The sequence below is a fragment of the Rattus norvegicus genome, chromosome X, assembly GCF_021556685.1.
Source record: "Rattus norvegicus strain SHRSP/BbbUtx chromosome X, alternate assembly SHRSP_T2T, whole genome shotgun sequence".
Taxonomy (NCBI): Eukaryota; Metazoa; Chordata; class Mammalia; order Rodentia; family Muridae; genus Rattus; species Rattus norvegicus.
In genome coordinates this window covers 112,123,513-112,267,691 of record NC_141554.1, presented here as the reverse complement: position 1 = coordinate 112,267,691, position 144,179 = coordinate 112,123,513, and the positions used below count along the sequence as shown (strand labels likewise).

At 41.1% G+C, this 144,179-nt stretch overlaps 2 protein-coding genes and 2 pseudogenes across 7 annotated transcripts; 2 read left to right on the top strand and 2 right to left on the bottom strand.

Moving 5' to 3' along the window:
- The first annotated feature begins 6,565 nt into the window (after window positions 1–6,565).
- Window positions 6,566–8,008, top strand: Pacsin2-ps1 (protein kinase C and casein kinase substrate in neurons 2, pseudogene 1; annotated as a pseudogene).
- Window positions 8,009–49,458: 41,450 nt separating this feature from the next.
- On the bottom strand, window positions 49,459–50,693 carry Nmd3-ps1 (NMD3 ribosome export adaptor, pseudogene 1; annotated as a pseudogene).
- A 20,365-nt stretch (window positions 50,694–71,058) lies between these two features.
- On the top strand, window positions 71,059–121,249 carry Morc4 (MORC family CW-type zinc finger 4). Of its 3 annotated transcripts, none has more exons than XM_087601006.1 (17): window positions 71,059–71,409; window positions 71,537–71,609; window positions 77,721–77,853; window positions 83,188–83,405; window positions 84,298–84,445; window positions 86,071–86,203; window positions 86,495–86,623; window positions 88,889–89,008; window positions 90,739–90,839; window positions 99,217–99,306; window positions 101,982–102,110; window positions 103,394–103,462; window positions 103,954–104,005; window positions 105,329–105,501; window positions 116,712–117,390; window positions 117,935–118,218; window positions 118,521–121,249. In XM_087601006.1, exons 1-17 carry the CDS (start codon window positions 71,308–71,310, stop codon window positions 118,672–118,674), a joined length of 2,787 nt encoding a protein of 928 aa, XP_087457132.1. In that variant the 5' UTR covers window positions 71,059–71,307; the 3' UTR covers window positions 118,675–121,249. The 3 variants fall into 3 exon arrangements, with proteins under 3 accessions (XP_087457132.1, XP_087457133.1, XP_087457134.1); XM_087601007.1 differs by having other exon boundaries at window positions 117,935–118,162; window positions 118,521–119,424; XM_087601008.1 differs by having other exon boundaries at window positions 117,935–118,247; window positions 118,521–119,424.
- Window positions 121,250–125,691: 4,442 nt separating this feature from the next.
- Window positions 125,692–140,227, bottom strand: Cldn2 (claudin 2). Of its 4 annotated transcripts, none has more exons than XM_087599351.1 (3): window positions 139,924–140,227; window positions 131,774–132,638; window positions 125,692–127,174 (listed from the first exon to the last, which is right to left on the bottom strand). In XM_087599351.1, exons 2-3 carry the CDS (start codon window positions 132,454–132,456, stop codon window positions 127,171–127,173), a joined length of 687 nt encoding a protein of 228 aa, XP_087455477.1. In that variant the 5' UTR covers window positions 132,457–132,638; window positions 139,924–140,227; the 3' UTR covers window positions 125,692–127,170. The 4 variants fall into 4 exon arrangements, with proteins under 4 accessions (XP_087455477.1, XP_087455476.1, NP_001100316.1 ...); XM_087599350.1 differs by having other exon boundaries at window positions 125,692–126,656; NM_001106846.2 differs by lacking the exon at window positions 125,692–127,174 and having other exon boundaries at window positions 129,770–132,638; window positions 139,939–140,104.
- Between the last annotated feature and the right edge of the window lie 3,952 nt (window positions 140,228–144,179).

Genomic DNA, 144,179 nt, shown 5'->3' with positions numbered 1-144,179 from the left:
TAGGATTAGATATCTTAGGATATTAGAGGCCTAATATCTAATATATACAAAGAACTCAAGAAGTTACACTCCAAATAACACTATTTTAAAATGGGGTACAGAGCTAAACAAAGAATTCTCAGCTGAAGAATATCAAATGGCTGAGAAGCACCTAGAGAAATACTCAAATGCTTAGTCATCACGGAAATGCAAATCAAAACAACCCTGAGATTCACCTCACACCAGTGAGAATGGCTAAGATCAAAAACTCCAGCGACAGCAGATGCTGGCGAGGATGTGAAGAAAGAGGAACACTCCTCCATTGTTGGTGGGATTGCAAACTGGTACAAACACTCTGGAAATCAGTCTGGAGGTTCCTCAGAAAATTGGATATAGTACTACCTGAGGACCCAGCTATACCACTCCTGGGCATATACCCAAATGATGCTCCAACATACAAATAGCCAGAAGCTGGAAAGAACCCAGATGCCCTTCAACAGAGAAATGGATACAGAAAATGTGGTACATCTACACAATGGAATATTACTCAGCTATCAAAAACAATGACTTTATGAAATTCATAGACAAATGAGTGGAATTAGAAAATATCATCCTGAGTGAGGTAACCCAGTCACAAAACAGCACATATGGTATGCACTCACTGATAAGTGGATATTAGCCCAAAAGCTCAGAATACCCAAGATACAATTCACAGATCACATGAACCTCAGTAAGAAGGAAAACCAAAGTGTGGATGTTTCAGTCCTTCTTAGAAGGTGAAACAAAATACTCAAGGGAGGAAATACAGGGACAAAGAGTGGAGCAGAGACTGAAGGAAAGAAAGACCATCCAGAGACTGCCCCACCTGGGGATCCATCCCATATAACAGACACCAAACCCAGACACTATTGTGGATGCCAAGAAGTGCTTGTTGACAGGAGCCTGATATAGCAGTCTCCTGAGAAGCTCTCCCAGAGTTTGACAGAGGCAGATGCTCACAGCCAACCATTGGACTGGGCATGGGGTCCCCAATGGAGGAGTTAGAGAAAGGACTGAAGGAGCTGAAGGGATTTGCAATCCATAAGAAGAACAACACTATCAACCAACCAGACCCCATCAGAGCTCCCAGGGACTAAATTACCAACCAACGAGTACACATGAAACAACCCCATGACTTTAGCTGTGTATGTAGCAGAGGATGGTATTGTTGGATATCAATAGGAGGAAAGGCCCTTGGTCCTGGCAAGGCTCAACCCCCCCCCCACTTCAGGAAAATGCCAGGGTGGGGAGGCAGGACTGGGTGGGTGGGTGGGGGTGCACCCTCATAGAAGCAGGGGGTAGGGAGATGGGATAGGGGGTTTCCAGAGGGGAAACCAGGAATGGGAATAACCTTTGAAATATAAATAAATGAAATATCCAATTAAAAAAACCCTAAATTTGTATGGCTCCAAACTACCTTCTGAATATCTATGTTTATGCCCATAAGACAAACACTACTTCAGCCTTAATCAGAGAAGCTTCTCTGCATTGAACAGTGGGAGGTAAATGTAGAGACTCTTGTCTGTGTTCTCAGGGTGCCGGAATGGGGGAAGCGTGCTCAGCACTAAACGTAGTATTTTTACCCTTCTGTCTTAGCATAGGCTCAGAAAACAAGGAGGAATAATGGACAGCAATGATGTAAGAGCCAGAGGAAAGGAAGAATGGCTGTGAAACGTTGTCCCAGTGGGCATGGCATTGCCATTTCAGCCACGAATTCACAGAAGCTATTGTTTGCTGCACTGGGCTTAAACAAGACTGAGCCTGTTAACGGTCAATTGTGGATGAAGGAGGGACTTAGAAGGTTCAGTCCTTCCCTGATGAACCATTGATTTCTGATAGATTCTGGGAGAGGAGACATCATTGTATTCAATTGTGTGCCCACTGATGAGCCCAGTAGGCCCCATTCGATAGTTTCAAATGGTCCTGTAGACAGCCCTGGTTAAACTCAGTGGGCCAGGAAACAATGCCACAGGCGTGAACATGGGAAAGAAAGCCGTACGGAATGGGGGTTTTACAGAGGTATCGTGTAGCAATTTCCCAAGATAAGGGAATCTCGTTAAGATCTGGAATGAAAGGTGAAACAACAGAATATTCTAAGGGGCGGTGAAACCCAAGAACGTTCTGTGGAAAGATGAAACATTTCATATTGTAGAGAAGCTCATTGCCTTATGGAAGTAAATAATAACTTCAGGAAGTCACTGGAACTGACCAGTGAATCTCTGCATCCCCAAGCATGCATGCATATATATATATATATATATATATATATATATATATATATATATATATATATATATATATATAGAGAGAGAGAGAGAGAGAGAGCTGTACAGACTGCTGAGAGATACTTTGAGACAAGCTCAGACATCTGGAAGTTTCAGACCAGCCAGACTTCCTGGAAGAGGCTCAGGCCAACTGAGCTACCTGAAAAGGACATTTGCTAGCCTGTTCAGATGAGCCAATTGTGCACTACATTCCAGGTAGCTAGCTTTCAAGAGTCGTCGTTCATGCCGGGGTGGGCTTTTGGTGATAAAGACAACTGTGAGTCATTCGGACTCCTGTAAGTAACCTCTCTCCCCACATTCCTGTAAGGAGCCACACTAGAACTCATTGGTTCACCAAGCTGGACTCCAGTCGTATCCTTCCTTAGGTTTCTAGATGTTTGTTCATGTCACCCCAGGAATAGTGTCTCACAAAAGGAAATGTGCATAAGGTGAAAGGAGATGAGGATAATCAGAATGAATTATGTACTATATATGAACTGTCGAGCAAATATAATTAAGAAAAAGTAACATAAACTAAACACTCAGCTAAAGATTAAGGAAAGCCTCTCTACAAGCCCTCAAGATTTGAATCTTGCCCCTCTCCTTTCCCCTCCCTCACTCTCTTTCTTTCTCCTTTCCTCCTTCCCTCTTCACTCCTTCCCCATCTCCCTCTGTGCCTTCAGCCTCTTGTTTTCTTTCTCTTTACCCACTTGCTCTTCCTCTTTCTCCTTTCTCCTCCTCCTTTTCCTCCTCCTTCTCTTCCTCCTCTGCCCTTTTTCCTCTCTACCGACTACCTCCATCTCACCTCATTGACTTTTTGCTTCTCTCCTTTCCAGTACTGTGTCTTTCAAATTCTAAGCATCTTGATAGCCTTTAATCTCACATATCTCCAATTCAGGAATATATCAGGCAGGCAGTTTGGAAAAATAGCAAGAGCTCACTTCTTTGTTATTTTCTTCCTATTGGAGATAATATCCCTGGACTGCCCATTCAATAAAGAAAACCAATATTGTATATATTTTGTCTCGTTTATAATTGTTTTACATGGATAGAAAAATCGGACTAGCATCTCACCATGTGATCTTTTTGTCTGTTTCTCTTTTGTTTTTATACACATTCCGCTTATTATTGTCCGTTTACTCTTATCCATTAAATTATGAGAGGATTTTTGTTTTGTTTTACTGGGAGGAGGAAACAAGAGATGAAGCAGGGAAATGGGGTCATGATGAGGTGTCCACAGCGCTGTGGACTGAGTGACCTCTTGTGGTCAGTGAATGGCAAGAGAGCCAGAAATTGCAAGAAGCATTTATGAAATGCTCTGATATTGAGCTTCAGCAGTTAGGCTTACATCCCAGGAAGCACTGTTGAGCACACAGTCCATAGACCCCCTTCCTTTTCTTTTTTCCTGCACCCCCAAATAAGCTTGATACCCGAAGTATTGAGCATTTCAAAGCATCCAAAAATTGTCTGTTTAGTACTGCAGGTAATGTCAATGCTAATGCTGTTCAGAGCAGTTTGGCAGGCAGCAGAAGGCAAATGGGAGCTAGAAAACAAATAAGGGTGAGAGTAAATGCTAAAAACTGCAGCTAATTAAATAAAGTGTAGTCATGCACGAGGTACCTTTGTGCTATGTTTTCCCTACAGACATTTTTAAAAAATCACATTCATACGCATTTATACACAACGGCATAGAAAAATACACAGTAGTTTCCTTTATCTCAGGCCAACTGTGATCTGAAAGTATTACATGGAAAATTCCAGAAGTAAACAATTCATTAAGTTATAAACTACATGTCATTCTGTGTAGCAGAATCTTGGATAGTCCTGATCCATCCTGCTTGTGATGTGAGCCCAGTGCATCCTGTGTATTTGTCACCTACTCTTAGTCATTGAGTAGCTATATTAGTTATCAGATAGACTGTCATTGACCTAATATTAATTGAATTAACCAATGTTTTAATTAATAGTGGCCCCAAGCACAAGAGCAGTGACCTTGTCACATCAAATGTAACAAAATTAGCTGCAAAATTATTTCTTCAAGTTAAAAGGCAAAAACTGTGACTAGAGAGATAGCTTAGCAGATAGCTGGCTGTGTACACACAAGAAGGACTTGAGGTGAGATTTCACCACCCAGACAAAAAATGCCAGCACTCAGAGTAGGAGGTAGATCCAAGAGAATTGCTAGATTCATTGAGATACCTTGTCATAAAATAATGAACCCTCCAGAAGGTACCAGAGATCTAGGAAGTAAGAGACTATCAGGACTCAAGGGTGGGGGGGACCTTAGATGAAATATCCTATAGTGGGGAGAGGGAACTTGTAGAACCCACCTCCAGTAGAAAGACTGGGCATCAAGTGAGGGATGGGGTTGCTATTCCACAGCCAAAACTCTGACCCATAATTGTTCCTGTCTGAAAGAACTGCAGGGATGGAAATGGAGAAGAGCCTGAGGAAAAGAAGGTTCAGTGACAGGCCCAAAGTGGGATCTAGCTCAAGGGGAGGCCCCAAGACATTGCTGAGGCTATGGGGTGCTCACAAAAAAGGACCTATCATGACTGCCCTCCAAAAGACCCAACAAGCAGCTGAAAGTGTCAGATGCAGATATGTGTACCCAACCAATGGACAGAAGCTGCTGACCCCTCTGGTTGAATTAGGGAAAAGCTGGAGGAAGCTGAGGAGGAGGGCAACCCTGTAGGAGGACCAGCAGTCTCAATTAACCTGGACCCCTGAGATCTGTCAGACACTGGATCACCAACCAGGCAGCACACACCAGCTGAGATGAGGCCTCCAACACATATACAGCACAGGACTGCAGGGTCTGTGTTCATTCAGAGAAGATGCACCTAACCCTCAAGAGACTGGAGGCCCCAGGAAGTTTAGAGGTCAGGTTGGGGCTGGTGGGGTGGGGACAGGTGACAGGGGTTTGGGAAGGCCAGGAGGAAGTATGAGATATGTAACAGTTGGAGGGTGGAACAGGAGGGGAATAAAGTCTGGAGTGTAAAAGTAAATAAAAATTAAAAAACTGAAGTGTCTGGTGCACATATATACTCACATATACAAACACGCACAGTGATGAAAGCTTAAGGAAGCAAATCATATACCTAATCTATAGATTTTGAAGGAGGAAAACATTTATATCACTTTTATTATAAGATAGTATTCTAAATTGGGCATAGCAGTGCACACCTTTACTCTCAGCACTTGGGAGAAAGAGGCAAGCAGATCTCTGTGAGTTCAAACCCAGACTTGTCTACACAGTGAGTTCCACGACAGCCAGAGCTACACAGTGTGACCCTGTCTTAAACAAACAACAGCAACAAAAAAGACAGTATTGTAAGTACTCTATTTTACTAGTTGTTATTGTTGCCAATCTTTTAATATGTGTAATTATGCTAACCTTAACTATGGATATGTATATATCTATAGGCAAATACCTTAACACATACAAAATTTAGTTCTTTTAACAGTTTTAGACAACTAATGGAGTCTTGGAACATCCCTAGACTATTAGACTATATAATATATTTAGAAATATTCACTTGCAGTTATATATTAGAATTGACAAGTTAAAACAAAAATTTTACTGGATAAAAAAGTATTAGAATCAGTTTAATAAACTAAAGAAAATAATTATGAATGAAAAATAAAGATCATTTAAAATATCATTAGGAATTACCTTGAAACACCCCTCTGCATAAGAAACTATAGATGAAAAAGGAGGGATGGTGAGATGGTCAAGTAGGCGAAGACACTTGCCATCAGCCCAATGGCCTGAGTCTCATCCCCAGGACCCACATAGAAGAAGGAGAGAACTTATTCCTGTAAAAGGTCCTTTGACATCCTTACAGGCACAACGACATGTGTGTGCATGCACACACACACACACACACACACACATACACACACACACACACCACAAATAAATAAATAAATAAATAAATAAATAAATGTTAAAATTTAAAAAGAAACTACAAAGTATTAATAGGAAAAGTAGAAACAAATAGAAAAATTAAGCTCATGGATATAGAGCTCATGGACACAGTGAAGCTCTCAGTTCTACTTAGTTGATTAGTATATGTAATACAACTCAATGAAAATCTCGGGGCAGGGCTGGGGAGTACGACCGACCGGAGCAGAATGCAAAACGGTCGGAGTCGCAATCCGCCCCGGTTGGCGTGCTCAGTGGGACCCAAGGCGATCGGTGGCCAAGGTCTGTCTGCAGGTTTTGAGCATCTGATCCCTGAACTGGAGTGTCTGCTGCCGTCCCTTCACCCTCTGCAGAAATGTCTGTCACCTACGATGATTCTGTGGGAGTGGAAGTGTCCAGCGACAGTTTCTGGGAGGTTGGGAACTACAAACGGACTGATGAAGCGGATTGATGATGGCCACCGCCTGTGGGGTGACCTCATGACCTGTTTGCACGAGTGGGCATGCATCGAGAAGGCATGTGCACAGCAGCTCACTGAGTGGGCCCGACGCTGGAAGTAGCTTGTAGAGAAGGGACCACAGTATGGGACCGTGGAGAAAGCCTGAATGGCTGTCATGTGTGAAGCAGAGAGGGTGAGCGAGCCACACCTGGAAGTGAAGGCATCACTGATGAATGAAGACTTTGAGAAGATCCAGAACTGGCAGAAGGAAGCCTTTTACAAGCAGATGATGGGAGGCTTCAAGGAGACAACGCAAGCAGAGAAGGACTTTCGGAAGACCCAGAAGCCCTGGGCCAAGAAGCTGAAAGAGATGGAAGCCGCAAAGAAAGCACACAGCACAGCATGCAAAGAGGAGAAGCTGGCCATCTCTCGGGAAGCCCATAGTGAAGCACATCCATCCCTCAACCCTGAGCCGCTGAAAAAACTGCAAGACAAGATAGAAAAATGCAAGCAGGATGTTCTAAAGACCAAGGACAAGTATGAGAAGGCCCTGAAGGAGCTTGACCAGACTACAGCGCAGTACATGGAGAACATGGAGCAGGAGGTGTTCGAGCAGTGCTAGCAGTTTGAAGAGAAGCACCCGCACTTCTTCCGGGAGGTTCAGCGGCACTTGGACCTGTCCAGTGTGGCTAGCTACAAAACCATTTACTGCGAGCTGGAGCAGCTGATGCTGTAGAGGACATGAGGTGGTTCTGAGCTAACCATGGGCCAGGCATGGCTATGAACTGGCCACAGTTTGAGGAGTGGTCTGCAGATCTGAACCCAACTTTCAGCCAGAGAGACAAGAAGAAGGCTGCTGACAGTGTCACCCTAACAGGAATCAACCAGACAAGTGACCAGTCTGGATAGAACAAGCCTGGCAGCAACCTTAGTGTCCCAAGCAACCCTGCCCAGTCCACGCAGTGATAGTCCAACTATAACCCCTTCGAGCATGAGGACGACACAGGCGGCAGCAACATCAGTGAGAAGGAGGACATGAAGGCCAAAAATGTCAGCAGCTATGAGAAGACTCAGAATTATCCCCACTGACTGGTCTGATGATGAGTCTAACAACCCTTTTTCCTCCACAGATGCCAACGGGGACTCTAACCCATTTGCTGAGGGCACGACCTCAGGAACAGAAGTGTGAGTTCAGGCCCTCTATGACTATAAGGGACAGGAACACTATGAGCTGAGCTTCAAGGCTAGGATTTGCTGACCAAGATAGAGGATGAAGATGGACAGGGTTGGTGCAAGGGACGTTTAGACAGCGGCCAGGTTGGCCTATACCCAGCCAACTGTGTCAAAGCTATCCAGTGACAGTCCATGGGCAGGCTGGTGGAGGGAGAGACAGACACGGGCAGCTCAGGAGCTCCGTTAGCCTTGGCTTGGACAGTGACACCTCTACTGCCCCAGCAGCCATATAGGCATCCACTCCCCCTGCAAAAGACGATGGCTCTGCTGTCCTTGGCTTCCTGGTGTGCTGTGAAGGCAGATGAGCTGCTGATCTCATTGGACACTTGGCCCCTTTCCAAGCACATCTGGGCAGATCTAGGCACAGGAAGATATTGGCTAACACAGAAGCTGGAAAGAACCCAGATGCCCTTCAACAGAAGAATGGATACAGAAAATGTGGTACATCTACACAATGGAATATTACTCAGCTATCAAAAACAATGACTTTATGAAATTCGTAGGCAAATGGTCAGAACTGGAAAATATCATCCTGAGTGAGGTAACCCAATCACAGAAAGACATACATGGTATGCACTCATTGATAAGTGGCTATTAGCCCAAATGCTTGAATTACCCTAGATGCACAGAACACATGAAACTCAAGAAGGATGACCAAAATTCGAATGCTTCACTCCTTCTTTAAAAGGGGAACAAGAATACCCTTGGCAGGGAATAGAGAGGCAAAGATTAAAACAGACACAGAAGGAACACCCATTCAGAGCCTGCCCCACATGTGGCCCATACATATACAGCCACCCAGTTAGACAAGATGGATGAAGCAAAGAAGTGCAGGGCGACAGGAGCTGGATATAGATCTCTCCTGAGAGACACAGCCAGAATACAGCAAATACAGAGGCGAATGCCAGCAGCAAACCACTGAACTGAGAATAGGTCCCCTATTGAAGGAATCAGAGAAAGAACTGGAAGAGCTTGAAGGGGTCGAGACCCCATATGAACAACAATGCCAAGCAACTAGAGCTTCCAGGGACTAAGCCACTACCCAAAGACTATACATGGACTGACCCTGGGCTCCAACCTCATAGGTAGCAATGAATAGCCTAGTAAGAGCACCAGTGGAAGGGGAAGCCCTTGGTCCTGCTAAGCCTGAACCCCCAGTGAACTAGATTGTTGGGGGGAGGGCGGCAATGGGGGGAGGATGGGGAGGGGAACACCCATAAAGAAGGGGAGGGGGAGGGATTAGGGGGATGATTGCCTGGAAACCAGGAAAGGGAATAACACTCAAAATGTAAATAAGAAATACTCAAGTTAATAAAAAAAAAAAAGATATGGGCTAACAGCGAGCCAGGCCCCTCCCACCCTCCAGCTCTCTATCATGGACCTGCACCATCTTGCCCTTGTCTCTCCTGAGTCAATGACGGTTCATACTGATTCTTGTCCCATTGATTATTTTCTCACTGAGGCCCTACCTGCAAGTTCAGTGAACAGACTTATGTGCCATTTCTGAGGAAAGAGTTTGAGGTTTTTTAGTTTAAAGGCAATGTACAGTTATACTATTTTTTATATGCCCTTCCAGTCAGTCAAATTATGGCCTACACTGAAAAAGAAAAAAGAAAAAAGAAAGAAAATCTCAATGCATTTTCTTATTTTAGTCCACATTTTCAAGATGACTCCAGAGTGGAGAGAAAGTAGAGCAAGGACTCAAGTGTCTTGATTAGATTTTTATCAGCTAGAGTCTCTGGGAAGAGGAACGGCAACTGAGAAAATACTTCCAATCAAATTCTTGATTAATGATTGATGCAGAAGTGCCAGTACATTGGATATGGTGTCACTCCCCAGCTGGTGGTCCTAGGTTCTCTAAAAGAGCAGGCTGAGCAAGCCATGGAGACCAAGCCAGTAAGCGGCAATCTTCCATGATGTCCAATTCAGTTTCTTCCTCTAGGTTCCTGCCCTTCTAGAATTCCTGCCTCGGCTTGTCTCAATGATGGACTGTAGTCAAGATATGAAAGCAAAATAAAACATTTCCTGCCCAAGTTAATTTGGTCACAATGTCTTTATCACAACAGAAACAAATTAAGACACCAAGGATAGCCAAGGTAATTATAAAGTAGAAGAACAAAAGGAAAATTAATATCATCAGGTTAAAACTTTTTTTTATAAAAGTTACATTAACAACAGTAAAGCGATACCTTGTAAAATCCCAGATGAACTATAATAAAGTCTAGGAATACATCCAGTGCTCACAGATATTGATTTATGACAATGACAACACTGCAGAGAAGAAAGGGATTTATTGTGCTGGATCAATAGAAGGAATTAAAAAAGGAAATGAATCTTGGCCCCAAGTTCACACCTGTATGAAACACTTCAGAGTGCATTGTAGACAAAAGTTTGGACAGTAAAACAAAAATGACAAAAAAGGCTAATTAGGTTATGAAGAACACTTAGGCGCTGCTGGTAAGGAGGCAAACTGGTTGGCCACTCTGAAAATCAGCACAGAGATTTCTCCAAAAGGATCCTAAAACTGTGACTATTATATGATCCACCTACCCATACCACTCCAGATTATATACCTGAAGGACTCTGTCAACACACCTCAGAGATACTTGCATATTCATGTTTTTATGGTATTGTTCACAATAGGCAAGATATGTTTGATTGTTAATCTTCATTGTCAACATGACTAGATTTGAAATCATCTGGAAGGTATACCTCAGGCCGTGTCTGTGAAGGCATTTCCTGAGAGTTTAAACTCCAACCTCAATGCAAAAAGCAATAACCCATTGGCTGGGGTCCAAGAATGAATAAAAGGGGGAGGAAGGAAGCTACTTGATCAGCAGTGTCCATCTCTGTCTGCCTCCCACAGACGCAATGGAACTGCGTGTCTTGGGCATTGTTCTATTGCTGTGAAGAGAAACAACGAGCACAGTAACTCTTATAAAAAGAAGCATTTAATCGGGACTTGCTTATAGTTTCATGGGTTTTAGTCCATTATCATCGTGGCAGGGAGCGTGGCAGCAGGCAGGCAGACATGGTGCTAGAGAAATAGCTGAGAGTTCTACATCCAGATCCTCTGACCTGATTTGGGCTTTTTAAACCCCAAAGCCTAACCTCAGTGACCCACTTCCTCCAGCAAGGCCACACTTAGTCTAACAAGGTCACACTTCCTAAATCTTCTTAAGAAGTGCCACTCATCTAAGCATTGTGTAAGCCTAAGGGAGCCCTTCCTTTTCAAGCCCCACACTACATCATATTCCCACTACCATCTTCCCTCTGTGATGAATTCTATCCCTTCTTAAATATAAGCCAAAATAAATCTTTCTTTCCTTACGTTGCTTCTTTCCTATCAGATACTTTGTTGTGGCAATAAAACAGGCAACATGGAACCAGTGCACGTGCTTCTTGTCCTAGCTTCTCTTCTTATTGCTTTGATAAAATACTTTGGCAAAAACAACTTTAAAAAGAAAAGGTTCGCTCCGGCTCACAATAACATGTATATTCTGTCATGAGGAAGAAGTCACAATGGCAGGAACTTATGGGAGCTGCTCACGTTGCATCCACAGTCAAGAAGCAGAGAGCAAGAAATCCATACACACTGCTGGGTTTCTTTGCTCCATTTATGAAGTCCAGGATCCCAGCCATGGAACAGTGCCACCCACAGTGGGCAAGTCTCTGAACCTCAATTAATTTAATCTAGATAATTTCCTCACATACATGTTCAGAGCAATATATCCCCGGTGGCTATAGATGTTATCAAGTTGAAAATTAGTACTATCACATTCACCAATAGGTGACTGAGGAAAAAACATGTAATTCATGTAACTAATAACCTTTTACTTAGTTGTAAAGAAGAAAGAAATTATGGCAATTTCAGAAAAATTGAGGGCACTCAAAATCAAGTTAAGCAAAATAAACCAACAAAGATAAATATGACAGATTTTCTCTTACATGCAGAATATGGGTTTAAGTTTATATGTAAGAATCATTTGATGCTTACATGTATTAAAATGTCACAACGAAACCCATTATTTTGTATGTTGTATAAAATTAATTTTAAAAGTTTGAGGGCATTAGGTAGGAACCAATACTTGTAAATGTATATAACTGAGAAGTGACTCACCTATGAAAGAAAGAATTCTCATCATAAAAAAAAAGACAGAAAGATCCATGCAAAAGAGACAAGAGACTTGAAGAGTCACTCAACAAAAGAAGATATCAAAATGACTGAGAAATGCATTACAAAGCAGGCATCATTATTAGTTATCAGAGAAATTTGTATTACAGTTACAATGATACATCACCAATGTCACAATTAGCATAGCGCTAGCCAAGCTGAGGAACTGGAATAGGAGCTCTCTGACTCTGTGAGCAAAACAGAAACTGTTCCAAACAGCTTTGGAGAATCTAGTCGTAATCTCTACCTAAACTGGACATGCATATCAATGTATGAAACGGGATTAATATAGTAACTGTCTTAATTTATTTCGCTGTTACCGTGACAAAATACTGTGACCAAAACAACTTAAGGGTTAAACTGGCTCATCATTTTCGGTGATAGTCCATCATTGTGGGACAGTCAAGGAATTGGGGACTTGAAGCAACTAGTCATACTTTATCCACAGTCAAGAGAAGAACAATGATTTAGTGTATCCATGTTAGTGTCTGACTCTTATTTTCTTTCTACCCTTACACAGTACGGAATCCCTGAACAGGAAATGATGCTCCCAATAGTGGGTGGGTCTTCCCACCTCAATAAAAGTAATCAAGACAATCTCACACAGGACAACCTGATCTAGTCAACCTCTTACCAAAACTCTTTCCCCAACTGTGATGGTTTGTACATGCTAGGCCCAGGGAGGGCCACTATTTGGAAGTGTGGTCTTGTTGGACTAGGTGTGGCCTTGTTGGAGTAGGTGTGTCACTGTGGGTGTGGGCTTAAGACCCTCACCCTAGCTGCCTGAAAGTCAGTCTTCCTGTAGCAGCCTTCAGATGAAGAGGTAGGACTCTCAGCTCCTCCTGCACCATGCCTGCCTGGATGCTGCCATGCTCCTGCCCTGATGATACTAGACTGAACCTCTGAACCTGCAAGCCAGCTCCAATTAAATGTTGTCTTTTATAAGACTTGCCTTGGTCATGGTGTCTCTTCACAGCAGTAAAACCCACAGACACCAAGCCTAGATTGTATCAAGTTGACAAAAGTAACCATGCTAGTAATTGTTCAGTAAAATGATGTTTGAACCATATAGGAATAATATTTCTTTGATAAAATATTTTTAAAGCCAGGAAGGTGAGAGAAATATTCTCTTGAAACATGGCTTTTAAGTGTAGATAGTTGCTTCTTGAATTACTTGCAGGCCTTTCTTTTGACAAATGTGATTCCAAGTAGGAAGTGACAGATATTTGAATAATTAGTATAATTGCTTCCATGAAGAAGGGGAGAAATCATTGCTAATGAATGAGAAGAACTCGCCACTGAAAATAAGAGTTACTTGGTAACTATCTATTTCATTATATGGAACTTCTTGTAGTGCTGAGGATTGAATCCAGGCCTTGCGTAAAATAATGGGTGGGCATTCTACCACTAATCCATGACCTTGTCCTTGATCTTTTTAACTAAATTGTATTAGTGTATATTTTTATGTGTGATGGGTATCATAATTTCTCTCAGTTGTATTGTACATAATTAAATTTTTATAAAGATGAATAATATAAATGCTTTCTCAGACGTGCATTTATTTAAGGCACACACCAGTGTGCCTACAGCAAGAGCTGCCTATGAGGATTATGTCACAGTATTGCTATTATTATTATGCCTGGAATGTTTTAACAATGACCATAACCCCCTTGAAATCCATTTTGAAAAACAAAATGAACCTACCCCTTGGAAATGACCCTTTTCCTCTTAAAGGGTCCAACCTTGAAGGTGTCTTGGGAAGCTATCATACACTCGCACTCCCAGCTCCAAGCTTGTGGCCCTGAAAGCAGTTTTGGAGGATCAAGAAGGTTCTTGTTAATACAAGATTAACAGCTTTAAGGGAATAAATTTCAGAACATCAGAAAGAATGTGATGCTTGCTGAGGTGTAGATGCTATAAATTCAACCAACGAATGTTTTGATTACAAGATTAATGACGCAAAATAATTGGCATTAAACACAGAACAAATGGAAGGGAGAAAAAAGAAAGCGAGACAGCTCGACAACAGCATCTCACTCCGTACTTGAAATCCAGGGAAAAAGGAACTCACAGAGAGCGTGACGAACGAGAGTTCAGGGTTGCTATAAGGTGTTAGCATCACATGATGTGTGGTTGCAAAAAGCTCAGAAGGCAATTACAAAGTATAACAATGAAGTGGAGGACAGGGAGAGTCTGAAAGGGAGGACATTGAGAAGGAAGAGATACTTGCCAACTTAATGTCTCATAATAATTTCAAAAGTCATATACCTACAAGAATGGAAGTGTATATATTCATTTTTTTGGATAAGTCAAGTTAGTTCACATATATGGTGTCATTTTAAAATGCTCATAAATAAAAACCATTGTGGTGCTAGAGATGCAAATTGGAAGTAGAGATACTGTCTGAATACTCACACACATACACATACACACACACACACACACACACACACACACACACACACACACACACACTGAGAAAACTGGCCACACACCAAAATGAATGCATAATAAATAAATAACACTTGTAGCCATTAAGAAATAATGAACAAGATAAAGATTATTGCAATTGTTATTGTGGAAAATAACAAGATGATAACACAGATTCCGAAGAAAATATGAGTGACTGAATTGTTTATTTTGTTTATGATTACTTTTTTAATGATGTGTACTTGTGGAGGGGAGGGTCTGTGCAGGTGAGTGATTCCACAAAGAGCTGGAGTTCCAGGTGGCTGTGAACCGCCGAATAGGAATTATGGGAACTGAACTAGAGTTCTGTGGAGAGCAGTGTATGCTCTTAAGCACTGAATCACCTGTATGCAGTGCCTCAGGACTGAATTTGTTTTTATTTGTGCGTATTATATATCTTCTTGTCTGCATATGCGCCATGTGTGGACAGCGTCCATAGATGCCAGAAAAGGGGATCAGGACCCCTCGAACTGGAGTTACAGGTAGTTTTGAGCCACTTGATATGGGTGCCAGGAACCAGTTCTAAGAACAGCACGTGTTCTCCAATCACTGTCTCTCCTGCCCCTTCGGATTGAACTTAGATAGTAAAATAAAATATGCTGAAATAACATTGTGAGTGAGATACTAAACTGCATAGTGGACACTTAGTACCTTCCACTTCAACAGTTAACGCCTAACATACAAAATCGGGCCCCACATTGATAAGAAATAACATATTTTCTCTTGTTTGGGATTTCTACATTTTGTATGGACATATAAAAGTCACAAATGTATGCATGGCATAGAATTAAAACTATCTAGAGGAACAAGGGAAGTTAGTAGGAGGAGAAGAAGCAAGAAAATGGAGGGTGTTGGGGAATTATACTCAATATAAGCATATAAATGTGCAAAAACTTAAAAATTAAATGGATAAGTAAAGAATTAAAAATAAGCAGCAATAAAATTAATTTTCCAAGAGAATCAAATAATAAGCACTGACTCAGTTTGTATTTTTCTAAAACAGATGAGTCTTCAGAAGATTTAGTAGACAATGTTCTAGAGTCAGCAGACAGAGTCAGATGTTTAGTAAGTTTTTATTACTCACTACTAGGATTTTGCCCATGAATATCTCGCTGTTCTAGCACCATTTGCTGTAAATACCATTTTTTCCCATTGAATTCACTTGGTGCTCTTGTCAGAATCAATTGTAACTATTTATTGATCCATGGCTTAGAAAGGACAAGATTGATTTTGTTACCAAAGCCCTGGCTTTGATTCCCAGTGCAGCAAAAGGGTAACAAAATAAGCTTCTATTGAATATAAAAAATATGTCATTTCTTTTGAACTTGAAATTTGATTAAATTAACTTCATTGTTTTTGGATCACTTTGGTTGGAGGGCCTTTGCCATACTGGGGATCAAAACTAGGGCTTTTGAGCATTCCAGGAAAGCAGTGTCACCTGAGCTATAGTCCCAGCTCTTGCTCTGTTACTTTTAACTTGGCATTTGTCCTCACTAAATGCAATTGTAAATTTATACTTAATTTTTTCTTAAAAGAGACCAAAAGTCTGTCTCAATAAAGTAGGTCAGACTTTGCTAATCACTTTGCAAATGAAGTATTTCTTCAAGGTGGATCTTAATATTCACCCATTCATGTTACCTGTTGAATAATTCCATGATACCCTTCATTGAGACTGATTAGAGTCCAAGTGTTACTGTTAGTCCATTCTCTCTTTCACCGGTAGGCTGACATCTATTTGGGTAGTCTAAGATTTATAAGAGGATCAGGAGAAAAACCTATGGCTATCAAAACTGTGCACAGATAAAGGGGCTCCTTTCCTGGATTATGTCATAATTGTATTTTGGATTACTTTTTACCCAGAAGGAAAAAATATGCCATCTTTGTTTAACAATGACAGAAAAATCACTCAAAATCATGATGTTTGCTAGGGCTGGATATGGTGGCCCATGTCTTTAATCCCATCACTTTGAGGCAGAGGTAGGTGAGTCCCTGTGAGTTTGAAGCCATCTTGAGGTCTACATAGGAGTTCTAGGCCAGCCAGGGCTACACAGTAAGAAATTGTCTCAAAAAATAAAATACCATGATCCTGCACTAACAGAAATTGTTCCTCTGGCTTTCTAATTTCATTAACAAGCAAATAGAATGTCAACAGCATGCTTCAAAAACATTGAGAAAAATTAAAAAATTTAGTTGATTCATGAGATTTTGTTGCACTAAATAGTCCATGTTTAAAAGTATTATCTTTAAGCTGTCAGAAATTAGGCTTAAAGTTGATAAGACTAGCCAAATTATTTCAATGAAAGTTCCAATAGGAATATTTTCCAATCTTCATTGATTGTGGCTGAAAGAACAATGGAGTGTTAATATGCATACACAAAAATTAAGGAGTCAAAGAGAAGTGAGTCTCCACCCTGATAACCTCAAGCAGTTCTGCCAGCTTTGCTATTTTTTCATTGATTTCTTAGAGACAATGCGTTCTTTTAAAGGCTCAGATGTGAACAATGTATATAAAATGAGGAGGATCTGCTAGGTGGGTTGTTCAAGTCTAATCTTGAAGGAAACTCTTTTCCTTCAAAGAAGCTGAAGTATTCAAAACTTGGTTAGGCAGTTGAGATACAAAGATCAATGAAACAGATTGCCAGTCCTCAAAGTCATCCGTCGTTGTTATAGAGACAAACTTAAAAAGCAATTTTAACATGGCATTATCATTATAAAAATAAAGGGACAGTAAATGGGACCAAAAATCTTCTTCTCCATGTCGATTGGAAACGAGCTATCTGCATCTCTTTTACCTTTCTAAAATGACTGCATATTATCACCCCTTCCGGTCTTTAGACACTGAGATTCCAGTGCTACTAGCAACTCTCAGGAAATTGGCACCAAGTTTGTATTCTTCACTATCAGAATGAAGGCTCCTTTTTGTTTGTCTGTTTGTTGTTCTTGGTTTGGTTTGGTTTGGTTTGGTTTTCTTGGAGACAGAGTTTCTCCGTGTCCTAGGCTCTAGGTGTCCTGGAACTCTTTATGTAGACCAGGCTGCCTCAAACTCACAGAGATCTGCCTGCCTCTGCCTCCCAAATGCTGAGATTAAAAGTATATGCCATCACGCCTGGCTAAACTGTTAACACATTTTCTCTTCTGATAAAGCTACGATCACTTCTTCTTAAAGAGAGCACGATGGATGCAGCTGCCTCCCTCTTCTCAAGCCCAAGTGTCCAGTTGCACCTGGGCCATATAGAGTTTTCCCATGTTTTTCTACGTCTGATTTCCATTCAATGGCTATGGATAATATTTAAGGATGCTACAGAAGCTCATAAAGGAATGTAAATAAAAAGGCCTGTTAGGATCACAGAGTGCTTCTTAGAGCTGGTGATCTGAAGGCTAACACTTCAGGCTATCGAGAAATGTATTAAGTGGGGAGATGAGAATACTCCATTCAGAGGTACACCAGATTTGGAAGCCTGAAAATGAGTTAGGATAACTTATTAGGAAATTGACCCTAATTTGGAATGGCTGAAGCATCCTACAAAGAGGAAAACTGGGAAAGATGAGGCCTAAGAGATGAGTGACATTGTTATAAAGACCATGAAAATTTGAAGTATACTTGAAGTATTTTAAGAAAAGGATAGTCTTGATCAAAGTTATACTCTTGGGCCACTCATATGTCAGAAAAACAATTTATTGAAAAGTGCTATTTTATTGAAAACAATCTTCAGTGCAATCTCCATCAATGTTCCAATGCCATTCTTCACAGAAACAGTAAAAACAGTTTCAAAATTCATTTGGAAGCATGAAGTCCTTGGATGACCAAAACAATCCTAAGCAAATGAGTAAGACTGGACATATGTACATATTTATGTACACATTCATACACATGATACAAACAGAATATTTATGGGAAAGAGTTAGATATCTAGATACAAACCCATACAGCTACAAATATGTCAAAAATATACATTGAAGAAATTTACTTCTTCAGCAAATAGTACTAAGAAAATGGGAAATCTACATGTAAAAAAAGTGGAACCTGATTTTTTTTTTTTTAATTAACTTGAGTATTTCTTATATACATTTCGAGTGTTATTCCCTTTCCCGGTTTCCGGGCAAACATCCCCCTCCCCCCTCCCCTTCCTTATGGGTGTTCCCCTCCCAACCCTCCCCCCATTGCCGCCCTCCCCCCATAGACTAGTTCACTGTGGGTTCAGTCTTAGCAGGACCCAGGGCTTCCCCTTCCACTGGTGCTCTTACTAGGATATTCATTGCTACCTATGGGGTCAGAGTCCAGGGTCAGTCCATGTATAGTCTTTAGGTAGTGGCTTAGTCCCTGGAAGCTCTGGTTGCTTGGCATTGTTGTACTTTTGGGGTCTCGAGCCCCTTCAAGCTCTTCCAGGAACCTGATTTTTATCTCTCACCATCTACAACTATCAATTCCATATGGATCAAAGAAAACAGTTTTAGCTCTGAAACATTGAAAGCATCACATTATAAAGTAGGGTTTACACTTATAAGATAGGTATGCATATGGACTTTCTGAATAAGACTTTTTTTTTTAGGAAATACAGCCAACAATTCACAAGTGGGACCTCAGGAAATAAAAAAAAACCTTCTGCTGTCCAAAGGAATCTGTTACCTGTGTAAAGAAACAGCTTACACATCTTTGTTACCCACAAAGTATCTATATAGAGCTAGTGGTTGCTGAGAGAGGTGCATTTTTTTCTTCAGTGGAGTAGCCACTTGTATGGTGCCCATGATCCTGTAAATAACCCCTAACCCATCCATCATCCAATAAGCAATCCCAATGAAACTCATTGAATGAAGGCATGGACCAGTTGGGAAAAAGAAGAGGAGCAGTAGGAATAGGAAAGGGAAAAGAAGAGTGGTAAACATGATTAAGAAACTTTCTATATCTGTATGAAAATGTCATAATAAAACTAATTTCTAATTAACACATTCTAATAAAAACCTAAATAAAATAAAATCAAATTCTTGATATACCATTCTGACTCCAATATGGAGACTGGATGGAGAAACTTTGATAGGAGTTCTGAGTGTTCATATTATTAGTGTTTTTCATATAAGATATGAATATAAGATAAGATATCAATTATAAGATAAGAAGCAACTTGAGACAGACTCTATTTATTTTAGTTCATAGTTTGAGGATACGACCTAGCATGTTGGGAAAGGCCAAGCAGCAGAAGTCCCATAGGCCACCAAATACTACTAACCATTGCCGTTGCTCTTGTTTCCCTCCCAACTTGACAGTATGACCCTATGGCTGAAGGCAACACATTCTCGAGTCATAGGCCATGGAGAAATGAAGCTGGTCTTGGCTAGTTGTTATAGGGCTGGAAGGTGCTATGCATGCTACCAGAAGAAAAGTAACCAGCAATCTTAGCCATCGGTGAGCCCTGTGACCTACAATAACAGCTCGCCCGGAAAGATATTCCCACTAATGCAACCATGGCACAAAGGTCATGGAAGGAACCAGCTATTTTCTACTCGGGTTTAAGGCTCACTCCATAAGCGAAACCCATACCCGATACCAATTCTGGGGCCAAGAACATGAGACTAGAGAAGTCAACAGGGCCTTAGACCAGGACTTACTACTGTTACTCTGCTAAATAAACATAATATTAAATCACTTCTTAACATTTTTAGTGAATCCCTCATACCTTTTGAGAAAAGCCTCTTTCTCATTAAGTGGAAATTCACACTGAAACCCACAACTGGCCAATGTGCAGAGAATAAGTTATTGTTGAGTGTTTGGTTCTAAATGGGACATTTGTATCACATTGCTCTCTGTCTAAAGTCTCAGGGATCATCTCCATATGGAAGAAGACCAGGAAGGACTATAAGAGCCAGAGGTAGTGAAAAGAAAACAGTGTTTCCCAGACACATTAGAGCAGTTACACATAAGAACTCCCAAAAATTCTAACAGTATGCATAATACCTGCAACAAGCACAAAGCAAACAAAGTCCCAGCATGGAGGTAGGAAGTAGATATAAAGTCCCATCCCTAGCTAAGGGGCTATTGGCAATTGGGGCTGCTGGGAGAAGAGTTAGTTTGCTTGCTTGCTTGTTTTTTTTTTTTTTTTGTTGGTTTGAGTGGGGCCCCGGGTAGGTCTACCACAATCCAGTGGATGGCCACACACCTAAGAGTATATAGGCAGCAATAATGGGACTCCATGAGTTCAGATAAAATGAGGACAGAAGGTTGGGTGGGTTTAGAAAGAAGAGGGGATCTGGGAGGAGATAGAAGAGTGGGGCGAAAATGTTCAAAAACACAATGTATGAAATTCTCAAAAAATTTACTAAAAATAACTTTAAAAATAAAAAAGCCAAACAGCCAAATGTCCAAATTTAAAAATGAAAGCAAGGCTCCATTAACTTCCTGGCCCTCTCTCAGAGCAAGACTCTCCCTATACCTGATCTTACCTACCCACGGTTTCCCTCCCCACCCTCTCTTCCATCCAGTTCCCTCCCTCCATCTGCCTCCTATGACTATTTCCCCTTCTCAGTGAGATTCAAGCATCCTCCCTTGGGGCCTCCTTGTTATTTAGCTTCTTTGGGTCTGGGGATTGTGGCATGGGTATCCTGTATTTTAAGGCTAATATCACTTATGTGTGAGTGCATACCATGCTTGTCCTTTTGGGTCTGAGTTACCTCATTCAGGATGATTTTTTCTAATTCCATCCACTTGCCTGCAAATCTCATGATGTCCTTGTTTTTAATAGCTGCGTAGTAAGTATTACATGGTGTAAGTGAACCACATTGTCTTTATCCATTCTTTGTTTGTGGGACATCTGGGTTGTTTCCAGTTTCTGGCTGTTATGAATAAAGTTGCTATGAACACAGTGGTATGGTGGAGCATCTTTTGGGTATATGCCCAGAAGTGGTATAGCTGGATTTTGAAATAGAACTAGTCTCGATTTTCTGAGAAACTGCTAAATTGACTTCAAGAGTGGTTGTACAAGTTTGCATTTCCACCAGGAAAGGAAGAATGTTACCCTCGCTCCACATCCTAGCTAGCACTTACTGTTCTGTGAGTTTTTATCTTAGTCATTCTGATTGGTGTAAGGTAGTCTGAGTCAGTTTGATTTGCATTTCCCTGATGACTAAGTACAGAGCAGAGACTTGCTTGGGGGTAGCTCCAGGGCTTTTATGAAGGTGACTCCAGCTGAGACTCCTAACAGTAGGAAATATAGAGCCTGAAGTGGTCGCCTTCTGTAGCCAGGCAAGACTTCCAGTAAAGCGATAAGGCCTTTGACCCAATATTTGTCTCACCTACAAGAAATGCAGGGACAAAGATAGAGCAAGGATTGAGGGAAGGGCCAACAAATGACTGACCCAATTTGAGATTCATCCTATGGGCAAGCATCAATCCCTGACACTATTAATGAGTCTCTGTTATGCTTGCTGACAAGATCCCAGCATAGCTGTCCTCTGAGGGGCTCCACCCAACAGCTGACTGAAACAGATGCAGAGACCCACAGCCAAACATTAGAAGGAGCTCTGGAAGTCTTGTGGGTGAGTTGGGGGAAGGATTGAGGAATCCAGAGAGGATAGACTCCACAAGAAGACCAACAGAGTCAACTAACCTGGACCCTTGGAGACTCTTGAAGACTCAACCACCAACCAAAGAGCAAGCACAGGCACAAGATGTAGCAGATATGCAGCTTGGTCTTCATGCAGCTCCCTCAATAACTGAAGTGGGGTCTTATCCTGACTCTGTTGCCTTGGCTGTTGTTCCTTTTTCCCTAACTGTGCTGTCTTGTCTGGCCTCAGTGAGAGAGGATATGCCTAGTCTTGTCATGACTTGAGGTGCCAAGGTGGATTGGTACTCAGGGGGAACATCCTCCTTTTCAGAGGTGAAAGGGAGGGAGTGTGTGGGAGGGGCCCTGTGAGAGGGGACTGGGAGAGAGAGAGGGACTGTGATCAGGATGTAAAGTTAATAAATCAATCTAATTAAATTAATTATATTGAATTAATTGAATTAATAATAAATTAAAGTCAATTAATTAATGGAGAAAAATAAAAATGAAACAGGGAACCAAAAAAATGTTGATATAGTTGTGGGGAAAGGGAAACACTTGTTTTCTGAAAGTGGACATATAAACCAGGGCAGTCCCTGAGGAAACCAGTGTGAAGTAGATTCACCTCAGGATCTAGCTATAGAATCTGGAGATATATTCAAAGGACTCTATATTCTCCTATAAGGAAACCTTCTTCTCCTCCTCTCTATTCACAAAAGACAAGACATAAAAATGCCCAGATAAATGATAAAATGGCCAGCCAATGAATGGATAATGAAAGTGTGTTGTATTTGCACAATGGAAAATTATTCAGTTGTTAAGAGACGTGAAGTTTGCTAGGATTCTTGGAGCCTGAACCAGTGGCAATTTTGTGTAACCAGCAAGACTTCCAATGAGGGAATAGTGACACCAACCCAGCCACAAAACCTTAGCCCCACTATTTGTCCTGCCTACAAAATGTGAAGGGTAAAAGATGGAACAGAATTTGAGCGAAAGTCCAACCAATGACTGGTCCAGCTTGAGACCCATGCTATCCATGAGAGTGAGCCCACACCTGACACTATTAATGGTGTTCTGCTATATTTGCAGATGGGAGCCTAACATAACTATCATTAGAAAGGCTTCAATCAGCATCATATGGAAACATATCCAAAGACCCACAGCCTAAACACTGGGCAGAGGTTGTAGAATCCTATGGAGGAGGAGGAAGAAGGATTGAAGGAACCAGAAGGGTTAAGGGCACCACTAGAAAACATATAGAATCAACTAACCTGGACTCATAGGGGCTCATTAGAGACTGAATTATCAACCAGAGAGCATGCAAGTGCTGGACCTAGGCCTAGGCCTAGGCCGTCTGCACACATGTAATTATTATGTGGCCAATCTTCATGTGGAAACCCTAGCAGCAGAAACAGGGGCTGTCTCTGACTCTGTTGCCTGCCTTTGGTTCCCTTTCCTCTAACTGGGCTGCCTTGTTTAGCCTCAATAGGAGAAGATGTACCTAGTCCTACTGCAACTTGATATGACAAGGTGAGCTGATATCCATAGGAGGCCTCCCTTTCTCTGAGGAGAAAGGGAAGATAGGAGGGTGTGTGGAAAGGTGAGGAGAGGAGGAACTTAGAGTAGAAGGGGGGGGAGCTGTAGTCGGGATATAAAGTAAATAAGTAACTTAATTTTTTAAAAAGAAAACCCAAAGAAAAAGAAGTATGAAATTTATAGGTAAATATGTGCAGCTAGAAACAATCATTCCGAGGTATTCTTTCCTTTGTGGGTATTAGTTTGGAATCTGTAGATATATTTGTTTCACTTGGAATACACAGAGTTCTGAAAGCTATCTCATTGCTTTTAACATTACGTCTTTATTTCCACTCTGTGAAATGAAAATATTTTCATGTAGGTTTTTCCTTGATGCAATTCCCTACCTACTGTACTGAAAATTAGTAAATGTCTTAGGGTTACTATTGCTGTGATGAACACCAGGACCAAAAAGCAACTTGGGGAAGAAAGCGTTTGTTTGACTTACACTTCCACAGCACCGTTCATCATCAAAGAAAATTATGATGGGAACTCAAACAGGAGAGTTACTGGTGCAGAGGTTATGGAAGGGTACTATTTATTGGCTTTCTTGTTATGACTTGCTCAGTGTGATTTCTTCCGGGACCACCAACAGGGATGGCTCCACCTACAATGGGCTGGCCCTTCTGCATCAACCACTACTATAAAAATGCCATAGAGGCTTGCCTACAGCCTGATCTTTTTTTTTTTTTTAACTTGAGTATTTCTTATATACATTTCGAGGGTTATTCCCTTTCCCGGTATCCGGGCAAACATCCCCCTCCCCCCTCCCCTTCCTTATGGGTGTTCCCCTCCCGACCCTCCCCCCATTGCCGCCCTCCCCCCATAGTCTAGTTCACTGGGGGTTCAGTCTTAGCAGGACCCAGGGCTTCCCCTTCCACTGGTAACAGCCTGATCTTATAGAGTCATTTTCTTAACTGCCCTCCTCTCTGAAGACTTTAGTTTATGTCACATTGATGTAACAATAACATTAGCGTCTATTTCATGATTAAGTAAAATTTTAAATTTTGTTTTGGAGACAGAGTGTGGGATGATGTCACAGGTGAGGCAGGTACAAGATAGAATGAGGCCTGTCATTGGACAAGAAGGAAGGATGGGCAGTAGAAAAGTTTGAAGGAAGAGGAGGCGACCGGAGAGTAGCCGCAAGAGAACATGGAAGCTGATGTTAAGATTCCACGCTGTACCTTTGCAGGTTGTTATAAATGCTCTTAAGGGACAGACATGTATGTGTATGACTTTGCATGTTTAGCTGGGCAATTATATGTTATCAATTGGATCAAAGGTTACTGTGTTGTGTGTTCTTTCATGTAGCAATTTAAGGATAAGAAAGTATGTGGTGGCTAGAGACGCTGGGCCACTGCGGAATTGGGATGTGTGTTTCTGGCATGGAAACCTGCCTTGGGAACTGGATAGGTAGAGAGATCGCTGCCAGGCTCAGAGAGAGGCCTTTGGTAGTGTGATATGGGATGGAGCAAAGCGGGTGAAAGGCTTTGATGACTGAGACTTAAGATATTTGGCATTGGGCTGGAGAGATGGCTTAGACATTAAAAGCTAGGCTCACAACCAAAAATATAAGATATCTAGCAGATATCTTGGGGCACTGCAGTGCTGGACCTAGGGGGGGATAAAAGACAACATTTTATTTTTTTATATTTCTACAACAGCAACAGAGTCTTACTATTTTGCCCTGGCTTGCCTGGATTATGTAGGCCAGGCTAGCCCCAAACTCAGCGATTTGCCTGTCTCTGCCTTCCAAGTGCTGGGATTAAAGATGTGCATCAAAATCTGTGTCCTTGGAACAAAATATGAATTTGATTGTTTTGACTTGTTCCCTAATCAAATCTTTCCTAGGTAAGTTGAAGACTCTTCATGTTAACATTCTATGAAAGCTGTTCACAGAACTTATAGTTGGAAATTTTGCGCCTCTGTTTAAGAAGGTGGCAAAATATTGTTAGAATTAATATTCTCAGAAGGCTGGAGACCAGTCAAAGATGTTCAGCAATATGAGAAAGATTTATTCAAGAAAAGCAGCTGAGTCTGAGTAAGAACAGCAAGCTTTGTGGTATTTTCCTCCAGTCCCATCTTATACCCTCGAGCTGAGGCTATCCTTGAAAACAGCCCATATTTTTGGTACCAGAGGGAGCTGAATGGATTGCATACACAAAGAATTGTCCTTATTTGATCTGTCTGGTGGCTGTCTGGAAGACCCACTGAAAAATCTTGTCTTTATTTTGCTGCTTGGATTTTACCCAGTGCTAAAATTCCTGAGAGAAATTAGTCCAAAGCATTTGTGCTCTCAGTTACTGCTGCTGGAGGCAACAGGCAACAGTTGAGAAGACAATAGACTAATCAAGAATCTTGGGAGGAAAGGCTTAGAAAGAAGATGCACATAAGGGTTTGTTTGCTTCCAAGAAAACTTAATAAATCTAGAGGAAGGGGCAGATCTACTTAGGGATGTGCATATTCGCAGTACCCAAGTCCTAGGTACTGAAGTTGGCATTGAGGTTGGACAAAAATCAGAGTAGAAACTACCATGCTGATTAAAGGCATATCATGGCAGACACTAAGAAGCCCTATGCAAATATTAGAAGTTCGTTGGGAATTTTGTTTCTTTTTCGTTCCAATTATTGAATGAAATTTCTGTGTATTTATTAATTGAGCATTAAGTTAATATAATAAGAAACTTTAGTGGCCACACATGACAACAAGACATTGAGAAAAAATACTAGTAAAAATAAACAAGAAACAGAAGGAAAAAATCCACACGTAAATATTTAATGTATTTAGTTGTTGCCAAAAATGTATGAGGCGCGAAAAGAAAAATAAATAAAAACCTATATGTGTGAACAACAACAAAATCAATAGAAATTTTCCCATAGGAAAAGGTTAGAACTTTCTGGAGAATGAGTTTATAACAATTATTTTAAATATTTTCAAATAGAAAAAAACAATTTCTTTTTTTAAGTACTAATATTTTTTCTCCATCTTTATTAACTTGGATATTTCTTATTTACATTTCAATTGTTATTGCCCTTCCAGGTTTCTGGGCCAACATCACCTAAGCCCCGTCTTCCCCCCCCATTACCGCCCTCCTCCCAACAATCACGTTCACTGGGGGTTCAGTCTTGGCAGGACCAAGGGCTTCCCCTTCCACTGGTGCTCTTACTAGGATATTCATTGCTACCTATGCAGTTGGAGCCCAGGGTCAGTCCATGCATAGTCTTTGGGTAGTGGCTTAGTCCCTGGAAGCTCTGGTTGCTTGGCATTGTTGTTCATATGGGGTCTTGAGCCCCTTCAAGCACTTCTAGTCCTTTCTCTGATTCCTTCAACGGGGGTCCTTTCTCAGTTCAGTGGTTTGCTGCTGTATTCTGTATTTGCTGTATTCTGGCTGTGTCTCTCAGGAAAGATCTACATCCGGTTCCTGTCAGCCTGCACTTCTTTGCTTCATCCATCTTATCTACTTTGGTGGCTGTACATGTATGGGCCACACTTGGGGCAGGCTCTGAATGGGTGTTTCTTCAGCCTCTGTTCTAAACTTTGCATCCCTATTCCCCCCCAAGGGTATTCTAATTCCCATTTTAAAGAAGGAGTGAAGCATTCACATTTTCATTATCCTTCTTGAGTTTCATGTGTTCTGTGCATTTACGGTAATTCAAGCATTTGGGCTAATATCCACTTATCAATGAGTACATACGATGTGTGTTTTTCTGTGATTGGGTTACCTCGCTCAAGATGATATTTTCTAGTTCCATCCATTTGCCTATGAATTTCGTGAAGTCATTGTTTTTGATTGCTGAGTAATATTCCACTGTGTAGATGCACCACATTCTCTGTATCCATTCCTCTGTTGAAGGGCATCTGGGTTATTTTGAGCTTGTGACTATTATAAATAAGGCTGCTATGAATATAGTGGAGCATGTGTCTTTGTTATATGTTGGGGCATCTTTTGGGTATATGCCCAAGAGAGGTACAACTGGGTCCTCAGGTAGTTCAATGTCCAATTTTCTGAGGAACCTCCAGACTGATTTCCAGAATGGTTGTACCAGTCTGCAATCCCACCAACAATGGAGGAGTGTTCCTCTTTCTCCACATCCTCGCCAGCATCTATTGTCACTTGAGTTTTTGATCTTAGCTATTCTGATTTGTGTGAGGTGGAATCTCAGGGTTGTTTTGATTTGCATTTCCCTTATGACTAAAGGTGTTGAACATTTCTTTAGGTGTTTCTCAGCCATTCAGCATTCCTCAGCTGTGAATGCTTTCTTTAGCTCTGAACCCCATTTTTTAATAGGGTTATTTGTCTCCCTGCGGTCTAACTTCTTGAGTTCTTTGTATATTTTGGATATAAGCCCTCTATCAGTTGTAGGATTGGTAAAGATCTTTTCCCAATCTGTTGGTTGCCATTATGTCCTAACAACAGTGTCCTTTGCCTTACAGAAGCTTTGCAGTTTTATGAGATCCCATTTGTCGATTCTTGATCTTAGAGCATAAGCCATTGGTGTCTTTTTCAGGAAATTTTCTCCAGTGCCCATGTGTTCGAGATTCTTCCCCACTTTTTCTTCTATTAGTTTGAGTGTTCTTTTTATAGGCCTGTGTGGCAGGAGTGCTGTAGACCTGTTTTCCTGTTCTCTTTCAGTCAGTTATGGGAACAGAGTGTTCTGCTTTCAGGTGTGTAGTCATTCCTGTCTACTGGTCTTCAGGTGTTCCTGTGGGCATGTGTCCTGAGTCCACCAGGCATGTCACTTGGAGCAGAAAAGTTGGTCCTACCCCTCATCTCCAGCTTGGAGTCACTTCTCAGATCCGAGTTTCACCTGTCCGTGAGTGCAGCAACCAGAAGGGCCTGAGCCACCTTTGCTCAGGACCCTGTGCACAGCGGGCCCAGATGGCGCTAGGCATTTTCCTCTAGAGTCAAAAATATGGGCAGAGAGTAGTCTCCTCTGGTTTCCCAGGCGTGTCTGTCCCTCTGAAGGTCTAGCTCTCCCTCCCACAGGATTTGGGTTCAGGGAGCTGTTTGACCGGGTCCTTTTAGATCCAGGCAGTGTCTGGACCTCAGCATTGAGTGCCCCTATCTTCCTGTTCCTAGAGGCCCTATAGAGTTTCCTCTTGGGCCAGGGATGTGGGCAGGGGTGGGCAGTACTGGAGGTCTCTCCTGCCCTGCAGTCTCAGGAGTGCCCACCTGTCCGTTTGGTGAGCTCTCTCTCTCCCCCGGGGTTTGGGAGCAGGGAGCAGTGGGCCGGGATCAGCGAGGTTCAGAAGAAACAATTTCTAAAGGAAATGTGGAGCTATGAATATAGGAAAAATAAGAGGTCACTAAAGATACTATCAGGCATAAATCATTTAAAAGAACCAAAGAAACTGTGAATTAAAAAAATAAACATAAAAAATCACTATGGAGCTTAATATGAGATAGAATGATGTAAAGGGAACAATCAACACATTTGAAAATAGATGAACTGGCATCCAATTTAGGGAAAAATAAATAAATAAGTCTCAGAAAAATATGGAACACCATTAAATGTGCCAAGATATTGCACAATAGAAATCTCAGAAAGAGAAGAGAGTAGGAATAAGAAAAAGTATTTGAAGAAATAATGACAAATTTCCTCAAAGAGAGTGGGAAAAAATGCTTAAACCATATACTCAAGGAGCTCCCTGAGCCCCAATTAGAACAGATTCAAGAGCCCAACATGATCCTCATTAAAACCAAGCTGTCCCAAGTGTGAAACAGAAAGAGATTTTGAACTCAGCCAGAGAAATGTGACTTTTCAAATAGAAATGATCTTCATTATAATCCACAGTTGATTTTCATCTGAAACTAAAGAAGCTAGAAAGCAGTAGGCTAAGACAGGCAGCAGTGAAAAAGCCAAAATGATCTCACAAGCACTCTACATACCCAAAGGTATTACTCAATACTACATTAATGAAAACCCACATTGTATTTCATAAACATTTCACAAAAATTAAGTTGATTAATTTAAATATTTAAGGGTAAGAAAGACAAGAAGTTGCCAGTAGGAATATCTTGGGATGGAATGAAAGGATACCAGAGGGGGTTGGGGATTTAGCTCAGTGGTAGAGCGCTTGCCTAGGAAGCGCAAGGCCCTGGGTTCAATCCCCAGCTCCGAAAAAAAAAAAGAAGCAAAAAAAAAAAAAAGAAAGGATACCAGAGGGTGACTAAAATCCACACAACAAATAAAGAACACAAGGATAGATAGTCATGTAGGTGAATATTAAAAACTGTACAAATATAGTTCATATTCATTTGTAAATATATCCTAAAGTACAACTTTACAAAACAATAATTATAAAGCAAGAGCAATAGATGCAAACTACATAAATATGTAATTCATGATAATAATGGCGATGAAAGGAGAAACAGCATTATAAAGGCAAATTTTCATATGATATTGAAAATAAGTTAATATTGTCATCTACTTTTATAAACTAAGACTTGAATTGTAATACACAAATCATCTATTGGGAAAATGACTAAAAGTATATACTTGAAAATTAAAAATAGTGGAGCAGATTATGGTGGCACACACCTTTAATCCCAGAACTGGGAGGCAGTGGTAAGTGGATCTTTGTAAGTTCGAGGTCAGTCTGGTCTACATAGCAAATTCTAGGACAGCCACAGCTACATAGTGAATACAAAAACAAACAAATAAAATAAAATAAAATAAAATGATAAAATTACAGTGATCCAGGCTAAAGAGTGAATTCAGATTTCTACTTCTCACGATATTTAAAATTAAGCTAAAATGCATCAGACTTATGGGTAAGATCTGAAATTATAATCTGCTGGAAGGAAAATAAATAATCTCTAAAGCTTTATGATATGCAGTAGATTGATATAAATATTTATGGCCTTGTATTAGCAAATGTTTTTTTTCTTTTTCATTTGTTTATTCATTTGTTCACTTTATATTCCAATCGCGTCCCCCCTCCCTCCTCTCCTACCAGTCCCATTCTTACAAACTCCTCCTCCTCCATTACCCCCTTCTCTTCTTCTCAGAGAAGCCCACTTGGGTATCACCCTGTACTGGGATATCAAGTTGCAGCAGGACTAAGCACATCTTCTCCCACTGAAGCCCAACCAGGCAGTTCAGTTAGGAGTAGGGGATCCAATGACAGGGAACAGAGTCAGAGACAGTCCCCCTTCCACTTGTTAGGGGACCCACATGAAGACCAAGCTTCACATCTGCTAGAAATGTGTAGGTGGCCTAGGTCCAGCCCCTGCATGCCCTTTGGTTGATGGTTCAGTCTCTGTGAATCTTCAGGGACCCAGGTTAGATGGTCTCCTTGTGGAGTCCCTATCTCCTCCTGCTCCCTCAATCCTATCCCCCACTCTTCCACAAGACTCTGCAGGCTCTGCCTGATGTTCAGCTCTGGATCTCTGCATCTGTTTCTATCAGCTGATGAAGAAGTCTCTCAGGAGACAGTTATGCTAGGTACCTGTCTGCAAGCATAGCTGAGTATCATTAATAGTGTCAGGGGTTAGCTCTCTCCTATGAGATGCTCTCAAGTTGGAGCAGTTGTTAGTTGGCCATTCCCTCAGTCTGTGCTCCATCTTTATCCACGTACATCTTGTAAGTTGGGTCAAAAGTTTTATGGGTGGGTTGGTGCTCCTCTCCCTTCACTGAAGTCCTGCCTGGCTACAGGAGGTGGCCACTTCAGCAAATGGTTTTGTACAAAAAGGAAACTGACATAGGGAAAAAGATAGCTTTAATCTGATTTTATTTATGTATTTATTCATTTATCTATGTATTTATTTTGTGCTTCAAAGCATACCATTAAGAAACTTAAAGTTTGGGGGCTGGAGAGATGGCTCAGCGGTTAAGAGCACTGACTGCTCTTCCAGAGGTCCTGAGTTCAATTCCCAGCAACCACATGGTGGCTCACAACCATCCATAATGGGATCCGATGTCCCCTTCAGGTGTGTCTGAAGACAGCAACGTGTACATACATGGAATAAATAAAATAAATCTTAAAAAAAAGAAAAACACTTGGATTGTTTAAAAAAAAAGAAACTTAATGTTTAAAAAGAAGAAAAAAATTGCTGAATGGTGGCGGCACAGAGGCAGGAAGATCTCTGAGTTTGAGGTCAGCCTGGTCTACAGAGGGAGTTTCAGGACAGCTGCACCGAGAAACCTTGTCTTGAAAAACCAAAAAAGAAAGGAAGGAAGGATGAAAGGAAGGAAGGAAGGAAGGAAGGAAGGAAGGGAGGAGGAAAGAAAGGAAGGAAGGAGGGAAGGAGGGAGGGAGGAAGGAAGGAAGGAAGGAAGGCAGGCGGGCAGGCTGAAAGAAAGTCTTAAAGGAAAGATTGAAAGTAGGCTGCCAGTTGTGGTCCATGTGGTGGTATTTGCCTTCAATCCCAGCATTCATGAAGCTTAGGTATGAGTATGTATGAGTTTGAAGCCAGTCTGGTCTATAGGCCAATCTGGCTGTAGGCCAGCCAAACTACATAGTGTGACCTGTGATCCTGTCTCAATTAAACACACAAGAAGAAAATAAGAATGAAATTCATGTAATAGAAGAAACTACTTATATATTTTATATCTGGCAACGTATGGTACTCAAAGTGTAACTAACTTTTAAAAACTAAAAATGAAAACGACAAAACTCTAAACAAGTCAGAGGATTTGAATAGATGCTTATTTATGCTATAACTCTTCACTGATATGGTATAACTCTTTCTTCTAGGATGCAAGTCTTTAAGAATATCTTACAACGGATCTGACCATATTTCCTCCTCCCTCTAACTCCTCTAACTCCCCACTTCTTGACTCCCTTCTTAATTTTGTGTCTTTTGTTTTCAAAAGAACCCACTGTATCTAGTTTGTGTTTCCCATGCGCTTACAGTGTGGGGTCATCCAGTGCAGCATGGTGGATTCACCAGGGGCCACATCCTTAAAGCAAACTCTCTCTCTCTCTCTCTCTCTCTCTCTCTCTCTCTCTCTCTCTCTCTCTCTCTCTCTCTCTCAGAAACCATCAGCTGTCAGTAACTCCTCAGTGTGTCTCCATGGGGAAATTGAAGCTGCCCAAACCGGAAACAGAGCTTCAGGCACTTCCCAGCCACCAGCCACTTCTGACCCTGTGGGAACACAGCAACCCAGCAACACAGTTGGGTGGAATTTGCCAAAAATGCCCACAGCCCACAAAACAGAGTCAAGAAAAACTCCACACACAAGCAAAGCTACGAGTCTACAGGAGAATAATGGACCAGGAAAACTGCATGCAGCCCATACCAGGACCAGGGAGACAAAACAGCAAACATGTCAAGGAGATGAAATTGACATTTTTCTAAAACAGATGTACAACAGCTTACTTGCCCTGTTTTTTTCATAAACTTTAATAAACTGATTCACAAGGGGGGGATGTCCTAATGTTGTGAAAATATGGCTAACACCATCTATCATTAAAGAAATGCAAATGAAATTTGCAATGGCAGGCTGCTTTACACCCTACTGCATTGTTGTAAAATACAATCAAAGTCCAAGAGTAGTAACGGGTTTGGGGAAGGACAAAGAGAAATTGAGAACCTCATCCATTCCTGGTAAGGATTAAAAATAGTGTAGTCACTGTGTGAAAACAGCTTGGTAGCTCTCTTAAAACTAAATGTAGACTTCCTTTGTGATCCAGCAAATCGAGAACACTGAAAGCATGTGTTTGTACAAAAGCCTGTACATGGCCAGATGTGGTGGCTCATGTCTTTAATCTCAGCACGCAGGAGGTAGAGGTGGGCAGAGGATCTCTGTGAGTTCAAGGGCAGCTTGGTCTACATAGTGAGTTCTAGGACAACTAGGGCTACATAGTAAGAACCTGTCTCAAAAGACCAAATAACAAACAAACAAATCAATTAATTGATTAAAATAAATATTATAATATAATAATAATATGAAAGAAGCCACATAAATCATGTATACAACATGGATATAGGGATAGAAAGTAGGTAAGTGGTTTTCAGAGTGTGAGGTCACAAAGCATGACAAATGCACAAAAACTAGACAGTTTTTTTTCATATTTTTGTACATGTCCATATAAAGTTTAAGGGGATGTCACAGTCTCCCTAGGCTCTTATAACCACATTTAGCTTTAGAGATATGATCTGCTTCAGAATACCCACTAAAGTTGTAGTGATAAAGGATATTGGGGTCAGAATGTTACCTATGATGCTGGCATGTAGAAGAGAGGATTCCATGGCCTATGATGACTGATTTGGACTGACTATGGATAAGCTGAAACACTTATCTCTTGTCATGGGACCTAAAGACAAGTTGATGTGTTGGCCAGTCTTTGAATGTGTGTGTCAAAAAAAAAAAAAATAAGGAAAAGGCCAACCAGTTTTGTGTTTTGTTAAAGAAGAAAATTCATCTTGAATTTCTTAAAACCACAAGACCCACATAAAGTCCTCTTGGTTTGTGTCTGTAGTTGAGCAGAAGCATAAAATGGTACACTGAACTGATTCTTTTTTTTTTTTTTTTTTTTTTTGGTCAACTTGACACAGATCAGAGTTACATTGGAAGGTGGAAACCCCCGTTGAAAAACTGCCTTCACTAGATTGGCCTGTGGGCATGTCTGTGGGGACATTTTCCTGATTAATGACTGATGTGGAAGAGCCCAGACCACCATGGGTGATGCCACCCCCGAGTGGGTGGTCCTGAGGTATGTAAGAAAGCAAACTGAGCAAGCCATGGGGAACAAGCCAGTAATAAGCATTCCTCCATGGTTCCTGCCTCTGCTCCCTCTTGAGTTCCTGCCCTAGCTTCCCTCAATCATGGACTATAAATGGGATGTGTAAGCCAAACAAACCCTTTCCTTCCCAAGTTGCTTTTGGTCATGGCGTTTATCACAACAGGAGAAAGCAAATTCGGACACACCAACGATTCTGGAATTTTTTTACATGTTGGACCCCCGGGAGTGTGTTCTGACTTTTGGTATATATGAGAAAATATTGTGATTGTTTTTATAATATGCTGAGAGTCAGTCTAAAAGAGAGATCAAGAAGAACCAAAATTGGACAAGAGAAATGTCCCTAAGCTTTTCCCCAAACCATTGCCATGGGTTCCTGCCTGTTGGCCTATTCAGTCAGCCTCTCCTGAGCATTGCATTGGATTGCTAGTATTTGTTGGAATTTGGACACCGAAGGAAGACATTCCCTTTGGGAACCTGGCTCTGTTCCTTTCAGTAGTACTGCACAGCTGCACCGAGAACACAGCCAACTTCTATGTAAAGGTCAGTTCCTCTGGTGAGCAGAAAGCAAGCAACGGCAGAGGCCTGCAAAAGGGGGTGGGGGCAAGCGATCGATAAAAGTCTGCCATGGGGTGGTGGAGATCCAGGCATAATGGATGCCATAAACAAACAGCAGGTTTGGATGTGAGATAATTACATGAAACTCCAGAACAAAATTTCCAGATTCTGTGCCTCAGGCTTACCCCCCGCTCTGAAGATTTGGTTGGAATCCCATGGTCCCATACATGCCAAGAGCTGCTCACTTTTTTTTCCACCACTAGTTTCAACCTTGGTCTTTAGGTTTCAAACCAACGATATTTGCATACACAATGTAACTTCATAGTTCAAGCATTGAGTCTGCTGACTAAACACCTGAAGGAGTCCATAACTCTCTCAGTCTCTACCTCTAAAGATACTCATGACAAAACTAACGCCAATAAATAGAACTGAAAATGATGCCCATATGAATTATCAGTTCCAGAAAGGAAACAATCAAATTTTAGTTCCTGTTTACCTGAAACCATAGATACTACTGTGTCATGGATCAACTACCCTCGGTGACCTCCCCTAAATCTCTACCACAGAACACTTAGGTGTAATGGCAGTACTCCCCATGGCAGAAGAGATGGAGTCCTGTCTGGCTGTATCCTTTAAGTCAATTAAAGTTTGAGGACAGATTTCAGTAATACAGCACCCATAGGAAGTCCATGTATTAAATTTACAGGGAAAAAAAAGGCACACAGCAAAGAAGACATAACTGCAATTAATGAACTCATCATCCATGTGCTTTTTATTCATATTTTTAAAATTGGCATTCAAAGGATTGTTTTTCATTGTTCTTATTCATCCACCCCCTGTCTTTCCTTCACAAAAGAGAAATAAAGGAAGAAATGAGGAGGAAAAACTTACAAAATAACCCAAACTGTCCACATCAATGTGAAGAGAATCATACAGTCACAGAAATGTGTCATAAATGATACCTGAACAATAAATTTTAAAATGATTTGGTAATTGCCAGTGCCTTCTAATTGATCAACAAGGTTAAACTACCTTCAGGGGCTACTCAGAGTGGACTGGTATTTGTCTACCATGTGACTCCCTACACTGTATGTTTTGTTGGAAAATGTAATCCCTCAATATAGGAAGTTCCATTGTTCCCTGAGGAACTCCCTGTCAGCTCCCAGAAGTGAAAGTCAACTATATTTCCTGTAATCTCTACCATAGGGATGATACTTCCGAAATGAAATAGTTATTTAATAAAAATGTGAAACCTCTCAGACTAAAAGTTGTTATAAAACACCAGCACACTTAGACTTGAATGATTAATCTAGGAAAACAGTAAGATTATAAATAGGTTTATTTCAAGAATTAAGGGTCCTGGTTAATGGGTATCAATATGCCTGCTGTTTAAGTACATGGGACAGTGTAGGAAACAAAATGTAAGCAGAATCACTTTGTCCCAACTACTGTCACCTTGCTCTTGAATTTCAGTTTTTCTATCTGTAAAATGGATTTAGCTTTCTCTTTCGGAAATGGCCAATAGAGCTTGTGCTCCCTTTGTCTTGACATTGCTCTCACTTTCTGTTGAATGAATTAGTCATGGTCCTCCCTAATCAATGACTACACAACTGTGACATTTTTCACAGTGCCATCTTTAGCATTAGCAGAGTGCTTGCCATTTTGTAAAGATTAAATAGATATCTAGCTTTGATTCAGTGACCTATAAAATACACCACATTCAGGAAAAAGACATTTTGGGGTACTGGAGAGATAGAGTTTTGATGATTAGGAACACACCCCGCTCTCTCAGAAAACCCAAGTTCAGGTTCCAGCAATGGCACTGGGTGGCCCACAAGTTCCTATAACTTCAGCTCCAAGGGATCTGTGTACTCTTCTGACTTCCAAGGCACCCGCACTCAGTGCACAAACCCCCACACACATGCACATAGTTATTTTTTTTAGAAAAAATTTAAATTTACTAAAAAAGAAGATACATGAGTTGGGGGGAAGTGTGAATAATATGAAGATATACTGTATGAAATTCTCAAAGAACTAATAAAAAAGGAAGTATATTGGGTAAAAGTGATGTAAATCTATATATTGAGTAACTCTGAAGTACAGAAATGAAGGGGAATTTACCTTGTACATTCAATGGAGGTAAGAGGATGAGGGGATAGAGTGAAGGAAATACAGAACATATTAAAGGCAGAAAATACAGGATGTGAAAGCAGTGAAAGGCCAAACAAGGTCAGTACAATGGGAAGTTGAATCTTAATTCATTTGCTATAATATCATAATTAAAAGAAACATTGTATTTGAATTAGAAATTATCCTAATTGTATAACACATAAAATAGAAGGATGACAAGAGGATAAACACTGTGGGGAAGGGTTAAACTGTTTGCAACACAAGCATGAAGTCCTCAGTGATATCCTGGGAACAGCATTTTTAAAAAGCTGGGCATTTTGGTGTGCTATTGTAAAAGCCATGACCTTGTGATTGGTATCAATTTTCCCTTTGTACCCAATATAATGCTTGTGGTATTCATTCATTCATTATGATGTATTTTAATTATGGTGTGACTAGATAGAAAACAAATTATTGGTAACTGATAGCTATTGAAAGAAGAAGACTTTGTTCCATGGACTCTTATTTGTAGTTGTGGGGTTTGCCCATTTTTTACTAATAAAATGTGCTTCAATGAACATCCTCAAGCGGAGTCTCTGTGAATTTCAGAACAATTTGCCTTATGAATATCGACACAAAAATACTCAATAAAATTCTTGCAAACTGAATGCAAGAATACATCAAAACAATCATCCATCATGATCAAGTAGGCTTCATCCCAGGGATGCAGGGATGGTTTAATATACAGAAAACCATCAACATAATCCACTATATAAACAAACTGAAAGATAAAAACCACATGATGATTTCATTAGATTCTAAGAAAGCATTTGACAAAATTCAACACCCCTTCATGATAAAAGTCCTGGAAAGAACAGGAATTAAAGGCCCACACCTAAACATAGTAAAAGCCATATACAGCAAACCAGTAGTTAATATTAAACTAAATGGAGAGAAACTTGAAGCAATCCCAGTAAAGTCAGGGACTAAACGAGGTTGCCCACTCTCTCCCTACTTATTCAATATAGTTCTTGAAGTCCTAGCCAGAGCAATCAGACAACAAAAGGAGATCAAAGAGATACAGTTTGGAAGGGAAGAAGTCAAAATATCACTATTTGCAGATGATATGATAGTATATTTAAGTGATCCCAAAAGTTCCACCAGAGAACTACTAAACCTGATAGACACCTTCAGCAAAGTGGCTGGGTATAAAATTAATTCGAATAAATCAGTAGCCTTCCTCTACACAAAAGAGAAACAAGCCGAGAAAGAAATTAGGGAAATGACACCATTCATAATAGTCCCAAATAATGTAAAAATACCTCGGTGTGACTTTAACCAAGCAAATGAAAGATCTGTATGATAAGAACTTCAAACCTCTGAAGAAAGAAATTGAAGAAGATCTCAGAAGATGGAAAGATCTCCCATGCTCATGGATTGGCAGGATTAATATAGTAAAAATGGCCATTTTACCAAAAGTGATCTACAGATTCAATGCAATACCCATCAAAATTCCAATCCAATTCTTCAGAGAGTTAGACAGAACAATTTGCAAATTCATCTGGAATAACAAAAAAAAAAAAACAGGATAGCTAAAACTATCCTCAACAATAAAAAGACTTCAGGGGGACTCACTATCCCTGAACTCAAGCAGTATTACAGAGCAATAGTGATAAAAACTGTATGGTATTGGTACAGAGACAGGCAGATGGACCAGTGGAATAGAATTGAAGACCCGGAAGTGAATCCACACACCTATGGTCACTTGATTTTTGACAAAGGAGCCAAAACCATCAAGTAGAAAAAAGATAACATTTTTAACAAATGGTGCTGGTTCAACTGAAGGTCAGCATGTAGAAGAATGCAGATTGATCAATTCTTATCACCCTGTACAAAGCTTAAGTCCAAGTGGATCAAGGACCTCTACATCAAACCAGATACACTCAAACTAATAGAAGAAAAATTCAGGAAGAATTTCGAACACATGGGCCCTGGAGAAAATTTCCTGAACAAGACACCAATGGCTTATGCTCTAAGATCAAGAGTCGACAAATGGGATCTCATAAAACTGCAAAGCTTCTGTAAGGCAAAGGATATTGTGGTTAGGACAAAACGGCAACCAACAGATTGGGAAAAGATCTTTACCAATCCTACAACAGATAGAGGGCTTATATCCAAAATATACACAGAACTCAAGAAGTTAGACCGCAGGGAGACAAATAACCCTATTAAAAATGGGGTTCAGCGCTAAACAAAGAATTCACAGCTGAGGAATATTGAATGGCTGAGAAGTACCTAAAGAAATGTTCAACATCTTTAGTCATAAGGGAAATGCAAATCAAAACAACCCTGAAATTCCACCTTGCACCAGTCAGAATGGCTAAGATCAAAAACTCCAGCGACAGCAGATGCTGGCGAGGATATGGAGAAAGAGGAACACTCCTCCATTGTTGGGGGGATTGCAGATTGGTACAACCATTCTGGAAATCAGTCTGGAGGTTCCTCAAAAAATTGGACATTGCACTACCTGAGGACCCAGCTATACCTCTCTTGGGCATATACCCAAAAGATGCTCCAACATATAACAAAGACATATGCTCCACTATGTTCATAGCAGCCTTATTTATAATAGCCAGAAGCTGGAAAGAACCCAGATGCCCTTCCTCAGAGGAATGGATACAGAAAATGTGTACACAATGGAATACTACTCAGCTATCAAAAACAATGACTTTATGAAATTCATAGGCAAATGGATGTAACTGGAAAATATCCTGAGTGAGGTAACCCAATCACAGAAAAACACACATGGTATGCACTCATTGATAAGTGGATATTAGCCCAAATGTTCGAATTACCCAAGATGCACAGAACATATGAAACTCAAGAAGGATGACCAAAATGGGGATGCTTCACTCCTTCTTTAAAATGGGAACAAGAATACCCTTGGGAGGGGATAGGGAGGCAAAGTTTAGAACAGAGACTGAAGGAACACCCATTCCAAGCCTGCCACACATGTGGCCCATACATATACAGTCACCAAACTAGATAAAATGGATGAAGCAAAGAAGTGCGGGCTGACAGGAACTGGATGTAGATCTCTCCTGAGAGACACAGCCAAAATACAGCAAATACATAGGCGAATGCCATCATTAAACCACTGAACTGAGAACGGGGCCCCTGTTGAAGGAATAAGAGAAAAGACTGAAAGAGATTGAAGGGGCTTGAGACCCCATATGAACAACAATGCCAAGCAACCAGAGCTTCCAGGGACTAAGCCACTACCCAAAGACTATACATGGACTGACCCTGGGCTCCAACCTCATAGGTAGCAATGAATAGCCTAGTAAGAGTACCAGTGGAAGGGGAAACCCTTGGCCCTGCCAAGACTAAACCCCCAGTGAACCTGATTCTTGTGGGGAGGGCGGTAATTGGGGGAGGATGGGGAGGGGAACACCCATATAGAAGGGGAGAGGGGGTTAGGGGGATGTTGGCCCAGAAACCCGGAAAGGGAATAACAATTGAAACGTAAATAAGAAATACCCAATTTAATAGAGATGGAAAAAAAGGAGGAGTCTCTGTCTAGATTATATAAGCCAGAGATTTTTCTCTAGGGTACATACTTAGTAGTGTAATTACTAAGCCACAGGGAGTGCTTACCTGTACAAGTGGAATTGTTGAGTCTTAGGGAATGCTTATCAGGTGTTTCCAAAGTGATTGAACCCACTGTAGTATGTGATGTTCTACTTCTCAACATTGGTTCAACACTTGATGTAATCAGGCATTGATTTCTTTAAAAGAAATATATAGGTGACTGTAAAATGAGCAATCATTCTGATACACATTTACCTGATTACTGGTGAGGTTGAGTATTTTTCACTGATTCTTGTCCAGCTGGGTGCCTTCCTCCATGAAGTACCATTAACATCCTTGGCTCATTTTTTATCTCAATGGCTGCCTGCCATGCTGATTTGTTTTCATTCTTTATATAGCCCATGTATAAACCTAGTCATGGTTTTATACATCTTTAGTCTCTCTGCATATGTTGCCTCTCTTTTTTATATTATATTTTGAATCATTCATGTGAATTATTTACATATCAATATTGTTTCATTGAGTATTGATCCACAAAGCATTTAAAAGCAATAAAAGAAAGGAGTTTTAATGTGCTTTATAAGACATGAAGGAAAGGTTCAGGATACTAGTAAAGTGTGTGTGTGTGTGTGTGTGTGTGTGTGTGTGTGTTTCTGAGCATTATATCCAGAACATCGCACATACTAAGCACATGCTATTACCACAAATCTATACTCAAGGTACATGCTTATCTTATCATCCTGGAAGACAAAGTAAACATGGAATGGAATAGAATAGGAACCTTCAAAATAAACCTACAGTTATATGATCAGTTGGTTTATGAGAAAGATTATAAGAATATGCAACATGTGGTATTGGGAGAACTGAATATCTGTATGCAGAAGAAAAGTAGTCCTGCATTTTAGTTAAAAATCAATTAAAAATGAACTACAGACTTAATGTTACACCCTGAAATTATGAAACAAGTAGAAGAAAATATAAGGGACATGCTTCGTGACATTGAAGTGAGTGAGACATTTTTGTGGGGTAGGAACTCCAAAATACAGGAAACAAAAGCAAAAAATGATGTAGGGTTACATCAAACTGAAAAACTTCCACAGGGTGAAAAGAAAAAGTGAAAAGACGGGTGCCAAAAAGTAAAATATTTTCAACCTGTATATGTGGCATATTCAGAACACATAGGGAACTCAAAACACAAAACATTCCTTAGCAAACTAATATATGACCAACCTACATGCTACCTATTGTGCTAGTGAGGCTCCAGGAACACATCCCACAGAATCAACTAAGCAAGGCTCACAGAGACTGAAGTGGCAATCACGGAGTCTGCATGGATCTGTGCTAGGTGTGTTATGACTGTGTAGCTTGGTGTTCTGGTAGGACTCTTTAGAGTTGGAGTAGGGGCTGTCTCTGACTTTTGCTTGCTCTTGTGATCCCTTTCTGCCTACTGGGTTGCCTCATCCAGCCTTGACATGAGGGGAGGTGCTTAGCATTATTGTAACTCTTTATGGCATATTTGGTTGATATCCCTGGGAGGTCTGCTCTTTTCTGAAGGGAAACAGAGGAGTGGAAAATGAGGAGACGTTGATCTGGGGGAGAGGGGAAGAGAAATTGTGAGGATGGAGGGAGGATAAACCATGGTTGTGATAAATTTGTATGAGGGAAGAATAAATATACATAAATAAAAGAGAAATAGCAAAATAATAAATAACCTGATCTCAGAATGGGCAATAGACCCAACAAGAATTCTCTCAAAAGAAGACATACAAGTTGCTGAAAGAAATATGAAAAGAAGACAAAACAAAAGAAAAAAACACCCAAAATCACTCATCATCAGGAAATGCAAGTTAAAGACACAATGTAATATCCCCTCACCCAGTAAGAACGTCAATTAGCGAAAAGACAGAAGATAGCAAGCATGTCCCTTATGAGAATGTGGAACAAAGGGGAAGCCTGGCATATTGTTGGTAGGAATAGAAAACCATGTGATGGTTCCTCAAAAAACTAAACATAGACTAAGCATATAATCCAATAATTCTACATCTGGGTATGTACCCCAAAAAACTGAAATCTGAGTCTTTAGTGACATCATGTTCATATTTATTGCTGTATGATTCCCAATAGCTAAAATTGTGGAAGTAGTCCAAGTTTTCATAGATGAATGAGTGAACTTCTAAAAATGTGTATAGTGTAATATATAATTCAACAATTAAAGACAAGGAGGCCACACAGTGAGCTCTTATCTTGAAAAAACAATAACAAAAGAAAACAAGAACAACATTGAGGACATTATATTAAGTGAAATAAGTTAGGTACAAAAAAGTTAAGTACTATACTCTTAAAGTATTATATTCTTAAAGTCAAAACTCATATCAACAGACGGGAGAGGCCAGGGTCTAGGCACATGGAGAACTAGAAATCTATAGTTTCATGGGTATAGAATCTATGCCTTACCTGATCAAATGAGAAGGATGCTTCATAATGGCTTTACAAAAATTATGTACGTATTTAGCACCACTAAACTATATACATAAAGTGCCAGAAATGCTAAATTGTTAGATGTGTGTTAGAACAAGAAAAATTAAGGAAAAGGTATACAAATTCATGTGCCTTTATTGATAGATAAGGTCTGGTTTTATACTCCTTCCCTTGAATATAGGCTTAGTTATTCATTCATTTAGAGCAACTTACTCTGAAATAGCCGTTTGTTCTTCATTTAAGCTGATAGGAAAATGACTTCTTTATTCGGTGATCTTTCTAAAAATGAACTCATCTGGCAGTAGAACTTCACACATCACTGGTCTTTAACACTTCTTTCATATGACACATATAAATGTATCCATGATTTTTATTGGAGCTTTTAAACTTAAAAATTAAGTGAATAAAAGTTTACAGACTGATATATTTTTTACTACACTTTTATTAGCCTGCAAGGGCTGCCATACAAAATATCACAGATTGGGTATGAACTGAAATTGGTTTCTCACAATTATAGAAGCAAGAAATCCAAGACGGAGGTGTTCTAATGATTTGCTTCTGTTGAGGAATCTCTTCCCAGCTTTTACATGGCCACCTTCTTACTATGTGCTCACGTAGCTTTTCCTCTGAGCACAGATGAAGGATATCATATTCCTTTTTAAAATCAGCATTCCAATCCTATGTTAGTCTGCAGATTCAGACTACATCTAACCTTTAGCTGCCACACCATTCTAGGTCCTATTTCCAAACTCAGTAGTCACTTATGAGCTGGGGGCTTTGAAAGAGTTCATTCAACGAAGACAAAAGTTAGTTCATAGCAATGTCCTAGAATTTCCTGAAACGTGATGGGGAAAAATCGTTCTAATCCCTTCAGATTGCATCATTTATTTTAAGCAACCAGGTTGAGAAAGTCACCAGGGCTTCTGAGAGTGTGCATGGCTGCCCAGGCACACTAATCTCCCAACTCGGAGGGTGTTTCTTAGTAAAACAAATGGAAATGTTTCGATCTTTCTGATCTCATAGATTCTGGCTTTAAAAACTTCCTCTCGTTTCCCAGAGAACGTTTTACACAGGAGGTTTATTTTGTTATTATTATTGGAAACCATAATTTTTAATCGTGTAAAAGTATGGTTAAAAATAAAAAAGCTCCGGCCAAGAGTACCACTGAGTTCATTTTGAATTGGCTTCCACTGCTAGGCATGGAGCCTGACCTTAAGTGTGGTTTGTGTAACCAGTGAGACTCCGTTGGAGAAAGAGGATCGGTCCTTTGCAAGTGGATGCCAATTGGAGATTGCTTGTGGGTTAAGGATGGGAAATCTTGTCCATTTCCATCCTCTCAGTGTCGGGACCTCATCTAGCTTGAACCTGTGCAGGCCCTGTGCTGCTGCTAGGTCTCTGTGAGTGCATATTGTGTCAGTCCTATTGTTTCTTGAAGGGCCTTGTTTCCTTTGTATCTTCTATCCCATCTGGCTCCTGACAATCTTTCCACCTCCTCGTCCACAGGGTTTCCTGAGCCCGGAGGGGAGGGACATGGTGAAGACATTCCATTTAGGGCTGAGTGTTCCAAGATCTCTCACTTTCTGCACATTGTCCAGCTGTGAGTCTCTGTGTTTGTCCCCATCTGCTGCAGGAGGCAGCTTCTCTGATGATGGCTGAGCAAGGCACTGATGGAGTATATAGCAGAATGTCATTAGGAGCCATTTTATTATTATTATATTCTTTTAGCAGAACAATAGTATGTGGGTTTCCCCCTTGGCACTCGGCATATCTATTCTCGGGTTCTTGACTGCTCGAGCAGTCCTAGGAGTAATTTGAACGAAAAGTCGAAATCAAAAAGCATCGTATCTTCCCCAAAGCACATGGTGGAGACAACTGAGATCTAAATCGTAGCTCGTCTTGGGCTTGGCTGGACCCTGGCATCCTCCATGCCATGACATACAGCTAATCCTAGCACAGCACCAGTCTTTGAGCCTTAGCTCCACTGGCAAAACAGAGCTGTCTGTACTTCACTTGGTAAACAGCTTAGCTCGTCATGTAAAGCCAAAGGACCCCATAATGCCAGGTTCAATGAGGAGTTGAGATTTACAGTTCTGTGACAAGATGTACCCTTCCCTTTTTGTTAGGACTCTGTGCCCTACTCGTTCACTCTAGTTGGCAATTAGCCTATTCTTGGGGTAGTACGATAGACTCAGCTTAACTGATCAGAGTCACTTCTAGAATCTTCTAGGCCCCATTCTCTAAGACCCTGACTTTACTTTGAACGTTCCAGAAAAAAACCTATACTCACTAATATTTCTGCATGTGTAATTATGTTTGCTTATTGAAATAAAATCAACATATTACACACTTCACCTTTTAATAAAGCAGATAATATTTCTGTAATTATATCTGTTTATCGAAATAAAATCAACACATTATGAACTTCACCCATTAATAAAAATGAACAATTTGGTGGGTTTTCTACATTCAGGTTTATACAGTTACCGCCACAATTTTAGAACATTTTCCTTTCCCCTATAAGAAAGCTTGTACCATTAGCATTCTTATCCTCTCATCCAACTCTAAGCAAATACTAATCCACTCTGCCTTTATAGAGTTACTTATTATGGCTATCTCATAAGTAGGATCATAAAATATGTGGTTTTTACTTCATTGGTTTCAGGGTTTACCTTCACTGTATGTGTCAGCACTTCCTTCCTAAGTATTAGTCTATCAGATGAGCATTGCAGGCTATATTTATATCTGCATTTGATTAGTATGTGGACACTTGACTTTATTATTAATAAATCTGCTATAGACGTTCATTCTAAGTTTTAATGTCAACAAATATTTTAATTTCTCTTAGTACACATATTTAGGACTTGACTTTACTGGGCCACCAAGCAGCTCTGTAACCAACCTTTTGAGAAACTAGAAGAGGTTCCAGTTTTTCAATGTCCTTGTTATTACCCTTTGAATTTTAGTGATTCTAGCAGGTGTGGGGTGCCACTTCACTGTGTGTTTTTTGTTTGGTTGGTTATGGTTTTTCATTACAGGGCTTCTCTGTGTAGCCTTGGCCATCCTGGAACTTTCTCTGTTGACCAGTCTGGCCTTGAATTCATAGAAATCCTCCTGCCTCTGCCTCCTGAGTGCTGGGATTAGAGGCATGACTCACCACCAACCAGCTCATTTCAGTTTTTTATTTCCATTCCATAATGATTAATTAGTAATGAAATAGTGAATTTTTCATGTATTTATGGCTCACTTGGGAATTTTCTATTGAAGAATGTTTTTTCAATATTTTGCTCAATTTTAAAATCAGGTTACTTGTCTTTTCACTGCCATATTAAGACACATACAAACAAGCAACATTAAATAGATGCAATATATACATATTTACTATCTATTATATAATGTATTGTATATAGACATATAGGTATATAGATACACAACAAAAGGGATCATACATTAAATTTTAACATAATATTTTTATTGATTATTTAAGAATTTCACATAGTGCACCATGATGACTCTTCCCACTTTTCCCCAAGTCCACCCCCAACCCTTGTGGCCTCTCCCAAAAAAATGATTCAGGCAAAAAACAACAACAACAAAAAACAAAACAAAATCAATCCAATCTGTGTCGTCCATATACTCACTGGAGCATTGTCAACCTCCCGGTGGCCAGTCCCTTACAGAAAGATGGGTCCTTCCCCAACCCCACTCCCTCAGTACCCTCATATTGTGGAGAGCTATACTTCAGCATCCTCGTTACCATGTTTAAAAGTTCTCTTCAATGGCTTCTGCCTAGGTTGTTACTTTTGGGCAGAAGGAGGTCATCACAGAAGCCTTCTATGTCTCTCAATCAACTGTGGGTCTGCAGTCATCTATAACACTGCGAAAGAAGCTTCCTTGTCCTTTATGGTCAGCAGGAGCACGGATCATGGAATTCTACATGGTGTCTGGCAACAGCAGGGAGTATGGACATCTACCAGGCCTCCAGCATGTGCCATGGATCTTAGCATGGTCTCTGGTGGTAATACTGGCCATGGACACGAACAGGGTCCCCAGTGCCAGCCTGGACCACAGACATCAACATGGCTTCAGACAGCAGCATAGAACACATACATAGCCTTCAGTGGTACCATAAGCAAGGGACATCAACATAGCCCCCAGCTCTTGCAGACCCCGGGACCCAGACATGGGTCGGATGGATCATAGACATCAACAGGACCTCAGGTTGCAGCTCAGACAATTCACATTTGCATGGTTCCAGATGGCATCACAGCTCACATATATCAACATGGCTTCTGGTGGCAGCACGGACCATAGGCATCTGTACGGCCTTCGGTGGCAACATAGACCATGGAGAAAAGGAGAGATACATTTGAGAGGGAAGGAGCAGAGGGGGAACAGAATGAGTTGCAGGGGAGAGAGGGAGGGTTAGAAATGATGTAACAGTACTTACTAAGAAATTCTAAAATATAGTATTTTAATTAATAAAGGCTCAATAATATATTAAAGGTACTAGAATTTTTACAATTTTCAATTTTTTCCTCCTATTTTGTGGGCCCCTTTTATCGATTTTTTTGTTCTAAGAATGAAAATTAAATTTTTAATTTGTAACAATCTCATTTGTATTATTATTAATCCACAGTTTAATTTTTAATCTATAAAGCTCCATTTCTTCCTTTCTTTCATTCTACTATCAAGTCTATACAAAGTTTGCCTTAACTTGTAGTATTCTTACTCACATGGAGTTCTTACTTACTGGCTTATGCAGATATATTTTAAATAAATGGGAAAAAGAAAGCCAACACCAAAAGTAAATAAATCCATTTAAATTATTGCTCAGTGTTTTTTTTTTTTTTTACATTTTAGTTTGAAGAATTCCCTCAACATTTAAAAATTTTTTAACACTTCTTTCTGTAAGTGTGTTTTTCCTGGCTATATGCCTGTGCACCGAGTGTGTGGAGTATCACACAGGGCAGAAGAGGATGCTGGATCCTGCAGAACTGAAGTTACACATGGTTGTTGGCTACCACGTGGGTGCTATGAACCAAACCCAGGTCATCTGCAAAAGGAACGAGTGCATTTAACTTTCTAACTCACCTTAGCATTTCCTGTAGGGCAGATTTGCTAGTCAAGAATAATGTCACTTGTTTTCAATATGAATGTGCTCATTTCTTCTCTATTTTCCAAGGCCACTTTTTGCTGGATATAATATGGTTGTTTATTTCAGTTTTGTCCTTTTAGTGATTTGATCGGGCATTCTGCTGCCTTTTGCCCTCCATGACTTCCAGTGAGAGATGAAATATCTGTATTCCCTCTCTGCTCTCAATAGCTTACCTTTGGTATTGGCTACTAACAGTTTATGACATGTGCCTCCATCTGAATTCATTCTACTTTGAGTTGGGTTTCTTTAATGTGCAGATTAAGATTTTTCATCACATTTGGAGTTTTCATGCATCTTTGCCCTTTTCTTTGCCCCATTTGGACTTGCATTGTGCATATACTTACATGCCTGACGAAATCTAACATACCCCACTCCCCTGAGGCTCTGTTAGGTTTTTTTTCAGGCTTTTGCCTTTTTAATCTTCATATATGATAATCTCAATTGCTCTATATCCAAGTTCACTGCCTCTTCTGTCTTTTGTTTACTCAAGTCTACTTTGAAGTCTGTTCAGTTTTAAAGTTTTTCAATTAGAGTTATTTTATAATTTCCACTTAGTCCATCTTTCATTCTTTCTCCATCTTTACTGATATAGTTCATATTGGTATACAAAGAAATATCATTCTCATACTTCTCTTTAGTTCTATAAACATAACTTCCATTTCTTTTTCTTGAAGATATTAATTTTATGAAGAAAATAATTGGCACAGCTCATGAATATCCAGTGATAAGCTGAAACATAAATTCCCTGCCCCAAGGACATAAAATTGATTCAAAGTGGATCAATATGCATAACAAGTTTATATTAAAAATCATTCTTTATGCCTACCTCTCATGTGCTCATAAAACAATCAATGTAAAACAAGTGTAGAAGCTTTGTTTTATGCTTGAATTCAGTTAATGTCCTAAGATTCACAACTTCTAAGCATTTACCAGCACCATTATTTCAAAATCCTACACTACTTTATATATTGAGAATAAGAATTAAAAAACTGAATATATAAAATGGTCTAAACATCATTAATTCATTTTCTAACCTTTTGTTATTTATAATTTCAGACTTGCCAAATGTTTTAAGTGATTTGAAAAACAAATACTAATATCCAAGATATCAAAATAATCATATTTATTCAGTTTTCAAACTAAAATTTCTATTTTTAAAATATGGAGGAACATATGGAATACATGCTAATGACTATTTTTTCCAATTTCCTACGTCCACAGTTACACTGTGTACAGCATGACCTCATTATGTCATCATGGATGCACCCTCTTCACCAGTGGCATCTTGGGAAATCTGAGGGTTCTTTAGCATTTCAACCTGGCCTAACTCAAGGCATGTTTCCATGTTCTGTGTCACTTTCCACAGGGATAGCTGAATCTCTATAACTATTGACATTGTTTTTCTAATTGCCTCATCTTTATGATCCTCAAGGAAACCTTGGTATATTTTCATTCATCTAGATCCATGTTTTCTCTATGTGTTGCAAGCTCTTTTAGTTTTCACCTCATGCAATGTTGATCTAGTACAGTTCTAGCTTTTTTTGATTAATATATCACATCTGAAACTCTGAATTCATTTTACTGACATGATCATCATTTACGTTACAGTTCACCAAATCAAACCCAACACTGGGACCCCATGGTGTAGAAGGCTTCAAAATTTTCTATTTATTTCAGATTCTTATTGTACGCAGACTTCCTCCATGTAACACTTCTGAACTAGCATCCCGAAAGATGCACTACATTTTAGCTCTTGACCGTACTGCATCCCTTCACAATAAATTACTCTTCCAGCCGTTTGCGATGCCATGGACTATCGACAAGATGACTCCAGAAATCACTGGCATCAATATCTGCAACTTGTTGGGATCTATGAGATAAATGGTAACTCGAATGCACATACATACTCACTTCAAGTTTCCCAGGTGGTACCAATGTATGTGTGTGTGTGTGTGTGTGTGTGTGTGTGTGTGTGTGTGTACTGGTTTTGAATACAGATTGACAGATATTATCCTTGAATGTTAGAACAATTTCTATGGAGTGGGGGGTGTTTTTGGAATTGTATGTATTACTGTATGTATATATATATATGCATATATATATATATCATGATATATATATATATATATATATATATATATATATATATATATATCCTGAGAGATCAATCTTCGTGATGTTTTGTATCTAGAGGGAACCATACACTGGAGAAATCTATCTTTAGAACACATTGCTTTGAAGAAGAATAACAATCAGGCCCATCATGAATTTCTTTGATATGAAGCGTGTTATGATGCATTCCTCATTCAGAATAAGTTGTTCCAGATAGTGCAAGATCTTTATTTCTGTGCCATCTTTTGCTCGATCTCAATCTCAGCCTTCTAGTAATCCTTAGCTTTTGCTCTATGGAAGTCTACAGCACATTTGGAACAAAATGACATAGTCTGGCACAAATACTTACTGAAGGATAACGCCATTCATCACCTCTTCTGAATAGCCAATTTAACTTCAAGTCTTTTTTTTTTTTTTTTTTTTAGTTCTTTTTTTCGGAGCTGGGGACCGAACCCAGGGCCTTACGCTTCCTAGGTAAGCGCTCTACCACTGAGCTAAATCCCCAGCCCCAACTTCAAGTCTTTAACAGGGGCTCAACCCAAACAAATCCTGCACCCACAAGCTCTCCTTTACTCAGGGGAACTTTGATTTTTTTTCCAAACACAAAACAATGAATTCTAAAGCACACTGTGCCCAAGTTTCTGGTGACTGAAAATATCCTTGACATTGTTTGCAGAAAGGAATTAAGAGCTGTTTCAGAATGCCTTAGCTGCTGTCTACTTGCTTCACAAACAGACCACACAAATATTGACAGGACTTAAGCTAATTGTGCTACCACACTCATAGCATAAAATCATGTCCAGAGCTACCATTAATTCTATCATATACTTCATTTTTCTGTATGTGACGTACCTCACCTACATGTCTACATTCATAGTAATTTAGCAACAAAATCAACTCCTGCTTCCTTTTCAGTAGCACTTTCAGATGTCCCGTCTTAGGTCCCTTAATGTATTTCAAATGGCATATTTAGAGTTCTTATCTAACTTCAATGGCCTGAGCTTCTTTGAGGAGAGCTTCACTAAATTTTTGCTTTTTAGCCCATATATTATTATTGGTCATAGTTTCTATGTGGGCTATTTTTATGTATCATAGTTTTTGTTGAAAAAGAAATGTTTCAAACAGTGTAATTGACAACTTTGGAAGTAATGTATTGTGACAACCTCTGAAAGGCTTGCTGCATTTTTTGCTCTCTATTGTTTATTTATTGACTTTTGTGACCTAAGTCTTTAAGGCTCTCTGCGATTTGGGGCCAATGAAATATTTGCTCTTTCAACTTATTGGTCAGGTAATTTTTGAAGAAGTATTTTCTTAAATGTCCCAAATCAACAACTCTTCTAGCCTTTGCCAAAGGGAGTGTGTGGAGGTTGGGATCTGTGTTGCCACTCAGAAAGACAACTGCTAACTCTGTTTAGACATCACTCCCTACTTATACAGAGCCTCAAGGTCAGCTGGGGTTGAAAAGTGAGACCCCTCTCTGGTCTGGTTTTCCTGGGTAGATGTATTGTATAAATAATATGCCTTCCCAGGGTGAAATCACTCCGCCCACTTAGAGATTAAGGAAACACTCCTTAATGATACTGTATGTCCAGCTTTGGGTAATGCTCAAAGATGAGCCAACCTAGAATATATTTTGCTAACTTTTATACATCTTAGACATATGTATTCCACAAACACATCATCTTTAATTTTCTTTCAGGTCCTGCCCACAGGTTACAGTTTGAACAACTTAAACCAGGACAGGCGCCAGCAAGTCTGGCCACTAAGGCAGATTGGAAACTTACGCAGCAAAGATACTGACTAGTGCCAGAATCATTTTAAGTACACCAGCGTTGTTCTTTACAAGCTGTTGCTACCCAATCTTATCTTGCCCACCTAGCTGAATTACCATTTTCTCAAGAAGAGATCTGTTCTTTGATATGGGGATGGACCTAATTCATGGCTGGTTGTAAGTCAGGGTTGTCTCCTATCTCATAGGAATGGGGGGGCTAAAGGTTATCAGTTTGGTTGAACAATCATTTACTCCTCACATCCTAAAGTCTCCCTTATCTCTAACAGGCCTGGTTAGCAAGCTACTTATCTTCCGGGGCAGTGGTCCTTAAGTTTTGCTTGTCTGGCTTAAAGTCTCCTAAGCAAGTCTATCAGTAAATCCTTTCTAACATCAGTTCTATTACTTTGAATTTCTTCTACATCAAAAATGCAGTCCTGAGCAGGCACACTGCCCTACACCTACAAATGATTTTCGAAGGACTGACTATGTTGATACTTCAAAGAAAAAGCAACAGAACCAAACAACAAACGAAACCCCCAAACCAAACCAAAACAAACGAACTAAAACTTTGAACATCTCATTCTCTGGCTTTTCATTTTAAGATTTTTGACAGTTTGTTTTCGTCCCAAGTGTTTTGAACAGCCCTGGGCTGCTGCTGCATTAAAAAATTGCCACTGATTGTTTTTGACAAAGCTTCTAGGGAAAAGTCTTTTCACACTGAATAAACTCAGAGTCAAGTCAAATAAAGATAGGCCTTGGGGAGGTAATTTTCCAGGGAACTTCCAGACATGATAATCATAGCAGTTAGCTGAATTTGGAACTTTGCAGAAAGTGAAAATTCGGTCCCCCATCCCACTGGGAGGTTGTTAGGGCTGTTGGGGTGCTGAATTTCATGGACATATTGAGATGGTCTGTTTTTAAGCCTACCATGGGGTTGAGGAAAAGGAAAATGTCAAGTTTAAAGTACATCTACACTCATTGTTCTTAACAAAATTCAGCATTTTTGTGACTATAGGGTCTTTGGATTAAATTTAGTTAAATTCGAAAATTAAATAAAATGCAACTTTGACTTCTTTTGATAGCATTCTCATTGCTTTTATGGGAGAAAGAATTTCCAGAAGCCCCTGCTATTTTCACCGAGAGTACCTGCCAGTTTTCAATTCAGTGGCACGACCACAAATGGTACTAAAGACAGCACCTACTGAACGTTTCAAGCAGCATGAACTGAGCTTGGACTTCTAGCAACTACACTGTCTAAATGTATGATATTTGTCTGCAGAAAAACTCTCATTTATGTGATGTAGATGAATCCATGAAACTCTGTAATTATAAACACTGGTCTCCAATTAAAATGTGCCACAACTGAAATGATTATATTTAGAAATAGGTTCAAAAAAGAGCGCAGACAGTATGGTACAAATATACATAGTATATATTACGATTTTTGCTATTTAAATCTTCTGAGTGCAATTTAAGATCACAATTGTTCTCTGGAAATTTTGCATAGTGATAGCTCATGCTGGGGTATCAGCATGATTAATTAAAATACTGACACTGTGATATTTAAAAATGACTTTTAGGACTTGTAATAAAGCAGAAATATAATAGGTGTAATAATTGTTTAAGTAACGATAACATTTAATATTTAACCCAAAAGATGTTTGACATATGAGTTTGGGGGACGATGTTCAGATGTAGAATTACAAGTCTGTAATCTCAGCATTCAGGAGCAAGAGGCAAGAAGACTGTGACTCTAAGGCCAGCCTGTGCTACACAAGACCTCGTCTACAAAAACAACAGAAAGGTTTGTAAGGCTCTCACCTCTATGATGCCTGACCAGGACAAGAAAAAAAAAAAAAAAACAATGTAAGAGTTCTCGCCTCCCCACAATTCCGTTGCACTCATGACATTGCTTCTCCTTGTTTTCCTTGCGTTTACCTCCCATATAAGCATCCCCAAACAATCGAATTCTGATTTATATAGGTTCAAACTTCCATACTTGTAATTCGTTGTCTGTTTTTCATTGTGACTACCTTCTTTCCCACCATAGTTTTGAGGGACTTCACTTTGCTATTGTAGAGTCAGTGGTTGGTTTATTTTTATTGTTGTGCAGTGTTCTAGTCTATACTATAGCACAATTTGTCTGCCTTAACTGTGAAGGACATCCTGGCTGTTCCTAGTGTTTGACAGTTGTAAAGCACTACCGCAATGGCTATGCTTCGACTTACCTCCTAGTGTACATAGCTCTTGAATTCTGTCCGACTTATTTAAGAAAATGGATATCAATTGTTCCCTGCACCAGTGTAACTATGGATTTGGTTTGTATTCAGATGGTAGAAAGGGGAATTTTCCTTTGGACACCTGGCGTGATGAGACTGGAAGTCAGAAGATGAGAGGTGAGAAGGCCCTTTCCTTCCCTCTCCTTTGCCCACATCTTCACTATATCACAGTATTTATACCAAGAGAGCCAGGATTAGCCACTTCTACTATATGAGATAATGCATAGGGTGGTGTGTGTGTGTGTGTGTGTGTGTGTGTGTGTGTGTGTGTGTGTGTGTGTGTGTGAATATGTGTGTGTGTGTGTGAATATGTGTGTGTGCACCCATATGTGTGTGTTAGATATTTTTGGTCTCTGTGACCAAATAACCAAGGTAATACAGTAATAGAGCACAGATCTGATCAGGCTCCTTGTTTCAGAGATTTAAGTGCACTGCTTTTAAGTCGTGTGGCAGCAGGAGCATTATCACAGAAAGGGAAGGAAGACAGAAGCTGCTTACCTTAAGATAGGTAGAAGACATAGAGAGTGACAGGGAGAAGCCAGAGACAAGATATGTTCTTCAATACATGGCCTGAGTGGCCTACTTCGCGCATGTAACTCATAGCTGAACTAATGGATTTCGTCACAATGTTCTCCACCATGAAATGAAAATAACATTATTCATTTAAAGACAGTTGTTGAAGGGTTACCTGAGTTGGAACCTTTCATGTATGTAACAGAGTAACATACTGTTGTCCTTAGTAGTCCTAATGTGGAGTAAACGTAATTCACTGAACTGAGCATTTCAAAGAATATTTTGAGATCTTTGATTTTTTTTAAGTACTTGTTTTTGATTGCTTGGGAAAAGCATAGAGTGGGCTGGAGAGATGACTCAGCAGTTAAGAAAGAGCCCTTGTTTCTTTCTGGAAGACAAGAGTTCAGTTCCTAACACCTGTGTGGTGACTCACCATCATCCATAAATCCAGTTCCAGACAATCTAATGACCTCTCCCGACCCCTGAGGGCCGCAGGTATGTACCTATTGCACAAATATACTCATGAGCAAAACCCTCATGCACGTCCAATTTTAAACAACATTTTTTTAAAAGGTTAAAACAATAACAGCAGGGGGTTGGGAATTTAGCTCAGTGGTAGAATGCTTGCCTAGCCAGCACAAGGCCCCTGGGTTCGGTCCTCAGCTCTGGAAAAAAAAAAGCAGGGACTTAGCACAAAGGTCACTCTCTCTTTAGTTGTTGTCAGAGTTCTGCAGAGAGTGACAAAATAACATCTATTTGCTTGTCTCGGAGTTCAGAAACTCAGACCATATGCATTCTTTTTCAGAGAATGTTGTCACTGTCACCAGCTTGCTTGTTATCCCAAACAATAAGCTAAGACAATTAAAAAAATGCCTCACATATGTCATCTGAGATTAGAGGAGCCAAAATACTGCCATCATGTCTTGCCTCTTGGTCTTGCTTGTTGGGTTACAGGTCTTAGTTCTCTCCCATGTAGCTATTCTTTCATCAGGGAACTTGCACAGGGGTCAAATCCAAAAGCTATCAGAGTCTTTTCAGCTCTAGTCTCAGCTTATTCCTTATTGCATCCTATTTGTCCAACCAATCCCAGGACTACCCTGTATCAAAAACAGCCTGTCCTGCTGGGTGTGGTCACTCACACCTTTCATCCCAGCACCTGAGAGAAAGAGAGGCAGGTCTGTGAGTTCGAGGACAACCTGGTCTACAGAGTGAGTTCAAAGAAAGGCAGGCCTACACAGAGAAATCTGTCTCCAAAAAAGTTCAAATAAGAAAAAGGAAGGAAAGGAAAGAAAGAGAATAGCTTTTTCTGCTCAATGATGGGAAAAGCCCAGTCATATTGAAAATTAACCTGTAGGACATCGTGTGCTGTTGTCTTCTTTTAGGAGTAATCTAGCATACATAGATTGTGAGCCATTGGAATCAAAACCATTTGCCTCTGCTAGAAAGGGACCTGCCTATGTCTCCACTGTTAGTCTCAAGTTAGGAAGAAGCCAAATATCAGCTTTGTTTGGGAAAGGGGTGTATGAAAAGAGATGAAGAAATGAGCCTTTTCTTCAATGAGCACCTTGCCACCAGCTTTTTCCTCTTCCAAAGAAAAGTAGGATTTCTTAGATTGCTGGATCATCCTCTGAGTTCTCTTCCTCTTGAGTGTCATGGAAAAATCTAAAGTGAAGAAGACAAAAATCTTGGGTTGGCAGTTCAAGAAAGGCTTCAGCTTCTAGATAACAAGAACACAGTGAAGTCATCCATGGACAAACTCAAGGGAAGGGAGAACCTGTCTCTTTGAATCTCTGGCTCCTGACGTTTTCTTCTGATTTCAAATTTTGGGGCAAAACCATGCGGGGTTTCTTGTGTCTTTAATGTCAAGTCGATATTCTTTAGCACTGACTTGTGACTCTGAGGGATCCTTGATAAGGGTCTGTAGGAGTTAGCAAATGCTGCACATGGGTCTCTTGACCGTTTGCTCCCCTTCACATTGCTGCTTGTTCCCTTTTTCCACATTCTTCAGTGGAAGGCCCCCCGGGCAAAGAATTTTTTTTTTCCTGTGCGCAGGATACTCACCGGCCTGTAACTTCTCCTTCTTGTATCATAGCTCTTGACATTCCAATGCTCATTTTTTTGTCCTCTCCCTCATACCTATATTGCCTCAGCTACCCTGTCTATGTGTGCCATGAATATCTATCATCTCTTAGCTCTGCATACCTTCATTTGGATGTTACAGTATAGACCCAGAGAGTCATGGTAACCGGGCTTTGACCTGTGGCCTTCTCTAACCCTGAACCCAGTCGGGCTAACAGCTTCTATTCATCCTTGCCTTCAGATAAGCCAGGGTAACAAATTGTCACCAAGATACATGTACAAACACAAAATATGAATATTACTATTTTTATATATTTATGTATGTACACAGTGCATGTTTATACATACGAGCATGCATGTACCTATAAACATAACAAACCACACACATATTTCCATAGACGAACATAGAGATAGGAATACTTTAGTTGAAACTATCATCATACTCAGTACAATAATGTACTCAGCATTCGCAAAATCATATCTACTTCTATGCAGACACATGCACACATACATATCCTCATATGCAATTCAAACATATACACAGAACTAAAGATCATATTCAGACCCAGTGGAGGCAACAGCTGTCTCCAAAGGGGCTATGTGGGGATTATGAACATGTACATGAATTATGAAGACACTGACTGCCATGACATCAGAGGTTGGATGGTGGTTTTAAAGGCCATCTAGCCCATAATCCCAGTTCACAGACAATATCACCCGCTAGGACCCCTTCCCATTCCAGAGGATTATTCAGGCTTCGTCCCAGGTGCCTTGCCAAGTGTTTGACATACATCACATTGTTTTAATCTCACGGCGACCCAGGAAAAGCAACCATCAACACTAGCTGTCTCTCTCAACACAACACAGATGGCCTTCGCTCCCTTTGGTTTTGAGAATACTTTCCCATGCATTACTTCCAGTTGATTTTGAGTGTTGCAATCACACTGGGAAGCAGGAAAGTTTGGCATTGGCATCCTCAGTTTGCAGCTGAGACTCACAGAGGTTAAGGAACTGTTTCAAGCCCATAACAGCTTTTAAAAACCTATACGCCAGATTGTAGCCATCTATGTCCACGCTCCAGTTTCATTAGTTTTGTATATTCATTCCTTTGTTCAATTCCCACGAACTTACGATGTTTCTTACAACTTTCTGGGACTGACATAGGTATTAAAACAAACAAATAAGCAAAACTGGCTGGGGCAGAGGCTTGACTTCAAAATAGTTGTCATTTTAGAGTGGAGAAAGACCAGTAATATCACGGTATCACATGCCAGAGGCTGGGACAGCGACTTGGAAAAACTGGCTAGAATAACTGGTTCTGCTGAGGAAGTCAGCAGAGCTGGGGGTGGGGGGGTGTGTGCTGTTAGAAAAACTGTTTTTCTATGTGGTGCTTTTATCTGTAGAAAGGCTGGTTAGCTTCTGTGAAACAGGAAAGTTTGTCACGTTCGCCTACCTTTGTGCTCTGCAAGGGCTGGAAGGTGGTGACGATTGACTGCAGCACAGTTTCTGAGTCAGTGCAATATGAGTTCTTCAATTATTCAGGAGTCAGTAGGATTTCTGCTTACCGCAGCTAAATCATTATGGTCACGAAACCACATATTTGAGTGTATCCTTTAAAAACTGGCTATGCAGTTACCTAACTGTTTTAGAAAATGGGTTACAGGTGAAAAAATCCTAACTCAAAACCAAGTGAAATGTTATCTTTTCTACGACGATCATGGGGAGTGTTTGGATTTGTCCTCTCCAATTTTACATATAGTTTGCACAGTCTCTCTCCCTCTTCCTCACTGGATTCCACTCTTGACCCCTCACTCTGGCTCACACCGTTTCTTTCTCCATCTTATGGAAAATTTTGCTCATACTCACTCAGGGCTTGCAGAACAGCAGTATAGAAACAATCCTCACTTTTAAAACTAGCAACAGTTTGTTACATCTTCTCTCATGCTGGTCTTCACACCTTCGGGGGTGAGTGTTGTTCTTACACAACTCCAGCCTTCAATTTGTGAGGGAGTGAGTGAGAGCAGGAATCCGGGAGGTATTGAAGAGAGGGAATGTGGAAGGGATGAGAGGAGTAAAGGGAAGGGGGAGGTGATGTAATCATATTTTAATTTTTAAATAAATAAAACTACAGTCCTGTTATTTACAAAGTTCTGGAGGAGTGTCAAAGCAGAATTGGAATATATATATATATATATATATATATATATATATATATATATAAAATCTTTCCACCCATCATCACTGTGGAGTTGGAAAGAAGCACATACTTTAAATGAAAAAAAAAGACTTAATAAAATGTCTCATGTGGCATTAGTGCATATAGCAGCATGCAGCTCACCTAGATGAAGTATTTCTGGCAGCATTCAGCCAGAATAAACAATATGTACACATTTTTGATTGAACACCTCAAGTAAGAACAAAGCACAATGCAAGAATAGTTAGCTACATGAACATTTTCGCTTTATATAAAGATACCATTGTTGTTGCTGTTCTGGAAGCTCATTCTATTTGGACTTTAGGATAGCATATTCATCTTTTTCTGTCACTGGGACTATGACTTCATTTGTTTCCTTCTCCTCTATTTTCTGGAAGTCAGTCTCCTTAGTTGGTAGTGGGAGTGGTTTAAGATATCCGGGAATGGGGTTGGGGGTTTAGCTCAGTGGTAGAGCGCTTGCCTAGCAACCTGGGTTCGATCCTCAGCTCTGGAAAAAAAAAAGATATCCGGGAATGTAGTACGCTAACTACAAGGTGAAAAACTGTAAATCTGTAATTACAGTGCAACCATGAGTTAACATGGTGGCCAGCATTAGATATGGGCAGCAGCTTCAATGAAAAGGCTTTATGGCTTATTCTATGACTATGCATGTCTGTGTATGCATGCCACATGTGTGCAGGTGTCTGCAGAGGCCAGAAGAAGGCATGCAATTTCCTAGAATTCGAGTCAGAGACAGCTCTGAGCTGCCTGAGGTGGGTGCTAGGGAGCGAACTCTAGTCTTCTGGAAGAGAAGAAATTACACATAACAAACAAACCATCAGTTCATACCCTCAGATGTAGTTTTATTCCCAGATGTATAAACTGTGGTGGTATTTTCATAATAGAAACAAGTTAACATGAATAAAAAGGGTATTGTAAAGCAAACCAGAGTTCATCTAAACAAGATGAGGCATTAGAAATGCATAACTTATTAGACATTGCTTATTTGTATGACATTGCATAATAAAAACAGTATACAAAGCTCTATATCCAAAAATGAGCTCAACTCTATAAAAAACGCGCCTGGAAATGATAGTGGAAGGTAATGTGCCAAGAGGTTAACACTGGTTGCTTCTGAAAATTAGGGTTATGACTGATTCTTATTTTATTTCTTTTTATACTTCTCTTTCCTTTTCAAATTTCTTACAGTAAGCATGTAATTACTTGCATAATCAGAAAAACATTTTTTCTAAATAAAAAGACAAGCAAGTCTCATAATCCCAATGCCTAGAAGCAGATCAGCCAATCTGTTTTGAATGTTTCCAAGGCAGTGAACCAGGCAAAAAAGTAAGAAGGATGATTTCAGAGTCCCCAGGGGAGACTTGTATAGTTAGTTCCTAGGAAACCAGAAGTTTTAGCCACTCAAAACACATGTAAGTGTTTTTGGTGTGAATCAAAACCTTCCATTAGACATAATTTCAACAGCAGCTGTTACACAACCTGTATAAACTATTTTTGGTGTGAACCAAAATTTAAACAACATAGAAACTCTGTTAACTATTTCATGGTCCTATAGGTGGAAACCTTGTCTACCACTAGCTAGAATTAGCTGCCTGTAGTTAGGAGAAATGCCTGATGTTATACTTGGGGCTGAGAAGAAAGGCTTGGCCAAGAATCAGGACAACCTTCCCTACTGCTCCTCTAACAGCTTTGTGTTACTCCTGATTTTTGAAGGCTTTTGACAGGGCTTTAAAAATCAACAGATTAAATGAAAGTCATAAGTAATTCACACCTATTCTCACAAAAATAACAGAACTATGTAAATAGTGTCATTGCCTTCTCTTGGCCTCTGGTTCCTTCCATCACGTGTAAGCAATGCTAATCGGATGTGTATCTTTATACGTTTCTCTATGATGTAGAACACGTTTAAACACACACAGTGGATAAAGTACCTCCTCTATGTCTTTTATTTGAAAAAATATAAAATCCTTGGCCCCATCCTAGGAATTTTAAAAATGAACTTTGCAAAGAAACTTAGTGAGCCCTGTAATAAAAAGGGAGTGGGGGTGGTAAATGTTCTCTACCCATTATTTTGTAATTTGCTTTTATCTCTTAATATACACGAGTCCTTTGAGGTTAATGTCTAAGAGCAAAAGTCATTGCCTTTTGATGAAAATGAGGCGATGTAGTTAGAAGTGAATTATTTAGTTTGCAAAGGACACTTATTTTTTCTTTATTCTTAAAATTTTTCATACATGTATACAGTGAACTATAATCATAGTTACCACCATTTCTTCCTTTAACTCCCTTAATATCACCCTGCCCAAATATCCCCCTCTATACTCTATGGATTTTTTTAAATAGTCCACCAAGTCTAGTTAGTACTTTCCGTGTGTGTGTGTATGTGTTTCTGGTATTAACTAGATCACGGGGAATCTATCAGTGGATATAACCTAGATAAAGAATAACTCTCCCTCCCTAGCAAATATCCACTGACAACAGCTTGCAGGTAAGGAGTGGGGTTTAGAGCTCATCCACCCTATCTATACTGGAACTTTGTAAACTATACTATGCAACCCCTCTATGCTGGAATTTTGTCTAGCTTGATCTTGTGCAGGTTGTCTGTAAGTAAGCACAACTGCTCTGAGTTGATGCGTGCAAAGAGTCAAATCATGACAGGAAGACAATATTTTGTAGCCTGCCTCTCCATCCTCCAGCTTACCAAAAATATTTTAAACAACCTTAACACATACGAAGATACGGAACACACAGCCCCAATGGCAGAAAGATCCTGCAAATTGAAAAGTGAAAGAGAAACAGGTACATTGCATTAAGAAGTATTCTGAGGTACTGTTAGTTATGAGGATGCAAGTTAAGAGATACTTTTTGAATCACTACCTGTGAAAGAGAGAGGAAAATGTGGATTGACAGAGTAGCTAATCTCTTACATAGACCCAAAGATGGTGTTCCGTGGCTGGCCAGTGAGAATCCCTCATCATTATCGTTCAAAGTCACATGACTGCCACTCAGTTTCAGCTTACAGCAGCATATCATGAGGTTCCACCCATGGACCAAGCTCAGGTTATTTCCCCGCTTTGTCTGCTGGCTAGAAGTAACTCATGCACCTCAAGTGTGTGCTTAGGAAGAGACGCTGGTAAACTCAGACTGGATGGCCTGTTCTGGCCCTCCCACTAAAACCGGTGTGTGTGTCTCTTTGTCTTTCTGGTGTTGGATCACTTCTTTATAAAAGTTTATTACTAGGCCCATCTAAGGTAGAATGTGGTGGGAATGACGAGCCCCAAGTCATGATGAACAGTTGTAGCCACAAGCTTACTTGTTTTCCTATCATCCATTGGTCTCATTTATACCAGGACCCAAAGCATACACGTTCGTTGCTAAAGGCCTATAATTATCCTCTTTCTTAAGTCCCTGAGGTCTGCATTGTGATTATCTCCATAGGCTTGCTATAAATTCCATCTAGCCATTTCCCTGCCACTATGGGTTATAATAGTCATGTGTTCCAAACAGCATAGTAGTGAATAGATACTTTTTTTATTTTGGCCTCTACACAAAGTATAGGGAATTTGCATCAGGACAGACCTCCAAACGGAAAACCCTACCAGATCTTTTACTCCCTGTCTTTTACCTGAGTTGTTATTGTTTTATACCCTACCCATGGGCACCTAAAATTTTATTGATGTGGTAGGGTCTTTAATCTCCACAGAAGTTATCTTCCATGCTGTGAGTAATTGTATATTGCTCAAGCTTCTAGTGTGGAAGCAAATTCTTGTTTTGATTAAGTGGATCAATGGGACATGCTGTGGGATAGCCAGCTTTCTTAAGCTATTTTACAGTGGTATCTTAGAGAGTTAACAGAGCTATGCAGCACAATGACAGAGGTCTATTGTGGTGTGAGGGTGTGGCTCAGAAGCAGAGTGCTTACATGACATAAATAAGAGCACTGGAGTCGATCTCCAGCACCAGAGAGAGAGAGAGAGAGAGAGAGAGAGAGAGAGAGAGAGAGAGAGAGAGAGAGAGATCCCACAAATATGTATTCATGTCTAGTTTATGTGGATCTGAACTTTCTTCTTATGTTTTCTAAACAGTTTAGGAGGGAGGACTTTAACATATCAAATACCCAAAGGCCACATATCATACACCCAAAGATGTGATGTGTTCATCTTCTCTAACAAATATGCCACCTTTGGTACAGAAATAAAAAGACAATAATTCGATGATAATACAACATCTGTCATCTCCCAAAATCTTCCCCACTCTGGAAATCAGAATTGAGGAATTCAGCATAGATCTGATTCTTACACATTGGATCTTTAAGAATGATACTAATTTCAGTATCTTTCTGATGAAAACAATATCACGGAGGCAATTCTCCATTTTTAAGCATTTTAAAAAATTGACAGACCTATGCAACGGATAAGCAAAGAAAATATACTTTAAATTTATATTTTGTTGCATTGGCTTTATCATTTGTTTCTGTGTTCTTCTATTTTCTACCAACCCATCTAATTTTTGTATGGCATTTTAAAAGTGCAGACAAAGGGCATTTCCCTCAAAACACTGCTGCATTCGTATCTTTCAAGATCAATGTTCATTCCCAGTTCTTTTTGTTTTGTGGACAGTTTCTTTGTTCATGATTCCCTTCAGGTTAACTTTTTACATAATACCATAAAAATCTTTGATGTTTTTGACAATGCATATAGCCAGCTTATCCTCCCATTTAAGTGTATCTCCCCAAACATAACATTCTCCTCGAACAAGCCTTCCTCCTTCCTGTGTGAAGCAGCACATACAACACATACCTTAAATATCCCCTTGTACACCAGTTAGACAAGTATTTTCTCCTTCTGAATGCCATGTGGCCGGGAGAAAATCTCAATTACCCACTGGAGAATGTGCCCATGGCCAGCTGGCACTAAGAGTCCAAGTTTCACAAAGCCAGATTTTGCTGAACCAACAGGACACCTCTGCCTAAGCTGAAGTAACAGGAACTCCCGCGCCTGTCCCTCGAAATAGTTAGAACATTCCTCTGCTTTTCCCTAAAGTGCTCTCACACCCTGGTCATAATTTGTCATGATAGGAAAACAAAACCTCTAAGCACACATGATTCTATTCAAAGCCAATGACCAATTCCTTGGTCCCCAAATAAGTCCCAAGAGGAGACAGCGAATAACTTTAAATCCTAGTACAGTACAAGTGGGGGATTTCTTTGGGAAAGCCTCATTCTAACTCAGTCGTTCTTCAGTTTCATGCCAACTAAGAAAAAGTAAGAAATGAGCCTTTAGTTCGGATGTACGAACAATGGAGGAAGTGGGAGAGGCTCTGGTAGAAGAGCCTTCAGCCATAAAGGTCTGGCTCTGCGCCTAAATGCTCACCTGTATGAAGAGAAAGCAAACCAGTCGAGGTGAGCCAATCCGGTAATCCTGACACTCTAGAAGATGAGACTAGATCAGTAAGCATTCAAGAGCATCTAGAACTACAAACAAACCGGAAGGAAAGAGAGAGCTAAGTAACATGGGCCAGCTCAGTGAGAGTGCTTGCTGACCACATGAAAAGGTTTGTTTGATCTCTGATAACTAAACATGTTTTTCAATAAGACAAGAAATTTAAAGCTTGGGTCCAAATTAAGGAGAAAAAAGAAATCAAATCTCAATCTGTGTATGTCTTACCCACATTAGTGCTACAGTTTGTACAAAAGATGAAGCAAAGGTCAGAAAATTTGTGTGTGGAAATTTAGTTGTGAGCCCTAGTGCTCTACCACAGGAGACAAGCCTTTCCCCTGGCTTAAGGGGACAGATTTAGGAACTGAATTACACTTAGCTCTCAGTGTGACATTTCTGGTAGAGAATTCTAATTCCATTACAATTGAGCATTTTCTTATTGTCATCACACTAGGATTGGCAGGTACAGAGAAACTGTAGGCTCCAGCCACTCCCTGGGCAAGCCTTTTCTGTCTTTATTCAGAGCAGACCTGAGCCCACATGCTAGGCAGCCATCCCTCTAACTTTCCAACACTTAGGTCTGAGTTCCAAGCCCTGATGTGCTCTCCTGAGTTTCTCACATAATTCCCTCATGTCTCTTGTGCTTCCTCCCCAGGCTTTTAGCCAGCCCTACTGTGCCCCAGTGACCTTCTTCCCCAGGGAGGGTTCCAAGCTTAATTGTGCTCAAGTGTGCTGGCCCTTTACAGGCTTCTCTTCCTGTAAAGTAGCTTCACTAATTTAGCTCCCTGGATCCATTTAGATCCCTAACTGAGTTGTCATTTGGAGAATGCGTCCTGCTTAGCCCTGCCCTTGATTCTCTTTGTATTCTGGTGATCTGTTTGCTTTCCCCGGGTCTTTACACGTTGAGTTAAAATCAAATCTATAAAACATGCCGCGCGAGTGGCTGTGATGAAATTGTTTTAAATCTCTGCTCAAAATGGTTGTTTGCATTATATTCCAAATGTTCTGGTTGGAATGCCAAAGCTTTTTCCAGTAGCAACAAGCCACTGGAGAAATAAGCATTAGGTGAAAGTCAAGCTACATCAGTAAAGTGGGAAAGGCTTTGGCTTCTAATTAGCAACTGTGGTGTTGGAAACCCTCTCCACCAGTGTGTTTCCATCTTCCATGATTCCTTCTGTGTAGTATGTAAGAAGTTACCAGGAAATGTGAAGATGAAGAAGCAAATCATAGCCTGGCATGGTGGGTACATAACTAACTGTAGTTCTCGCACCTCAGAGATAGAGGCCGGGGGATCAGGAGTTCCGGGACAACCTTGGTTGTATAGCAAGCTCCAAGCCATCTGGAGCTACGTGAGACCCTGCCTCAAATGCCTTTCCTCTCCCTCCCCCAAAGCAAGCAAATTGCATCCATCCGGTGCTTGTAACATGATTTGCGCAACTAGAGCCAGTGTCCAGTCTGAACTTAGACCCCTATCAGAATCACATGAAGTGGTGTGAGGAGGGTCTGAGAATGTGCATTTACGACATACTGCCCCAGGTGCTGCAGGTGCTGTTGGACTAGTGTAAACATATTGAGAACCTCGGCTCTGGGGGCCATGCTGAAGAGACAGGAAGGTCAAGGGACTCTGGACCCAGCGGAACTCGTGCGGAGGCAAAGATTGCATCACATGATGTGTAAGAGGTTCTAGCCGGCCACAAGCAGGACTCGGCTGTCTACTCCTGGGCCTCAGTAGTTCTAGAGTACAAGTTAAACCCAAGGCCTCGTGACAAAATTCCTGCCCTTTGTGGAGTTTTTCTAACTCTTGCTGTCATGTTGCATTCTTCCCACACGAGGAGAGAATGGTGGAGGGAACTGAGGCGCTAATCCTCCCTGGAGCCAGGGGCCCAGGATGAGCCCTGAGTTTCAGAGCAGTAGCAGTTGAGAACTACCTACAGTGACTCTCAGGCTGATAGCCCCATGAGGCGGCTGAGAAAGCACATCCTTGAAAAGCCCGAGCCATGCTGACCGGTGCTCCATGCTGACCGGTGCTCCTTGACATAGGGGACATGAGGTAATGTGTGTCCTTAGAACTGAGGGGCCTGTGACAGTTGAGAGACAAGCAGACCAGGCAGGGGCAGCTTGAACATACACGGGGGGTTTCGTTGCCATGGGTCAGGTTCTGAGGTGACTTCATTTTTCTAGTTTTGAGTTTGCAAGAACTCTGCCAGTTTACATACAAGGCAAACTAGTCTTCAAACCATTGTTTGGATTGGGTAGTTTGGATTCAGAGGCGAGAACTAAGAGTACAGAGTTCTATGAGGCTTTACAGGGGGCATTCCCTCAATGATAACCTATTTGCTTCTCCCAACAACGATGCATGGCAGGCCAAGAGTTCCATTTCTTTCAATGACTTCATAGCTTTAGAGAACATGTGTGACTTTTCTAATATTTTATAGCTTATGATACTTGGATTCCAACTGCAATCTATCTCCAAAAGCCTTCCTCCATGTGCACCATTGCTCCCACTTTATTATTGAGACCCCCAACCTTCAGCAACTGCAAGGCAATGCTGGTGGTCACAGTACAAAGATTATTCCTTCTCCTGGAATGGCTTTGTTTGAAGAAAGCCTAAGATGCCTAAGGTTGTATATCATCCCTGGGTGATAACCCCATATCCAGTGACTGTTCCAAGGTGCCTCATAATATATCTGGCTCCCTGGTGCAAACAACAACCTCGTGGAGAGATTCCATGGAGATCTTCTGAAGTGTCCCCAAAGCTGTTTTAATTTCCACTTCCTTCTCTGGCCAGCACTGTTATCTTTTCCCCTGCAGGTGTTTATCCCGAGAGCGACCCTTATCCTTCTACCCAGATGCTCTGGTTCAGCCTGCTTCCTTGGGAACATTATCTGTTTCTACGATCACAGGCCAGTTGAGAGGAGGAGTCAGGACAGGAACCAGTGCCTTCCTATGCTCAGCTTTTAAAAGGCACCTTGAGGATCTTCCGGCTTCAGCACGTCCATCCGGGCACTTGGGGTATGTGACCTTACCGAATAGGTCAAACTAAATGAGAAACTCACACATATCCTGGGTCCCACAGTCTGACAATTGCCAATAAATTCAGTGTGATTCCTCCAGGGAAAGGCATTCAACCCTGTCCAGGTGAAGAGAGGGCATGAATAGCAAAGATCACGTAGACGGTTGAGAACTCATTACCCAAAGCCCTAGAGCAAAGGGGATCTGACCTTTATTCCTACACCTCCGCCGCGGGACAGAAACTCACAGGAATGAACCAGGGTCCTGCTACATCCTGTAGAAGCATTTCCTGGTTCTGTGTAGCAACCCCCCAGAGTTTCCCAGCAGCCCAGTACTCTGGAATTCATCTTCCTTCACTAAATAGGCCAGCTGCTGCAGAAGCCTTGTTTGGAGGTGACATAGTGAAACTTTATGTCATGGTCCTTTGATTACCCTGTGGGGCAGCAATAATAGAATTTGCATAGATTAATTTTACTGTCTTCTTTAGTGCTACCTAGTGGCACCAAAGCTAGAGGAGGCCAGGCCCAGGCCTCTTAGCAGCTCACTCGTCTCTGGGGAATCACTTTTGACACAGAAAGCTAGAGGGGGGTCTGAGAAATGCTTGGAACCCCAGCTACCAATCATGCTAAATGTTTATGGGACCACAAACCCCAAATCCCACATTGGTAAAAATACATTCACAATGCCCAGAAGCAAGCAAGACAGGAAGACCATACATGCACAACTTAGAAGAAGACAGTTAGTGAGCCTGTTGAGAGATGGCCAAGGCTTGAATGTAAAAATCAAGAGAACAAGCCTTTCCAGGTGATATGCTATGTTTATGGAGGAAGAATTTGACAGTGGGTCATTCTGAAATTTCTCAAAACAAAACGAAAAACATACAAAAAACCAATACATTATTTCAACACGTTCGTCAGGGCTTGGTGCGGGCCTGTGACTAACTCTAGTTACTTGGAATATTGAGATGACAAATGTTCAACTTCCTTGGGCTACAAAGTAATTTCAAGGCCAGCCCAGGAACCTTAATGAGAAGCCATCTCCAAAGCAAAGGTAAAAAGTGAACTGGGGAGACACAGTTTGGTGGTGGAGTGACAAGGCCCAATCCTAGTACACATGTATGCAAAGCTCTCAGTATGATGAAAACGAAAACCACAGTGCAGTGATACCCCACTCTAGTTAAAATGACAAAATGACAAAAAAAATTGCTGGTATGGATGTAGAGAAAAGGAAACCTTTATATACTGTTTCTACGGATGCAAATTAGTACATCCATTATGAAAAAAAAATCGTGGAGCTTCCTCAAAACATTTAAACGTGGAATTAGCTAGAATCAAACACAGAATTATCTAGAAATCCACAAACTGGGGACAATGACATCGCTGTAGAGGAGGAGACATGCACTCATGTTAGTCACAATAGCTATAACTTACACTTAACTTAAATGTCTAACAACAAGTAAACTGGGAAGGGGGTAAGAGAGGCAATCATCAGTAGAAGTTGGCCAGCAGGTAAGTTGCTAGAAGGAATAAAGTATGGTATTCCCCTCATCAATGAGGCATCTATGGTGAGCAATAAATAAAGTATTGTAAACTTCCAAATAGCTAGACTTTCTTCCCTTTCTTTTCTTTTTCCTTTTTTCTTGGATATTTTATGTACTTACATTTCAAATGTTATCCCCTTCCCCTCTCAGATCCCCCCTCCCCCTCCCCTACTTCTACGAAGATGTTCCCACTCCCACCCACCCACTCCCACCCAACCGCTCCTACCTCAACACCCTGGCATTCCCCTACACTGGGGAAAGATAGCTAGACTTTAAAATTTTTTTCATTACAAACAGAAAATAAATGTAATGCTGGGTCTGGAGGCCCTCCGCTGTGTCCGAGCACGTGCTGAGGAGGAAGGAAGACACAGGGCCAGAGGCGGTCTGCCTGAGCTAGGTAGTAAGTGTCTCGCAAACAAAGGGGTCTGTCGAAATCAGTCATTTAGGAAAGTGCTTGCTCTGCAAGGAAAAGGACCTAAGTTCAATCCCCAGAACTCGTGTTCTTAAAAAAAAAAAAAAAGCCAGGGTTAGTGTCCTTTTGTAATCCTTACCACCCGGAGACGGGAGATGAGACGGGAAATAAACAGATTGCTGGCTGGCTACTCACCCTATGCTTACTTGGTGACTTCTAGGCTGTTGAAAGACCCTGTCTCAACAAACAAGACGATAACCTTTGGCTTCCACCTACAAATGCACACAGCCCACACGAAAACCTCCCCATCCACATGAACACATATACGCATGCGCGCACACACACACGTACAAAAGAAGGCTGGAGAAGTGGTTTAGTTGGTAAAACACTTGAGAACCCCGAGTTCAGATCCCCAGCACCCACATAAAAGTGACTGTAACCCCAGTGCTGAGAGAGTTGGGAGTAGTGACCAGTAGATCCCTGGCTAAATTGGTAAGCTCCAGATGCAAGAGATAATGGTGGTATGGTGTTGGCGTAAAGGACCGTGTTTGATACCAACACTACATGAAATAAAAGGATATGAAGCCAACACGCTAACCATCCCCATTCAACCATGAAGAACCCACAGCATGTATAAATGTAGATATACAACAGGCATTGCCCTTTAAAAGTCGAATATTGGGGCAGGGAAATGGCTCAGTGTTGAAGATGGCTGAGACTACCAGGCCTGAGACTTGAGTTTGAGCCCCAAGCTCACAGGAGGTGGTAGACGGTGAGAACTTATTCCCTCAAATTGTGTGCTGATCTCCATATGTGCACACAGACACACAAACATACAAAATAAGTGGGTGCAATAATGAATAAATAAGAAACTTTAAAATTTGAAAATCCATATGACTTAGGGGCTAGGGTGATGGTCCAGGGGGTAAAGTGCTTCAGTGTAAGTGGTGTACAAACAACAGGCCCCGAAGAGTACAAACACACAAACCTGTGTATTACTTTGTGCGCATTCTATAACTTAATCAATTCCCTATTCGCAGTAAGTAAATTCAGTTTCTCCCATTATAAAGTCTCCCTGGCTGTTTGAAGGATCGGTAGGCAGTTTGCCAATTGCATTCTAGAAAGTTCCTGGTGCTTCCATACACTTTCGAAGCAGCTAGTGGGAATAATTTCCCTTAGCTCCAGTCTATTATCTTCCCAGATAGCAAAACTGCAGTCCTTCAAAATTGAAAGACTTGTCTTATCCTGCCTGTTAGTCATGCAGCCTAAGTGGGACTCCAGAAATCCCATGCACGCTCTCCCTCCTCTTGCCACATTCCCGCCCCTCCCCACGCACCGCCATCCCCCCTCCCCTTGCGCTTTCCCGCTCGGCCGCCTGGCCTATGGCAAACGCCAAGAATTAATTAGGGGCGGGGATGGAGGAGCGTCTGTCAGGAGATCGCCATATTTCTGTACGGCCCAGGGGCAGCCCTGGCAGTCGGTGGGTCAGGAGAGGTGCTGACAAGGCGGGGCGGGCAGACGCTGTGTTCCTCCGGCTTCACCCCTCCCGCTGGGGACAGGTGGCTGCAGCGCGCCCCGCCTCTGCCAGCTGCGAGTGGGAACGAGAGAGGGCCAGTCCGGGACGGCCACCGCCAGCTGCGAATCGGGGGACAGCGCGATCTAGTGCGGGGACAGCCGGCCCAGGGGTCCGGCAGCAGCAAACCGGTATCCTGGCGGCCAAAAAAATGCTCCTCTACCGAGGGGCCCCTGCGGCCCCCGGAACGCCGAGAGGCGGACTGGCCCGGGCGGGCAGCGTCCCGCAGGCCTTCAGGATCCGCCTGAGCACGGTAGGTCGGGGGCCCCCGAGGGGACGGACTCCCGCGAGCGCGCACGGGTCCCAGAGCTGCGGGGGGCGCGCGGGGAGGGCCGGGCGAGCGAGGCCTCACGCGGGACGGGACCTTCTCTCGTCCCCAGATAAGCCCCCGCTACCTCCAGAGCAACTCCTGCAGCCACACGCGACCCTTCAGTGCCATCGCGGAGCTGCTAGGTGAGTGACGAGGGCGGGCCGGGTGGCGGGTCGCAAGCCCAGGGCAGAGGTGCCAGCGTGGTGCTGTGGACGCGAGAGGAATGCACGAGGCGCGTGGGGCGGGTCCGCCCGGGGCGGGCTGGGGGGCCTCGGCCACGGTGTTCTCTTGTGTGTGTGGGGGGGGGGCGGACAGAAAGGGTGGGGTGGGGGCGACAGGACAAGATCGTGCCCTGAAAGCTGAGGACGGGAGGTGTGTACGAAGAGTTTGGTAGGGTTCCCGCGCTGTTGTTCTGTCTGGATCGTGATGTTCCAGTCACTTTAGGATTCTTAGTTAATAATCAAAGAGCAATGCATAAAAATATCGGGCCCCGAGGCGCCTGTATTCGACCGAGGCTGGCGACCGACAGAGGGCCCCAGCCTGGCAAAGGAACAGTGCAGAGGGCCATGTAGAGTAGTTGGAAAGATCTGGAAACGACTTCTTTAACTTTAGAGACTAAAGTCTAGGAATGATGGGCCATCTCTTAAGAGATGATGACACGAGTGCATTTGGCTCCCGGAGACTGCAGAGGGCTGGGTCCGTAGTCCACGAGCGCCCTCACACCGCTGGAATGAATACGGAGGCCTTAAGGACTTAACCTCTGGGTGCACCAGTGCTTGCTCAAAAAACATTTTCACTTGATTCCTTGGAGCTGAGTGTATTGCTTCTGCACTAATGTGCTGTTCAAAAAGCAAAGATGAAAAGCAGTTCTGCGCAAAATGCAGCAGAGCAAGCACATTATAAATATTTCAAAAACTGAAAGAAGGGAGACAGATTTATGGGGCTGGTTAGCACAGAACAAGACTCTTGAAAATGGTTTCAGAGCTACATGAATGAACCCCGGTGGGGACTTAAGACATCGCTGTGGCCAGGTCAGGAGACTTGTAAAGATGTTGGTGAGCCACAGGAAGAGTCGGAAGAGCGATCCAGAAGATGATGGAGAATTTTGATGATTAGTTTGGCTATAGTCCAAAATAGTATAGAGTAGGTTGCTGATTGCTTTCTAGAAAGTTCAGGAAGAAAGTGGCTGAGGCGACTCTTTTAGGTTTTCCCCTATGGTTTGCTCTCTCTCTCCCTCCCCCCTCCCTCCTCCCTCCCCCCTCTTCTTTCCCTTTTTTGAGATATCGTCTCGTTATGTAGTCCAGCTGGCCTGAAATTTGCAGCCTGGTCTGCCTGGGTCTGCTTCCCAATGCTAGGATTGTAGGCACAGGCCACTACACTCAGTTCACTGTACACTATTTTTAAAGCATTAAATTTAAAAAAACCATAGACCTGATCTAAGATGACTATCATGGATGGGAATATGTGTATATTGTGTGTGTGTGTGTGTGTGTGTGTGTGTGTGTGTGTGTGTACAGACGATGCTTTTAAAACCAAGTCACAAGTATTAACAGGGAAAAGGAACATCAGAGTGTTGACTGGTAATCCCAAATTTTCATTTTAGCTTTTCCTTCAACTGTTTTCTCTACTTCCTCATTAATTATTAGGAAACCATATACATTTATTATACATCTACTATGCACAAGGTCACCAAGATAGGTAAAAATGGATATAATCAAGATCTACTTTATTAACAGGTATGAAGCATGTAAAACCAGGTTCACCACTTCTGTAGCAAGCAAGTAGAAAAGGACATGTGCGGAGAGATTTACACACGTGCTGTAGGAGTGCAGATGGACGAGGAATGACTTAAGTTTGTCAGACCAGAAGGGTCAGAAAGGCTTTGTGGAGGAGGGGACACTTGAGAAGCGATTCGAAGGGTTGGGACCTGTGGATATGGTGAGTGTAGGAACATTCCGCTCCCAAGGAACACGTGGATGAGCAAAAGCATGAAGAATATCTTCTAGGTCTCTGAATTTAATTACAGCACTGAGTTCACAAATAGGAAACTGTACACCTTTAAAGCATTTACAGAGAGCTTTCGAGAATATTTTTGTGCCTTTATCCTTGGAAGTGGGTGGCATTTTTTTTTCTTTCCAAGTTGAGTCAACAAAGGTCTGGGAAATTAGTGTACTTTTCTAAGGTTACATGTCTAGTAAGTGGCACGTTTAGGCTGCAGACACAGGTCATTTTACTTCAAATTCTAAGTAGGAAATGAGGTTAGAAAGGTGAGATGGAACCAGGATGTGACTGAGAGGTTTGGCATTTGACCTGTTAGCCTGACAAAGGTCCTGATTAGATCTCTGCTTCAGGATGCTTGGTCTTACAGGGGTGTAGCTGGAGACGTGGATTTTAATTATTGATTCTGAAGCAATCATAGTAATACAAATGAGAAGGAACAAACCTTATACATTTAAAAAATGATTATAAAAGTAGAAAGAGCCTGAGGGCATATAGAACAGAAAGAGATTAAAGTGATTTTTTAAAAAAAGATTTCTTTTTTATGAATGTTTTACCATGTATTTAAGTGTACCGCGTACATGAGTAAAGGCTAGAGGTAGGTGTCAGTTCCCCCTGAACTGGAATTATAGACAGTTGTAAGCCACCATGTGGGTACTGGGAACCAAGCCCAGATTCTTTGCAAGAGAGGCAATTGATTTTAACCACTGAGCTATCTCTTCAGCCCATAAAAATGACTTTTTAAACAGGAATCAAACTCACAGTTTCACACATACCAGACAAGTATTCCATTGAGCTAAAACTCCAGTCCCTAAAATGGGTTTTGCGATTCATGCTTGCCATTTGAATGTAGAATGTAAAATCTCTCCCTCCCTTTCCCTCCCTCCCCCCCCCCCCGTTTGTGTAAAAGTAGCCTTGTGACCAAAGATGATGACCTTACTTTTAGACATTTATGTATTTGCAAGTTGTGTTGTAGTGCCTGTCCCTGGCAACCGAGCAAATATCCATGAACTGGAAGAGCAACAGACAGGAGGCTTGTGAAATACCATTTCAAAGCAGTCTCCCATTCTTTATCTCTCTTGTCACTGAACAACTTGCTTAACATCTCCCCTACCCCCACTCCCCGCCAGGTTCTGATGAGGTATGAGTCTTCTCTTACAGAGCATTTTTTAGAAGACAAGGAATCCTGTGGAGCGGGTGCATGTGCAACAGCTTAGAATATTAAGATTCTCATGTTCTGGCTAAAGTAACTTGGTAGTCAAAGGTGGAAAAGAGTCCTCTCGATAAGGAATTGGTACAGAGCAGGACAGGAAAGTTAAGACTCTGCTAGTCTATGGAATTGTGAAGTCAGACTAGACAGATGAAGCTAGGGCAGCTCTCACCCAGCTACAAGGTAAAGGAGAAGAGTAAGTGTTCTCTCATTGTATCTCTTGGTAGCCTAAATGGTCTGGGCTCAGGTAGACAATAGAGTCCCTGGGATGCGATAAGATATGCCACATGTTGGATGACTCTTACGGTGCTGAACAGCAAGGCATAGGATTGAAACTCCCTGCCTTGTTGGTGCCCTGTAAGTTCATCCATTGAGGTGAGGCTGGTCAAGTTATCATTTCATTTGTTGACAGAAGGCCACATAGAAAGTACGTGCAAAGCCCTTCCTGTCAGCCCATGCCTGCTGATCTCTATGTCCCTCATATTCCATCAGACACTGACCTCTGTTGGGTCCCATATTCTCTGCACTTTGTGAACCCTCAGCTCTTGTATGACAGCTCCAGACAGCTACCATGTAACTCATGAACTGCCCCTGTTCAGATTCCTTGATATGCTCCTACAAAACAAACAAACAAAAACGGCCTAGCAGCATTTGGCCAAAGCTTTCATTAGAGAGAGAGAGAGAGAAAGAAAAAAAAGAATTGATTTTGTTGATTTTGTTAGAAACCCGCAAATTGATTCATTTCATGTCCCAGTGTCTAAGTGTGTAATTGGAGTCGATGTGTGTTACGTGTTTGAATTGTGGATGTCCACAAAGTATTAGGGGAAAGTCCCTGGTATTCATCAGTTTCCACGTATAAATGATATCCATCCGGTTGACAAGTTGTATTGGTCTCAATGGCTTTGGCCGTCTACCAGGAGGAGTGACTGATAAAACTCTGCGTGCCAAGTAAAATTTCCTGAATGCTGACAGATATAAAATGCTCGGTCCTTCTGATGGTTAAGGAAAAGAAAAACTCTGCCTCTTACAAAGTAAAGAACTACATTTCTGTTAATGTCACCATTACTTACCAACACATAACTTCAAAAATATAGTCTCAGTACCATTGCCACAGTTACATGGGGCTTAGATCATACTTGGACCTTACAGATTGACTCTAATAGACCTTGGAACCCTTCTAGAGCTTTCCAGATATTTTTTTAGATTACAGCCAGTGACAATTTTATCAATGGTTTTGACAGCACTGCATTGTTGTAGCACTTGAAATTAATCAGTGTCTCATTTTATTTGGCAGACATTCCACACATGTGAGTGGTTGTAACTGATACTGATAATTGTATTGTTTTAAAAATATATATTTTGATTGTAAGAGATGTTGCCAATGCAGAAAATGGCATGATTTGATCAACGATATTGATGCAAAAATTCAATCAGAATTCCACTTGGCTATCTCAACCCAGCTGTATGGTATCGGTAAAACCATATAGAATGTCTGCAAGAGAAAGACATATAGATATATAGAAGGGAAGGTATTGCTTCAAAGACTATTTGAAATAGAAATGACTTAGGTACCTAGATGTGTAAATCCATTTTGTGTCACTAGAACAAAATTCCTGAGGATCAATGCATTGTAAATAAGTTTATTTGGATCACCATTCTGGTGCCTAGAAAGTCCAAATGGCATCATGCCAGCAGTCCTCAAAGGGCCCCCTAGCTGCATCACAAGGCATCACAATGTGCCAGAGAAGTCAAAACAGAGCTCAACATGTACCGAAAGGAGCCAAACACACAGGGTGGCCTTGGACTGAAACAACCCATTTTATCGGAAACTAATCTAGTCTTTCTGATCTGACAGAATTACTCCCTTCCAAGGTAGCATACTCACTGACCAATTACCTCTTACTAGACCTTGCTTCTTAAAGGGTCTGCCATCTCATTACTGCACTGGAGACGGAGCTTCTAGATAAGCCTTTAGGGGACAAACCATATTCAGACAACAGTATATAGAATGTACTTCTAACAGGGTTAGTGATCCCTAATGAGACTAGCAATCCACATATGTTAATAACTGTGTAAACCAGTGACTATGGAAATAGATGTAGCCTTTCAAATAGTGTCATTCATTCTCTGACATGGAAGGCATGACACATTTAATCTGGTTAAGTTTGATGTCTTTGGAGACTTAAATAATTAGCTGTTTGTGATGATGTACTTCAGGAGGAACCATGGAAGATTCTATGGAGATTTCTACTTTAATTCAGTTTTCCATTTCAAGGGGTAGACAGCCTCCCATTTAATATAGAGAAAAGCACCAGAATCACGTTCTCTCTAAACAGACTCACTGTCATCACTGGGATTTCAGCAGTCAATTACATGCTTTAATTTTAACCCCTGACTCCTTCAGGTCCTTATAACTATAAAAAGGGATTACAAAAATACCACCACCCCCTTCTCTTTTATTGAGACAGGTTCTCACTATGTATATCTGCCTGTCCTAGAACTCACAGAAATCCCCCTGCCTCTGCCTCGAGAATGCTGGGATTAAAGGTGTGTGCCACCCCACCAGTACCCATGTTCTTTAACAGGGGGAGATGATATTAAAAAGCAGGAAGTAATTTTTCTAAAGGAACTGTAATGTGCATAGGATACATTCCTTTTTACCCAATCTGCTGGTTCAACTTTTCCACTCTGGCCACATTTTACTGTTCATGAGCTGTAAAGCGTCTTGTGAGGCAAGAAGTAAGAAAGGCAAACCAAAGCAAAATGCTTCGCAAAGAACATGCTTTCCCCGACTTTTGTAGGGAGAAGGTAAGATTGCACTGTTATCCATTATGTGAAAACTGGGAATCTGCTGAGTGGCTCTACCTTGCAGTCATGGCTGCTATCCTCCGTAACTTAGTAAGCCAACCACAATTACTGCCTCCTTAAGCACAGGGACAATTCATAGGAAGGAATTAAAGACAGATTTACGTAACTGGCTACTGACTGGAGATTTTGATAGATTATTGAAAGGAGGGGTCTAATATCACGTGTCTATCTTTTGCAGATAATGCTGTAGACCCAGATGTATGTGCCAGAACGGTCTTTATAGATGTTGAGGAAGTCAAGAACAAACCTTGTTTGACCTTTACTGATGATGGATGTGGCATGACCGCTCACAAGCTCTACCGAATGCTCAGGTAAAATGTCTCTATTCTATTTCTTTTTAATCTTGACTTCGCAAACTCTAAGGCCCCATAACTTTCCATAATATTTTAACTTACTTCTATTTACCCTGTGAACATTGACTAAGCATATTTTAGTATCAAGATATGGATCGTGAGGCAGACAATATTTCTGCCTTCACGGAACTTAGAATGCAGCTGGCAAGTAAGATGATTAAGGCGAGTAACCATAATAAAATCCTGAAGGCATAATAATAGAAAAGCATGAGATTCATGGGTAAGTCCACAGGGGAACGCAGTCTGACAGCAGAAGTCTGTTAGTTAGCCCTTCAAATTGAGATGTGAAGGGTGAGTCGGATTTAACCAGGTAAGAAAGGGTAGGAATCCTGGAGTGACAGTCCCAGAAAAGAATAAAATGCTCTATGTGACAACTTGGATTTCTTCATTTATCTGAGACCTTCCTTAGTTCCTAACTCACCCACACTCATTCTTAAAGCCACAAGTGCTGGAGTTGGGATGACTCATGTGTTAGAACTGTGAGAGAGAAATAAACAGAATTCCCATACACAATCTTACAAGGTTTTACAGTACGACTGAGCAGTTGAGAAATGGTATTGATAAGCTGAAGGTACATTCATATAGTCATCCCGAGTTCATTTCATTCTTTTTAGCCGTTCATGGTTGAGAATGTGCTTTATTGCCTTCCCATATCACTCTGTTCAAGACGGGTGTTTCCTCAACTCTTTCCTTCTTTATTTTTCCTTTCTAGCAGATGTGGTTGTTAACTCTCCATGTGCTTCCTGAACTAGAGCATGTAAACCATGGGTAACAATGGAGCAGTGCCAAGGAGGAGGGAGGGGGCTCAGCACCCTAAAAAATGAAAGACAAGTTCATTGTGTTGTGGTTTTATGCGAAAGTTTTATGAATTAGCTGTTTATGGGGAAATCCCTTTGATCTTTGAAAGAAACAAAAATAACATTGGGTCAAAGTTAGTGGTTATGTTTTACTACTAAGCAGTCTATATCTTTTGCCTTAGTCTCTGTTTTAAAAACTAATTTTGTTTTATGCATATGGATATTTTGCCTACATGTTTATATCTCAGATCCCCCAGAGCTGGACTTACAGACAGCTGTGAGCTTTCATGGAGGTGCTGGGAATTGCACTTAGGATCTTTGGAAAAAACAGCTGGTGCTGGTAACCACTGGCCCATCTCCCCAGTCCTTCTCTTATTCTTTCTTAATTAGAAGACTATTTGAGTGCCAGATATGGAATTCATGCCTGCAATCCCAGCACTTGGGATCCAACTTATTCCCTAAAATTAACAGTGCATACTCAAAGAAAGACAACTTTGGTAGGCTAGAACTATAATATTTTTGTCTAATTCTATATTACTATATTTTTTCCCTAAAATTGTTGGTCACACAGCCACGTTGTTTTGTATGTGGTTACGTGTATATACATGTTTGTATATCTGTGGCACATGCATGTCCATATGTGAGGCCAGAGGTTGACGTCAGATGTCTTCCTAAATTACTCTCCAACATTTTTTTTGCCCCAACAGTGCCTCTTACTGAACTTAAATTTCCTTTCAGCTAGACTAGCTTGCTAGCCATTCTCAGATAGATAACCCTTTGCTCCCATGCCCTCAGTGGTGGGATTACAGGCATGCTGTGTGGGGTGCAGGTCCTCTTGCTTATACATCACACAGTTTACTCGCCAAGCCACCTCCATAGCGTCTATCGAAGATCACCTGACTTCCTCCCACAGCATCTTAGTTCAGTTACATGGGCATCAGACAGTAGGTCCAGCAAATACAAATGCCTGTAGCAAATACAAACACATTCCACAATTTTTCCTGTGTAATTATTTATATGAAAGTTGATACAGTTATAAGATAGAAAGAAAGAAGAAGGTGGTTTAAAAATAATTTCAGGGGCTGCAGAGATGGCTGCACTTCCAGAAGACTTACTTAGGCTTAGGTTCCAGCTTGGTGAAAGTGCCTTTGCCTACTGAGACATCTTCATGCCTCACAAAATGACATTTGAAGCAGAATAAGAAGGATCAGTATCATCCCATTCAAAATAGGGTTAGAGTTAGAGCACTTGTTCTTTATATTTAAAACTTAATTTTAGAAAGCAGTGTCAATGGGTACTTAATGTAGTATGTAAACGTGAATCAGCTAAAACATATCATTTATTTAAAGAAGAGCGTTTAGTCCAATCCTAACATCCACCCCAAGACTCTATTTCCCACAATTTTTTTTTTAGCAGTGCTTTGCACATGACCAGCAGGTATTGTTTTAACTGGTCTATATAGCCTTAGCTTACCACAAATTTTGAGGGAAAAAATCATTCTAAACTCTACAGGTAGTTTTGAAGATTACTGTATAAATTATTTTTTTCTATTTTTCATCTTATGGCATACTTACCTTGTATTTGGAAAAAAATAATAGAAGCCATTGTGCAAAGTATGCCAAATCATTGCGCCTGTCACTGTCGGGTGACCTCTAACATTTATTGGTATCCTGTGCCTGTTTTCCTGACTCATTATGCTCCTCTTCCTGTTTTCTGGCTGATAAAGCAGGGTGTGTAACTGAAGGAGTAGTGTCTTTCATAAACACAGAATCCCATGAAAATTTAACTCAAAAAGGAAAGTCTGGGCTGACTAGGTACTTCCTCTGAGTGACACAGCACTTGCCTGGCATGTGCAAGTCTCTGTGTGTAACTCCAGCTCCTCAAGAACCAAACTAAATGAAAGAAGACCTTTCATTCAGTTTGTTTAAGGGCTACTGTCTTTTTCGGCTTCTTGGATAGTATGTTAATCTGGATATACATGTATCCTATATGACCTTTCCCAGAAAGGCGGAAAGCCCCTTCGAAAGATCAAGGATTAAAAAGAAGCACGGAGCCCGGGGAAGCACAGAGCCCGGGATTGAAGGCTTTTGCTGCCTCTGCTCAGAATCATGTATCACAGTAGGTCTGTTCCAAAACAGCAGCTGGAGAGTAACCGTATGCTTGTCAGTTACAGTTACTTATAGTACGTGTTACATCACCACGATATCTAGGAAACAAACGTGCAAATGCTTGCTCATGCATTTCCCTGGATTTTTTTTTTTTTTTGCTATTCCTGGCATCTTCAGGGTAGTCAAGAGGTAGTGGCTGTGCTATTATACTCCATCAAAAGTGCCAGGTTCCAAATCCATTCGCTTATAAACATTGTTACTTGTCACAAGAGACGATGGAAGAAGAGAGACTTAGTGAAGATGAACCATCCAAGCCAAGATGGTGCTTCTGAAATTCCCTTAGCCATAGAAAGCGACATAAACTTTACTCGCACTTTTCAGTCATTAAGCATGGTGAGCACTTTTGTATTCGGTATTTGCAGTTAAAGAGAATACTTAATGCGGGACCTTGGGTGAAAATCAAAGAGCACATGGAAAAGGTAGTGAGAAAAGAAAACCTAGAGCTGCCATCCCTCTGCTCCTTGCTTTTATCCTTTTCCATTTTGGTTTTGAGCCTGCCTTTTCAACTTTTATCCTCTGATCTTCTTAAAGTAACTAACACAATTATGATTTATACCCAAGTAGGAGAAAATGGTTGACAAATGGTAGAAGAGCCTAGAAAATAAGAGATTAACAGTTGACCTGTTGTACTACTTTCCCTTGACTACTTAACTGAAAGGTTGTTTTTTTGTTTTTGTTTTTTGGTTTTTTTTTTTTGTGGTATTAGAAAAAAAAACATTAAATCCAAATGACCATGCAAATTCATTTCATGGGGCAGGTAAAAGGCCTGTTTATGAGGAGCTCTGAATTTTAAAGCTATCATTAGATGTGGAGTACAGATAAGGAACAGTACACTCTAGTTCTCAGAATGAATCCTAGTTTAAAATTAAAGATTGAATATTACTTTATAATTAATGTTACATAGACTGTAACCTTGTCTTTTCCAGCCATCCCTTCTACAAGAGGAATGAAAAATATCAGAACTTTACCAGTTTATAGGCCTCACTTCCTGGAATCGTTAAGGCCCAAATGTAATGTTAACTCAGTGTTCTCTTTTCAGAGGACCACTTCCCTGAAAACTGTTTTCATCTCCTATTAGATTTATTTGTAGGATGCACAAAGACCTAGAGAACATCCGTGCATTATTACATAACATTATATAACAGAAAATTTGAAAGATGCTCCCCTTTATTGGGTAGTAAACACAAAACCACAGTCTTCAGGAAATGGAAAACAGGTAGTTGAACCATCTTCCCCACTGGAAGAAGTAAGACCAGAACCAACCTGCTCAGTTGTGTCATGTGGAGGCAGTGTCTCTTTCACTAACACTGGAGAAGTAGCTAATCTGTAATACATGAAATTCATCAACCATCAGTTTGGAGGATGAGAATATCAGTTTTATTAATATTTGTGTCTAGTGCTTAGCACAGTCTGTAACTCATAAGGATTTCAATAAATATTAAACTAGCGACAGTGTGCATCAGTGTGAAATTGGGCAATCCGGAGACCTACAAGCCTCAAAATCAATGTTATTTATGGTGGCTAAAGGTACAAGAGGAAGATCATTTTGTAGATGTCATGTGTCTAAATATTCTCATACGCTGTTATTTGGATGTGTATCAGACAATTTATATGGAAAACATAAGAAAGGGAAGGATTCTGACTCACAGAGTAAGCTGATGACAGAGTTTACTGAGGTGACTCAGTGAGAGGCCTTTAATAGAACAAGAGAGACTTTATACTGCAGCTGTTTGCGGATATTCGCAGGCAGAACTACCTATTTTTATCCCTTGGCCATATTCCAGTGAACTGTCCCAGCAGATGGAACAGACGCTTAAAATTCGGAGGGCTATCCTTTGGGTGGGGAGTTTGAATTGTCAAGATAAACCATCTCTTTCTGATTCTTAGACGATGGTGTGACCAGATGAGAAGGTGTTTAGTTCAAGTACCTCATTTAGCACTGTGCATTCCTGACCTCTCCAGGTAAACTGCTCTTTTCATATAGCCCTACCTAGTAGGAGTCAGGGCTGATTTATTGAAACAAGAAAAGCAGCTGCACAAGGCCTACGTGGCTCCTCCCGTTATGTTAGCTAGTAGGAAGGAGAATTGCATTTACAAAGTGTGACTCTGGCATATAGAACTATTTAATATTTAAGTACAAACAAGCCTCACTGGAAAATTGGTCTCATAGCCCTATCGTGATTTCCTATGTTTTGCCTGGAAGCACCAAACTGTGTGAAAAAAAGAACTTGTTGCTAGTCTGCATGTGTTAGCCAAATTCTCTCGGTGAACTAGTTTAGGATGCTTTTTACCTTTCTCATTTCTTTTTTTTTCTTCTGTAATTTCAGCTTTGGATTCACAGATAAAGTAATAAAGAAAAGCCAGTGTCCCATCGGGGTCTTCGGTAATGGTTTTAAGTCGGGTTCCATGCGACTAGGAAAGGACGTTCTTGTCTTCACCAAAAATGGGAGTACCCTGGCCGTCGGACTTCTGTCACAGACCTACCTGGAGTGTATCCAGGCACAGGCGGTTATTGTACCAATTGTCCCATTCAGCCAGCAAAACAATATCCTTCCTGGAAATGGAGAGTAATTGGTTAAATCTTAGTCTGAGTACTTTGGCAGAATCTCTTCTTCAGGACAAATCCAGCTGTTATTTGATATTTCATATTTCAAATATGGTTTTTATATCTAAAGAGGTATTCAAATGTCTCAAACATAACTGACATGTCCCTCGGTTAAATATTTTCTTTAATAGTGGCCCATTAGCAGAAGTTGAAAGTTTCTCCCCTGTGTTCAAATTCCCACCGCTCTAGTTCAGTTTATAAAAGTCTCTTTTGGCTAGCCACTGTTGCATGATAAAGTTCTCAGGGCCTTTGCACTAAAGGCTCCTAGAAATGTCTTACTTACAAGTGCATAATGGTTCTTTTGCATATATCCGGATGGGCTCTCATTTCTGATGGGAGCAATATAGCTGGAAAAATTGAACTTACTGCTTTCAGATAGTTTAAGATTTTAACTTTGAACCTTCTTTTTTAAATGAAGTACTTTCTTTGTTTATGTTGTAGCTTTGCAGCTATATTCTACAAGTATAACTGATTTTGCTGTTTGAATAAACAGCCTTTCCAACTTTCTACTTCCTTTTCCTCTGGTAGCAATAATGCCTTTGTGTGTAGATTTTGTGTCTACACGTAACCCCAAAGGCACTCTGTTTGTTAATATTTATCAATTTCTGTAACTGTATAATAACGTGTTTCATTATCACATCTCTTGTACATAATGTATTTGGATTACACTTGCCTCGTCCTCTCTTGGTCCCTCCCACTGGCCCTCTTCCTCTTCACAGCTAGGCCTTTCATTTCATGTCCTTTTCTGTGACCTAGAGAGTTTCATTATGACTCTTACTTCTTGATAGCATCCTTAGAAGATACGCATTTTCTTTGACTGATTTGTTTTTACAAAAAATGATTGTTACTGAGGATTCTTTGCCCAGCTTAGAAGCCATCTTGAACTACTCGATTTTCAATGATGAAAGAGACCTGATGTCTCAGTTCGATGCCATTCCGGGCAAAAAAGGCACCCGTGTTCTCATCTGGAATATCCGGAGGTATAGTACTAAAAGAGCGTTAAATTCTCAGAAGCAAATGGAGTATGATAAAGTACTTTTTAATATTATTTTCTAGACTCACGTGGACAAACACTGAGTCATATTTTTATCTTTTTGCATACATCTCTGTAACTTTCTTGATTCTGTTGAAATAGTGGTTCTTGTTGATTAAATGCTGTGTAAATAAAGTGAAAATATGCATGTCGTGAGACTGTAGCTTTAAATGATCATGATGATACAATGTAACATTATTGCGACAGCCTCAGAATCCTTTACACTTGTTTGGAAATTGGCAGATAATCGTTATTTTATATACACTGGCCAGTTAAATGGATTATAAGAGAGATCACAGTGAAATATGCATGAGAGTTTAAAAACAAGAAATTCTTTACTAATGCTCTTAGAGTAGCTTGGAATAGAGAAAAAGCTTTGAAGCAGATTAGTTTTAACTATAATGAAACTGAATTAAGATAATAACTTTAAAGCTAATAGAACGAGAGAAAGTCTATAATGTAACTTTTAATTTTGGTATAGATACATTTGGGAGTATATTAGAGCTCAAACACAAAAACCCTAAAACCTTTTGGTATAGCGTAGAAAGAGTACTTGCCTGGTATTGGTTAATGAGGTTGCCCATGGTCTTGGAAGGAGCAAAGCTAAGAAGCCGAAAATAGTAAATAAAAAGAATAAGAAAGGTCCAAATGAAAGGGATACTAGTTGTTCTATGTACATGATAATTCCATATTTTAGAGGGCAAAAAATAAATGATGTTCTATAGCTCTGTAGCAGTCTGTGTGTTACTTTTTAACCATTTAAGAGCTAGTGCTAGGGGGTTGGGGATTTAGCTCAGTGGTAGAGCGGTTGCCTAGCAAGCGCAAGGCCCTGGGTTCGGTCCCCAGCTCCGAAAAAAAAGAAAAAAGAAAAAAAAAGAGCTAGTGCTAGGCCAGGCATGATGGTGTATGATGGTGCGTGCCTTGCATCCCAGCACTTCAGAGGTAGAGGTGTGTGTGTGTGTGTGTGTGTGTGTGTGTGTGTGTGTGTGTGTGTATTCCAGAGAGGAGGGGAGGGAAGGAGAGGGGAAGGGAGTTAGTTAGTTAGTTAGTTAGTTAGTTAGTTAGTTAGTTAGTTAGTTAGTTAGAGGTCAATATTAGATACATAGCCAGACTCGGCATTAGGGTGAGACATAGGACTGAATATGGGGAAATCTTGGTTTTCTGCTGATGTCAGCAGAAGTTGATTTTGGATGCATCTACTCATTCATTTGGGGAAAGTGATATTTAGTGACTTCTCTAACAGGACTCAGAAAGTTGTTATTTAAGATCTTGCATTGAGTATAGCTGAAATCCATGTGATTCATCAGATCATAGATATTCCTTTTGGTCTTTTCTTATGAACTTGGTATCACCAACACTAAGGAACATGGTAGATAGATTTATAATAGGAACAACTTAAATATTGTATAGTCCTCAATTTACCTAGTTTGTAGTTCATTTGGAGTGGCAGTCAGGGAAAGGAACCTGATGTTGACTTATGTATCACTTCTGCTGGGTTCCAAACACAAACCCCACCCCTACTCCTTGTGGTAGCCAGTTCTTCTTAGATTGGTACTTATCTCTTTCACTCAGAAACAAAGATGGAAAGGCCGAGCTGGACTTTGACTCAGATCAATATGATATCCTGGTGTCAGACTTCGCTGCTGAAGAAAAAATGGTTGATGGTGTGGCCTCTGAGCTGCCAGAAACAGAGTATTCCTTACGGGTAAGAGCAACCCATCTTCCACAGTGGGCAGCACAGTTTCCCACGGTGCGAAAACATTACAGAGCATAGCTTAAGTGCAGTTGTGCAGGGATGGTTCTCTCCTGCTACACAGTAGCAGTTTAGTTTCTGTAGTTACTTCCATTTCAAGATGGTGGTTGAAATGTTGTAACGAGTATAGAAACTAAGCCAAAATATTCGCCAAGTCTATACTCCGTAGGCAAGTGATGTTTTGAGGAGATAGCTGTAGAATTGGTAGTATGCATAACAATTTTTTCTTTTACGACTCCATAGGCATTTTGTAGTATTCTATATATGAAGCCAAGGATGAAGATTTTTCTCCGACAAAAGAAGGTGACTCCGCAGATGATTGCTAAGAGCCTGACCAATGTAGAATATGATACATATAAGCCTACCTCCACGGTATCCTTGCATGTAGCTGAGATCTTCAGTTCAGGGTTAAATTTTTATATTGGTACACAGTCAAAATGCTGCCTTGTTCCAATTCAAAATCATATGCTAAGGCATCCCTCCTACTGGATCCTTGAAGAAAGAATTTTTAAATGTCTGCACCAGTTTTTATCAGAAACTACCTGTGAGCTGTTAAATGAAAGTCATGTGTATTTGAAGACTGTGGCTCAGTAGATTTCAAAATCTAATATTTATTTATTTATTTATTTATTTATTTCTCTTGAGACAGGGTCTCCCACAATATTCCATGCTGGCCTTGAACTTACTGTTTAGTATAGGCTAGCTTCAAACTTGAGGTGATCCTCCTGCCTCAGCCTTTTGAATGCTGAGTGTAAGTATATGCTGTCATGCCTGGCTTTAAAACATTTTTTTATTAGAAATGTTCATTTTAAGTCCTCAGCATATACCAGTGAGCAGCCAAACTTGAGAATCTTATCCATAGATATCCACATTACAATTTATTTATATTGGAATTTTGTCATATTTCTATTGGTTAAAATAAAATTTTAGTTGGACTCATTAATCTTACAGTTTATGTTGTACTAGGTCCAGATTTGGATTTGGATGTGAATTAGTGAGTGGAAATTAAAGGTATTTCTAGGAGGAGATGAATCATTCAGAAGCTCAACATGGATTTCCTGGGAACTTCTCATAATGACAGCCATGCAGAAGAGCACTTGCTCATTTTCTACACCTCATTGCACTATAAGTGGATTCCAGATACCAGGGACAATCTTAAGATGAACTATGCTAATTAACCATCTTCACTGGTGGCGTTTTGAGGAGAAATTAGTCTACAGAACACTCAGATCTCAAGTACTTATGAAAACTTGCTCTTTTATTTTGTAATTCTTGGACCTATAGACATATTCTCTGCATTTCAAAAATCAAAGGCATTATTTTACTTTGTCTTCTTTTTTGCTTGTTTAAAATAAACTGTGCAGTTATTACTCACAGTGGATTTATTTATTTTCCCCCCTTTGGAAAGCACATACCTTCTCTACGAGGAAACTTGCTTAGCCCAACTTAAAGAGTCAGAGCTAGCAAGTAAGAAAGTTATTTATAACCTTACCTCATGTAGGTTAAGATCATAGCACTGTGCGTTTAGCAGAGTCCCTCCAATGACATGTTTCTAACTCCTGTTTTAGTATATGGTTCCTTTCCTGGGCCTAGCTTCTTAAGTTTGAGGGTTTCTATCAGACCAACTTCAATGTATGCATTTCATATTTATCACAGTCTCCCCTTCCCATTAATCCAGTTACCCTCTGATGTTACAATACTGGTTAAATAGTCACTATTGGCATGACTAAAATGAAAACCCAAACACTAGCATTATTTTCCTGAGATGACTGCGGAACAAGGTAATTGGTACTGATTTATTTATTCCTTAGTCATCAACTCAAAAGCCTCTTCACTCCTCTCTGTGCTCTTCATACAAATTTGATGACGCATTTCCTCTCACAATGTACCCTCAGCCCATTACATACAATTTCAAGAGTGTACAGCACAAAATAGTTGACAATGACTGTCTTTAAAATGTCAACTTTGTGGTGTGTGAATTTTTATTAAGTTGGGAAACTGTTGTCTTATTTTTTTTGTTTTTATTTTGGAATAGGTCCTATTTAAAGTTTCTCTTGTGTTTCTGGAGCCCAGAAAACTTTATATGTTCTGAGTCGAATATTAGTGCGCTAGGCTTACCAATTGCATCATGGTTCCCATGGTACCTGACCCATATCATATGGTATTGATGTCCATGGCTTGTCATTTACAAAGGCTGTGCAAGCTTTTTTAAAAATATCTGTGGCAGATAGCAAAAGAAACAACTGTCTTTAGCTCATGATTTCAGAGGTTCAGTCCACTGTGCAAGAAAGAAAAGATGGAGCAGAGTAGCTCGAGTACTTTGTGGCAGCCAAAAGGTAGCGCCATGTGTGGTGGCACACATTTTAATCCCAGCACAGGGGAGGTAGAGGCAAGCAGACCTCTGAGTGCAAGGCTAGCCTGCTCTTTAGAGTGAGTTCCAGAATAGTCAGGGCTACACAGTCTCATGCCCCTCTCCAAAAAGAAAAGAGTAGAGCAAGAGAATGTTTGTGTTTTTAAATTCTTTATTATGTCAACTCACATGTACTGACATACTGTGGGTTTTTTTTTCTATAATATAATGGGGTTTTTTTCTCCTTAAGCCTCTGGTGTTTGTCTCCTTAATGATTTTCTCCTCAGAATAAGCAAGTGAGAATCACATTTGGATTCTCTTGCAAATATCGGAACCAGTTTGGAGTTATGATGTATCATAACAACCGCCTTATTAAGGCCTTTGAGAAAGCGGGCTGCCAGTTAAAGGTGAGTGCTTAATGTTTCTTTGCCATAGGGAACTGTAATAAATGGGAAGCGAAATTGTAAATCTTAAATTCTTAGTGGTTTTCAGACCCTTCTCATGATAGTTGATAGATTCTGGTACTAAAGTCCTTTAGCAGTAGATGGGGTGTCCTGTGTGGAAAAATTATTTCTCAGGTACTCATGCAGCAACTAGGGGTATTTCCAGAAGGAGTAGAGTTCAGTGATAGCTGCCTCACCATGTACATTGGCTTATTAGTGTATAAAATAGCTCTTATCTTGTGGAGACAATAAAAGTATATTGGAAGGTTCATAAAATTTAGTGGTTGAAAACCAAGATTTGGGGGCTGGAGAGATGGCTTAGCAGTTAAGAGCACAGACTGCTCTTCCAGAGGCCCTGAGTTTAATTCCCAGCAACCACATGGTGGCTCACAACCATCTGTCATAGGATCCAATGTCCTCTTCTAGTGTGTAGGCGTACATGCAGATAGAGCATACATACATAAAATAGAATCTTAAAAACAAAAACAAAACAAACAATATTTGTGTCCTGGGTTTCTTATCTATAAGCTATACCCCTCGGCTAATCAGTTCATTTCTTTGAGGTTCAATGTCTATGTTAGTAAAGTAGAAACAATGTTTTTATCTCCCTTTCAGCTTAAAGGGTTGAAATATGTTAAGGATGATAAATGATATGAAATATTTCATAAACCAAACTATGCAAATGTTACCATTATCTTTGATGTTTTAATGATCATGTAAAGTAGTAATTTCCACAAGTAATTCTTTTGTGCCTGTTTTAAAGATTAGCTGGCTAAAGCATGGGGAATGACAGACTGCTCTGTATTAGAGTTTACTGTCTAACAGTATTACTAGTAGGACAGGTATGTAAGACCCAGGATAGCTAACCGTGTGGATAGCTTGGTTTTGCCTGTTATATCATCTTCTTAAACAACTCCTAGTTATGTGTCAGATTAATTACTCCTTGATTCTAGTAAAGAGTAAAACAAGCTTTAAAAGCCCCAAATCCCTTGCACGTCATCTTTGACTCTGGTGGTTGCTTGGTGGCCTATCTGTGTGTGGACATGCCGATAATATGGGAGTCACTATGGTGGTTACCTTGCACCTCAACTTTTCGCTTTTTTTTTTTTTTTTTGGAGCTGGGGACCGAACCCAGGGCCTTGCGCTTCCTAGGTAAGCGCTCTACCACTGAGCTAAATCCCCAGCCCGCACCTCAACTTTTAAAATGAGGTTTCACTTCAGTTCTGCGGACATTAGTATGTAACTTTGCTTTCGAGCAGTGTAAATTCTTTATTCCGGTGAATCTTCTGGCAATCCTAGAATATAAGACGCATGAGAATGGAGTTGTGTGGATGACGCAGGTAGAGCTGAGGGATTGCAGTGATCTGTGAGTCCCTGAACAATCTAAGAGACAGAAATGGGGAGAACTACAGAGCCAGGAGGAGTAAAGAGGGAGGATATATTATAATATCCCATATTTATATGTTATATAAATATGGGATATATCCATAATTGGGATATATTATATGAAAAAAAGGTGAAAAAAGAAAAGTAAAAACTAAACTTGTCAGTTTCCCTTCTAAGTGTTCCTCTAGATCTTCATGGCCTTTCCTTACCCGTGAATATTGTATAACCTTTTTCATTATTTTTTTGGAATCAAAAGCAAATGCCAGGCTGTCAATAGTAATGTGTTGAAATTAACATTGTCTTCTAAGCCAACCTGTGGAGAAGGTGTGGGAGTAATTGGAGTCATTGAGTGCAATTTCCTAAAACCTGCGTACAACAAACAAGAATTTGAGTATACCAAGGAATACCGGTGAGTCACCCCCAACCTGAGACGCTGCGGATGAATCACTCAGATACCATTCTGCTCTCCAAAGCCTCTAAACCAGCATTAAAAGCCAGTTTGTTAGGAGAAGTTAACTAACAATTACTTCAGAACTATTCTCCAAGATTAGAGATGATTTTGCTCTTTTTCAATTTACCTCTAGAAATTATAGAATGAGGAATTATTTGGGTATGGTATTTCTGGTAAAATGAAGGACCTTGTTTTTCAACTTGAAGCAAAGGAGTCTGAAGTTACTGAGCACATTTTGGGGAGAGAAATTGAAACGTGCCCTTTAAATTTTCTTGAAGCCAGTGTACACTTTTGGAAATGTCAGTCCAACAGGAAGATATTTATGCTGTCATGAAAGCATGTAGGGAAGATAAATAGCTAAGAATCAGAAAGGAGCCTGACTCTGAGGTTAAACCAATAAGGATATTTTAGGAATTGATGAAAGTGGTTGTTAAAATGGGACTGAAGATAGGTTTGGGGTTTAGGATACAGGATGCTTTCTCAGCATGCATGAGGCCCTGGATTTGATATCTCTTATATCTTAGACAAAGGACACAGGTTGAAAAAGTAAAATCCTTGATGGTTATGAAGAATGTGGTATGTGAAAATATGAGTTATGTACATCAAAAATAATTAATGTATATATGCAAAATGGGACCTTATTTATTTATTGTTTTCTGAGCACAGTTTCTCTGTGACACTGTGGCTTTTCTGGAGCTTCCTCCATAGACCACGGTGGCCTTGAACTCACAGAGATCAGCCTGCCTTCTGTCTCCCAAGTGCTGGGATCAAAGATATGCACTACCACTGCCCAGCTGAGGAGAACCTTTCAATATGACCAAAGAAAAGCTTCACAAAACAGTGTATATTTGAGCTGAAACTTAAAGGAAAATTGATGCCTTCTAGGTGAACTAACAGGAGGGGTATTTTAAGCAAAGGGATGCTAGGTAATGGCATGAAAAGGTAAGAAAGAGAAAATGTGAGACCATTTGCTGTCATTTTATTTAAAATCCTAGTAATATTTTTCTAAGGGTGGGAGGAAAAAGTAATCTGTCAGAAATGGTTTTTTTGTGCTCTAAGATATAACAAAATTAATGAAATGTTCCTCCGTTTATATGAGACCATAAGAACTTTAGATGCAGGGTTTGACAAAGAGATAGCTATTTGAACGGCAACCCTAAATTAATTTCTGCATAATTGGGTTTGAGTCACTCAGGCTTATCAGTAGTTATGGCGATGGTATGCCCTGGATCCAAATAAATTAATCATTTAAATGTGGGTCTGACCCATAATGAAGACCTTTGACCAAGACTTGTCTCCTAAATGTAAAAGCTTAAAAGTGGCATTGCTTTAATGGAACCAAATATTGTTTCTTTTGAGTAAAAGTGGTGAATTTAGGATAATTATCTAAATAATATTTATAAATTCTAAATGTTAGTTATTAAAAATGATTTTACAACTTTCCATGGTATCATTGCTAACATAACACCATAAAAACCTGTAATTCTTTCCTTAGCATACATTAGACCTTGGATTTTTGATGCCTAGTTTTGGTATGATGAATTTGAGGTTATTGTAGAAGGTCCAAATATAGGTATTCTATAAACATGTAGGATTTCTACTTCAGTAGTTTAGTAGATACTATGTATTTTAATAAGAGCAGAATGATATACTAACCCACATAGAGTTTTGTGCATAATAAATCCCCTAATTATTACCTAGTTCAGGCATCACTGGCATTTTTTAAAATCTACTTATTTTTTATTTTATGTGCATGAGGATTTTGCCTGCATGCGTCCAACATTTGTTCCCATTGCTGGCAGCTGGCAGTAGAGGACATCAAATCTGAAGTTACAGAGAGTTATGAGCTGTTGTGTAGGTGCTAGGAACTGAGCGGGGTCCTTCTTTAAGGGCTGCAACTGCACTTAGCCCCTAATTCATCCCTCTGGCTCTACTATTTTTTTGAAGATAGTTTCTCACATAGTTCATGCTCGCCTCGAGCTCACTATGTAGTTGGGGGTAGTTGTGAATTCTCGTACTTCCTACCTGCATCTCACACATGCTAGGATAGTAAGAATGGATTCGCCATGCCCTATGCCCTTGTATTTCTATGCTGGGGACTGAAACCCAGGTACTTATATATGAAAGTGCAAACAGTACTACTGAGCTATAACCCCCGCCCTTTATGTAAACTTCATGCAACGTGAGAGATCTTAGATAAAAATATGGGGATTTGAAAGCAGACATAGGGGTATAGACCTTTAATCCCAACACCCAGGGACTATGGCAGTGCAGTTGTGAATTCAAGGCCAGGCTGAGCTGCATAATGAGTTCCTGGGCGGCCTCATCTACATAGCAAGGCCCACCATTCCCTTCGCTCCTCTCCAAAACTGGGAGTTTGAGAGAAGGATTAGAGAATACTGTTTGCCATCACAAAATCCTGGGAGTATTAGATTTAAAAGTACAAATGATAAAAGAGATGCAAGCCATCGTACCGCCAGAATATCTGCAAACAAATCGTCGGTAATATATCACTTTGAGCAATCTGTGGATATTAGACTTTAGCTGTAAATATTGTGGCTTAGGCTTAAAACATTTTTAGAGTCAACTTAACCTTTAAAAATGCAACAAGCAGAACATATTAACTGAGCAAAGCCGCAGGCACACAACACAGTGACTAGATTTTATAGAATCTTCCAAAGAATTTCCAAATTGCTCACTATAAGGACTTTATATTCTGTTTGTGATACAGACTATCACGCATCTCAAAGCAATTAAACACATTAAGAAGCAGTAAATGGCTGATGGGTCAATTGAAATTTTTTTCGCTACTACATAGGGAAAAATGCCCTGAGAAGATAAATGCAGACACTTTTAGGTGTGACTTAAGGTATGCTTTAAATGGATCTCTGGGTTTGAGGCCAGCCTGGTCGACACAGAGAAACTCTGTCTCAAACAAACAAACAAACAAACAAACAAACAAACAAACAAACAGCAAACAAACAAAAGATATTCTTTAAAAGGCACAAGATTGGAACTGTAGAGAGATGGCTTGGTGGTTAAGAACACTGGCTGCTCTTCCAGACAGTCCAGATTCAATTCTTAGCATCCACAACTTGGCTCACAACTTTCAGTAGCTCCAGCTCCTAGGTAGCCAATTCCAAACTTCTGGCCTCCATGGGCAGCAGGCACACATGCATGCAGAGAAAAATACCCACATGTATAAAATACCTAATAAAACATTTAAAGGACAAAGGTTGTCAAAAGGGGAAGGAGTTCTGATAAGCAGTAGCATGAGCTATGGCACTGATAAGAAATCCGAAGGGGAAACGAGATTGGGGTATGTGCTAAAGTGAAGAGAAATCCAATGAAATTGATAGGATTGTGGGCCAGCTCTTAGAGCAGAGACAGACAAGTATTTTCTGAGATGAGCAGATTTGGGTTTTTGCAGGCCACCCAGTCTCCTACTCAACTTCTCAATTCTGTCATAGTATGAAAGTATATATATGCAGTAAGTAAAGGAGTACGTATTGTGCCCAGTATGATTTTGTTCTTGAAATAGACTGGGATTGGTCTTCCAGGCTAAGGTTTGCACATTGCTTTCTTAGAACCCCTATTTCTGAACTGTGTTCCAAGTTACAATTAATGAATTCAGAGAAACTGAGTGATAATTTATAGTTTATGGAAGAACAGTGATAGTCCACTTCTACCTCTAAACAACAGAAAGTATCTTTAGTTGTAACAATTCGTCATAAATTCACTGGCTTAAAACACTAATAGACTGTATTAGAGGTCTCTAGGTTAGATAGCTGACACAGATCTCACTGGGCTAAAATCAAGGTATTGGCAGCCCATCTTCTTTTCTGGAGGCTCTAGGGGAGAATCCAATTCCCCTTTTTCTCCAACATTAGGGGCTGCCAGCATTCCTTGGCCCAAGGCCTTCTTCTCCAACTTCAAAGTCAGCAGCGATGGGTTGCATCCTCCTCACATTGCATCAGTCCATAATCCATTTCCTCCTGATTCTGACTCCTCTGCCTTACTCTTCCACACTTAAAGGCTTACATCAGGAACCTTTGGAATAATGTTCCTTTCAGGTCAACCGATGAGTAACAGTAACTCTCATACTGTGTAACCTAATATACTTGGGTTTTATTTTTTTAGATTTTAGAGATTGGGATGTAGACATCATTGGGAGACTACTATTTTGTCAGTCTGTCCTCTGGCACTTCAAGATTTCTTACTCACATTCAAATGTGATTGCCCTGCCCCATCCCAATGTCATCAAAAACATCAGATTAAAGTCTGAGCTAAACATCCTAAGATCAGAAATCCCATATTTCATATCCAAATCACATTTTTCTGAGTCTCTCTCTCTCTCTCTCTCTCTCTCTCTCTCTCTCTCACACACACACACACACACACACACACACACACACACACACACACCCCTGTACTGCTAAAATATAATAGTGTGAGAAGCATGGGACCCCAGTTATATAAAAGTTCTGTGTTGAGTGAAGATTAAACTGAAAAGAAAAAAAAAAGGTTCCAGGTACCAAGCAATGTTATAAATCCAGCTAGGCAAATTTTATTAAATATCCAAAGACTGGGCATAATTTTCTGAGGCTTACAACACTGCCCTCTGTCATCAAAGATCTGCCTTCTAGCCTTATGGTTCAATCCTCAAAATTATCTGTTTGTGAAGACTAGTATATTTTTACAGCAGGTTTAATTTCATAAACTTTTCTCTGCACTACAGTTTTTGAAGTATTTTATTTCTTGTGCTGATAATATAATTACATCATTTCTTCCTTCCTTTTCCTCTCTCCAAATGCTCCCATATACCCATCCTTGCTCCCTTTCAAATTCATGGCCTCTTTTTTTTCACTAGTTATTGTTACATACATATACATATGTATGTATGCATATGTATTCCTAATTCCAACCTGCTCAGTCTGTAGAATGTTACTTGTATGTATGTTTTTAACAGTCCGATTGGATTCTTTCACTATATGTGCTCCCCCATTTATTCCTGACAGTCTAAGCTGAAAAACTTAGTGTTCCCACGTGTCAAAACCCTTGTCGATCTTTCATGACTGTGATGAATAGTCATTCCACGTAAGAAGAGGCTCTTGTCTGGTCTTCCTTAGATAATCTTATTTCTTTTCTTGGCTTCAGCTGAGACAGTTGTGAAGGTCTGTGAGTCACATGCTTAATATTCCCCAAAAGCCTTACATGTGACTGAATATTTTGACCTTTTGATCTTACTGATATATTCACAAATGATTGTCATTCACAGAACTCATGTTCCTAACATAATTTTAACATCTTTTGTGCTTTCCACTAACTGATTTTTTTTGGTCGAATTCTGATTGCTTTCTGATGATAGGCTCTTCATTTAAATTATCATCTCTTTCCTGCATTTTACTTGGGCAGCCAGAGGACACAGCTTCAGCAGTTTATCTGGAGATCTCAGGCAAATGCACCAACTCATCCTTTACAAGCTGAAAATGGAACTAACCGAAGGACACGTTTCTGCTAAGCTTTCTCTGACTGTGTAGCTAGGATCGGATTTCAGCTTTTTCTGGAACGTGTTGTTCATTTCACCTGAGCCTCGATTAGCAGTGTCTTTAACATTTGTGTTCCTAACTCTGCTTATGATGATTTAGGCACTCTTTAAGCCAATCTCTTTGTTCCCCACTGTGCTCCTCTAGTTCCTTCTGAACCCTCCAATGGAATTACCTCCCACCTCATATGTCTATTAACAGTCTGTTAGTGCAGTTTAGACTCTGGCATGTTTCTCAGAATTCTTAACAGTTTTGCTATTTTTTATTTATTTTTCTTATTTCTGATTTTAGACAGGGTCTTGTGTAGCCTTGAACTCTTGATCCTCCAAAATGTCCCAGGGTGCCAAATTTCAGTTTTAAAGTAACTTCCTTATAATTTAGGTTTTTTTTAATAGTAGCACTCTGTTTCTAGGCACAGCAGTCCGCAATAATATTTTTATTAAATTTCTTTATATTTAGGTGTGTGTGTGTGTGTGTGTGTGTGTGTGTGTGTGTGTGTGCACGCGCGCGCACACACACACACACACACAGGCTCAGGTCAGGAAACACCTTCACCCACTGAACCATCTTGAAGGCCCTGTATTCTTTCTGTCACATCATATACTTGTGAGTTTGGGTTGAATCTGTTTACATTTAAAGCAATCATTTGCAAGGGATGCCTTCTGTCATTTGGTAATAAAATAGAAGAGCTTCTCTGATTTCTTATGTTGCTGTGTTTTATGTGTAGGTGATGTTTTATAGTGGAATGTTTGAAATGCTTGCTCGTTTCCTTGTATATATATATTTATATTACCTCGCTATTTTCCCTCTCTTTTCATGTTAGACTTCTATGATGCCTATTCTCCTCAGGCCTACATTTTATTTTGGTTTCTTTTTCTAGGTCTTCTGTCTCTTTATTGCCATTTCCATTTTGTTCAAAAATTGCTTGTTGACTTCCTTCACATTTCTAGGGTTATGTAAGCATCTTTAGGTCAGAACTTTCTCAGAGACAGTTTCTTTGCATTTTATTTTTTAATCACCTTGTTTTTATATTCCTTTGTATACATCATTATCTTCATAACATGAGAATTCAGGAAATAAGATTCCCCACCCTTTCCTGGGATTTGCTATGTTGTTTTTATGTATGTGATGTTGGTGCTGTGTTTTGCTGTAAGCTGTCTCTGTACCAGGGACCAGGTAGTGTGTAAACTTAAAGTTTTCTCACTTGTGTTCTGACCTGTATCTTCCCCTGGCAATTCATTGTGTATATATGTGTGCGCGTATGTGTATATATGCATGCATATGTATGTATGTATGTATATATGTATGTATATATGTATGTATGTATGTATGTATGATTTTGAGTATCTTCATTTTAATATCTGGCTCACTAAACAGATAAAATATGAAGAGGTGAAATTAAAGTTCCATCGCTTTGGCATTATTTCATCTAGAGGAGAAGCTTGTAATCATGGAGAAATATAACCCAAAGACCACTTGCCCATTGTATGATCAAAGATAGTAGCAATGAGAGCGCTGATCTCTCTCCTTGGAGGATAGCATCCCTTTCTCCTATCCTGGTTCTTCTAAGTGGCGTCTGGGACACACGCAGGATTTTCTGTTGAGGAGCTAGAGGGGGAGAGTGTGTAACTGTTACTCTGCTAAGAACAGCAGCAGATGAAAATTAACCATGATTTACCATCTACATATTCCAAAATATTGTAGTTAAATATTAACTGGATCAGATTCAGACTCCTACAGCAGCTATGCAGTAAGACGTTGAAGGAACATTTTTCCTGTTAGTGTTATAGGTCTGTGATCACGCCGATTCTGCCGTTGTTATCTAGTTCAGGAGACTAATTCCACATGCTTATTTATCTTCCCAGGCACCCAGCACATTTTCTTTCTTTAATTGGATATTCTGTGCTTGTGACTTGAGGGAAATTTATAACAGAGGGATGAGAGCATTGGTAGTGAGAGAGGGATGAGTTAATACAGGAACCTGTCTATAATTATTTTAATCTCATGTAGGTAGTGGGGATTGAATTTAAAATGGGTAACGTGGAGGTAAGGAAGAGGTATACTCAAGAAGCATACTGAAAAATAATGAATAATGACCCTGAGGGGAAAGAGAGATTTGAAACTTCTCAAGTTTATAGTGTTCTGGGTCCGTGTACATTTGAATTAAGTTGTAATCCCGGGGGATAGAATTTGATAGGAATTATTCATTAGACAAGAGAGCAAACTGAAATACTGCTTCTAATAACAGTGTTGTAGAAAATTGTTGAAGAAACCTTTCTCATATTAGTACTGTGCAGCTATGATTGGTGTTTGGATGCAAGGGAACTTAAATACAGATAAAGTTAATATTTGATTGTTGTTAATAGATAAGATTTTGTGTATGCTCCCCTAATTTTTCTATTTGATTCTGAAAATGTTATAATCCATCAGTGCTTATGTTTGTCCTTGTTCTGAAATGGTGCTCTGTCATAGTCTTTAATGACAACTTACTCATTCTGTGACTCTGTAAGCCTTGAAAACACTAGACCATTTTACTTTTGGGGGTCTTAGAAACATTTTGACTTCACAACCAAAGTTACTATCAAATATTATGATGTTAACATGATTTTTTTTGTTTTTTCATTATGGTTTTATTGTAGGAGTTTTCAGAGGCAGTTGACGCCTACGTTAGTTTTTTAAGTTGTAGTTATTCCAAACTATGCTGACGAGTTGAAATTTCTGGACTCCCTTAAACAGGAGCTTCTGAGAGATCAAAACTTATTCAACATATTTCTTGCCTTTTCTTTCAGGTTGACAATAAATGCCCTTGCCCAGAAGCTCAATGCTTATTGGAAGGAAAAAATATCTCAAGAGAACTTTGAGACCTCACCTATATCCAGGCTAGTACCATAAACAATAAAATATAGACTACAAAACATTGAGGGTAATGTCCTTCCATCAAATGGAAGAAAGAAGGATAAAATGGTTTCCCATCAGGGAGGTTAGTTAACTAACAATAAAAGGACAGGTACTAATTACATTTTTTAATCTCTTCCTTCTGTTTTAAAACTATGTGATTTGGGTCATAAATGTGAAGGGTTTAATGCTGTCAGTTTAGGAGAGACTGTAATATACTGAGGGATTATGACCTTTTAAATCAAGCAATCCTGGGTGGAAAGTCTAGACCTGCTTCTTGATAGCTGAGCGCATTTTATAATTGAATCACTTCACGTCTTGGAGTTTATTGAGTTAGGACCCATGCCTGTAGAACAGTCATGACATAGACTAGGTGTTCAGACATGTAAACAAACTTGCTTCCTCTTTGTTCTTGCTAAATATTGGGATCGAACTGGTATTTCAGAGAAGAAATGAGAAGGAATAGGGAACCAAACATATTAGAGAAAAAGTAGATGTTTCTGAATCTGTGCCTTACTAAGTAAGGAGAAAATATCATCACAGAAGACAAACTGCATAACAACATACCTACAGTTAGTTATAGCCTCAACAAGTTAAAGATTAAAGTGCTAAAGATTACACTGCCCCCTCATATGGGGGAGCTCCTACTGTTTTAAGTGGAAAGTACTAGATCAAGGTATGGTGCAGAATTTTGTTTCAAATGCAATCCGAAGGCTGGGTATGTTTCTACCTTATTCTAAGATCTCAGCTCATGTTTACCCTCCATGTTTTGCCAAAAATTCAAATTCAAATGAGATGCCATTTTGCCTTTCAAAGCAGCAGTGATAAATGTAGCGAGACAGATGTTCATATATTACTAGACCGTGTAAGAGCTTGCAGTTAGCAGCAGAATTTTAATAGAGATTGTTTATTGAGTGTTTATTTAAATTCTAGACATTGTACTTAGTGCCTTGCATGGAATAATTTATTTACTGATCCACAAACCTAAGTATACAGATATTATTTCTTTGCAGATAGAAAGCCCAGTGCACTAAGAACTTTCATCATTTGTACAGGATTAGACAACACAGCAGAGCTAAGCTTCAAATTAAGCAACCAGTCCCCTGAAGCTACAATCTTCTAGCAAGAGCAATAGAGAATAACACCTTTAGCTTCCTATTTACTACAAAGAGAAATTCTAAACCCCTTCTTTGTGCCTGGATTGAAGGATTCAGCACGATCTGTTTGTAGCCTTTAGCAGAGAGTCGCTGCCTCTTAGTGTTCTTGTCCTCCAAAATAATGCAGGCATCTTTCTGCAAAGCATTCTTCTGGACAAATACATCTAAAAACCAAAGCTACCATGGCCTTTCCTCTCTTCCGCTTGTGCTGAAAGTACTTTATATGGGGTCTGGCTCTTTAGTTGTGTGGAAATATCAGACAGCAGAGGTCAGGCCTGAGTTTAGAGCAGATTGCAAGTCTGGAGCAACCTAAAGCAATAGGGAGGGGAGGTCTAAAAGTATAGGAAAACCTGGCTAAGTAGATGTTTTTAAAAGAGGACATGGATTTGAGTGTCAGAAGTACCTTTTACTTTCTTCTTTATAAATTTTTCTAATTGTAATTTTCTACAAGAGGGTTGTGTTATTTTTATAACTAGTAATAAAAAAGCTGGATTTAAAACAATAAAATATCACTACAAGAAGTCATAAAAGAACCATGCCACTTTATTGAATAGTCCAGTGGAAGACCAGTAAAAAGCAACATACAAAAGAACTGCACCCTGGTAGCAAAGTGGACCTGAGGTGTCTCTCTCCTCCTTGTGTCTTTCATCAGCCTCTGTTCTCCCTCCAATACAACTTTCCACATTATGTCTACCGTCTGTCATATATGCACTGCACTGTAAACAGGGAAGCGAATTCACTTTAATCTATAAGTGATTGGGTTACACCGTTCTGGAAATGACAAGAGCAGATATGCATTTGAGGAGTTTGATGACTTTATCCTCATAGTTTCAACCAACTGTTAGAGCCATCATTTATAGTTAGGAAGTTTAATCTAATTCTATTGCCCTATATGATGGGCATTGGGAATATCAACCTAATAAAAGTGTGAATGAAACAATATAAACAGAAGATGTTTTTATGTGATACTGGAGTTAAAATCCCGAGTCTTGTGTATGCTAGGCAAGCTATATGCTGACCTACATCCCTAAAACTAAAGGGCTGTTTTTGAAAGAACAAGAAGTCAGAAGTGCACATGGAGAAAGATTTTGACAACAGTGCTTCTGTGCCTCCTATAAATATATAATGTGTCCAGTGATTGGACAGGGAAATAAGACACTTTGATGGCTCTTATTTCTTTATAGCAACGTATGATACATATACTACTTTTCCAAGTTAATAAATCTCAGGAGTAAAATTATTCCATTATTTCCTTGAAAATGATTCTAGAATAAATATTATTAACCTCTGTAAAGAATGATTGGTCACTGCAGTTTTTTGTATCCACATCTGGTGTAGTTAGACATGTTGCTAAAAATACACACATTTCAAACAAGATTATAAGATTTCTAGCATATCTTCCCTATAGAAAGTCTTTTCATTCTTAGGATATACCTTTGAAATGCAGGACAAAGCACAGAGCTGGGATCTACGTAATGACATTTCTGGTTTTCCTCACCCAGGGGGATTCCTGACCAGACATGGGTGCAGTGTGATGAATGTCTTAAGTGGAGGAAACTTCCTGGAAAGGTGGATCCATCCACACTACCTGCAAGATGGTTTTGTTATTATAACCCCCATCCAAAATACAAGTAAGTCTGAAGATTCATTATTCTTTCAATAGCTCTTGATTTGTCTTCCTATTTTACAAAGCCACTTCATATCTAATCTCCATTCTTTAGCCTGGTATAAAGCCTGGTATCAAGTGCTGACTGGCCCCACTTTGTCTATCTAACCTTAATTTTTTCATTATTTGTCACAAAGCCCTACACTCTAGTAAGGCATTATTCTCCACATATACCATGGTAGCTCTCTCCTCTACAGCTTTGGTAGTTGACTGAAATCACTTCGTGTATCCTGTGCTCCTGTTCAAATCATAACAGCCTCAGGTGCTGAGGTCTTGTGTGGCAGCTTTTCATCTCGATAGCAATTTTCAATGATTATTTTTACCCTGACCTCCTGTTCCAGCAGTATTTGATTCTTGACATTTGTTCATATGCCACCTTTTATTTGGAGGTAGTTTTCACGTGTACAGTTTTTGATTCCACAAGCGTTTTTCAATCCTCTAAGACTGAGTTCCGTGCTCCACATCGAGTCAAGCTTCCTCATGCCACCTCGGGAGAGTCAGTGTCCATAGAATCTGTTGCAGTCAGTACTGTCGGTTTTCTTGTTCCATAACATGTCGGTTAATGTGCCATATATTCCATCTAAACAGTGCCTGACATAAGTCAGTCCTTACGTGTGTTCATAATAAATCTGTCTCCTTGCATCCAGCTGTGATCTTTTACATATCCTTCCTTTTTCAGACCACACACAGGTTACAAAAAAATAAAAGAGGTACTCCAATAGAGTTTGCTTTTAGAGAAAATGTTCAAAATGGAAGAAAGTAAATGAATGAAGGCTGGGTCTCATTTTCACCCTCACAGTCTCCACGTGTGCCTAAGCACCTTTTATGCAGAGAAAATGGGACTGTGTGGTCAGTTTATGGGATGGACTAGTTGAAAACATCCTTGTTGAATGTTTTCCTTGTTTGCCTATGTTGTCTTTTCCCGGTTTACACTTATGCAGGAGAGAGCTTTCTAAGCCACTTTACTCCCTTGCAAAGTGAGTACAGTGCAGTCCCCAATTGGTACTAGCTCTTGTTTGTCATTTTCTCAGGTCTACTTGTGCCCACTGAATACATATTTTTTTTTTGCAGTTTTGGCTTTTTCCCTTCTGAGATTCCCTTTTCAGTGCTTTAATAGTGTGAAGCAGATCCAAACTGTAGAGTGTTACACAATTGTTAAGCTGCCCTATAATAGTCAAAAGAGAAGGAAGGAGTGAAAGCTAGGACCATGTTTTGGTTTCAAAAGATAATTTCCTCACTATACTACAGGAGATGCTCTGTTCCAGAAGAACAAGAACGCATTGATGAAGACTTACACCGGAGCAAGGCTAAGCAACAGTTGAGTATACATGAGGTGGTGCTCTCCATCCCTGAGGGAGGGGACCACACTCCCTGAAATAAGACAAGGGGTTTGCCCTCCTCACCTGTCTGTTCTGCCAGTTCTTCCTTCTGTCACATAACCCAGAATGCCTCGACTTATTATTGTCCATTCTCCTACCTGTCCCTCAAACACAGAGACAGACAGACAGACAGACAGACAGACAGACACACACACACACACACACACACACACACACACACACAAGCACAGTGAGCGAGCAGGGGCAGAGAGAAGAGAATGAGAATTTGAAATTTCTCCAGGAGCACAATTCAGGACTATAGCCCTAGTTTCTCAGTGAACTTCATGAGTGAACTAAATAGCGCCTGATTGTGAGACAGAGTCTCGGTCCCTAGCTTAGAATGAGCTGTAACTCACTCTGTAGAGCAGGCTGGCCTTGAGCTTTCAATCCCCCCGCTTCCAGTATCTAAAGAGCATTTTTATTTTCTAGAGTCGAGATTGTCGAGAAGAAGCAGAAGCCTGTGGAAAGTGACAAGTACCAGGTGAGAGACAAGTGCACGTCTTCTCCTTCTCACACAGTTTTCCCCAACAGAAGATTTAGGTTGAAGAACACTGCCTAGCAAATGCTGGGGGCTTCTCCTCATGCTCTTTTGACTGGATCTTTGGGTTTCGTGTTGATCTTCTGTTGATGATGTTCGGATCACTTAAAACAGAAGAGTCATGTCGCTTATTTTCCAGATTTGGATTCGTATACCGATTCGGGGCAGTGGGAATGACACATTTGGTGTCACATAACAGTTGTGTGCCATCTTCCTAAGCTGCTCCTCTTCACTGTCTGGTTCTCCCGTCTCCTTTCTTTTGGGATTCAGGGATCATTCTTTCCTCTTTTCTCTTGGGAAGAAGGGTTGGTTCTTTGTGCCTCCCCGCCCCTCCCCCATCCCTGCTTTCAGGCTGGCTGGCTTTATAAAGACTCTGCTGTTTTGAATTTTCAGGAGCACTCGGACATGGTTGCCCAGCTCCGGACGCTGAAGGGTGCAATAAGGTTGGCCGTCCTTTGAGGGACACTCCTTTCCTGGCAGCCACCATAGCACCCATATATCTCTCCCACCCCTCCTTGCCTTTCTGCATGATTTCCCTCTTGACCCTATTTCCCAGAGATCTGCTAGTCGCATGTTAGATTCACTTCCTTCCCGAGTCGGGCAGGTCAGACTAGTGAGGAGAGAGGCAGTTTAACACTAAAGCTCCTTCATGTAACCCGCTCACGCTGAAGCATATGAGAAATCACATTTCATATTCTATGTCTATACAGAGATTGAGTTTACCAGGACTGCCCTGTCCTCATTCAGTTTGCCTTCCCTTTATTCTTCTACCCTAATTATTTATATTTTCTTCGTATGCTGGCTCTCCTACCAGATCCCAGGTGCATGTCTCTGTTGTGTGCACTGTGAACATGTGGTAGCCTCTGGCATGCGTCTCTCCTAAACCAGCAGATACGTGCTGCTGTGCTTTTCCTTTCCACCCATAGTTTCAACACAGAGCTCGAAAGGATGAAGACCCAGCCTTCGCCTGGGTCACAAGAGCAAAATAGACCGCGATTGGGGCTTGGGTTTGTGTTGTGGGTGGAATAGGTCTAGTAACCAATACGAGAATCGCGAGCAGTCTGTTGTATCTAGCTGATAAGGTTAGTGACTGAATGTGTTTGGGTCCAGTATTCTAGTGTACATTACTGTGGACTGTTTGTTCTGTTTAGGAAACAGTTTCTTTTTATTTGGCCAAGCATTCTTTCCTAGCATCAGAAGAATTGACACATCTTTTGGGATTTTGTTCAAACTTGGGATTTTTATGAACTATTTCTTTCTTGCTAGGTCTTCAGTAACCCACCAAAGATTCCTACGCCACAAAATATGACTCAACTAAATGACAAGACAATTGGATATGAGCGAATCAATAGCCCCAGACTGCTTCCATCGGTTGGAGAAGAAAGCAGATCACCCCCTCGACTTAAATCTCTGGATTCCAGTGCTTTTCAGATTTCCAGGTGACCAAAACCATTCCTTGTTTTTGGTAGTAAGCCTCAGAATCTGTTTTCCTGTAGAGTAATTTGACATGTCATATATTTTATATAATATATATGTAGTACATATACATGCACATATTGTGTGTGTGTGCGTGCGTGCGTGCATGCACGCACCTTGGCTGTCCTCATACTCACAAAGAGATCCACCTCTCTCTGACTTCCAAGTGTTAATATTAAAGACATGTACCACCACACCATGTAAGCAGGTAAGTTTATGTTTTGCTTTAACACATGAAATTCACTAATGGAAATATAGTTTTGGACTGATAGAATTGTGTCTTGCATGCACCTCCTAGTTTACAAGTGCAACAACTTGGTGGTTTTGCTTGGTTTGTTTGTTTGTTTGTTTGTTTGTTTGTTTTTAGCTTCTCTCCTTTCATCTATCATCTCATCAATGTTGTTAGTCCATATCATAAGAAGGGATATGGCTGTTTATTTTTGTAGGTATTAGGTGTCTCTGAGGTACTGAAAGATATGACAGCCTTCGTATGGCCACTAGAAATGAACACAGTACTCCTAATCGGCATGCTTTGTATTTCTCTTCTCTGTTTGCATTCTAGTAGGGCCAAACTGTAGAGAAGGCACGGAACTGTTCTCAAAAGTAGACATGTCTAAAGTTATCATGGACATGATTCTTAGATAGTAGTTGTGAGGTTCCCAGCATCCTTTTCTTGACATATCATAGGATGGAGGCCACGGACTATTTCATAGGGTCACAACCCCTTCCTCCAGTGATAGCGACTCTTTACGTGTTTGGTTCTTCTTAGGTATATCTTCAGGCTCTAGTAAACAAAGACTTGTGCAAGTGCGTGAATCCCCCTGTACTTTGATTCTTACATAATCTGTGGATAATAGAGGGACCTTTAGATCCTCCTGAACATGAACAGATGGCCTCAAGAAGTTATTGACACTCCGAAAGCATGTAGATCATACTCAGTAAGCAGTACGCAGATTTAAAGAGCAGCTTAGAAAACTGAATTTTGTAGCAGGGAGTGAAAAGCCTAGTCCACCCTAGTCTCTGTAGTTTAATCCTAACTCTACCCTGTTGGTATCAATAGATTTTCAATGGCCATTGGAGGTTTGAAAGGGTGCATAGGGAATGATTTTGATTTTGAAGCACAATGTTACTTTTCCCTCCTGCTCTTCTGACCAGTTTCACTCCTTACACTTCAGTGATCTCTTTCCCTTTTCTGTCTGCATTTGTAGGGAGCTGGTATACTTTGTGAGTGCAGTACCACACTACATCCATTGGGTGGCACACCTCGTCAGCTTTTTATCGGAGTTTTTGTATGTGTCATTGTCGAATGATAAGGCTTAATCTGTAGAGGGCAAGTCAAGTGCTTTGAAAATTCATGTGAAATTCTAATTTGTTGAGAGCAAAATTCTTTCAAGAGCTAAATGATACTTGACGCTGCTAGTAGTATATGCTATGTATGGTTAGCAAATAATAATTAGATAATTTCAGGCTGTATGTTTAGTACTATTCAGATGTGTTGAGGCATTTCCAGCTACTTAGAAAGACTAAGGCCTGAAGGTCTGCTGAGTCCAAAGGTTGGAGACCAGCCTGGATAACATACCAAAATGCTGTCTTTTTAAAATTATTATTAGCAAATTTTTCATTTGGAAGTGGAAAATGGAGGTGCTCACGGGTTTAATAAAATATATAGTTTCTGATAAAAGAATATTGATGAAATAATTAATAATTTAATCATTACAAAGCCTTCCTTTGTTATGAAAACCTATAACTTAGCAAGAGACGTTGAGCTATGTAGCCCTGCTTATTAACTGTACCAAATAAAGCCTAGTCTGTTCAAGAGACCTTTAAGAAGTCATACCTGGGGCAGGATAGAAGGGTCCTCCATGAAGGTTATTAGAAATGACTTTATGAGTCTGACACACCTAGCAAGGGGAGAAAAGGAATTACTGTACAATAGGTTCAGGCAGTATGTAAGTCATAACCTTTTATGGAAAAACAGCTTGTTTCTGTTAGAGAGAGCAATTTACTTCTGTCCATTCATTCTGCATACGGTTGGGTGCTGGATGAAAGGTATTCTTTTTTTTCGGAGCTGGGGACGAAAGGTATTCTTTTAGAGTAATAATGGGATCCAAGATGATGGACTAGCCAGTGCTAAATGCAAATATCTCCAGTACATGCGCATTCCCTCACAAATGGTATAAAGTAAGGTCTAAAATAGCCATAGGTGTATCAGCAAAGGAAAGACTGTATTTATTTATACATTTTGAATAAATTATGCTGAAAGCTGATGAGTTTTTATTTTAAAATAATACTTAAAAGATACCTCTGTTGCCTAAGAATCCTGGTTTGTTTGGGAGGAGCATTGCCTCTGACTGTTGTCATCTCCCCCAGCTTTGTACGGTGGAAGGTAGATTGAGATAGAACCAAAAAGACTGAGTCTCTCTTCTCCCTCGTGCAGGGTGGAGGCATTCACTCAGGCATAGCGTGCTGACAAAACTAGGCTTTCATTGCACCAGTTCATAACTGCTCATAGATCAAAGGCTCATTGTAGGTGGAACAAGTCCAGAATGGCTCCAGTCCTTGCTCATAATGCAGAGATTTACCTCTGGAAGAAATAGGCTATTATTGTCTCTACTTCCACTTTTTTTGCATAAGGTAGGCCTTAAGGTTGAATTCTGTGACTCTACCTAAAGGAACTGACTTTATCTGCAACAAAGTATCAAGAATCTCATGCATGAGGACCCTGTCAGAAATAAAATAGACCATGACAGGTAATCATTAAGAAGTTGCTTATAATTCTATAATACAGCTTACAGAAATAAAATAGCCAGACATCCAGAAGTTTGGTAATGGAATCGGGGAAAGACAATTAAGAAAAGTTTCTTGAGATGGCAGTTAATTCTAGGTGTCAGCAAGGCTATGCATAATCAGCACCCACTAAGAAACAAACAGAATAAGAGGACATAAGGGAACTTGAAACCAGTACCCAAGCTGCATTCAGAGAAAACTGCAAACCCATTGGCATAGATTGAATACTATGACCACCAGTCATTAGCCAAATAATGCTCTTATCCAGTGACAATTCCTAAGAAGCCAGTTTTGAAGATAAAATCATACACATCCCTGATAATTTGGACTATGTATGTATGTATGTATGTATGTATGTATGTATGTATGTATGTTCAAGTCTCTGCTCTCTCAGAGTTGACTAAAGAAGGGATATATAAGCAATTGCAAAGTGAATATGTTGCAGAAGCAAACTCCTTGAATTTTGGTGGAAGCCTCCAAGGCACAAACAAATACAGGATAAATGGGTAAAAACCTAGCTGGACAGGGGCACTTAATCACAAATTCTGACCAATAAATGTTCAGTGGTCTGTGATAAGACCAGGGGTGAGCCCTGGGTTGTCTGAGTTCAATCCATGAGACACACATGAAGGAAGGAGAGAGCCAGCTCCCACAAGTTCTTCTCTGACGTCCACATGCATATCATAGAATGCACATGTATACAGACATTAAAAACTAAAGTAAAATAAAAATGTAATAAAAATATGCAAGCAGCAATACTATAGAGCCAAGACAGGGAGAATCAGTGTCTAGAGTTTTTATACTATATTTGCTAAAATGGTTAGAAGTCAAGAACAAATTATGAGATATGCAAGGAAATATGAAAGCATAAGCTGTACATAGGAAGCAAAAATAGGCCATTGAAACTGCTCTTGAAGATATCTGGGTGTTTTGTCTGGCAGATGAACTCCAAAGCAACCATTGTTCAAAGACCTAAAGGAAATTATGAATAAAATATTAAGGCAGACATGGAGATAGCGTTTCATCACATACAAAATAATAAAAGAACAGAGACTATTTTTAAAACAAGCAAATAAAACAAATTCTGTATGTAAAAAGTACAGGCCTGAAATTTTCTCTTAAAAGTAAGAAGAATAACAAATTCCTGAAATGGGACAGTCCAATTAGAGATAATTCAATCAGAAGAATATAGACAGAACTGACAATGGAGAAAGCTTCTGAGGCAAGTACGCAAACTCTATGTAATATTACATGAAGAAGAGACAGAGGGAGGAGAAATGGCATTTTCAAATAATAACTGAAGTCTTGCCAGACTCAATGAGTGGCACTGGCCTGGGCATTTAAGTGCGACAGACTCAAAATAGATAAACAAGCAGTCATGTATTAGTGAAAATACTGACAGCCAAAGGTACAGAGAGAATCCCTAAAACAGAGAGTATAAATAAATGGTCTTGTACTAGCAAATCTCATTAAGATTAATGGGTAATTTCTCATTTAAAAAATTAAGATCAGAAGGTGATGGGGTACTACTATGACTGGAATGTGGTTTGTTCCCAGCCAAACTGAGGCTGACATGGTATTGTCAGGGTAACAGTATTCCTCCGACCATCAGGAGATGTTAGATCTTCCATTGTGAAGGTCTCTGTCGTCCGAGTATTCCTCTACCTTCTACCATAAGTGAGCCTGGAGTGAGACTTTCTCCAGAAGCCAATGAGATCAGCATCCAGCACTGTGAACCAAAATAATTACCCCTTTCCTTTAAAGTTACCCAGCTCTGGTATTCTGTTATGACAATATAAAACAGACGTTTAAAAGATACAATATTTCGAGTATTAGTATTAGAAGTATCCACCAAAAACTTAATTTTAGTAAAACTATCTTCAAGAAGTTTAACAAGTCTAACAGATAAGTCTTTTGACTCTTACTTTTACAGCTAATTACTTATTTTATATATGTAAGTGTGTGTGTGTACACATGTATGTGTTACAGCATTTGTATGGCAGAGAAGAACTCATAGGATTTGGTTCTCTTCTTTCATCATGCAGATTCCAGAGATCAAAATCAGGTGGTCAGGCTTGGTGTCAGGTGCCTTTACCTTCTGGGACATCGCGCCAGCCCAGACTTATTTCAACAAGACCGTCTAAGGTTATGTGCTTTAAAACAAAAATCTTCTAGCTAGAAAAAGAGACAGTTAATGATTTTAAAAAAAAAGCCCATTGGGAAGGCATAATGAGACAGAAGGAAGGAAATGACTAAAGTGGAAATGACACAGAGACAAGCAAAACAGTAGAGAAAATCAGCAAGACTAAAATCCACAATGTTTAAAGAACAACAACATTTAAGGGGAAAGGCCAAATACAACTTTATTTATGATACCTTCAAAAATATCTAGAATAAATGTAACAGAAGTGGAACAAACATTATCTGTACACTAGAAAACAACAAAATGTTGTTGAATTAAAGGCAGCGTAAATGAATAGAAAGGCATCTGTCATTTCTATTATCAAAGGATTTCTTACTTTTAAAAAAAATCTCAGTAGTCTCCAACTGGTCTACAGATGCAGTATAATGTCTTTCCAAACACCAGATGTCCCTGTTGTGATATCAACAGACTCATTCTAAAATTCATATGCAAATGCCAGGAACATAAAATCAGTCCAAACACTCTTGAAAACGAAGAAAGTTAGCAAAGTTAGCATTTTGCTCACCTGTAATAATCTCCAGTAGTCAAGACAGTGTGATGGTGGTATAAGGGTACATACATATTTCAATGGAAAAGAAAATAAAAACACACCGTTACATTTATGGTCAGTAGATTTGAATGCAACAAAATGAAGGCAAATCCCTACCTTGTAATTGCTTTCCTAACTAAGTGTAACAGCTAAAATTTTAAGACTTCTAAAATAAAACAGAAGTTTTTGTAGCCATGGACTAGGCTATAGTTTCTTGGAACACATACACACACGCACACGCACACACCCACACGCACTCACACACGCATGCACGTATGCATGCACGCATTCACACAAACTGGAAGGAATAATGGAAAATAGTTCACTTGATACATGTAAAAATTAAAAGATCTGAGAGGCTACAGAGACAAATCAGTGATTAAGAGCCCAGCTCCCACAACCACCTGGAGCTCCAGTTCCAGCATGTATGACATCCTCTTCTGGCCATTGCAAGCCCTAGGCAAACAGATAGTACATGTGAATACATACATGCAGGCAAATACTCATACATGAATAAAGTAGCTTAATGGGCCAAAGAAGATACACAGGTGAGTAGCAAGCACAGGAGAGGAAGCTTGGTACCAATAACCATGAAAACAATGCCAAACGAAACCAAAATGAACTGTTACCTCACAGCCACTGAGGTGGCTATCTTCAAAAGGATAGATAGTAGGTGTTGGTGGTGGTGCTGTACAAATGGAACCTTTGTGTGTTGACAGAAATGCAAAATATCGTAGTTGCTTCAGTGAAAGAGACTGGAAATGCTACAGAATCTTCAAATAGCTGATCTCCCAGTAATTCTACTTCAAAGTATACATTCTAGAAAAGTGAACCTGTATATTCATACATATGTTTATAGCAAAAAATAGAAACCACCCAAATTCTTATCAGCATAGTACTTAATACAAAAATATAATATCCTCTTCTATTTCTTTCTTTGGTGGTTGGTTTTGTTGTTTGTTTTTTCTTTTTTCTTTCTTGTTTTTGTTTTTGTTTTGTTTTGCTTTGTTTTGTTGTTTGTTTTTAAAGACAGGATTCTCTGTGTAACTTGACTGTCCTGGAACTCACTCAATAGACTAGGCTGGCCTCAAACTCATGATTAAAGGCACTCACCACTGCCCAGCTATACCACCACCACTGTTGTCTTTCCAATTTTGTTTGTTGTTTATATATAGAAAGCTCTCTCTCTCTCTCTCTCTCTCTCTCTCTCTCTCTCTCTCTCTGTGTGTGTGTGTGTGTGTGTGTGTGTGTGTGTGTGTGCATGTGTGCGTGGTTTTGTTTTCTACTACTTTGCTGAATGTATTTATCATATGTAGGAGTTTTGTGGTTGAATATTTTAATATATTGAGATATGGAGTTTGAATCCCTAAATGCTTTAAGAATTTCCTCATGAAGGGATGTTGGATTTTGTCAAATTTCTTTTCTGTATCTACTGAGATGGTGCTGTTCTCTTTACTGATGTCACTCCAGAGTAAGCCCACTCCCAAGACTAGTCTGATAACAGAATCTGGACTTGATGTTGGGGAAAAGATAAGAAGAAAACTCAGAATTGGGTAGTTAAGGAGGAAAGGGAGGATAAAGTGTGGAGGAGGGAGGAGTGGGGAAGGGCATGAATATGATTAAATTATGTTTTATGATATTCTCAAAAGAAAGAATAAAATACATAAAATTAAAAAGCCATACAATGGAATCTTGCCCAGCCATATAAAGTACTTGTATTAGTGAACTTACTTGTTAGTATAAGGAAATGCCCTAGACTGAGTAACCCTATGAAAAAAATCAGATTTATTTAATTTAGTTCTGGAAGCTATAAATATAAGTAGCACATCACTAGGTCAGGAGAAGTGAAGCCTTTTGGCAGAGCACTGAGGTGGTGTCATGTGGTAAGAGACAGGGAGAGCACATCTGTGTCTGTGTCTATATTTTCTATGTTGCCAGTTCCAACCAATCTCTTTCCCCCTGCACTGTCCTCCTCTTCTCTCTCCCTCTCTTTCCATTGATTTTCTGTTTTCCCCTCTCATTTTGACGACTCTTACCAGCATTTAATCATGGGGGGCAGTCCCTAATGACCTTTTCTAACTCTAATCACCTCCCAAAGACCCTACCTCCAAACATATTTGAATTAAGTTTCCATATTTTATATTAAACAGTAGGAATTAGGCCTTGACATGTAAATTATTGGAGTGCATTCTCAAACCATAGCAGTGCAAGAGCAGCAGCGATATACTGATGTGGACTACAACTTGGATAAACCTTGGAAACATGCTAAATAAAAGAGACCAATTATGAAAAGCCTGGCTTGTTAACTGTTCCAAAGTCTGAAGCAGAAAATTTATGTCGATGGCCATATATACTCTAAGTGGATCAGTGTACGGCATTTGTAAAAAGAGGTCCTCAGGAAGTGAGTACACACAGACCGTACAGGAGCCACGGTTTTGATTCTTATTCTTGCCTAGTATTGTATCTCAAACATAGTCAAAAATAGGAGCGTGAATGTGCAAAAACTGAAGTACTCTATTCTCAATATAGTCTTCTGCGTACTCAACTCAGAGTCGAACAGAGAAAAGTGCTTCAGGAAGCTTTTTGAAGGAGTGGGAGGATGATCTATGCAGTTTTGTCAGAAAATGTAAGATACTTTAGAAGATAATTTAAAATGTAAAGTAACAACAGATAGAGTGACAAAAAGAAGCCATGTTGTTGGATGATTTCTAGCATTATAACACAAACTCTTTACCAAAGGAATGCATATAGGTCTAGTATGAGGGTCGATTCCTAGAGTGAAGCACCAAGGTTTCTGGAGAAATATACATGATAGTTCTATTTTTTGTTGTTGCTGTTGGTTTGAGGCAGGGTTGCTCTGTATATCCCTGGCTGACCCTCCAGCTAACCTTGCCTAATCACAAGCTCCAGGCTCCAATGAGAGACCCTGTCTCAAAAAGCGAGGTGAGTGATTCTTAAGGAACCACTCACCCAGTATTCACTGCTGGCCTCTGCACACACATGTACTTGTGCTAATGCGTGACTGCAGGAGTGTGTGTGCACACACAGTGTTACAAAAACTCAGAAATAGCACTCAAGCTAGATTTAGACGTGAAATGTTAGAAAAGAGAAGCTCATTCTGTTCAAATGGAGCACAATAAGTCACCCAACAATTCAATTTGTCCAGCATTTGTAACAGAACAATATAAGATACAGTTAAGGCTAAATTATATATCCCACCTGGATCTGCTACTTAGCATTAGCAGACATTTGAGTATAACCTCTTCCTGATCATCCTTGACAAGCAGTTGAGATAATATTACCTTCCAATTGAGAGAATTAGATAAGGTTTAGCCATGGGAAAGCTAGATTGTCCCGCTTAAAACATTTAAATTTTATGTTATTGGAAGCAACACATAAAAATTTAGAAATGGGAATTGCATAAGCTGAAGCGGTATTTAGGATATTAAGTTAGTGCATGAGCTGGAGGGAACACCAGTCCCAGGAAGCCATTGCAATAATCCAGGACGGCCTCAGCTAGCAATGTTCGCAGTGTAAGACACCATATAAAACACCATAAAAATTACCAACACTTGGATATTGTTGACACCAAGAGAAACAGAAGAGACAAAACCTGTTCGAAGGAAAAGGTGAAGAGTCGGTTTTATACCCACTGAGATACCATCCAGGGGAAATGTGTGCTAAGCTGTTGTAAATACAGGACTCGGGTGTTAGGACTTGGGAGAATGTGGGAGGTTTTGCGTTCCCATAGGTTGGGTCCAACAGGTTGTCTGAGATTACTAGAATGAAGGACCATTGTCAAAAGTGGAACCAGGAACGAGCTCCTAGAGTAGGGGAAATGAAGATCAGACAGTCAATACTAGTTTATTTACCTTTCATAAAACTTTTTTTGTCTGTTTTTTTTTTTAAGACAGGTTCAGTCTATAGCCTTCCCTGGCGAGCCTGTAGTCTAGGCTGGCTTCGAAGTCTCATCAGTCTTCCTGCCTCAAGCTTCCCAAGTGCTGACATTACAGGCATGCCATACTGTATTCAGCGTTTCTTTCAGTATTATACAAACCTTTCCTCTGTTCCTGTCAATGGAATGTGTTACTCTCCTCAGCACTGGAGCTAAGCAGACCTATGCAGTGTCCTTTATACAGTCTTAAGGATGGAATGCATGTTCCCTCATAGCCTCAGAATCCTTGTTCATCTCCCTAATGGGTAACAACAGATCCGTTAAGATGGCAGGCCAGTTTGGGTTCTGAAAAACTCAGAGCATTATAAAAAGTTAAGACTGAGGTGTCTCACGCTCGTTCTCAGAAACCACAGAGCTATGGGCAGCCTTGAGGTGCTCTGAGGAGGCCAATTACATGCCTAATTTTTTCTCACCAAAAGTTCAACATTTTTTTTTACTGTGAAATTTCTTGGTTACCCGAAGAGAGGGCAATTATAAGAATGAACATAGCATTCCGATCCTTCAGCCTGTATAAAATCGCCTGTGGATCTCTGTGGCATTGACTGTTTGGATTCTTCACCCAATTAGTACTTCTAGCAGCCAGAAAAGGAAAGCGATTTCAGACCATCCTCCTGGACGTCTCTGAAGAACAAAGGGAATGCCAGTTTGTGCCTGAGCAAATGAAGTTGTTTGTAATAATGGGAAAATGACTTGAACTGACTGGTCTACTTTCTTGGTTTCTAACTAGGGCCTTGTGTTTTAATTAACTTTTACAGAGGAATAATGGGCAATAGCCATAATCCACTTGGCTGGCAAGGAATTGTACAAAGTTCTGTTGCAATATAAAAAAATATGCTAAGTCTTTGATACTGGGGGGTTTTGTGATACTTTAAAATTAATGAGCTGGCTTTATTCTCTGCATACACTGGTAGGCGTTTTTATGACATTTTATTCCATTCTATGTTAAGAGATTGTGTGTGTGTGTGTGTGTGTGTGTGTGTGTGTGTGTGTGTGTGTGTGTGTGTTTAGTTTTTGTTTGTCTTCCTCTATTTGCTTTTAGGAAGACTGGTTTAAACTTCATCTTTAAAACGTTTTACCAAGCTCGGCCTACTCCTGTTTTATTCTTATGCTGACTGTTAAAACACATTGACTTTATTTCTCCCTTAACACCATTTGTCAACTCATCCAGATGCAGGAGTGAAGGGGTTGAGGCTTAGAGGGGCTGAGTTCTCGTACTGCTTCATTAATGAACAGAGTACATTAAACCAGGTAACTTTAAAAGGAAAAAAATGTTTGTTGAGATTCCAGGTCTAAAGATTTGAGGGCATGGTATGGTGGTGCTATCATCTTGCCTCTGGTAGAAGGCCTTATGACGAATGTGATCGCAGTGTTAGGGTTGAGTGTGTGAGAGACATTACATCTGTTATAACATCTGGTTTTCCTGGGAACTAACTCAGGGTCCCATGAGTGCTTTAATCCCTTCTGAAGATAACAGCCCCAGTAGCCAAACAACCTCCCACAAGGGTCTTCCTCTTAAAAGGTCCTATTACACTGACACACCAGGGAGGGCGTCTATCATACTCTTGGAATAAACCATATCTCCACCATAGTTAGTGGTCCTAATCTGAAAGAACATGTGTCATGAGGAGGGGCATTGTCAAATAAGAGTATTCTTTACCCATTCTGTGACAAGTTATGCTTTTATCTCTTCTTTTTTCAGGAAATACAAATTAATCCTAGGCGAGGAGCCTGCAGAGAAACGAAGGAAGATCCAAACTGACACGACGCTATCTCCTATAGATTATTCCATGTCTAGTTATTACAGGAGGGTAGAAGCAGCCACTGCTTACCCAGAAGGAGACAACAGCCCTGATAAATCCAGTTCTGAGAGAAGTACACCACCACACCTCATACCAGAATACCCAGAATCAAACAAGCGTGCAGAACAGAATAGGGAAGCCCCAGCGCTTTGTCCAGGGTCCCAGGACCAAGATCAGGGGTTTCTGCTTCCTGAAGAATTAGAAGATCAGATGCCAAAATTGGTAGCAGAAGAGTCTAACAGAAGTAGTGAGAACATAGACAAAGACATGAATAAAGGGCCTTTTGTAGCTGTCGTCGGTGTTGCTAAGGGAGTTGCCGATTCAGGAGCTCCCATCCAGCTAGTTCCCTTTAACAGGGAAGAGTTTGTAGGCAAAAGAAAGAGAGCAGAATCCTGGAAGAGAGCAAACCCTTATTCTTCTGCGGCTCCTGCAGCCACTGCTGGGAATGGAAAGGGCTGCCAGGAGAGCAGAAGTCGAAACATGGCAAAGACAAAGAACCGGAAACAGTTGGAAGAATTGAAGAGAACCACGGAAAAATTGGAACGTGTTTTGGCTGAAAGGAATTTGTTCCAGCAAAAGGTTTGGGCAACACATTACTACTAGGGATAAGAAGAGGTGTTTGTAAGCAAAGGACGAGGGCAGTGGTTCTCATCCTTCCTAATGCTGGGACCTTTTCATACAGTTTCCTCGTGTTGTGGTGACCCCCAACCATAAAGTTATTTTCGATGCTACCCCATAACTGTAATTTTGCTATGGTTACAAATAGTGATGTAAATATCTTTGTTTTCTGATGGTCTTAGGCAACCTCTGGTAAAAGGAGTCATTTGACTCCCCATGGGGTCATGACCCACAGGTTGAGAACCACTGGGCTAGCGCGTTGCTATTTGGGTGATTTTTTTCGTACTCTGGGGCTTTTAAATTAAATCCCCATCAACCAGACTGTGGTATGTCTCAGATTGAGTGCACCCTAGTGTGCTTTCCCTTTCTGTTGTAGGTTTGACGAGATTTGTGTAGGTACAATAAAGCATTATAAATAATAGAATCACAGGGTAGTTTAGGAATGGTTTGTGGTACTCTTTTGGTTGTCTATTGAGTCATTGAATTCCTCTTTCTTGGACTACAGGTAGAAGAGCTGGAACAGGAGAAAAATCACTGGCATTCTGAATATAAGAAAGCTCAACATGAATTGGTGACCTATAGTACCCAGGAGACAGAAGGCTTATACTGGAGCAAGAAGCACATGGGTTATCGCCAAGCTGAATTCCAGATTCTGAAAGCTGAGCTAGAAAGAACCAAAGAGGAGAAGCAAGAACTGAAAGAGAAACTGAAAGAGACACAGTCACACCTGGAAGTATTGCAGAAGGCCCAGGTCTCCTTCCGGAGCCCAGAGGGAGATGACCTAGAAAGGTTAATTCCTAGGGTTTAGTTATCAGCTTGTGAGTACTAATGGGAATTAATCCACTGAGACCCCCAGCTGCTGGGAGGAAGCCTTAATTCATAGACCACCACAGATTGAGTAATTATTTCTTAGAAAGCCGCAGCCAGTGTCCCAGTGTTTGATGGCATGGTACTTTCAGACCTTTTTTACCTAGTGGAGGCAGAATTGTTAAGGAATGTAGGCCCATTTTGAAGGGACTTCATTTTATTCTGTTGGCTAATGACTCCATGTCATCTCTTCTCCTCCTGCCCCCCCTCACTCCATCATACAGGGCTCTGGCCAGGCTCACTCGGCTACGTGTCCACGTCAGCTATCTCCTTACTTCTGTCCTCCCTCACTTGGAGCTTCGTGAGATCGGGTTTGACTCAGAGCAAGTGGATGGGATCCTGTACACAGTGCTGGAGGCAAATCACATACTGGACTGAGCAGCAGACTATATATCCTCTCCTAGCTTTCTTTTCTCTCGTCTGCCTGTGTACTGAATGTCCTCCCTTGTCTTGTCTCTTCTTTCTCCCCTTCTCCCTTCCTATCCCTCCCCCAGACCCCAGCCTCTTTCTTTCTTTCACCCTTATGCCTTATATGGAGAATCTTTGAATGAGTCCTGGCTCTTAATCACATTCATGGCGGGTGTGAAGAGAGAGGCCCATTAAACAGCCTTGTAAGAGTTCAGGGACAGCAAAGCAATAGTCACCAAGTTAGGTGACCTGAAAGTTCTAATTTTGATGATCTAGATACTTGGCCTGTTTCATATTCTTGATAATGGATTGTATCGATTTAGGTTAAATCAGTCAGCAAATGTTGGGTCCAATGTACTTGGTGGGCCAAGTAATGATTTCAGCCCTGCCAAGGTTCTAACAATCTAGTTGGAAGCACAAGGCACACCAAGTTATCAAACTATACCAAGAAGGGTATGGTGTATGTGAGTGGTATACACATGACACGGAAGGTAGAGGAGGGAAGTTTAAAGGAAGGCAGTACACTGTAATTGGGACCTAAATGAAGCTTTCAAGAGTGAACGTGAGTGACAACACTCTTAAGGATGGTTGGTGCTTAGGTGGTAGGATTATGATTGATGATTTTTTTTCTTCCTATCTTCTTGCCCTGTTCAAATTTTTTTTTCTCTAACATTCTTGTCGCTCTTCTTACATTGGAAAATAAATTGTTTTGAAAGCTAACAAGTAGGCTTGAATTTGGGTGTCAAATGAGACATTTATGAAAGTATGACATAATTTTACATTTATAAGTTATGTTGAGTTTAATATTACCTCTGGAGAGACAGCATAAACAAATGTGCAGAAACAATCCAGAATGTGAAAAATGTGTTTGGTAAGAGTGATAGGTTATTGTAAAGGGAACCCACCAGCCAACTCACCAATCCTCCATGGTATTTTTATTGTAATAACCGATATATAAAATAAATATATAAGGATCTAAATATTAAATTTCAGGAAACAGGGGAAATATTTTAGCATAGAAAGATTTAGTTGCTATTCCTCACAATATGTCTACATACTTTCTAGGCTATACCAAGTGAGAGATAGACCTCAGAGTACAGAAGTACATCTTATGCACATGTAAAAATGTTTTCTGAATCCATCGCTTTATTATATTTATATAGTATATAGTCTCCAAAGAGCTAAGGTATGCCTGCAGGGTCGCTGAGCAGTGAACACTATATATAGATACCTATGTATATGTGTATCTTAGCATTGAAAACCAGGAAGTAAAAGATAGGAATATTGGAAGGTGGGATCGCCCATCAGTAAGAGTATTCTCTAGTACAGACCAAACACTTTGGATAGTCATTCTGTTTTCCTCAGCAGATTAATTTCAGAAGACTGTCCTAGGGATAGTTTACCTTCTTTGAAAGGAGGCCATCATAGATAGATATTCCTGTGAGTCTGTAGAGAATATGGGGAGGCCAATAGCCAGGCTTCACCATTAGAATGGTACTTAAACATAGCCCTGCTCCACCACTCTACCTCACTCCAGCTCCAGAGGCTGCATCATTCACTCCATTGTATCCATTTGCATCAGTATCCAAAGCCTCAGTTGTCTAAATGGGATTGCTAGCAAGGGAAGGGTAACACATGCAATTATTTTCTCAGTGGTACTTGTCACATAGGGACGGGGGCGGGGGGGGGGATGGAACTTTGCATAGATTAAGAATAGTATGAATGGGAGCCCAGGAGAGGAGGAATATCCGGTGAATGGGAAGTTCAGCCTGTGTAGCTATTTGTTGGGTGAGTGTGGGGAGGGGAGGCAAATAAAGGAGCTTTAAAGGGGAAGGAAGATGGAAAACTTAACTCATCCTTACCCGTGCTTCCTGTCTGCACAAACTTGCCTGATCAGTCCACGCTTTTCAATCCAGGCTGCTGCTTCCAGCAACGCTCACCTGTGTGAGTCTGTCCACTCCAGTAACAAGAGCTATTGCCACCGCCACAGACACTCGTGTTGAAATTCTAACCTTTCACAAATGTCCCAGAAGACCCGCTGCCTATCTCCATGTTGTCTCAGCAGCCCTTTGTCATTTGCCACATCAGGCTGTCACCTAACGTCAGAGGCTGCATTGGTCTGTTTGTTGTCTATTTCATCCTTTACCCTACTTACTGCAATGAAGGGATTCTCTAGTGTGGACAATACCACTTTGAAAGGTGGCCCGTCATAAATATTCCTGTGAGTCTAGAACTCGTGTTAAAAACCACTATGGAATAAAGGATTGAAGAGTGTTGCCCATCCTTACCAGAAACCATGGTTTAGTATGAAGACAGACACCGACGATAAAGCAAACATAGTTGCCTCTTCCTGGCTTTCCTCTTCGGTTAACATAAATCTCTTTACTTAAGTTAAATGTTTCTCTTTAACTTGCCACAGTTAGCATGTGGGCACTTATTATCTCATTCCTTGACAGTTGGAATAGATTCTTAAATGGCCTCCCTCATCTCCTACCCTCATTCCTCAACACACACTTCTTAATAAAAGCTCAACTTTATCAAGTCACATCTCTGCTCAAAGACCTATTATTGCTCAGTATTGACCACAGAATGCACTGTAATTTTTTTGGGCATGGTTCTCAAACCCCCTGGTATCTGCCATAACCACCCTTTCTCATCTTCCAACAAACCAAACACGAGCTATATTCCACGCACATGGAACCTGTCAGTTTCCAAATGTGCCTTAAGATTTGACCTCTGCCTTTGCTATTCCACTTCTGGAATGTTCTCCTTAATCATCTTTCCTTTGGTTCAAATCCCAACTTATTTTTGAAAATTCCTCTCACCCAGGAAGGTATGAAATGTTCCTCTGAACATTTAAGCCTTGTGTCATTTGTAAGACTTGTATCATAAACTTCCTGATCCTACTTTCCCTATAAGAAAGCTCCAGATTGATATTCAAGTGCGTACTTGACATTTACACTTACATATCTCACAGACATTTCAAGTAAATCATGTTAAAAATAAACAGTGACATACCCCAGGACTATTCCACCCCCACAATTTTTTCATGTTAGAAAATGGCACCTCCTCCCACCCAGTTGCTTCAGCTAGAAACCTGGAAGTCATCTTTAATTCCTCTTCTCTCATTCCCCACATCTAGTCTGTCAACAAGTCTGTTGTTTTTATTTCCAAAGCATTATGTTGACTTTCCTCACTTTTACCACAACAACCTTAGTCCAAACTCCCATCAGTATTTTGCCTTGTATTGATCGTAAAGTCCAATAGAGACGCCAGACTCTCCCTTTTTCTCATAGTTGTCTTCTTACTAGAAGTAGTGTGTTTTTCAAAATAAATAACAAATCAAATCATGTGACTCTCTGCTTGGAGGTAATAAGGCCTCATTTCACTTAGAGCACAATCCACCCCTGTTAACAGTGTCCTACAAAGAGCCCTACCTACCTCTTACATTTGTCTCAGTGGTTTTTCATTGTTTACCACTTTGCCCCTGCACACTTTGCTTCCCACAGAAACATACCAAGCTCTCACTTAATCCCAGACCGCCAGCTATATTGTGCCTTCTCCTGAGATGTTCGTTACCCATTCTGCCCCTTCGGGAAAGCTGTTTCCAGTTTTGGCATGGTTCACTTTTCTTGCTTCGATCTTCTTCCCAGAAAGGTCTTGACTTTGTCCGCTATTTCTACCCCAAATCATCCCACAATTCCCTTGTTTTGCTTCTAATTCATAGCAAGCTTATAGACTTGGTCATTTTCATTCATTGAAGAAATATTCATTGGACACCTACTATGTGCTGTGTGATCCCCAGCGGTGAATATAACACACGTTGTTCCTATATACCTGTTTCAATAAGTTCTATATGACCATGCTTGGTTTGCTAACCACTGTATCCTACTGCTTATCATAGTATCTGGGATATAGGAAATGAGCAATAAATGATTGTTATGAATGGTTTAATGATGTGTTTTGTTCATATCTCCATCTCAGTGATCTAAACAATGTCCCATTCATGTAAGAGAGTGAATAACCGAGTATGAGTGAGGTAGATAACAGCCCTGGGCATTAACCTCTGAAGATGAAAGACCGACACAGTAGGTGCTGCCAGCTGTAGGAGTGGGGTTGCTGTGAGTAGCCTAGTAGTTACTGTTCAGCCACCTTTCGGTGTGAGACATTAGACTGTGAAAGACAAAGGGGAGCTGAATATTCCTCACACAAACAACCTGAATAGATACTGAGAAGTACAAAATGTAACCAGGAGGCTTCTGAACAGACCAGAACTTGAGAGTAAGAACCAAACAGAAAAAAAATTCCTCTAAGAATTCCTCTTCAGTCTTTTCAAGAGAGATGGTGGTTCATTGCGGCTGTAAAAAGAAGAGTTATTCACAAGCTGAGAACAGAGCAAGTCTGAGGAAACAAGTTCTGGGCATGGGTTAGGTCAGCACACACTTGTGTGAACAGATGGGTACCTGAATGATGAGCAGACCAGGAACCCTGCGACCTCAGAGGCCAGGAGGGTTTGTTTGCCCATGGCTGGTACTTGTACATTGTCTGGCTTAAAAATTTAGAGGCAGAGGCTGTGTTCTTAGTTCCCAGGGGCAGGCTCAAGAAAGAACATGTTTACAAATTCTATACTGTGCAGGAAAACTACTTTCTGTAGCACTACATTAGGAGTGAAGGATAGCAGTTTTCTCAAGAATTCTTGAGGAGTAAGGTCAAGGTGTAAGATCATGCTAAGGCAAGCATGATTTCCCTTAAAGGCTGGCATGTTTCATGAGGATCACCTTACCGAATAATTTATATCATGAACCATCCAAATGCTCACATTTGAAAGTCACCTTGGGCTGGAGAGAGAGTTCAGTGATTCGGAGAGCTTGTAGTGATTGCGTGCTTGTCTAGAGGTTCGGTTCCCAGCACCCACATTGGGAAGCTTGAAATTGCCTAGTATTCCAGCTTAAGGGGATCTGAACCCTCTTCTGGTCCCACGGGCACCCATTTGTACATATGCACAGACACGTGAATCAAAATAAAATAGATCTTTTACAAAGTCAGTGTAAGGTTGTAAGCTCAGCATTCAAGAGACCAAGGCACAAAGATCCAGAGTCAAGGCTTGCCTTGGCTGCATAGTGAGAAGAGTGTCTCAAAAGTCAAAGCACATGTTTGGATAATTAAATAAGTGTAAGAAGTGACTGAGAGTCTTAGGCGTACAAAAGGTAGTTAATGCATGAGACATGATCACCAATTTATTTTACTTATGGGTACTGACTATTGAAGTAGGGCTTTGTGCATGCTAAATATATATGGTACTAGTGAACTATAACCCCCATCCAGTTTTGTAATCGAAAATAAAGTCTGATGACTACATTTTTGTTACTCAGTATCTTGATGTGAATCACCACAAACTCCCAACCCACTTTTCAGTAATGTAATACAAATTCTTTGGTTGCTTTCTACGTGCCAAACACACTCCACACATCTGTCCATCGTGTTCTGAAGGCCATAGAAAATAACTTGATGAATGAGAAAAAGACTCCCCAAGTCTGCTCATCCAGCTGGACTCTGAAAACCTGGAGTGAGACAGTCTGATGTAAAGAGAGAACTTTCCAGTTATAGGGAATAGTATGATCACATGATGGTAACAGGAATATAGGAACACACAGGCTAATCAAAAAGCTTCAAGTGAATATCCAAGGAACAGAATGAATCAAGAACTTGGCACTGCTTTAGGAGGCTCAGAGTTAGAAACGTGGCTGTTGAAATTTCCTAAGCAGACCCTAAGTTCAGGAAGTTAGCTCCAGTCAGTTGTGCCCTTGGACTGGGCTCTTCTCTAGCAGCAAGACCCGGTGAATTAGTTTTCTTCCACAATTACAGGTATAGTTTGTAAAAGAGCTATATCATCCACTTTCCTTCCCAGATTATTCTGTTGAGAGAACCACATGAATAGAAATTTATCTAAGACCTTCAGGGAATTGGAACTTTGGGAAAGAATCTTGAAAAGCTTTCACCTTGAAAAGACAACTACCAGTCTAAATTAAATTCAGATCCTTCGTAGGGCGTGCACATCATCGGCCCAGTGACATGGCTTAGTGGGTAAAGGCACGTGTCGTTTATCCTAACTTGTTCATTTCCCAGAACCCACATGACAGAAGGGGAAAACCAACTCTTAAGTTGTCCTCTGATCTCCACACACGTCCATGGCATATGAATCCATCTGGCATGTGTGCACTCACTGTTCTTTGACCTACACACTTAGGAGGTAGAGGCAGAAAGATCAGAAGTTTGAGGCTAGCTGCAGCCACAGCTACAAAATAAGGAGTTGAGGCCTGCATGGACTACAGACTCTCTCTCTCTCTCTCTCTCTCTCTCTCTCTCTCTCTCTCTCTCTCTCTCTCTCTCTCTCTCTCTGTGTGTGATTTGTTATCCCTATACAGCACAGACACTATCACCAACATGTTTAGATATGAGTTAATGATTTCGAATTCCCTGTATGCCAAGACTGCCCAGAGATTCTCCCAATTTTACAGGCAAGAAACTCAAGTGTAGAAAATTGACACGGTTTTCTCCAAATGTTAAGGAAAAATCTAAATCCAAGTTTGTCTGACCCTGGAAACCTCGCTCTTTGGCCATTGCTCCATATTAACTAGTCTTTCTCCTTTCGGTAGGAAAAAAAACTGCTAAAAGGCAGCCCACACTGATTGGAGTGGTCGCAAATCACACACAATGTTTAACTGCCCTCATGATCGGAAATTGTTTACTTGTGTAACGACTATCTCTCCAAACAACCTGGAAATTCATTTCCTCTTGACTGGGTTTTTCACTCGGGCTGTTCCTTGGCAGCTTTCCTGATATCAAAACAGTTATTGGGATCCTATTCCTACACTCCGGGAGGTCTTGGACTTGCTGCCCCTGCCTGGAGTGTTCTCTCTGGCTTCTTTGAACCCCCCTTCCCAGACTATGCTGAGTTGGGCAAGTCTCAGGGAGTGAAAAAAGTGACACATGAGAACATACTAGTTTATTATTACACAAAGAAGAGTAAAATTAACCACAAGAGATGTCCTGGAATTGCCAACGGGATGGTAGCACCCCCTTGCTTACCCTGTCTGCCTTTTTTGTATTTCTCTGCTGTGCTCGTCTCTGAAGCTGCTGAATCATCTACTTGAAGGACATGTGCATTATTCCAAAGCTCCTGGTCCCCAGTGGTTCTCAATCACTGCTGTAGGTTTGTTATTTTTGAAAATTGGAGTCTTCTGGCTTCTTTCAGGGCTAAATGGAAAAACTAGTGCAGTTTCTGTTGTCAGTGGCCTATTGGTGGCTGAATATGTTTCTTTTTCCCAGAAAATGTGTTTGATTTTTAAGTCAAAGCCTTCAGTGCCTTTAAACCAAGGGATTAGGAAATTCCCAGTATGGTCAGATAGTCTTTTGTGGAAGCTGCTACTCCCTTCTCACACCCCACTGGGCACTTCCTGGAGCAAACTCAGCCAACTCAGGCAAAGAAAAGACACCGGGAGCATCTGTTTTTTTTTGTTTTTTTGTTTTGTTTTTTAACTTTTAGAGCACTGCCCTTTGCCTCCAGCAATCCCCACTGAACTTTTTAAAACTATTTCAGAGTGATAATTGTGTAAAGAGGCTGTGCCTGACACATCACTCACTTGCCACTTAGTGTGCCATCTTGTCACCTATGCTGGAAAAGTATACGAGTATTCCCTGGGTTATCTCTCTACAAGATCATGAGTGCTTGCAAAGTTCTTCAAAGACCTTCTAGGTGACTCGTGATGTGGTGAGAGGGTCATTCCAAAGAGACAGGACTTCAGGGATGACAAGAAAGCAGCAACTCCTCCCAAGGGCCGAGATGTACCTTTGTATGGTGCTTTATCAAGTGCTGCTTGTCTTCTCTAGAGCATGGACTCTTGGGACAGAAAACTCTGACTGAGAGTTACGGTTCCCAGAAGCGTGGTCAGCTGTGGTTAAGAGAGGGCGTGGTCAGCTCATGTCTCTGTAGCACAGTCCCTGATAACCACCTGCTAATCTTTTATCAATGATCACACCACAATATTCAATGATCAACCACATAGGGAAGAAGGGAGAGATAACCTGCGGGACTTCCTGTTTGAAGTTCTTTTCCTTCTTGAGATAACAGTATTTCTCATCAAAGCCATGGAGCCGCTTGGCCAGGGAGCCCAAACTGAAAGAGGGCCAGGCTTCAGCCCAGCTGAGGAGGAAGATACACACTTCACAGTCTATGGCCTCTGGCCTAGAACGGGAAGCTGCAGGCCTGAAGAGATCCTGTGCTCACTGGCCAGAGAAGGAGTAGTTGACCCTCACTGTGAAGCCTCCTTTGCCTTCTTAGAACACTGAGCTCCTATAGCACTTGCTCCTCCTCACACGTTTCCGTTCATAGTCTAGTCCAGAGCCAAAAGGTCCCAGGAGACCTGAATTGACTCTGTTTCTTCTGCCCCGGCAATTTCTGAAGAACTACCTAAGGGAAGGAGATAAGGAAGGGAAGGCTGAGCTCACTTTAGGGTCACTCCCTCTCTTGGAACCCGGCAGAGGTCTTGTGAGAACAATGGATAATGGCTTACCTATGCAGTCAAACCCTGTTTCCTCCTTACCAAGGCCCTTCATCCCATTCTTCAGCTCCCAGAGAACTTCAGCTATAAGAAATAGGATTGTTCTTTCTATCCTCCTCATCCATCCTTCCCAAGCTCAAATAGTGTTATTTCAAAGGGGTTGGCATTTAAGGGGATTTATATAAATATTTGCCCCAGACACCCTTAGGTACCCCTCTGTCTCTTGAGTGGCAGTTTGTGTTCTGCTTTGTGCCATAGTCACACACACACACACACACACACACACACACACACACACACACACGACTTTTCTTTCCACCTTAGCTGTCAATTCCTCTAGCACAGACTTTACACTGTTCATTCCGGTCAGTCTCACAGCCTTACTTGGCACTTCTTACATTGAGTAAGAGTTTGAGCAGTGTGGTTTGGCCTGGCTGACAGGCTGGCTCAAAGGCTGGTCAGTGTAGGGACTGTTTGACTGAATAAAGGGCTCAAAAAGTTGGGGTTTGCCTTTCCACCGAGAAGGTGGTTTCAGTCTCCCCACCTCCATTAATGATCACATAATAATGGGTCACTAGGGCCCCAAGACAGGGAAAACATGAGTCATGCTAGTATCACAGGAAAGAAAGAGGCCAGAAACATCTCTCTTTGTGTAAGGGTCAGAGCCATGAGGCGGGAGCATCAACACAATGGCCTTCACTATGCCCTCAGCCTGCGGTTAATCTAAATTACTTTATGATGGAAAAGCAATGAGGGAGCCGGAAACTGTTCAGTTTGGACCAGGACTCAGGAAATTTCTAGAAAACGGCTCAGAGCAAAGCTTTCTTTGCTCAACCAATCAAAGGGATCCTGGCTTTTGATCAATTATGCTGAGATTTTTTCTAGCCAAGGGTGAACTTTTAATTCCTTCCCCTGAAACTTTCTAGATTATGGAATCCTGTAGGAACCACCAGGACAGCCTCAGCCTAAAACAAAGGGCAGGTTCACTTCTTCCTAAACTCTTCTATTCCATGACAGACTGGGGTGGGGGCTGGGGTGCTGTGGGGGTTGGGATTCTCAAATTGGAAGAGCCACAGGCCATCACATACCTTCTGCAATTAGAATCGCAGACTCAGGTTACCATGGTTTCCAAATTTCTAACCCAGATTCTGACAGAGTGTAACCTTAGAGATTTTATCCACTTCCTTCATCCTCCATTTCATCTCCTGTGAAAAACCAACTTGGCTGAGGTGTTCACAGGATGAAAGTACCTTGGCTGACAGATTGTGGGCAATCAGAGCCATAATCAGGAGTCATCAAGGCCGAGTTATCAAAGCAAACCTGCCTTTCAGCCTACAGTTGTCCCTAGTCAGGCACTCGGGAATCTGGTACCAGATAAGAGATGACTTTTTACAATGTGGTGGGCCCTTCTCCTCCCCTGTCCTTCCCTCTAAATGGACTTGGATACTGTCTTCAATCCTGTGCACCAAAGAAGGTCCCCTTCAGAAGTGCAAGGCCAGTGTTTCTAGTAACCAGTTCCTGTATGCTGCTGCCCCCTAACTTCAAGGACTGGTTAAGCTGAATCTCATTGGGCCCCATGATTGTTCATTTTAATACCCTAATTATTGGGCTTCGTTATTTCCTTATGAAGTCAAATCATTGGTGTGTTGCCTCAAACTCCTCCAGAGTTAGAAGACTTAGAACGGAGGTGTCGGACCTTAGATGATGACCTGGCATCCCCCTAGTCAGACAGCTTGCATGGGAGGAGTAGGGGCAGTAGCAATGTTTGATGAATTCTCCACTTTCCTAGATCGCCTTCTTGGGTGACTGGGGAGCCCGTATGTCCCAGTATTAAGTTGCTGGCCCTAAGTAAAAATTTTTAGACTGCCTGGGAACTTTCAGAATGCTGTTCTTACTGACTGTGAATGTTGATGGATCAGCGAGATCTTAGTTTCACAGTCAAGAAATGAGGGTGTTAACTCCAGGTATGTAAACCTAGGAAAACTTGTGTGAATCTTAGGTTTTCTATATGCCAAATACAGGATCAGACAGGAGACAATAAGATCAGGGGCGGCTTCCTCAGATTAGTGGGTTGGAGAATGAAGGGAATAAGCATATAACCATTTAATAACTAACCTCAATGATGGGATTTTCAAATAAAATGTTTTTTCTGAAAAAGAATGAGCCCTGGGAAAGGTGAAGAACTTCATTTCTGCCAGGCGTGGGAGTCAGAAGCAGGTCGGTCTCTGTGAGTTCTAGGCCAAGATTAGTCCAGGACAGACAGTGCTCTGTTACACCAAGAAACCATGTTTTGAAAAAGCAAAACAGCAACAATAACAAAACAAAAACAAAACCCCTTCCTCTCTGTTGTGAGGGGTGTTTTCACATATCTGATCGCATTCATGAAACCTGGAATTTTCTACGTGCCATTGTGCACAGGCTCCCACTGCCTATCTTAACCCAATCCCTTTCTTTCTATCGAGTGTGCCCTGTCTTAATTGTCTTTTAATCAATACAACAATGACTCAATCAACATCCATTTATTGATCACCTTGTGTGTGCTCAGCACTGTTACAGTCTTGAGTATACATATAGACAGGTCTAAGATATGGCAATTGCCCTCCAAGTACTTACAGTGAACTTTTGAGATCACACAGATAGACAGGTAGACGGATAGACACACACACACACACACACACACACACAAACACACACACACACACACACATACAAATGCGCATACAAGAACTATAAACTGTTAATCAAAATTATGAATGATAAGGATTAAGCAATTTATATATTGGGAATTGGAGGAGGGGAAGGGCAGGAAGGAGTGATTAGAGAAGGCTCAATGAAGGGGATGACGGTGAGCAAGTTCTCCAAGCATGGGGATGAAATGGCTTCCAGGTCAGCATAACAGCTTGAACCCAAGTAATATGGTGGAAATAGGAAAGGCGTGTTAAAGGAAACCTCACATATGGGCCTCTCTTGCCGCTGCTGAAGTTTTGATGAGGTGTGCTGGGAATCTTCTGAAGTTGGTGCTATTAGGCTGTTGGGGTTAATGTCTCTAGATTCTGACCCCCATCTACCACAGAGGAAAACGGAGCATTTTAAGACCATGGAGTGTTGCACTGAGAACCAGTCTCTGTCCTCCCACCTCAATCACAATCCCAGGCAGAAGTTCACCAATCACTCAGGTCATGAACACAACACCTTGGTCAAAAGATGTTCCACACTGAAGACTTTGCATACCTGTAAGAATATCTTCTGATGGGCGATGACTCGAATATTAAAAGTGACAAAGGACCTCTCTGATGCTGTGGCCTTTCAGAGGCTCTGTAGTGCTGAGTAAAGACCCAGATAGGTTGTTTTTCCCAACAAGTCTAAAGTATCTGGTAGGGTTGCCTCTCCAAAACAGTAGGAGCACACACACCTACCATGCATCTCTGCCCAGCAGTTCTTCCATACCAAAGTCCCCATTCGTTTTTGGCCAGGGCTAAAGAGTCCTTTTAGCCCTCTGCTGCTCCCATGTCAAAGGGCAGTTCTAGAAAAACTGCTTTATTGTCCCTAAGGAAACCCTTGTCTAGGGCTCCAAGTCTTGTGGTTTATCAGGAAGCTGGGTCAGACACCTCAGTGGGAGACAGCACTTTGAGCGGTAGTTCACTTCAGCTTCTTGGCCAGTCCTCGGTGGAGTGAGGGGGCTGCAGCCTTCAGCTTTCTGTATGCCTCTACTGTCTTCCTGTAGCAGTGCTTCCATTCCTGACCCACAAATGGGTGGCAATTAGAGGAGATGATCTGAGAAGTGATTCTGGTGGGCTTTGTTGTTTGTTTTTGTTTCTTTGGAGCCCAGGTTGCCTCCCATCCTATACTCAGCTGCTTTCTGTGGGATGCCATGAGATAGCTTTCCTTCAGTTCCTTCCCAAACCAGTCTGGACATATTGCACTCATAGCAAAACTGGAAGAGAGGCTTCAGGGCCTATAACTGACCAATCCATTTCTTTGGCTGGAGATGTGAGAAGGGAGCTAGAAACATTCTCGCAGAAGCCACCCCTCTTTCTTCTCTCTGTCCCCTAGTATTTGAGTCAAGAGCCAATTTCAGCCAGAGGGAGAAGGTCTTTTGATCACAGATGGTTAGTCAATGGAATATGATTGGTTGGGGAACAGATCTCCAAGTAAACCAAAGGGCAGAAGAGAGCCTCTGGGCATAGCAAAAAGTGGCAGCAATGGGATTTAGACTTTTGGGTTGAGCATTCAGGGCACAGAAGGTGCCTTAGTGAGAAAAGAAATAGAAAAGCTCGCTTGATAAGTGTCCTTGGCAATTCGATGTACATGCTGTCACCCCTGTTCTCATCTCTGCCTTTACTTCATCCAATGGCCAAAGTCATTCTACCCTCAGCAGCACCTTACACATGATTCAATGGCAATGTCCTTTGCCTGTAACCCTGGGGGCATTGTCCACTACTATTTTTATAGTCCCAGCCACCACCCCACCCCACCCCCAGCTCTGGCCCCTGGTTCTTCACACATACCCAGTCAGGCTGTATGAGTTGAACTCACTCTTGGCTTTGGGCTGTTGAGCAGATCTTGGAGAGCTCCTAGTGGCAAGAGGCTGGGCCTGGTAGCCATCATAGTAGTTGGTACGATTTCCCTGAGGTGAGCAGGAAAAGCAGAGGATGACTCCAGCTACCAAGGAAAACAGCGCTGAAATGATTCCCAAGTACAGAGCTTCTCCAATCTCAAATTTCATGCTGTCAGGGACCAGTGGTGAGTAGAAGTCCCGGAGAATGCCGTGAAGATTCCAAGCAACTGGGATAAAACCCAGGATACCACCAAGGATGAAAAAGACTCCACCCACTACAGCCACTCTGTCCTTAGCTCGAGATTCCTGGCAGAACACTGTGCATCTCATGCCCACCACAGAGATAATGCAGGCCAGCGAGGACATTGCACTGGATGTCACCATCATGGCCTGGGCAGCCTGGATGTCAGCAGGAAGTCCTAAAAGAGTACTGTAGATATCACACTGGGTGATGCCAGTGCTGTGGGTCGCACACTCCATCCAGAGGCCCTTGGAAAAGCCAACCGCCGTCACAATGCTGGCACCAACATAAGAACTTGTTCGCCAGTTGGGGAGCAGCATGGCAATCGATGTGCCTAATAGCCCCAAAAGGCCTAGGATGTAGCCCACCAGTTGGACGCCAAGGGAGGCCATGGCAGACCTCTCAGTAGAAGTATCTTCGGAACCTGTTCGCTTGTCTTTTGGCTGCGGCTCTTGTTTCTTGGATCCCGGCCTCTAATCCCTCATTTCACAGTGTCTCTGGCAAGCTGACTTCTTTCCTCCTTACAAGTATCTGTGGGTGGCCACAAGCAGGCTCAAGAAGGCATCTAGAAAACCTTAAAAAAATCCATAAACCAGATTAAATATTGACTAGAAGCTTATGAGAAACCAGAAAACGCTGAATGCCTTTTGACCTTTGTTATCTTTAAAAATAACACATGAGAAAGAAAAAAAAAAACTTTGGAAGTAGAGCCAAAATGTCATCACCTCCTGCGTAGGCACATGCTTTAGGCTGGCAGTCAGACAAAGGCAGGGGCCAGACAGGTGGCTGCTTTCCGAGAAGGCAGTGATGGTAATACCAGTTGTGGTGTGTTAACTCCACTGCTCAGTCTCCAAGGCCTGCTGTTTAACATATCGCCAAGCAACCACATCATGGGGCCCCTCTGTTGCTGACTGAGGCCAAACTCCAGGAGACGGGATCATGTGGAACAAGTCTTAGAATGTGGCCTTGAGCTCCAGATTGTTAGAGCCTACTTGGATCTCCAAAGGGACTAAAGAGCAGTGCCTTAGCCCTGAATCAATTCATGCCTATGACGATAGATACTGTGCTTCCTGGGCAGATTGGGGTGGGTGACAAAGCTTTCTGCCCATATTCTGAAAGTTTGACCAGATGCCTCCCTGCAAAGAACCATAAGGACCTCTAACAGTATAACATACTGGGTATTTCCTGTCTCCTCTCCTAACAGATAATCCCATATCCAGCCTCTCAAATGACATGTGAAGACTAGAGAAAAGTTGTTCCAGCTCCTAGGAGTCCCCAAGGCTTGTCAGAGATGGTAGAAAAGCTGAATGGAAGGGAAGCAGCTCCATATCGAGAGGGCTTTACAAGAGGTAGGCAGGCATCTGGTGATAGATGGGATTTTGCACTGTTCGGGGATTTCTCACTCTTTCCAAGGCTCAAGACACAAAGGTCAAAGTGGTACACCTCCTCCACCTTCTGCAAGACTACTCAGCTCACTAATTTTTAACCCAATACAACATTGCTACTCCATTTTCACTTCCCTCAAAATTTCTTTTGGCAGCTAGAGAGAGAAAGGGGGAGACAGAGGGACAGAGGGACAGAGAGAGAGAGAGAGAGAGAGAGAGAGACAGAGACAGAGACAGAGACAGAGACAGAGACAGAGAGACAGAGAAAGACACACAGAGAGAGACAGAGAGACAGAGACAGAGGGAAGGGGGAGGGGAGAGAGGAGGAGGGGAGAGGGAGAGAGAGAAAAGAGAGAAGAGAAGAGAAGAGAAGAGAAGAGAAGAGAAGAGAAGAGAAGAGAAGAGAAGAGAAGAGAAGAGAGAGAGAAGCGCTCAGTGGTTCAGAACATTTGCTACTTTTCCAGAGGACTCAGGTTTGTTTCCTAACACTTACATGGGGACTCATAACTGTCAGTAACTCCAGTTCTAGGGGAAATCTGATTCCTCTTCTGGCCTCCAAGGACACCTGGCACATACAGGCAAAGCATTCATACTCATAAAGTAAAACAAAAGCTTTTAAATGTCCCTTTCCCATTGCTCAGTCCATTCTTGTCTGAAGAAGCATGCCTACCCTGCTACCTAATCCAAATCTGAATTTTCAGTAGGAACCCTCTTAAGAGCCAACACAGTCAAAGGGACCTTTAATAAAAAAAAAACCCTCTGTGAGGAGGGGGTTGGGATTCAGCTCAGGAGGGGGGGCATGGGAAATCTCATGGTAACCTCAAGTTCGACATACTCAAGCGAATACAACACCTCACCCTCTGTAACTCCTGATCAGTACTTGCTTAGGTCCCTTGTCACCAAATGAGAGCCCTCTTCATCCAGACCAATATCCCTGGGGTAATCCTTGACATCCTGAGCCTGATTCTCCCTACGTCTCCTAACTAGGAAGTCCCACTAGTTCTATCCCCTGAAGTTACTTGAAATGTCTTACTCTGGTTTCTCATCTCTACCACCACTTTCTAATGCGGGGTTCCCTCATCCTTTCTTCCGTGCCTGGGGAAATAATAGGTTATTAATTGCTCTTACTTCCAGCCTTGCTTCTTCAATTCATTCTCCACAGTGTGGCCATGATGATCTTTCAACACATTCATCTGATGAGGTCATTATTTGAATGTGTGTCTATGTGTGGGGATGTGGACACATACACAAATGTTCAACAGTGTGTCGGGGGGGGGGTAGGAGGGCACTTGGTCCATGAGCCTGTGGAGACCAGACTTGGGGTATCTTCCTTGACTTTTCTCCATTTTACATTTTGAACTTTTCGATACTTTTCCTTTTATCATGTGCCTGTGCCTACGTGTGTGTGCATGTGGAGGTCAGAGAACAGTTTGTAGGGAGTTGGTCCTCTCCTTCCACCATGGGAGTTCTGGTGATCAAATGTAAGTAGTTAGACTTGGGCAGTGAGTGCCTTTACACTCACATTATTCCCCTCCGCCTTTGTATTTTGAAATGGTCTCTCAGTGAACCCGGAACTTGTTGTTTTGGCTAACAAGGGAAGCCCTGTGATCTGCCATCCTCTCTCCCACCCTGAGTGCCCACACCTCCACACCCACATTTCTCTTCTGACATTGTTCTTGCAGACCTGAACTCTGCTCTTTATGCTTTCACAGCAAGTCATCCCTCTAGGACGTTCTAGTGGCAAAGGATAAAGTCCGAGCTTGTTTGCACTCCAGGACCTCTCAAGGTTCATCTCTTGCCATTCACCTGCTCATACTCCATACTCTGGCTGAACTAAATTACTCTCAGCTCTTCAATCGTGTCATGTGGTGTAAAACTTGCAGTACAGTCTGAGCACAGGCTGTACCGTAAGCAATTCCTTGACTTCTTTGGATATCTTTCCTTCTGGTCACTGTCCAGTGCCCCTATTAACCTTTTCTAAAGATTTATTTTTATTTTTATGACTGTAAATGCCTTGCCTGTGGGGATGTCTGTATTTCCATATGTGCAGTCCCTTGGGTACCAGAAAAGGACATTGGATTCCCTGGAACCCAAGTTATAGATGGTTGTGAGCCACCATGTCAGTGTGGAGATTTGAACCTGCGTCCTCAGGAAGAGCAAGAAGATCATGAATTTAAAGCGCTAGGAATACAGGCATGCACCACTATACCAGGCTATATAGAGTTTCTTATCTAACTCTTACAAGCACTTTCTATGTGTTAATGCATGTGATTATCAACTATTTCATGACAGATATACTAACCTCTACCATATAATAAATGAGACAGCTAAGGTTATAATACACTTTGTTATGTTGTAATTTCCTATTTAAACTCATATTTTCTCTGCTGGTACATGGGCTATTTCAAGGCAACATTGGTATCTTTACATTTATATCTCGTGTACCTTACATAGTACCCTACCTTCAAATAACTGTTTTAACTACCTTTTGTTTAAAAAAATTGGAGACAGGGTCTTTCTACGTAGTTCTTGACTGATCTGGTATTTGCAATGTAATCCAGGTTGCACTTGAATTCTTACTTCATTCTCCCAAAGGCTGGGATTATAAGCATACATCAGCTCGCCCAGCTTCAAATCCATCTTCTTAACGAAATAACAGAGCAGTTAACAGGGTTGAAGGGCCCCCATGAGACTATAAAGAGTCAGTAAACAGTGCAGAGTAAGGGTTAGCAAGATGTTACCCATGCACAGAATGAAGGGTATCAGAGGAAGGACTAAATTGAGGAGGATAAGATAGAGACCTACACAGTTGTTCCCTCCCTCCATCCCTCATCCCTCCATCCCTCCTTCCCTCTCCATTAGTTGAGCATCTTGCCTATTCAGTTAAAGGTGAGGAACAAGCTAAATGTGTGTTGTGCTGCCACAGCATAAGACACGGTTGATAGCACTGTTCATTGGCACTGCTATGACACGATATGTAAAGCAATGCAGACCAGGTGCCAGGGCACGTTTAGCAAACTCTGCCACTATCAGCTGTGACAAGGGGCAAGTCCCATTGTGGCACTGATTTTTTTTTCTGCTAGTCTGGTTACATCTGTGCCTATCCAGGTCTCAAATGTATCTTAGCAAGGCATTCAGTCCCGCTTGGCAACAATCCTGCTTCTCCACGGTAAGCTCCTCTCTCCCATATGTCCTCGTTATGCAGCTATTACCGTCCGTCTTGACTCTGCTGTTTTCAGGCAACCTCCTTAACCCGTTTAGTATCAATAGCACTACTTGACCTCTGTACATGCTGCTCTGCTTGCTGCAGCCCTGCATCTGCCATCCACTGAGAACACTCTCCCCATAGTTAATGATTTTCTTATTCTAACATCTAAGATTCATATAGCTGCCACCTAACCTTGCCGCTCCCTTCAGAAAACTGACTTCTCCGCTGTTTTCTATAGTGCCACCGCCGAGGTTGGCACTCTTTTTTTCTTTTTAGAGACCACCCTTTAAAATGTCACCATGGCTGTTTTGCTCCTCACTATGTATCCCAAGATGTCTTCGAACTCTCAGCCATCTTCTTTCCTTAGCTTGACAATGACTGCTAAATCCATACCTCTCTCATGTCAAATCTACACCAAAAGAGATCTCTCTTTTTGAACTCAAGGTCTGCATAGTTGACTGCATTCTCAATGACCATCCATATATGTATTAAGATATTAATGACACCTGAAACTCAATACATACCAAGCAGAAGTCTCTTGCCCGTCCTCAAACTACTCTTCACACAGTATACGCTATCTTAGTAGTAGAACCAGCCGTTCAGCAACCCAAGCCAGCATGCCTTGATTTTTCAGCCTTTCTGTCTCCTATATTTTTTTCTTCTTTTTGAGATAAAAATATACAGCTCAGGCTATCCTTGAACCTATGCCAACCCTTGCACTTCAGCCCCTGAATGCTGGGATTACTGGGACAAGTCACAGCAGCCTTCCTCACATTTTCTTGACTTATAATGGTGTTTTGCCAGATGTATTTTCAAAACAAAACACAAATTTATCTTTCCATCTCCACTGCCCAACCCTTTTCAGACAATACAGTCAACATCACTTGTCCATTGGAAATCACATAGGCCCCTCAAATTGGCCTCTCTAATCTCACTTCAGCTCTCTCCTGAAAGTCAATCATCAAGATAGTCATGAAGGATCTTTCTAAAGTATAAGTCCAATAATAACCATCATGCTACACTTTGCCATGCTTAAGAGACTAGAAAATTTTGATTCCTTTGATATGAGGTTCAGTTTCCTAGGAAACCAGGGAAAGCTATTGTCTGACCTCATACTTCTGAGTTTCATCTCTAACCATTAACCTCTAGTTTCATGCCTTATGCCTTCTAGACTGACCCACACACACACACACATGCATACCAGCTTAGCTGTATCTGAGTAGGTGCAGTTCTCTACATCTGTCTTGCCAGCCACCATTTACCTGGAGACTTGTTGGTCATCCTTTAGTGTTATAACCATCCATATTTGAGAGCTGCCTTTGGAACTTCCTCCACTCCTTGCCTGGGGTGAGTTAAATACACTCCTTTGAAGGTTTTTGTTAGCAAAGAGCCCCTGGCTCCCAGAGAAGCAGCTTGGGCCTCTGCTTTCTTGGGATGGCAACAAACAAATGCTTGAGGCAGATCCTCACAAACCTGGAATCCCAGCACTCAGGAGGAAGACACAGAAGTGTGGTCAGTTAGAGGCCAGCTTGGGCTACACACTGGAATTCCAGGTAGTAGCAGATACATAGCAAGACTCTGTCTCAAAAGCAAGCAAACAAAAACAAAACACTAACTCTCAGTTTCCCCAAGGGAATCAAAGATTCTCCAGGAGGAAATCCTTTCTGAAGAGCCAGGCCTGTCTTGGTAGTCATGAGAGAAAAGTACCAGAAAGTGGGTTGCCATAGCTCACCAGGAGGAAGAGACACTATCAGAGTTTATTCAAATGGAAGAAGTGGTTCCCTGGGAGTTAATTCTCCCTTAGGGTCAGGAAGACAAGGGTGACAAGCTGGCCTGTGACTAGCTGGTGAGGTGAGTCAGCTGGGGCTGATTCATCTTTGGTGCGCAGAAGCAGTAAGGGCAGAAACTGAAGCTAAAGGGTCCTGGTTTCTTCTCTCAGTTGTGCCTAGAACCTGTTGAAGAAATTCCCTCAGTTCCTCATCCCTGGCTTTGCTCATCAAGGTTTTCTTAGTCTGGAATCAGATAGTGGAGACAAGTTGCCATTTTAACAAACACAGAAGAGTAGAGACCTGCTATTTGAAGGAGAGAGGGCTTTAAAAGAAACCTTTTCAGGGGTTCTCCTAAAAGCCACATACAAAGACTTTGGGGATACAGAGACTCTAGCTAGGCCTTGCTTGCTGAATTTGTCTCCTGGGAGTGAAGCCAACAGCCTCTATAGCTAAAAGCTGGCCAAGAAAGTTTTCCTCCGGACCTTTACCTAATCTTCCTTAGGGGAGGGATTGGAACTGCAGGAGAGGATTAAGGAAAGACTGACAGCGGCTCCCAACTTAACTCCTTCTCGCCACAGCAGTTGCTCTGATAGCCTCCCCACCTAAGGTGCTTGGCATCATCGCTAACAACCATGGATGTGACAGGACCATTAAGAATCTCCGACTCAAGGGCGAGCATGACCTAGCCTTCTGTTATGAATGGAAGCCATTTAAAAGCCTGCTTTCTTGCAGTCTTCATTGCTCAGTCCCTTGCTTTTACAGCCCCGCAGAGGAATCTGAGATAGTTGCTCCCTACCCCTGTACTCCAACAGTCCAAGGGCTCGAGTAGGTGGCCAAGCCATCTCTTTGCAATCCACCTTTCTGCACCAGTTGATAAGAGGACAGCTAAGGACCTGCACCTACAGTCAGAGATTTTATAACTGTCTTTTAAAGGAAGCTTATTTTTGTCATGATCACTAAAGCAAATAAGCATGTTTTAAAGCACAGGGAAACACGAAAAGGAAAGATTTAGGAAGCGCAGGGGCAAGGGGAGAAGCACCACTGTCTTCTTACCTATAAGTGCTGTGAAAGTTTTGGTTCCGACTCCATTTTTAAGATCGCTTGAAAAGAACAATGTCTAAGGCAGGACATTGGTGGAGAGCAATTGAGGGACTCAAAAGGAGAGTCACAGGAGAACCCACCCTCTGCAGCTCCCTGAACTCTCATACACGGAGGTGTATTGGAGCTTCCCCACCTGCTTTGCCTCCTGTGGTCGAGCAAAAGGGTCCCCAAAAGCTCCTTTCTTTCCGTATTCTCCCGTTTTAAATAGTCTGATCTGAAGAACGGGTCTTCTGGCCCGTAAGACTGCAAATCTTGTTACAACTTGAAGAAAACACATAGCGCCATGTGCCACTTCCATAACCTTTCCTCAACAGCCCAAGGGAAACCGCCCTGACTCCATCAAGGGCTCCAGTAGCAGCGGCTAGGTTTAAAAACTACCGGCCTAAGCATACTTACAGAGCAGATACTCACGGAGCTGTTCTTTCTCGAAGGGCTCTGGGAGAGATGCTCCAGCGGAAAAGAGGACTAGGTCCAGGGAAAGGTGAACTGGGTCCAAGGGGCCACGGGCTGTGGTGATAAGGGATTTCTAATTATTAGCCACAGCTTTGTAAAATCCACCTGTAAATCTGAGCCTTCTTACAGATGCGAATTAAACCCCTGGAGGCTGGAAAAGATTGAGGTGCTCTTAAAAAATGTTTGGTGGGTTTTATGTTTACCCTTGTCAAAAACTCCAGCTGGGCTTTTGTGTGGTGAACCTCTGTGAGCCCAGGAGAAACCTTGTGGGGAGGGGGATTTGGGCCAAGGAGGAATTTAGAACATTCCTGCTTTGGGGGGAGGGGAGAGAAGGGTGTTCTGTTATTCCCATTAGGTGTTCCTGGCACAAAGCCCCAAAGCTCAGCAGGAAGGAAACCTTCATAAACACAGCCTGGGTGAAGCAGGGCCCAAGTAGCCTGGCACTGAAGTTCTTTACTGCCAGGCTTCCAGGAACCCTTTAACTCACTGTGGTTCTTTGGTTAAGGCTTGAACCTTACTCTACCTCCAAGACCAACTCCCCAAGAGAAAAACATGTACCTTTAAGTTATCAGAAGTTTTAGGATGAAAACCTGGGCTCTGGCAGGCCCAACAAACTAGGCTTCACTATTGTCTCTAATACACAAATTAAAGGCACACGATATACCAAAAAGCAGCGAAAAACATATTTATCCAATATGGCCTCTTTGGGATAAAGAAGAAATAAGAACTCAGGGTTCCTGCAAGTCCATCTTCAGGGTGTTGACAGGAGGATTAGGCTTCTGTAGAAGGTATGCATGATTGAGCAAGCCTGGTCAAGGTGCAGTCCTGTCCATCCTTAGCTGTCTGTTCTAGCTCTTCTCTGTCCTGCTAGGTGGTCTGACAACTCGCACGCACGCACGCACGCTCGCACGCTCGCTTGCACGAAATCTCTTCTGGGAAGCGAGTACGCCCTTTGCAAGTGAAAGGCTTCAGCCTTCTCTTACCAGGCTTCAGACTTCCCCTTCTCCCAGCATGAGATCCCTGGGGAAATTTTCATTCTTTCTGGTTGATCATTTCAAAAGCCTGATAGCCAACAGAGGAGACATACGAATCTCTCTTTAAAATATATTCTCTCTGGGCTCAGCTGGTAGAGATCTTGGTTTGATTCCCATCACCCATAAATCTGGGTGTGGAATCCCATGCCTATAAGCACATGGAAAGTGGAGACAGGGGTACAGAAATCCAAAGTAAGTTTGAGACAAGTTGAACTAAATGAGACCTAGCCTCGAAAATAAAATAAAATAAAAATAAAACAAAATAAAGTGGGATATGAGTGTAGTCTCCCCTCTAACCCACCTCTCCATCCCTTTCCTTCCTTCTTTCCTTCCTTCCCTCCTTCCTTCCACACTCCCTCTTTCCCTCCCACCAAAAGAATATCTTTTCTCCTACCAAGAGAGATTAAAGATTCAGTCTCTGTGGGTTCAAAACAGGTAGGCCTCTTCTCCCTACCATCAAACACAGAAGGTACTATATACTATGCCATTTAAGTCCCTTCAAAGCTTCTGTATAGTGTATTGATTAAGGTTCCTCACCAAGTAGAACAAAAAAATTTCCTTTAAAAAAATTGTGAAGGCCACGTTAGCCTCAAATGTGCCCCATGTACGGCCTAGAACTTGAAGCAATCCTTTTGGTTCTGAAGTACACACATGAGCCACCTTGTCTGATTCTATTGAAAATAATTCAGAGAATAAAATATAAAAGAAAAGAATGCAGGTTCCCCAAAATGCTACTGGCCAGCCGTCAAGATTGCTAACATTTGGAAAGCATTAATGGAAATGCATTTCATAAAACTGAATCACATGCTATCTACCATTCTATAACCTATAGAATGTATTATGGGGCTGTTCTTATGTCAATTAAAAACCAGAGCACCTATAGTGTATTCCATCATGTAAAAGGATTTCTTTAGCCACAAACAGACATTTTGTCATATCTCACTTTTGCTGTTTAAAAAAACCAAAACTCTCATCTTTCTACACAACGCCGCCAAATTCCTAGGCCAAGAATTGAATGATTAGAGAATCTTTACTTTTAAAGGCTAATACAACATTTTACAAAGACAAGATGGCTGTTGCTGTTTCCAATAAAGAAGCTTAAGCCCAATAATATGAAAGAACAAGTTACCTAGCAACTCAGGATGAGATCGACCTGGCATCTGGGTATCTGGTCGGGTAAATTTGCAGGCAAATAGGTTGTGACTCCTAAGGAATCTCAAATGGAAAATGCTCAGGTCAGAGGCCTCTGTGCAGTTGGGGGTGCTAGGCCTTGTGCTGAGGCCTTTCCCACGAATGGCTTTACTGAGCTAGAATAGAGCAGAGTACTAAAGCTAGCCAACGCTGGCCTTGGACTGTGAATCCCTGTGCTTTAGGTGGTTTTTCAAGTAATATCAAAGCAAACAGATTTGTTGCGTAGGGAGAATTCAGTGAAGCACATCAGAATTCATCTTCCTTCCCAAGATGGCCCATCCCTGCCTTGCAGGTATGAATGGGTCACTGATCCCCAAACAGAACTCCTGCACAAGAGAATTTTTAGGATTGTCCCCCTTGGCAGGCTGGGACAGGCTAAGGTCAGTGAGGCCTGAACTCAGGCCTGAGACCTCAGCATGAAAGCAAGCAGGGCTTCAGGGGCAAGAAGGATAACATGCTAATCCTCTAACCAGCTCTGTGACCTTGAGCAAATCTTTCCACCCTCTTTTTTTTCCAGGCTCCCCACAGCTGACTCTTCAAGCCTGGACTAATGAATCTGAAAGCGTTTGGACACTTAGAAAGTGCTGGCTCCGAAGGCAATATGTTTGGCTTTGTGGGGAGTGGGGCAGCTTTATCGGTTCTCAGTGATAGTGTACAATTGAGGATAGGAAAAGGCAGAATCGTGGGGACAGGTGCCAGGGCGGATGAGGGCACCCTGCTCGAAGGATGTGGTTACCATGTTGGCAAGCATTCAAGGACTAGGCTCTAACAATGCTTCACACAGGTCGGTACAGACAGATCCTGGTGGCACCGTGCCAAAGTGTATTAGTCCTGGATTTGGAGGTTGGGAGGGATCTAAGCAATCATTTCACTGAGACCCCCAGCTGAGATCCAGCCAGCCTACCTAGGTAGCTGCAGTGGATGGAGAAAAGGATGAACGGAGAGGGCAGAGTAGCAATCTGGGGAGAGCAGCGCTGGTTAAGGAGAAGAGCGAATGCTGTGAGAAGAAAGGGAGGAAAGAAAGGTCCAGAAGGCCATGGGAAGAGCAGAAAAGATAAAGCGGGGTCTTGACAACGAAGGAAGAGATGGTGTAATGGAAAGAGAAGTCTAGAGTCCAGGATATACCTTAATAGGTATGATGTCTGTCCAATGTGCAGGAAGCCGTGGGTTCAATGTGTAGCATGACATAAAGCTGGGTCATGGTATGAGCCTGTGAGCCTTATACAACTAGAGGCAGAAGCATGGTTGCCATGGATTCAGGGTTAACCTGAGTTTCATGCTAACTTTCTGGACTACAGAATGAGGTCATGTCTCAAATAATAGTCACTGCCACTACCACCACCACCACCACCACCACCACCACCATCATCATTAGAACAATGATAAGGGAACAAAATTAAAGGAGGTGTCTAGAAGAAGAAACAGCAGCAACTTCAGAAAAGTCTAAGGAGGAAAGGACTCTGGAAAGTATTGGGTGTCTGTGGCTGAGAAGCGATTTGAGACATTGCTTCCTGACCATTCCACTGAACCAAGACCTGCTTCTCACCATTGACCTCACGTCACCAAGTTCAGTGGCTACCTTTTGGGCCTTAGCTTCCCTCACTACCCTCCATAAGTGCCCCCATGAAATACCCCTCTTGACTTCTGACACAACACTCCCCTGGTACTTTTACCCTGCTCCTTTTTCCTTGACGTGTCCTCCTCTTTCAGACAGTAAGAATTGATGTTTTATGAAATCAGAGAACAGACCAGTGATTTCCAGAGCCTCAGAAGGAAAATGAGTATGTTGGTGCATTTGAATAGGGCATAGCTTCTAATGTTCTATGTTGTCATAGGTTAACTATGGTTAACAACAATTAGTTGTCTGTTTCAAAATAGCTAGTGAAGAGGGTCTTGAATGTTCCCCATACAAAGAAATAAGAATTGTTTAAGGTAGGACTGGAGAGGTGGCTCTGCTGTTAAGAGCACTAACTA

What these genes read in the sequence shown, in the direction of transcription:
- Morc4 (XM_087601006.1), top strand. Translation starts at nt 71,308, where the DNA reads ATGCTCCTCTACCGAGGGGCCCCTGCGGCCCCCGGAACGCCGAGAGGC. An exon ending in TCAGGATCCGCCTGAGCACG is followed by an intron (nt 71,410 to 71,536) that starts GTAGGTCGGGGG and finishes TCTCGTCCCCAG; the next exon opens with ATAAGCCCCCGCTACCTCCA. An exon ending in GAGGGAGATGACCTAGAAAG is followed by an intron (nt 118,219 to 118,520) that starts GTTAATTCCTAG and finishes TCCATCATACAG; the next exon opens with GGCTCTGGCCAGGCTCACTC.
- Cldn2 (XM_087599349.1), bottom strand. Translation starts at nt 132,456, where the DNA reads ATGGCCTCCCTTGGCGTCCAACTGGTGGGCTACATCCTAGGCCTTTTG.